Source organism: Globicephala melas, chromosome 6 (assembly GCF_963455315.2).
Source record: "Globicephala melas chromosome 6, mGloMel1.2, whole genome shotgun sequence".
Classification (NCBI taxonomy): Eukaryota; Metazoa; Chordata; class Mammalia; order Artiodactyla; family Delphinidae; genus Globicephala; species Globicephala melas.
Genome location: NC_083319.1, coordinates 102,592,938 through 102,737,116, shown reverse-complemented (window position 1 = coordinate 102,737,116; position 144,179 = coordinate 102,592,938). Strand labels below are relative to the sequence as shown.

General features: G+C 39.7%; 2 protein-coding genes across 3 annotated transcripts; one reads left to right on the top strand and one right to left on the bottom strand.

Annotated features, from left to right (window-relative positions):
• Nucleotides 1-28,296: 28,296 nt before the first annotated feature.
• On the bottom strand, nt 28,297-77,501 carry CDCA2 (cell division cycle associated 2). The gene is made up of 15 exons (XM_060300040.1): nt 77,402-77,501; nt 76,567-76,630; nt 76,301-76,474; nt 75,065-75,210; nt 62,037-62,187; nt 60,615-60,811; nt 58,742-58,829; nt 54,036-54,244; nt 51,909-51,993; nt 51,199-51,443; nt 46,870-46,948; nt 45,845-45,933; nt 44,402-44,539; nt 32,787-32,958; nt 28,297-29,767 (listed from the first exon to the last, which is right to left on the bottom strand). The coding sequence occupies exons 2-15, from the start codon at nt 76,628-76,630 to the stop codon at nt 28,563-28,565; spliced, it is 3,042 nt and encodes a 1,013-aa protein (XP_060156023.1). The 5' UTR covers nt 77,402-77,501; the 3' UTR covers nt 28,297-28,562.
• Nucleotides 77,502-78,185: 684 nt separating this feature from the next.
• KCTD9 (potassium channel tetramerization domain containing 9) lies at nt 78,186-139,479 on the top strand. 2 transcript variants are annotated; one of them, XM_030879065.3, is made up of 12 exons: nt 78,186-78,314; nt 88,860-88,981; nt 91,593-91,636; nt 95,094-95,190; nt 95,793-95,851; nt 96,059-96,187; nt 105,077-105,144; nt 105,233-105,328; nt 106,042-106,191; nt 134,755-134,860; nt 135,608-135,741; nt 137,554-139,479. In XM_030879065.3, exons 1-12 carry the CDS (start codon nt 78,267-78,269, stop codon nt 137,668-137,670), a joined length of 1,170 nt encoding a protein of 389 aa, XP_030734925.1. In that variant the 5' UTR covers nt 78,186-78,266; the 3' UTR covers nt 137,671-139,479. The 2 variants fall into 2 exon arrangements, with proteins under 2 accessions (XP_030734925.1, XP_060157251.1); XM_060301268.2 differs by lacking the exon at nt 105,233-105,328.
• The last annotated feature ends 4,700 nt before the right edge of the window (nt 139,480-144,179 follow it).

The following is a 144,179-nucleotide window of genomic DNA, read 5'->3' as shown; positions in this document are numbered from 1 at the left end:
AGCTGAAACCTAGAATATGAGTTGAAGGAGGAGAAAAGAGGAGAGAAGGCGGAGCAAATCATATGAGGGTAGCATCAGTGTCAGGAGAGACCTGGTGAGTCCAATAATGTAAAATGAGAATAGCGGAGTACTGAATGCACAGGCAAAATTAGAAGAAATGAGGCTAGAGAGATAGGAAAGTTTTGTCCACACGGTCAAGCAGTCCAGTCTTTATTATACTGAAGGGAAAAGGAACCATTGAAGAATTTTCAGCAAAGAAGAGATGCGAAATGCTGCATCTCTTATATGGGGGGCATATATCTTTTTGACTTAGTGTTTTTGTTTCCTTCAGATAAATGCCCAGAAGGGGAATTGCTGGATCATATGGTAGTTCTATTCTTAATTTGTTTGCTATTTTTAGAAAAGCCAGTTAAGTTGCAGAATGGAGAACAGATAGAAGAGAAGCAAACACAGAGTGAGGAAGCATAATTAGAAGATTTGTGCAGCAATATGGAATAGAGATTGGTGGTGACCTGAACGAGAGAGATGGCACTGGGGCTGGGAAAAGGGAAGCCTAGCTGGCCTGAATTAGGAGCTAGATTCAAAAGAAGTTAATCATTGACTGGCTGTGAAGCCAGTGAGGAATCGTCAAGGATCAGATTTCTAGAGTCAGCAATTAGGTGGATAGTGATACCATTCAACGAGATAAAGAAGATCAGCATACATGAAAAGGTACCCAGCATCACTAACCTGTAGGGCAGGCTGTCAGGAAGGGCAGGCTGGAACCTTCAGGGACAAGCTGCAGCTACAATACCCAAGGAAGCCTTGGTTCTGCTCTTAAGGCCTTTTGACTGATTGAATCAGTATCTAAGTATCTAAGATAACCTCCCTTACTTAAAGTCAGCTGATTATGGCCTTTAATCACATCTACAAAATACCTCTAACACCTAGACTGCTGTTTGATTGGATAACTGGGAATGATAGCTTAGTCAAGTTGACACATAAACTGACCATCACAGACGGGTTTGAGATTCAGCAAGCAGGCAGATGTGGCTGGACGGACGTGAACAAGCAAGAGGGTAGTAGGAGGTGAGTTCAGAGAAATAACGGAGGGCCTGAAATGTAGGGGGCTGAAGGCCATTGAGAAGAATAAAAAATTTTGAAATCCTTAATTCAGAGAATCAGAGGGCCTAGTTAAGGCTGAAGAACATCAGTTCAGAGTACACCAACCCCTAGGATAATGTTATTTTCTGTAGCAATGAAGCAGTTCAGGTTCAGGCAGGTTGAAGTCGGATGCTCAGAATGATCCAGGGTTTTCCAGTGGACATAACAGAAGAAGGAAATGGGGGCAAGAAAGTTAAATGGCAAGAGAAATGTAGAAACCACGAACCATGAAGCCTAAACTGGGTAGGAAAGAAAGTGAACATTGGATTGGGGAAGAGCTGGGCTTCAAGAGGTTCAGGAGGATGGTAAAAACAAGGCCATGATCCAGCAATCCCACTCCTGCATATTCCCAGAAAAAATGCTAATTCAAAAAGATACATGCACCCCTATGTTCACAGCAGCACTATTTACAATAACCAAGACATGGAAACAACCTAAATGTCCATTGACAGATGAAAGGATAAAGAAGATGTGGTATTAGCAGATGCAAACTATTATGTAAAGAATGGATAAACAAGGTCCTACTGTATAGCACAGGAAACTGTATCCAATATCCTATGATAAACCATAATGGAAAAGAGTATGGAAAAGAATATATATACACATAACTGAGTCACTTTGCTGTACAGCAGAAATTAACACAACATTATAAATCAACTATACTTCAATAAAATTTTAAAAAACAAACAAAACCAAGACCATATGACCAAGGGACATGTATACTGGGAGTAAGCCCTACTGTCCTGCAGTGGTAGAGTTTAAGAAGATGTGGAACCCTATACACATGGTGGACCACTTGGAAATGATATTGTGAGTCCCTCAGGGATGAAGGTCAATGGAAAGAAAAGTCCAGCAGACAGGTAAACCATAGGACAAAGAGCCATAGTGATAGATACATACATACGTTTAAATTTTTCTCATTGAATACTATCAGTATTAGCATATAAATAAAAATTGAAGCTATGGATATAGAGGAGGAGAAATACCATCTAGGCATGCGGTTAATCATCACAGTGACAATAATGATAGCAAACATTTATTGAGCACTTTCTCCATGCCAGCCACTACCCTAGCACATGCCATGTATCAGCTCAGTTAATCGTCTAAACCACCCTATGAGTAGGTATTAATATTCTCCCCATTCTAAGAGATGATGCCACAAAATTTATAATGATAACACTAGGATTCAAACCTGGAGCCCATACTCTTAATCCCAATCTTACACTATCAGAAAAAGAGAAAAGAACTGAAAGCATATCCCTGGAGAACATCAATAATTAAGAATATACTATATATAATATAAGCTATTATATATAGAATGGAGAAACAAGGTCCTACTGTAGAGCACAGGGAGCTATATTTAATATCCTGTGATAAACCATAATGGAAAAGAATATACAAAAAAAGAATGTATAGATATGTATAACTGAATCACTTTGCTGTACAGCAGAAGTTAACACAACATTGTAAAACAACTATATTTCAATTTAAAAAAAAGAATATACTGCAGAGAAAGTGTATGTGGATATATATATATATACTGTAGAAAGTGTATGTGGTTGAGATATGTAAGGGACCCTACATTTGGTATTGAAAGGTGATTTTAGGATAAGCTCCTGATATGACAGCATCATGTTTTCTTTGACTCTTTTTTTCTCCAAAGGGGAATGCGGCGGGGGGGCGGGGGGGGGGGGGGAGGGAGGGAAGTGAGTTCAATTTAGTTGAGTTTCAATTAATGAAAGTTTTGTAGTATCTGCTTAGTAGCTTAATAAAAGCAACTTTAGCACTGGGAAAATTTCCTCCGGCCTTCCTGTATTCCCACAAGAAATTTTTATTTAAAAAATAATAATCACCATAATAATAATACTTTTTTCTTGTTTTCTAAAGGGGACTCCTTGGACTCCACTAGCTACAGCAGTTACTGAGGAAGGATCAGGGGTTAATTTTAGTTGTCCTGGGTTATGAACACTGACATGGGACTTAAGAAAAACCTTCATCCAATTTTTTTCCAAATTAAATCAAGAGCATTGATAATTAGTTTCTATCAAAGACATCTAGTGGGAAATGAAAGAACTGAAAAAGCCATAAGCTGCCTTTACTTCTTCATTAATATTTGCTCCCCAATGCAGGTCAAATAAACCACACTCACAGTTCTAAATGAATTGCTTTAAAGTTGATGAATTATTTTTCTCTTTGGATTTCTACCACCCATCGCGGCTAATTATTCCCACTACATTCCCTTCTCTGACTAGAGGTTTCAGTCGAACAAAGAAAACAAAGCGAGGCTCCCTAGAAATTGAACTCCGTTTTGCTTTAAAAATTTCTTTCACCACACATGCAATCCCACTTATGAATACTGAGAGGATTGTTCTCACAATCAAAACTCCTCCTGGCTCTCACTGAGAGTTTGTGAGGTCAGCTGATTTTATGGCTTTTAGAAACCCCTGAACAGACACATGATTTAGGAGACTGAAGCCTGCAGGAGGGGCAAGTGTAAATCCCACCAGGACCACCACCACGTCAGTTTTCCTTGGTTGAAGCTTTCTTTCACTCTCCTGTGCTTTCATTTGCTCATCTCCAAGATAAGGATAAGAACACTGTGGTAGAGACACCAAAATGCATGCTTCCGCTCTCCTTCTGCAGAACTGTTGCTGGGAAGTAATCATTCAGCCGGAGACCACATCTCCCCAACCCCACTGTATCCAGGTGGAGCTGTAGGACCAGTTTTCACCAAGAGGAAGTCCGTGGGGGTGTGTGGGCCTAGGCTTTTAGAGAATGGCACTCTCCCACTTCTGGCAAAGATAGAGTAATGCGGACGAGACTTACCCTCGTGCCTGAAACCATGTACAAGCCCCTGTGTCCTTGTCTTTTGAAGTAAAATGCTGACTCAAGAGTAATGATTGGGAAATGTGAAGATGGAGAAACAGAGAATAGCCGTTGGGCTGGGAAACCGGTAACAATTTAGACTATAATTCTGCCACATCGCATAATCACCAAACTCCCAGTTCGCTGAAAGATACAGAAAAAGGCCTGACTCACATTCCTAAGTTGTTTGTACAGGAAGCCGATCCCACCAGATGAAGACTGCTGACCACAGGAGCATGGACCCCTAGACTGGTTGAAACCAGAAGGTTGATGATGCTTGAAACTTCACCTTGATGCCAACCAATCCAAGAATGGTCCACGAGCTGATCACGCCCTGCTCCTTGAACACTATAAAACTCCTCACTAACCCCCTCCAGGTGGGGGGGCACAGTTTTTGAGGCGCTAGCCTGCTGTGTTTCCTCTTTGCCTGGTAAAGAAATAAATCTAATCTTTCTCTTCCCTCCAAAACTCTGTCTCCGTATTTCTGTTCGGCACTGGTGTATAGAGGACAAGATTTTGGCAACATGCCTGAAACAATCTATATGAAGCAATGATTCTCAAGACGTAAGACATCAGAAAATAAAGGGCAGAGAACCCTGAGTGATGAGGAATAAATGAGGTGAGCCCACACTTATCGCCTGGAGAGAGCTTCCTTCCTGCAGGACAGGGATGGGAGTCCAGGCGAGCCCTGCAGTCTCCCAGAACTGAGGATATGTTGCTGGGTGCCCGGGAAAGCCAAGGTAGCTAGACTTCACGTGCCAGAGTAGGGGGAACAGAGAGAGGGGACTGCACAGCGAGAGAACCCTGGAGCTCTGCAGAGGGTCTCCATTGATTACTCAGTTCAATATTACTCAGTACCTGTGTGAGTAAACTACCTGAGGCCAGGAAAAGAACCAGTCAAAAAGGATCAGAGGGAAGAAGGCCCAGAGCACACACAGGGCTGGAATAGTGCCTGTTCAGCCAGAGTGGAGCCTCTCACAGTACATGAGGCACCAGAGTACCTCACTACTGGAGACGGTTTAATCTTAGAATAAACATTGCTCTGGTCTCATCTAAAAAGGCTTGAAAGCAAGATCCAAAAGGATTGAACCGTTTTTAAGCAATTTAACTGCATCCCAGCACAAAGCTCAAGGCTATCTGTTAGCATACAAAAATATCCAGCTGGCCACCAGAACATGTAAAATTCACAACGTCTGGCATCCAACAAAAATTGCCAGGCATACAAAGAAGGAGAAATATACAGCCCATAATGAGAAGAAAAAATCCATTGAAACTGACCCGGAAGTGACACAGATCATAGCATCAGCAGAAAAGGACATTGAAAGTTTCTATAACTGTATTCCATACATTCAAGATGCTAGAGGAAAAACAGAACAAGCTAAACAGAGACATAGAAGATATTTTAAAAGCACCAAAGTGAGACAGTTATTAGAACAAATGCAAGAAAACTACTAGAACTGATAAGTGATTTGGGCAAGGTTTCAGGATGAAAAATTCATATACAAAAATCAATTGTGTATCTATACAGTAGCATGGGAACAATCAAAAATTGAAATTAAAAACAATACCATTTATAATAGCAGCAAAAGATACGCAATACTTAGGGATAAATCTAACAAAATATATGCAAGACTTGTACAATGAAAAGAACTCTCAGAACATACCCATTGGGAATTCCCAGGCGGTCCAGTGGTTAGGACTCCATGCTTCCATTACAGTGGGCATGGGTTTGATCCCTAGTCAGGGAACTAAGATCCCACAAGCTAAAAAAAAAAATACCCAATGACCAACTCAGTCAGCAGAAACATCTCCCCTGGACAATCTCTCTCTTTCAATTCCCCCACTACTCCCTAATCTCATTAGGTCTTTGCCCTCCTGCAACCCCCATCTATTGTCTCCCAGCCTGAAGCCTCAAGGTCCCACCTCCTTTTGAGTCGTCTCCCACCACTGGAGCTAGAGGGGCCTCTAGCATCCCTCTCTCCCTGAAAATTCATGTCTTCAAAACCCCATCTCCTTTACTCCCCAATGCCACCCCCGTCTTCCTCTTCCACCCCCGGATCTGTCCACTTGCTGCGTGATTGAAGATAGGAATTTTCACTTTCGGGGGAAACGCAGCCCCCTGGTCTCAAGGTAGCTTACCCTAAATCTCTCCCATCCGTCAGAGCCCAGTAATCCACTGTCAGCACGGTGTGCGGGGCTGGATTACTTAGCTTGGAATGACATTCCCGTGGGCCTTCACATGTTGAGTTTTAAGCACCCGGTCTGGTCCCATTCCAGGGTCCCTCTATCAGCTCACCTGGAGCTTGTCCCTGATCTGTGTGAGGAATTGCTTTATCAAGGACCAACAATCATTTTTAGCTGAGGACTATCAAAATCCATATAGTGGGGGAAATGTTTCCTAAAAAAGAAAATAAGCTGAGGAGGTACAACAACTTTGCCCACAAAGACATCCTTTTACATTACCCTGCAGAACAGTTGGCTCTCTTTAGAGACTCTCATTTATTTGTAAACGCTCCTTTCCAAGAAGGAAAGGATCTTTTATGTTTGCAAAAGCAAGGTTCCACTGAGCTGGTCTTCCTGCAACCAAGAAATATTTGTCCTAAAGTTCTTCAGGACCCAATCTTTTAAATATATTTTTTTCCCAAAGTTTCCAAAATCCCAGGACTAATTCTGGCAGGGCTCAAGTTCATAGTATCTGTACTTGTCCTTTCCCAACTGACACCCCAGCAGCTCATGCAAGAAGGAAGTATTTCTAAAACAGCAGCCTAAGATGGGAAGCTGGCCACCCACAGCAAAACCCAGGAATCACAGCCTGTATCTTCTTATAGGACACACACACACACACACACACACACATAATATAGCAAATATAAATATATTACAGATAATATAGGACATAACACCTATGTATTATGTTTGTTGACCTACAGCAGCCTATGCCTATGAATGGCTGCCCTTGCCTGTCTCTCTGTGCACTCAAGACTTCCCTCCAGAGACTCTGTTCCTAACAGTGAGACAAGGGCCCCTCTCCCCTACATTCATATTAGCAGGTAAAATAGGATTTAAACAGATAGAGGGAAGAGTGAACCTACACCATTTGAATTAAAAGCATCTGTACATCTATCAGCATTGTAACACAGAAGAATAAGTCATTACCTGCATCCCACACTGCAAAATATTTTCTGCAGGAAAATTCGTTTTGCGTTCTAAACAAGTAACTTTGAACACTATCCTCCGTTCCTTTTCACATGCTTATAATATACTACATCCTATAACGTTCCAAAAAATATGTTTTGTCTCTATATTTTCCTGTGAAATAAATATTAATAACTAGCAGGTAACTTGCTAGCTCCATTTTACAGAAGGAAAGTTCAGAGGCTAGAGAGCTGATAAAACACAACAAATCTGCCTGAGGTCCAGAGCGTATTTCCCTTCTACTAAGCAAGATTGCTTTGCCACCGCAAATCGATCACTCAGATACATAAGTGAAGAACTGGAAAAGATAGAAAGAGGAGAGGAAGAGGGAACCTTGCCCAAAAGACAGCATTTTGTCACCAGAGTTGAGCCCTGCAGGCCTAGGCATCTAAACTTTTTGAAATCTTCTGCTTTGGCCAATTGGAAAACTCAGTTGTTATATTACGGCAGAGGAATAAAACAAATGCAAAACCCAAAGGGATGTTTTGACTGTGCTTTGCTTCTTTCCATCAACCAAGAACTTGCTAGCTGGAAACACAGTATCCCAAACCCTAAATTTTCCTTCCTGCCTCCCCACCCTGCCGGCTCTACGGAGAGGCCACCACGTTGCCTGGACATGTTCCCTCCAGTGTTCTCTCACTGGGTAACCTTTAGTTAGAACTCCAAAGAAACTGTTACTTCCACCCAATGGATTCCATTCCATTCTTTCATCATAATGCATCCCAGGCGGTGCATTTCAGGCTAGTATTTACGTGGCTATGCAGGCTATTTCCAGGCTCCGCTATTACCAGTGAATGCAGTGACATTAATATGAGTAAATGCAGGAAAAGGGATGAAATAAAACATATCCTATTGAAGGAAATGAGAGCTCCTTAAGCAAGGAAAACACACATAGGAAAAGACGTGGGCATATCAGAATACAAATAGAGCCCTTGGGACCAGTGGATTCCACAGGCATGATGTTATTGAAGTATTTGATACTAGAGTAAAGCACCTGCAGATATGAATTACATCCTTGTTCAGACCACTAACGTTAGAGTACTGACATCTCCGGAAGCGCTTATGTTATATTTCAAATCCCCCTGCCCGCTGCACAAATATCCAATAAATCAATCACTGATAAAGGACACCAGCTAAAAGGCTTAAAATGCTGAACAAGTCACCTCTCCCTCCTCAGAGACGCTGCCACCTTTAATTTACTGGGGGTTTCCCTAGTCACACCTCAGCCTTGGGACACAGCGGGGTGAGATGGGCTATTAACACCTTCAGTGCTGGGATTGGGGAAAAAGCAATTGGCTGGACATCTGGGGACGTTTCCCGAGGTGAGCATCGTCTGGGAGAGGGCGGCTGGAATTCCCTGATGTCTTTCAGGAATTGGTAACACCTCCCCCTACCCCAGCCCCGCCCCCTTAACTTAGTCGCCAACTTCTCCCACCTTGGGGTGAGACCTAGGGTGGTAGGCCATGCTCATTTTATTTGCTTATAATAACAGTGTCTTTTATATATTCAAGGCAGTTTTTCCTAATAATAACTATTATATAAGTGCCAAACCAGAGGCATAATGGAAATTTTAGATAATACCCTAAGGAAATCAGAAAAGAGACAACATGAAATCTCTAGTCCAATAGAACAGATGATTAAAAAACTGATCTTGGGCTTCCCTGGTGGCGCAGTGGTTGGGATTACGCCTGCCGATGCAGGAAACACGGGTTCGTGCCCCAGTCCGGGAAGATCCCACATGCCGCAGAGCGGCTGGGCCCATGAGCCACGGCCGCTGAGCCTGCGCGTCCGGAGCCTGTGCTCCGCAACGGGAGAGGCCACGACAGTGAGAGGCCCGCGTACCGCAAAAACAAAACAAAACAAAAAAACTGATCTTTGGTTCATTTATAAAAAAGATTGGAAAGAAACGTGTCAAAACTCTAATAACGGTTATCTTTGGGTGGCAGAATTTGGAGAGGTTTTTTTTTTTTTCCTTCTTTCCTGCATTTCCCAAATATTCTATAATACTAATGCGACGGTTGATTTTATGCATCAACTTGACCAGCTGTTTGGTCAAATATTATTCTGGGTGTGTCTGTGAGGGTATTTCTGGATGAGATTGATATTTGAATTGGTTGACTGAGTAAAGGAGATTGCCCACCTCAATGTGGGTGGGCCTCATCCAGTCAGGTGAAGGCCTGAATAGGATAACAAGGCTGGCGAGAGAGAGAGAGCCTCTCTGTCTTCAAGGTGGGACATTGGTTTTCTCCTGTCTTCAGACATAGACTCAAACTGGAACTACACCACTGGCTGTCCTGGGTTTCCAGCTTGCCAACTGGAGATCGTGGGATTTCTCAGTTTCCCTAATTGCATGAGCCAGTTCCTTATAATAAATCTCTTTATATAGATATAGATATATACACACATACATACATTATATGATATATCAGTTTAATATAATAAATATACACATATATCCTATTAGTTATGTTTCTCTAGAGAACTCTAATAAAACTAGTTTTGCATTTATACTTTTACTATCTTCTACAATATTATTTCTATAATTAGAAAATAACTTTTAAAATTTATCTATGCAAATTTCATAAGAACTGTGTACTGTGTAAAGATAGCCTAACAGAATTAATCCCATTGACAGCATCAGTATTTCATTTCAGGTTTAATTTTGATATTTATTCTAACCACATACATCTGAAGGCACCCAGAGAGTATTCACCTCAATATTATTTACATAACATTACTCAAAGCCTTTACTGTTTTTTTTTTTTTTTTGCAGTACGCGGGCCTCTCACTGCTGTGGCCTCTCCCGTTGCGGAGCACAGGCTCCGGACGCGCAGGCTCGGCAGCCATGGCTCACGGGCCCAGCCGCTCCGCGGCATATGGGATCTTCCCGGACCAGGGCACGAACCCGTGTTTCCTGCATCGGCAGGCGGACTCTCAACCACTACACCACCAGGGAAGCCCCCTTTACTGGTTTTGAAAGTATTTTTTGGTGTATTTAAAATTGTGCATTGGAAATGAAATCAGTTTTATTTATGTACCAACAATCCTCTTCTTCAGTGCTTTTAAAATTGGCAATAGCTAAAGTCTTAGCTTTGTTCTTAAAACAGTCGGCATTCAACAAAAACTTATTTAAGGTTGCATAGTGGCTAGGCTCTGGGGCAACACAATTAACAGTAATGAACATCCTTTTTAAATTTACCAAGTGCTGTGTTAATGATTATGTTCTTTAGTCCTCACAGTGACCCTGTATTTTGGGTACATCAGCCAGCTTTATAGTGGAGGAAAGCGTAGAGGGCAGAGATGCAGTGGCTCACCCAAGGTCACATGAGCTGGCAGGGCGCAGAGCTGGGGCTTGAACCCGGGGCTCCTACTTCTAAATTTTATGCCCTTTCCTATGGAGTGTGACACTGTCCCCCTGCTTGAAGAGCTTGCTGTCGAGATGAGATGGATACACAGGAAAAGACATAAGAGTATACAATTAAGCATTAAATCTGAGTGGTATGTTCATCGACTTTCATCAGTTATAGCAAGTCTCGCCTGACTTGTTCCATTTTAAAAACTGAAGTTCAAAGTTGGAAAATAATTCACCCACGTAGTTAGTGGCAGCTCCAGAAAAAGAATCCTGGAATGATGGCTTATGCTTCAAATGAGGCATAAACATAGACATAACTACAGCCCAAGAAGCAGGGTTTTGAGGAGGCCCAAGTGAAGACAGAACTCCCCTCTGCCCAGATGTTCAGGAACAACAGAATGTAATGATTCAGAGGGGAAAAACTTGTGTTTGATTGTTGACTTTTTGTTAAGCCTTTACAAAATCAGTGATTCTCTTTAGGGTCCTCAAAATCATCGATTTCTTCTGCACAGAATGCCAAGAACCGGATGTTCTTTCATAATTAACGTCTTCCTTCAGATCATCAAGAATAGGTCTGGGGGTGGGGGGGAGGGAGGGAGGAGGAATGGGGAGGGTGTGGGAAGAAAGAGGGAAAGAACAGGAAGCGAGAAAACAGCAGAGGAGAGAAAAAAACCCAAAAAACCAAAAAATTGGGTTTTGCCTCGCTCAAGTTTATTGTTATAGTCACCATTTTTTGATAATTTTTTAAGGGCCAGGGTCTAAACGAGGTGTTGTATTTACATTGTCTCACAGGAACATTTGAAAGGTAGGTATTGCCATCATTTTAGACAATGAATTTGAAATTAACTTGCTCAGGGTCACGCGGAGCTGGGATCTGAACCCAGGCCAACCTGACTCACAAGACTCTGAGTTCTCAACCTCTCGAAAGAACTGCTCCCCCATTTCCAAGCTCTATCGTCAGAGACCCCAAATATTTCCAGATGCTCTCTTTCAACTTGGCCAAACAATGGCTAACCAGTTGTTCCCAAGCTCCTTGGAGTTCTTTGTCTATTAAGGTGCGTGGTCTGTGAATTAAGATTTTTTTCCCATTGAATTTTTAATGCAATTGAGAGCCAGCACTGCTGATTAAAGCACAGGATTTTATTTGAAGTAGAATTAATGCTGGAACCAGAAGGGTCCGGTCAGAGTCCCTCAGAACTAAACATCTCTAACGGATACGTCACCCCAGTGGATTGTGTCGTTATTATCGTCCTCTATATTAAGGCGTAAGAGGGTTGAGCCAGACTGATAAGCTCCATGTCGCTGGGGAGTGACAGAACAAATCCAGCTTTTGATTGCTTCTAGAGAGAGTCTCTGACCAGAGCAAAAGGCAAGCCCATAGATACATCTCCAGTTTCTCAAGTCCTATCCACTCAAACACATTAACAATATCATCAGCACACCCTGGGAAAATAAATTTTCATTTCAGAAATTAACCTTACCAAAGGTACCTGAAGATAAAAGAGCTGGTTCCCAGCAAAACTGTACAAAAGGATTATGACCATTTTGAAATCAAGTTCTGGAGAGCTCATCAGAGTGAGAGAGAACTGTGGAAAAAAAAAACCCCTAGAGCTTAAGCCGCAGAAGCGTATAACAGCTGAGTGGAGATAAGAACACACACTGACCCAGGGGCCCCGGTAGAGTTGCTTCTTGTTTAATTTTCTAATTTTTACAACAGAATGTGGTCAGCCATCTAGAACAAAAACACCATTTTTTGTTAAGAGTGTTATTTTGGAAAGAACCCAGGACTTAAGATCTGGGTTCAAATCCCAGTTCTACCACTAACTAAGGTCCTTTGGGCAATTTACTAAGCACCTTGATTCTTAGTTACTAACTGGCCAATTTACTAACTAATAAAACCTACTTCACGATGCTGATAAGAGAATTTATTGGAATATTTTTCAAAGCATCCAGCACCCTGCCTGGCACATAATCTGTGCTCAGTAAAAGTTGGTTGGATCATGATCTGAATTTGAGTCAGAGAAACACTGTGGAAGTACTTCAAACATTTCCATTACGATATCTTAATAAGTACAGTCGTCCTCCAGATCCTTGGTTCCAGGCCCCTCCACAGTTCCAAAATCTGCAGAAGCTCAAGTCCCATATCTGTGATTCTGCATCTGCGAATTCAACCAACCACAAATCTTCCAGTGCTGTAGTTCGTATTTATTGGAAAAAAATCGTCTTATAAGTGTACCCAGGTAATTCAAACCTATGTTGTTGAACTGTAATCACTGTGATAAGTTGTTTTGTGTTCTTAGGAAATATACACTGAAGAATTTAGGGGTAAAGAGATATCATATCTGCAGCGTTAATTATGTGTTGCAGAAAAAAAATGTATATATATATATATATAATTTATCTATCTACATAGATATGCTTATATCGATCTATCTCTATGGAGAGAAAGCAAGTAAAATAAAATGCCAACATTAGGGGAATCTTAATGAAGTTATTTGCACTATTGCTGTAACTTTTCTGTAAGTCTGAAATTATGTCAAAATCAAAAGTAACATGTGGGACTTTGGTGGCGCAGTGGTTAAGTCTCCATGCTCCCAATGCAGGGGGCCCAGGCTCGATCCCTGGTCAGGGAAATAGATCCCACATGCGTGCCGCAACTAAGAGCTCACATGTCACAACTAAGGAGTCAGTGAGCCGCAACTAAGGCCCGGCACAACCAAAAAAATAAATAATTAAAATTAAAAAAAACAGTAACACGTAATGTTATCCTGTTGAATCCCAAACACTCAACAGGAACTTTACACACATTATCACTGCCTAATTCAATACCACCTCACACAATTGTAAGAGACAAATACTACTATTATTCTCATTTTACAAATGTGGCAACTGGGAGAGGTTCAGAGAGGTGAAATAATTTAGCCAACAACGCAGTAATTGGGACACCAAGTTTCAAACTCAAGCCTAACTTCAGATTCTTTGCTCTTGACTCACAGTCATCCCACTGGCTATGGGCATCAAAAGAACTAAGCAATTGATAGGGACTGACATATACACACTACTCTATATAAAAATAGATAACAAATAAGGACCTACTGTATAGCACAGGGAACTCTACTCAATACTCTGTACTGGCCTATATGGGGAAAGAATCTTAAAAGGAGTGGATATATGTATACATATAACTGATTCACTTTGCTGTACACCTGAAATGAACACAACGTTAGTTAGTTTCATTGGCGTATAGTATAGTAACTATACGCCAATAAAAGTTAAAAATTTAAAAAAAAAAGAACTAAGCAAAGTTGACAAAAAGATTAGGAAGCAGAGAGTTTTAAATGCTTGGGATCCATGTGTATCCAGGTCTAGGGGCTGCTTGAGGCAGTGGGTCAAAGGGGGCACTGTCTCCAGGTAAAATGCTGACCTCAAAATGGGATAAGATTCTTGTCACCTGCATTTTCAGAAAGCTCCTTGACCAGTTTAAAGGGGATCACACTTCGAGCAATACCGAGTGATTGCCTGAGATTCCCTATCCAGCCCCTCCTCCTGAGTGCCTATCCCAAGGGTGTAGAATGCATTTGGATCATGGGCTTTTCCGATAGAAACAATGGTCACAGCACCTAATGCAGGTATGTTAGAGCATCGCACAGCTCCCTCATCCCCTCAGCAAGCGTTTATTAAATAAGTTCTGTGTCCAGCAATGAGCTGGTTGGTGGTGTTGCCACACAATAAATAGAAAGCCCAGCTGGCTGCCATTTCCAGGTTGGCAGCTGGTTAGGCGGTAGAATATCATATATCCCACACAAATAGCATGGACAGGGAAGACACAGAGGCCCTGTGATCACAAGACCTGGTCGTAGTCTTGCCTTTAGAAGCTGTGTGACCTCAAGCAAGTTACTCCAACTCCCAGGCTGTCAGTTTCCTCACCTGCCAAGTGAGAAGTTTGGAAAAATAGTCGCTGACTTTTTTTGTCTTTTATCTCCATCATTTTGTGATTTTATACATTGCTTTATACAATCGTATATCAAAAGTCTTCCAAATTACAAGTGCCAAATAACATACCCCCAAATTTTATAATTGACATTTGACAGCGTCCCTGTCTGTGGCATAGAAACATGTTACAGGTAAAATGGGGTCATCATGACATATAAGATACATCTTTTAGGGAACTCCCTGGTGGTCCAGTGGTTAGGACTTGGCACTTTCATTGCCTTAGGGCCCAGGTTCAATCCCTGGTCGGGGAAGAAAGATCCCTAAAGCCGCGCGGCAAGGCCATTTTTTTTTTTTTTTTTTTTTTTTTTGCGGTACGCGGGCCTCTCACTGCTGTGGCCTCTCCTGTTGCGGAAAACAGGCTCCGGACGCGCAGGCTCAGCGGCCATGGCTCACGGGCCCAGCCGCTCCGCGGCATGTGGGATCTTCCCGGACCGGGGCACGAACCCGCATCCCCTGCATCGGCAGGCGGACTCTCAACCACCAGGGAAGCCCACAATGTTACATTTTTAAAAAGACCAATTCCCAATGCTTTGTGCAGACGCTATTGGGGAAAGTTTCCCCACATTTAGAGGCTAACTTCTTTAGAAGGGAGCTCCCATGCTCACCCCGAAATTTGTTGGTACCACTGTCTGAGCTAGAACCAGGAGCTGGCGGGACCCCTTAACTTTACCCAGCCTCTCCACGCTACCACACCAACTAAATTTATGCTTGACTTTCTGGTAATTAATGATCATTTAATAAACATTTCTTTGTCTCACAGAAGACCTGTGCCAGTTCTACCTCCTGGACCTCCAGACAGAAACGGCAACAGCTGACCACAGCTCAGATGAATTTCTTCCCGCGCTTGAGGTGCCTGTCAAGACGGAGAGGTGCCTAGCTCGAAATATCCCCAGAATTAGATTTAGGAAGGACAAAAAAACCCTGATGGAGACTCTGCTCTTTTGCCAGACTCCCGTGAGAAGATTCTGGTAAGCTTCCCCAGTCCTTGGCTAATGTGTACACCTGTCCCCTCGCTGCGAAACTACAGGTGGATACATTTTGGGTGGTGAAAATATCCATGTATTTGATTTCCATGGATAGGAAAACACTAGAGCAAGGCTAACAGTTTTGAATAAGATGATATAAAATGTAGGCAAAAGCGAGTGCACTCCGTACAGGATGACACCACCAGTCACCTCACTGGTCACACATACGCCCCCATAATTTGCTAGAAATCCAAACTAGGAAGGAGGAGTGTAGTAGGTTGTACTGCACTTGATATTTACATACTGATGGGACTGATCTCCTTCTGGAGACAAGCAGGACCAGGCTACAGACTAAGGACGTTGAAGCAAGACTAGAAGTGGGGAGAGGCCCCCCAAAATGGAGCAAGGGAGCCGTTGTGTCTGGAGTCAGGAAGTCGAGGGCCATAGCTCTCCATCAAGGGCATTTCTGAGAACAGTGGCAAGTCTCGCACAGAAAACATCCTCATCTTCCCTGCATAACTTTATTTTCCTCTTTCCACAACCCCCAAATCTTTGCCTCTCTAGTTACAGCATTTTCATCAAAGGAAAATGGACTTTTAGAGTAGGACAGTCTCCTGATTCTAGCTCTACCATGTACCAGCTATCTGATCTTTTTTCTTTATTTTTAATATTTATTAATTTATTTGGCTGTGCCGGGTCTTTTAGTTGCAGCATGTGGGCTCTTAGTTGAGGATGCGGGATCTAGTTCCCTGACCAGGGATCGAACCCGGGCCCCCTGCATTGGGATCCTGGAGTCTTAACCGCTGGACTACCAGGGAAGTCCCCCAACTATCTGATCTTGAACGAGTCACATTACCTCTTAAAGGCTCAGCTTCCTTGTCTGTAATATGGGCATAATAATGAGATCACATAAAATGAGGGCACATGGGAAAACGCCTACTACCGTGATTACACTGTAGATAAATGGTACCTGAGAAAGGAAATGGGCTTCTGTCACAAAGTGCAGAAGGATGCTGGTCTGTGAAAACAAGAGGCACCACATCTGTATTATCTGATTTTTCATAGCAGCGACACGTAAAGTAGGTATCACTAATATTCTTACTTGACAGACAAGGTAGCTGAGAATCACAGAGACTTTTACTGTTGTTCTAAGCACTTTAGTTTCTTAAACTTTTTATTTTAAAATGATAATAGAGTCACAGCAATTGCAAAAATAGTAGAGGTGTCCTGGTCCCTTTCACCCAACTTCCCCCATGCTCGCATTTGACTGACAGTCCGACAGAGGCTGTTGCCATTTCCTGGGATGCACACCTCAGAAGTAGAGCTGAACCCTCTGAGGCTGACAGTTGGGGGCATGATTGGGGCCACTGGAGGGCTTTTCTTGGGATAAGGAATAAAGGAATCGGTTTCAGTGCCCTGGGGACGCTGTACTCATCCTCTGATGGGAGACTTATGAGATGAGGCAGTAATTGAGGTTCACTGACGTGGTTAGAACACTTCTGCCTCAGAAATGGAAAGTGGCCCTGCCAATCCAGTTGTCAGTGATCCTGCCAGTGGAGACTGCCAACTCACTCCATGGTCCTCTACTCTGTTAACTAGGCCCTGGATACCAACCAGCTGGGCACTGGGTGACGAAACCTTGCTGTTTTATTACCAATTCCTCTGGTTCATTAGTCCTTCCATCCACTCTGCTCACCCTTCCAAGTTTGAAGTGTGAATCCAGCCAACGTATATACTGTCTGAATCCAGCCAACGTATATAGTGCCAGTTCCACCCGCCCCTTCTCTACTCCAACGTGCGAACTTGGAAAAGAAAATAGCTCCCACATTTCTTACTGCACTCTTTATTGGGTGGGAGTTATTTCATCAATCACTAACATCCTGCTCGGACAACGGGTTCCCAGGAAAGAGGAAACTTGATCCTTTTCTTCAGCACACATATTGCATACAGGGGCCACTCTATCCTCAGGACAGACCGTGGTGATGTCTCCCAAATACTCCACAAGCGTGGCCTTCTGCTCCGTTGGCCACGATGCTCCAAAGGCCAAAAAACCCTTACGGAAAATTAACTACATCGAGCAGCTCCCCCAACCCACCTGTCCCCATTCCCACGGCCCACGGGGAGGCCACACTTGTCCACTGAATGGGAACACCCTTCTGCGGTGGCTGCATCCTAACCTGGTCTAGGGTCTGGGGGCAGCTCGTGAAGCTGAGGAAGTCTGGGTAATGGTAAAAACAAAGAATACTTGTATTCCTTAAAAAAATAAAGGAGAAATGTTCTCTCTGACCCCCACCAAAACAAAAACCTTTGCTGCAAAAAAGCGCCCTGCTCAGCTGCAATAAGGTGAAAGGTTAATTGTGGACAGAGTAGTCATATATAAGCAGTTTTTTAGTTTTCTGGTGGGAATACTTAACAACCTAAGTATGCTTCCCCAGGAGGTAATCTATTATATTTTGTCCAATTTCTTCCTCCAAAAACTGAATCAATTCATGATGTAATGCCCAGGGGAGAACAATCTTCTGGAAACTGAGTATCTTTCTGGGGACAAGGTTGAGGAAAACATCTTAATATTGTTACAGCTTTGGCCTGGCAGTAACAGCTCTTTGCTTGTGGCGATGGCAGGACAAGAACCGGGAAGGCAGCAAAATGTCAAAGGACACACGCCTCCGAACTGTTTGAGATTTGCCTAGAATTGTTTTCTCTCTTGGAGAAATACAGGCTATAAATCCGTTTGGACATTTACAGGACAGCTGCAGGACCCTGGGCACGCACTTCAGGGCCTGAGTTGAGAACGCTGCTTGTTCAAAGTGTTGGCATCTAAATGTAGATGTCGTCCTGATTTCTAGCTTAAGATGTATTTCTTCTGACTTCTTTCGTTCTCCCAATCCTCTCTCCCCCAAAAAATTAAATTAGAGAACAAAGCGTAAATCAACACTCATCATTCACTTCGTTTTAAGGAAATAGAGGCAACTTCTATTTGTGAGAGGTTCTGGATGACTTCAAAACCCCAAGTAGCTATTGACTTTAAGGGCTCCTCCAACTAAACTTTTACAAGAACAGCCAACAAACACCCATATGGCCTGGCCTTCTTAGGCACCTCGGTGCTGGAGGGTAGATGGGGCAGCTGAAGCAAGTGAAATAAACAAAAGGCCCCTAGTCTCTTCCAGGCTCTATCGTTGCTGGCTGCCAAGCAGAGAAAATCACTTCCCTCTTGTTCATCTTATTTATAAGACAGAAATAATAGTATGTCTTGCTCTGTATGAGATATATGAGATATACATGACAGAGACATGAAAATACATGACAATAACATAGAAGGGTGTTTTGTATGTTTTCCTATCGTGCAGCTTGCCAAGACAAACAAAACAAAAAATCGGAGGGTCTGGGACTTCCCTGGTGGCGCAGTGGTCAAGAATCCGCCTGCCAATGCAGGGGACATGGGTTCGAGCCCTGGTCCGGGAAGATCCCACATGCCATGGAGCAAAGAAGCCCCCACATCACAACTACTGAGCCTGCACTCTAGAGCCCGCGAGCCACAACTAGTGACCCGTGTGCCACAACTACTGAAGCCCGCATGCCTAGAGCCCATGCTCCACGAGAGAATCCACTGCAATGAGAAGCCCGCGCATCGCAATGAAGAGTAGCCCACACTCGCCGCAACTAGAGAAAGCCCGCACAGAGCAACGAAGACCCAATGCAGCCATAAATAAATAAATAAATAAATTTATAAAGGAAAAAAAAATTGGAGGGTCCAAGGCTAGATTAAGGGTTATGAGTATAGGTGGGTGGGCCTGGGTTAGCTATTTAAAGGAAAGTTGGGCTGTTTGTCTCTATCTGAGGGGAAAGGCAGCCTCACTGGGAATTGAGAGACTCCAACTGGTTTGGGGAAGGTACGTTAGTTTTAAATCTAAAAATAAATTTATTTAGGTAAAAAAAGGAACCCTTCAGCACTCGCACAGGGTTAAAAAAAAATAGGAAGAATTTAGATAAACCAGAGGGTCCAATAATTCCTACCCTACCCAATGCAAGAAACTCATGCATCTACCACATTTAAGTTTAAATACTAAGAAATTGGAAAACAGCATCTAAAATTGAAAAAATAAGAGCCTGCTTTTTTGTAAGAAGTTTGTTTCCGCCCCCATCTCCCCTCCCCTCTTGAACCTCACATTCACGTTTGCCCCTTGACAGCCTGAGAGCCATGGACCTCAGCAACACCCACCTACCCACTCACGGAGGTCTTCCTATTTCTCACCATCCAGACAGACTGCAAAAAACTAAGCATCTACTCCTTAAAATGATTTATACGTCCAGGACATGCCAGTCATTCTAGTTGATAGGAGTATAATTGGACCTTGCAATGCTTGGGAAGTAGAAATCTTTGCGGTAATGTGCAATATTTCTAACTAAAATGCAAGATGCAGGCAGTGTTTTATCTGTAGTGTTTATTATACGAAAGGTTAACAGCCAATGAAATGATCCAATGGCTCATTTCCGTTCACACGGATGTCTGATATCGTTCAACAGAGCGGTCCATGAAAGTTAGAATTTTATATTTCTAAAGGAGGACCTAAAATGTGGATTGAAGTCTGTTCTACCGTTCTGAGAGGCAGATTGCCTGGCTTAACAATTTACATTTTCAGTATTTCTCAAGTAAGGCACAAACCAAGAGCCTGTTGGTCGTAGGTGACCATAAATTTAACGTTATTATTTTGACTAGTAAAAAATATATTTTGCCCGGGTCATGAAGCACAATGGCGCATTACAAAATGAATTATCTTGATTGTGCAGAGTGATTCTCCCCACAGATCCAAAGGGTGGGAATACGTAACAACCTGGGTGGGGGTGGCTGGAGCCAGTAAAAAGTGTTGGAGGCATCATCATAAAGGAGTCGTTGATAACACTAGAGTGGGTGCTTTGGGGGCCAGAGAAGGCTGCCATCAAGGGAGTTTTATGGCATATTTGCTGGGTCTGATATTCCTAGAATTATCAGATTCTTAATGGCCTTTCTAAATGTTTAAATACTTAAATTCAAGCATTTATCACTCTTCAGGGACTTCTGTAGAATTTATTTACATTAGGAGTTATTATCATTGAAAAGTTCATTTTAAAAATACTAGCCAAAAAAAGTAGTCCATTTAAAAGTATTACCACAAATGCAATTCTTTAAGACAAATATCTAACGTTTCAGAACAAATGCCACCTGCAAGCTGTAAATATGTGTATTAATTTTTCCCCACAGTATTTGCTTTGGCTGTGACCTCTCCTCACATTCAGTTGAACAAGGGCTAAAAATTGTCAAACCAAATTCTTGTTTGAGAGCTGAGCTCTAACTACTGCCAGTTTGAGAGAAACACACATCCAGGTTTAGGGAATATGTTTTGTTTGTTTTGGCTGTGACATAGGGCAGAACAGTTTCCATCCCATTCGAATGCATTCAAGAGAGTTTGAAATATTGCACAATAAAAGTCATTCATTATATCTGTCTCCTTTCCCTTCCAAAAACAAAAATGGCTGCCCAGTTCCAAGTCTACACAGGGGGCAGGAAGAAGGGGGTCACAGGGTCACTGGAAATCACCCAAGACTAACACCAGGTTTTTCAGGTTTGAGTTAGGGAATCCTTCTGAAATCTTCATTCCCCATGTACACTTCAAATAAGAAAAGACTAGTCACATTGGATTATTGCTTTGTTATGAACAATTGGAAAATGGACACATTGTACGTGTTCTCACATTAGGCGTAGCAACATCCAAGAGCCTGGCAGCCAAGCTAAACTTACTTGAACTGAAACATCTTTTTACTCACTTTCTCTAGGAAGTTTCAACTGTTTGACACCAAATTTATACTCAAAAAAAAAAAAATTATTTCACTGTTTGGACCATACATTTGAAAGGACCTAGTTTTTCAGACATCTGATGCTCCTTAGCAGTTACTTGATGTGTCTAAATAGAGAAAAAATTGACATTAACTTTGTGTTTACCAGCAAGCATCCGGGACATCAGAACACTGGAAATGCAGTTTGTTTTTAAATGTCAAAAATAAAGACGCCACTAACAGATCACTACACTTGACAGGACAGGACACTGCCAAAGTGAATTTTTTTTTAAAAAGCAAATTTTAGGTGGGTGAATAAAGCTGTGAGAATAAAGAAATTATGAGATGTAATTGGATGTTAACTGCTTTCTTTACATTTTGGAGCTTAAAAAACTCACATGCAAATAGAGTTAGAAATTTGGAACTTAGAACAAAATGATAAAGTCTGAATTTTCTTGAATTACATCTAAAACCCAAAAGCCAGCTGTTTGCTCCCCAGCAGGCTACTTGTATCATAGAGAAGTCAATTAAACCATTTAGTCAGACAACATTGTGCCACGGACAAATGAGAAAAGGGAAGATTTAAGAAGGCTGCTTTCAAACTGGTCACTGGAAATTTTGGAACTCCCAACCTACTCCTTAGAAAATGCAAACTTGTATTTGTTTTTTAATGTGCATGCTCATTTATTTTTCCTTTTCATATAAGTGATATAATGCTTAAAGTATCAAAAAACAGAAGCAGTTCCAAAAAAATACTTGCTTCCCAATATCCTAAAATTTTCCAAAAACCTTTCTAATAAATCTTAAAATTAAGGTCATAGCCAGGCTAAGTATGATCTTGGTTGAAGATGTGGGACAAAAATATGTATCACGAGGGCTTCCCTGGTGGCACAGTGGTTGAGAGTCCGCCTGCCGATGCAGGGAACACGGGTTCGTGCCCCGGTCCGGGAAGATCCCACATGCTGCGCAGCGGCTAGTCCGGTGAGCCATGGCCGCTGAGCCTGCGCGTCTGGAGCCTGTGCTCCGCAACGGGAGAGGCCACAACAGTGAGACGCCCGCGTACCGCAAAATGTTATCACGAGAATGGCAGTAATTACTTATCTTCTCACTAAAGCTATTAGGTTATTTGTAGTTTGTATCACAATTTCATAAAAAAACAGAAAAGCATCAAAGAATGCACAGAATTGAACACACCAGTGAAAAATCATACAAACTTGAAATTGTTAGGCCACAGTATAACGAGTCCTTCTAGAGCCAAGTGAAGGCTCTAAAAATAATCTTCAAATAAATCTAAGACCAAGAAAAAGAAATTCACTATCTTTTTGTATGTGCAATTATTTATCGTAATTTAACTTCATCCCCTAAAATCTGCTTACTTGATCTAAGAATCTAAGTCCAGAGTCAACCTTTCAGACATACTACAAAGAAATCTGGTAGCACAAAAGATAGAAATGCAGAAGGATTTAAGGAGAGAGATTTCTTTAAAACTTTGTTATGGACAATTCACAATCTCTTGTTTCTCCCGTTGCGGAGCACAGGCTCCGGACGCGCAGGCTCAGCGGCCATGGCTCACGGGCACAGCCGCTCCACGGCACATGGGATCTTCGCGGACCGCGGCACGAACCCGTGTCCCCTGCATCGGCAGGCGGACTCTCAACCACTGCGCCACCAGGGAAGCCCCATAATCGCTAGTTTTGAATCCATGCTTCATCCGGATGTATTCATAGGTTAGAATATAATGGGAAGAAAAATACTTAAAAATGTGTGTGAGATGAAGCCAACTTAACACTGCCTAGTCTCAGTAAATGATAAGGAAAAGACATTTGGAATAGAATGCTGCTTTGGGATCCCCATTTCTCTAAAACTCCTAGAAGTGAACTCTGTTCAAGCATCACTTCTTCCAGAAAGAAACAAGACAAACTTACCTGATCTGAAGTTGGTGCCACTTGAGGGTGGAACGGTCCTGGGCATTCCTTTATAATCATACCCTGTATTGTAATTCTGTACTCCCCGACCCTTTAGAGAAAATTGAGCATCTTTAAGGCAGTGATCACATTTAGAAATTAATGCCTGGCACATGTACTAATGAATCTACGATCTGCTCACCCGGGATGACCTGATGCAGGGAAGTTTTCCCATGTTAAGAAATAATTCTCAAATGCTAAGGCTACTTTCCAAGTAAGGATAGCGACAATTTTTATACTAAACCAAACTATAATAAAAATCTTAATTTATGAGAAGAATTGAATCAGACTTATTAGACAATTTAATTTTTAGCAAACAACTTTGAACCTTATTTTAATTCAACTCATTTCATTTTCTTACTCGTATATATTACACAGTGGTCAAGAGGAGAATTTTTCTCAATGACTAAATCTTAGCATCTCAGGGTGACCATTTTAAATCATGAACCGTAGCAAACCCGTTTATATGAGAAGTTGGGCTGAGTGTATAGGTACCCCAAGAAAGTTGGTTTCCTGCCCATATTTCTGATAGCTTATTATTACTGACTTTTTGCCCTAAATGATAATGTATGTCTGGGTGTAATTGTAGGCTCCACACAGAATTGGTTGGTCAATCTTTTGCTTCTACTGGCCTCCTCCTTCACAAAAAGAACTTTAAACAAAAACTATGACATAGATTCACAGTAAAGGGGAAGGCAAGCTTTCCTATAGTAATCAAGATGGTGTGACGCTGGTTTAAGAACAGACATAGAGATCAATAGAACAGAATCAAGTCCAGAAATAGACCTACACATACAAGGTCAACTGATTTCAACAGAGGTGCCACTGTAATTCAATAAGGAATGCAAAATCTTTTCAACAAATGGTGCTGAATGACTTCCACTAAAAAACCCAAAACAGGGGCTTCCCTGGTGGCGCAGTGGTTGAGAGTGCGCCTGCCGATGCAGGGGACGTGGGTTTGTGCCCTGGTCCGGGAGGATCCCATGTGCTGCGGAGCCGCTGGGCCTGTGAGCCATGGCCGCTGAGCCTGCGCGTCCGGAGCCTGTGCTCCGCAACAGGAGAGGCCACCACAGTGAAAGGACCGTGTACCGCAAAAAAACAAAAAACCCAAAACAACTTCATCTCATACATTGTACAAAACTTAAAGTGGATCTAACACCTGAGAGCTAAAACTCTAAAACTTCTAGAAGAAATTCAGGAGAAAATCTTTGCACCCTAGAGTCAGTCAAAGATTTCTTAGGACACAAAAGTATGATCCATTAAAAAAAAAAAAGGATAAATTAGACTACATCAAAATTAAAATCTGCTTTTCAAAAGACACTCTAGGAAAAAACACAAGCCACAGACTGGGGAAAAATATGTGCAAGATACATATCCAATAAAGAACCATATCCAAATATACACAGAACTCTTTCATCTCAAAAACAAGACAACAATATCAACAAAAGGAAACACAGGCAAGAGGTTTAAATGGATGCTTCAATAAAGAGGATATAAGAATGGCAAATAAGCACAGGAAAACAAAGACGTTCAACATCATTCGTCATTAGGGAAATAACACACCAAAATCACATTGAGATACCACTGCACACCTACGAGAATGCCTACGAGGAACAAGGCCTTGACAACACCTTGTGATGATGAAATCATGGAGCAACTGAAACAATGTGCTGCAGGTGAGGATGCAAACTGGTGCAGCTGCTATGGAAAAGCTTGGCAGTTTCTTAGAAACTGAAACAGACCCCAGCCATACGTCCCAGGAATCCCACTTCTAGGTATTTACCCAAGATAAAGGAAAACATGTGTCTATAAAAAAGATCCATATGTGAATGTTTATAGCAGCTTTATTTATAATAGCCAGAAAATAGAAACAACCCAAATATCCATCAATTGGTGAATGGATAAACTGTTGATACATCCATAAAATGGAATACTACTTAGCAACAAACAGGAACCGATCACTTATACAACACGGATGAACCTCAAAAGCATTATGCGAAGTTTAAAAAGGCAGACACAAAAGGATACCCACTGTATGGTTCCATTTATATGACATTCCGGAAAAGGCAAGACTATAAGGATAGAACTCAGATGAGTGATTGTGAGGGGCTGGGGTTGGGGGAGAGGGACTGACTGCAAAGAGGCAGGACGAAACTTCTTTCCGGGTGATGAGGATGTTCTTACTCCTTGACTGGGGGCGGGGGGTGTCATGGTTACATTCAAACTGCTAGGCTTAAAAGGGTAAACTTTACTGTAGGTGAATGACACCTCAATAAACCTGACTTTAAAAAGGAAAAGGAAAACAACAGCTCTTTCAATACAAAGCACAAACCAGGCATTATTAAGTATTTCCTCCTTGTTATGCCAGGTCTACAGCTGAAGTCTGGGCGTTGGGGGGTGGAGGCATTCAGTGAGAGAAAATGGAAGCAACGTGTTTGCCAGGTCAGATCCAGAGAAAAGAACCGAATAACCACTTAATTTTAATTTCAAGGAATTTATCTTACATCGTCACGCAGGCCCAGTGTGGCATAATTTTCAATTACAAAAAACTGGAGGCAACTAGCGTCCATCAGTAGGGAGGTGGCTAACTACATCATAGATATCCAAATTATATCATTCTACGCAGGGGTTAAAAAGACTGCAATGGCACCAGGGCTCCCCAAAATGGTATTATGTTGAATAAAATTTTTAACTTGCAAAATGGAACATAGAGCGATCCCATTAGAAAACAGCAAAACCTATGTTTACACAGGCAAAGGGCCTGGAAGAGGTTTGCCTGCTGTTACTGGTGTTGACACCTAGAAAGGTGGGGAGAGAAAGGCGTAGCTGCAGGATGCTTGCGTTCGGTGGGGGGAAGACACTTTTTCATTATGCACAGTTCTCTACTGTTTTCAGTAGACACATAGGACTTTTGTAATAAAAATGAGTGAAAATAAAAGTTAAGGGGAAGCACCCGTAGCAACAGTGAAGCGCTGCCCTGGTTTAAGGTAGTGCACACAGGATGAGAACTTCAGATGTCATGCTGCCATCTTCTGGAACAAGCAAGAATCTATGGGAGCAGGAAAAGATAAAAGTAGAAGCCATTCTAAGGCAAAATGTCAAGGGTTACTGCGGTAGAAAAGATAAGGCAAATTTTTGATTTAGCCATTAATGAAAAGAAACAGTTAAAAACACACAAGCATGATGACATACAGGAATCATTTTCACAAATTTTATGATACAAATGAGATGGTGGATAAAACTACCTCCAAGTTGTTTTGATTTCTCAAGACTTCTTTTTAGGAAAACAGCCCATTTGTTATTTACAGATAGCAACAAAATATTCATAGTGAAATATTTTAAAACGAATAGAACTTGTAAAGTGTTTATCTTTCTAACTGCAGATACTTGAAAATGAGAACAATTTTACATTGGAAAAACCAAGCCAAAAAAAATCACAACCAAAAAAATCACAGACCAAAATGTCTCCTTCATCCTCACTAGCACTTTTTGGGAAATAAAACAAAGCACGTGAAATTCTGAAAATTCAAATACAATTGAGATCATATATCATACAGTAAAAACGGTAGAAAATAACAGTAATTTTAACCTTCCTATGAACAAACAACAAAAAATTTTTAAAGAACAAAACCCTCTAATATTGTATGTTTCTGAAAGTTTTTTTTTTTTTTTTTAATGACCAAAACCAAAAAGCTTCATAAGAAGTTTTTTTTTTTTTGGTTTGTTTTCAGTGGTAGACATTTGCCAACCGTACCAAACTATAAATGGGGGGAAAAGCCCATAAATAATTTACGTGTAAAGATAAAAGAATTTTTGAAACAATCCACCCTTTAGCAGGAGAAATTGGGGATCACTTTGAGTGTTAATGTAAAATACATTAGTCTTTAGCAGCAGGAGTTCCAGACCTATTGGTGCCAAGAAGGTAACAAATAGTCTCTATCTAAGGCAGGGGAAATGGGCGCCCAGCAGGAGCTTTCTTCCCTGTTGTGTTATTTATAGAGAGCCCTATTTGTTAACATGTTTCTGCTATCACAGGAGTAGGAGAGTTTAATGATTTAAAGGATTTCAAAGACAATTGTTTAATGATACAATGATTTACTTGCATTCACAAATTCTAAAAATATAGCAATTTAGATTTTCAAACCGCTGTCACCAAAACTGTGATAGGATATACTGCTGAAGCTTAACTGGACAAACCAAAACAAGTACTAGCTCTTGGTATGGTGAAATAAAAAGTCAGAAAGGCTGGAAAATGCCATGCTAAAAAAGAAATCAGCAACCTACCACCATGCTTCATGTTAGTAAACCAATTTGTTAGGGTCTTTTAAGTGAGTTTCTGGATTTTTTTTTTTTAATGGAAAACCATGAATTCAATCCCAAATTACCTGTGACTAATCTGAATGATCTGGGAGATGAGTCTTCAACTAGACCGCTTATATTTTCACCAAAAACCAAACCCCTACTTCCTACCCCACAAAGCATACAAGAGTGTTGTGTGAAGGTCAAAATGCTTTCATGTTAGTTATTTCTAAATTATATATTCACTTTATAATGACAGATTTGCAATATTCTGGTTATTGAAAGAATTTTCCAAAATCCCATGTTTAAGATTTGATTTTAATCTATTAAAATAAAATTTTTATTTGAGACAAAGTATATTATTAAAGCTTCTCTTAACTTTAATCTCAAAGGGAAAAAAACAAATTTTATCATTTCCATCTTTCCTACTTGTTAAAATTTTTAACCTATTTTTTGGGGGCAATCTTTTAAAATAAAAACATACCTCACCCCACTTTCTTTAACAGTTTCAACCTTATATTACCTTCAATTTTCATAAAGTTACATTAATTCTAACAATTTGTTAAAGACCAAAACAAAACACTCTTCTCATCCAGATATAACAAGTCAATTCTAAAAGATGCTTTTTTTACAACAGAAACTCTAAACCTTCAGTGATAAATACGTACTAACATGAAATAAAACTTAAGAGACATGCCGTTAGGTCTAAAAGCAATCCTTTTTAACAGAATACCAATAAAGCTTTTATCATTTGTGGGGAGAACATGTTTAATACAACGCTTTTAGTTTGAAAGATGGAGAAATTCACTTATTTCTACTTAAAAGTAGGTTCTACTCAAATAATTTTATTTGAAACTTTTAAAACACTGAGGTTGACCAAAGGATGGGAACTTGGATGAAAGAATCTTTCAGGCATGAATGGTTGGTTACCTTCTCTCTTGCCAAAACGTTCTGCAGGGAATGTCAGTTACTGCTTTAGTTCTCGGATATGTCCGATTCTCTCGAAGTCACTTGGAGAGCTTCCTTCTGGTTGAGAAAGGTGGTTCTTTTGTAGCCTCTCGACTGGGTGGTGTTTTTAGGATCTGCAAGTGTAGATGTACAAAAGCTCTTCCGTCTCCTCCCAGGTAAACTGGCAGCAGCAGCAGCAGCAAAGCCCTCACTGTTTTCTTTACCTGGTGTGGAGGGCAGCACACAAGGTTTTTGCCTGGAGGACCCGTTCTCAAATCTTCTGCTGTCAAATGTACCTATTGTTCTCCTCTTGGTTCTTTGGGAAATGCCGGAAGCGGGAGGCAATGGAAGGGAAATCCACACAAGCCCTTCACTTTCCAAACCTTTTTGTAGCCTTGTGCTGCGTCTTACTTTGGTTTCACTCTTTGTTCTCTGAAAGGTTTGCTCAATGGAGTCAGATAAATCTTTATACAGTTGGGAATTTTCTAAACTAATTTCTACAGAGCTGCTCACACTGTCGGAAGGTTTGGGATTCTCGATTTTTTCCAAATGTAAACTTTGCCCATCAGAACAAGCCATGGACTGTCTTCTGTATTTCCTTTCTCTGTAACTCACACCACGACTACTTGCTATGGAGTTTCTTCCCAAATCCTCACCTTGACTTTGACTCTCTTTCAAGTGGTCAATTAAGACATCTTCTGAACAATCACATTCTTTTTGTGAGTCGGGCATTAAATGCTTGGCCTGCAGTTTTCCTTCTGGAACGACTAAGAAGTCATCCTGGTTTTCACATTTGATGTTTATATCTTCTGAGATTTTAAAGATTTGAAAAAGGTTTTCCATATTTTGACCAGCAGCAGTAAGTTCTTGGGACTGCATGGTAAAATCAGGTTTTGGATTGTCTGATACAATGGGTGCTTCAGTCACAGAAGGACAAGAAATATGGCTGTTTTCATTCTCAGTCTCAGTTTTTAGTTCGTTTTCACTTTCCAACTTAATTGCTGCTTTTGGAATATTTTTGTTTTCATTAATTTCTATAGTACTTGTATTTGAACCTTGCTCAAAAGTAGCATTAATAAGTGATGAACTTTTCATGTCAGAGCTGCAGAATTCAGACACATCGTATTTATTAAAGCCTCGAACCATCTGCCAATCCTCTGGGTTCTGGGGCAAAATATTATTTCTCTTCGGAAGCTTCACTTCTTCAAGTTCCTCATTTGAGTTGAAATCATCTATGGGCATGTAAATAAGTTTAAATCGAATTAAAAAGTAACAGTGGAAATAAACTTTCACAAATCAAACAGGTGTCAAATTGTATTCTGTGTGTCAAGCTTTCAAAGAAATCGCCAAGACCTACAAATGCTACCCTGTACTTGTCCCCATCTGTCATCGTTCTTTCTCTTTCAGTTCTTCCTCACCCCACAGGTTAAGAAAATATGTACTTAATGCATGAATTAATAAAGCATATAACCTGAGACCATGGAAATGAGAACTGTATCTGAAATTGCTTCCTCTATTCTAACGTGCTTCCCATTCTACAAGGTCAGTTAGCATGAGGCAGACACACTTCCTATCTCCCAAAAAATGAATTACTGAAAATCGGCAACATCATGCTTCTGAAACTTTTCCATCAATGTTCCCCCTTGAAATAGAAGAGAGAAAATTTGGAATTCTGGGGAATTTGAGGACTTAGCTAAAAAGGTACTTCTGAAGACACTCAAGTCTTATGCCCAGTGTTTAAAAAATTAACATTAAACTGCACCAAACTCTCAAAAAGAGCCCTGGTTGTTTCAATATTCTAGAAATCTCTCCCTTTCCCTGCCAATCTCTGAATATAATTCACCCTCCAGGAAGACACGCCATGTGGGCCCTGCCATGTGTTTCTGGCACACGGTGTCACATCACAGGTGAAAAACACATCATCAAGGTTTTAAAGTCACATAACACAGCCTAAGTGAATCTAGGCTTTATGAGTTCTAAATCTCAGTACTATTAGAAGCCATCTCTCTGGTTATCTCACATAATAAAGTTTTTAATTGGTCAGTCAAAGGAGTATAAAAATGTTTTAAACAAAATAAAAACTGAAAGATAGGGCTTCCCTGGTGGCGCAGCTGTTGAGAGTCCGCCTGCCGATGCAGGGGACACGGGTTCGTGCCCCAGTCCAGGAAGATCCCACATGCTGCGAAGCGGCTGGGCCCATGAGCCATGGCCGCTGAGCCTGCGTGTCCGGAGCCTGTGCTCCGCAATGGGAGAGACCACAACAGTGAGAGGCCCGCGTACCGCAAAAAAATAATAATAATAATAAAAAAATAAAGACTATTTAAAAAAAAAAAACTGAAAGATAAAACATAAGCTGAGCCAAAAATCTACAAAAAACGTTTCAGTGTGAAAAGGTATATATACATCCGGGATTTGGGTACTTACAATCATGTCACAGAAAGCTAGAGATTAACATAGGGCAGGGGGCCCTTGGTATCAACCAACCAATATGTCAACTGGGCTCTTTATACAACTTTAAAAATTGATATTCGTGTATTTTTCGTGAAACTAACATACTAGAAAAGGAAGGTAGGGGAAAGGGATGGAGGGAGGAAGAGAGAAATAGAGAGGAAAGGAGAGAGAGAGAGAACGGCTTTAGACCCTCATAGCAGATGAAACCATTGGTTACTGATAAAAAGTGTTTCATGTATTTTTGAAAAGAAATTCTCTAATAAGATGCAAGATGTAAAATATACACTAACAGTCATTGTTCAAGTATCTTTGGAAAAAAGGAAACTGTTAGGAACTACAGATATAACGAAAATAAGTCTCAAGGGAAAGGCAACTCGCAGGGGAGGAAGGTGGACATATCGTTATAAACCAGGTGGTAAAGGTGTACGGTGAACAAAGAGTTTTCCTGGAAAGGCAGCCAGCATGGCTAAATCCTAAAGGCTAAGCAGCATCAGGCCAGATTTAAAAGAGGTGAGGTGGCCGACGTCCTGTCCCACGATGTAGCACAGAAAGAGGCTAGGGCAGGACAGCTCCACCTCTGCTGGAGCCCCGGGGCCGGAGGAATATGTCTATGTGGGGTGGCCGTGTGTTTGTTTAAACTTTTGGGCGTTCCTGAAATAACAAGTAGGCAGAGGCCAAGAGTCTATAATGGCATGTACCATATTCGTCCTCGAATCTATGATAGATCCTACGTGCTATGCTGCAAATGGGACGCAGGCTATAAATATGTGGTGATTGACAAAGGCAGCTATCTTAAGAATGATTACATACAAAATTCACACACGAAATGAACACATACTCCAGCTTTTCAGCATGATTTAGTCAATTTAAACTCAAGCATTACCAACCAGATGCAACTCCAATCCAATTTTTGTCTAATCAGGATACCAACAGACTTAATCTTCCTTTTAAACAAAATTTTCCAAGTAATCAAGTTCAATTTATAAATGTTATTTCTAGAAGATGCTTAGCAGTGCCAACTCTACTGAAACATCAGAGGGCAAGGTTTTTTTGTTTTATTTTATTTATTTATTTAAATGTTGAGCCTTCTTTTAATTTATTTATTTTTCTTTTTGGCTGTGTTGGGTCTTTGTTTCTGTGCAAGGGCTTTCTCTAGTTGTGGCAAGAGGGGGCCATTCTTCATCACGGTGCGCGGGCGTCACACTGTCATGGCCTCTCTTGTTGCGGAGCACAGGCTCCAGACACACAGGCTCAGTAGTTGTGGCTCACGGGCCTAGTTGCTCCACGGCATGTGGGATCTTCCCAGACCAGGGCTCGAACCCGTGTCCCCTGCATTAGCAGGCAAATTCTCAACCACTGTGCCACCAGGGAAGCCCTTAATTTTTATTCTTAATCCATAGAAGATATACCTATTACTGAGCCATCACCTTGTTGACTTTTAGTGATGGATTACAACACCAAACAATTCATTTTACTTTACCAAAACACTTTAAAAAGCAAAAAGAAACAGGGTGAAAGGAAATTCTTTCCCCTAAAATTATATGTAATATTTTGTGCCTGAGTTTTTCTGAGGGGAGGATCCAGAGTGTCCAACAGGTTCTGAAAAGGGTCTAGGTGAAAGTTACAAACGACAGCTTCTTTAACTTAAAATTCTTGTGGGAATAGGAGGGAAAGTTGCTATTTTAAATTTATGTACTCTTTACACAAGGAATGGGAAGAAGGGAAAAAAGAGAGTGAAATAGCAACAAAGAGGGAGGAGAGAAGAGATACAATATCGACAACAGGAAAAGGCCAGGCTACCTGAACACATCCTCCAGATGCTTGGAACCAGCGGCGTCTCAGATGCCTCAGGCAGCTCAGGAATAGGGCTCAGGAGTGGCTTCTTAGACGCCATGTCTCTTTCCCCATATAAAGACTTCTGAACACTTTTTTTCTTTCCCTTTGCTTTCTTCCTTCTGCAACTTTTTAAAACCTGAGAAAATGTATTAAAACACTGTAACTGAGAAAGATGTAGCTCCATGTACAACGTTGACTCAAACTAATTTTTACAAAAAAACCTTAAAGACTAGTTATTCCATTCAAAATTGTAGGAATCTCAGTCAGCGCTAAAGGGCTAGGTAGCTTACACAAAGTCAAATAAAATATGAAACAGAACTCAATTTACAAATTGTAGAGTAATAGTCTATATTTCCACAAAGCATTTGCCAGAGTAAGTTCTGGGTAAGTGAAAAATAGGTGAGATGATGTAGAACTGGACAGACTTAAGACATGAGGAATTTGTAACTAGGATGTGGTTACGATGACTCAGGATTAACCTAGAATGAGTTATCTATTGGAAACTAGGGGAGAATGTTTTCTGTTCCTAGATCTGGATGAAGAAACCACAGGTGTGTACATAAAATTTGAAGATAACCCAAAGCTGCTTCAAACAACAGGTGATCTAATCAAGATGAAAATGACTAGGTCAAAATAAGATGGAGTTTAATAAGCACAAGTAGAAGATGAGGGACAGAGGTTTGGTAATAACTGATGGAAAACATAGGTTTCTGTAAAAATTAAAACTGTTTTAATAACATCTGGAATGCAGTATTCAATTCAATTCTGACTGCATGTCAGTAACTGAGCACTCATGTTCTATGTTAAAAAAAAGTTTCATATGGAGAAGTCTTGAGGGAAACTCAAACACTGTATTGAAATAATAGGTTGTTATGAGCAAAAATGAAATATATTCAACGTCATAATATTGGAAAGAACCAGATTTTAGGTCAACATAAGGAACACACTGTTAACAATTACAGCTTCTGGAAGATGGCATCCATTCAAAGAGTTACTGAGAAACTGCTATGTGCAGGTAATAATTTGCTAGGTATGAGATATAAAAACAAACAGGAAGTGGCCTTTAGGGAACTCTTGGTCTAATTTTAATACATACAGACCAGGACAGGCTCTACACAGATTGAGAACACAGAGACCTGGCCTACGGGAGGTTTTCAAGACAGACTCCACAGGAAATGGAATGTCTAGGCCAAGTCTTCCAACAAGTGAGAATTGTTTTGGTTGAGGATGACAGTGGCACAGAAGGGCTTTTCAAAGGAAAGAGAATGGCATACGGAACAGGTCCAAGGGAGGTGGCACAGAGCAAAGGGGGAACTGCAATTAGCTGTACGTGGTCAGTGAACCCACAGAGAAGTGGCAGAAGAGGCCAACAAAGCAAGCAGGGCCCTTCTCTGCAATAAGTATGAGCCTGACAGCCACGAGGGTTCACCACATGGTGATTTAGAGAGTGATATCTGAGTTTGCATTTAAGAAAGATCGTTTGGGTGACAGCACAGAAACTAATGGTGTGGAAGATATTCAAGAGCACAGAAGTGGCACAAAACTGTAAGTTCCTTGAGATATTTATAGATATCCTGTAAAAACAAAACAAGAAAAAACATTCCATGGAAAAATAACTTTAGAACTGTACAAGATAAATGTTCCTCTTAGTGATTTACAATATACCCTTAACGTTAAATCCTCTAAGAAGTCCTCGGTATAAATAACCTCTATATATGTTAGAAAAATGCTGGGCTAAATATTTTTCCACGAAACATTTTTTTCAGGGAACATCTGTTGACTTCCAAGAAACAGTTGGGAAAATAACAGCATGGACAATGTAAATGGAAGCAAAGAGAAAAATCTTGACTTGGGCTCCACAGATGAACTGCAAGAGAGAAACATTTGGCTTCGTGTTAGTCACCTTCGGTTCAAATCCTGACCCTGCCACTTTATGGCTTTATAATCTTAGGCAAGTTACTTCACCTCTCTGTACCTCATTCTTCTCATCTGCAAAATGGGAACCACAAAAGCACATACCACAGAAAGTTGTGGTGAGTATTAAATATGTTAATATATGTGAAATGGGTAAAGTATGGCTTGATTGATGGTAAGGACTATGTGTTAGCTATTCTTTTTCTTTTAAATTCCTTCTTACTATTTTGAGTATTGATACGGAGAAAAATATTTTTAATACTAAATTATGCTCTTAGTATTACTGTGTGACCCAGGCCCTAGTAGGTTGGTTAATATACTATGATCAATGTCATCAGGTTATAACCTCCAGAACAGTTTCTGATTCATAGCTCAGGTAAATACCCTTTTAGCAGGATTTTGGAAACCTCTGTTTACCTGAACTGCAAAAGCACCTGCAACAGCACCTGGCACTTAGCGGCTTCTCAACAAACATACGTGAACAAATGAATGAATGATTGTGGAAAAAAAGGTACAAACTTCATAAAATTTGCTAACCATGATGAAAGATTAATAATATTTTTTTCATGGTCATGGGCCAGGAGGACACCACCCAAAAAGAAAAAAGATGAAAGCACCTGTGGTCTGTCATGAAAATATATCTAGCAACGCTTATCTTATCCACGAGAAGGTTGCATCTGCAAAGGCTAGAACCTTATCAACCTTATTGGAGTAAAATTTGAATTCACTCCAATACAAAAAGCCTTGCTGAGACTGTAATAAACAAGAGAAGCCATGTGTGATTGGAATCCTCGGGGAGCCCCGGGATCTAGAAATAATGAGACTGGTTTATGACTTGGAGGAGACAAAGGACAACTGAAGATATTATACCTAAAAGGTTTCTATTTACTCCCAAATCACCAGTATTTCTTCTCATACAGTGGAGGAGGTCATGCAACAGAAGTAAATGCTTACTTCTCGTGTTATTTTCACAATTAAGTCAAACTGTTTTCTGAGAGTAGCTTTAAAATTATTTAAAAATAATGAATGTACATGGCAACACATCAAACTGAACAGGAAAGCTTCTGGTGAAAAGCAAACATTTCCCTGTCCCTGCCATTCACTTATTTAATGGTCCATTTTTAGTTCTTGTGGCTGGCTCCATCTCTCTAAATAAGGGGCTGAGATTGCTGTATTTTTTTTTAAATATATATATATACTTATTTATTTATTTTTGGCTGCATTGGGTCTTCGTTGCTGCGCGTGGGCTTTTTCTAGCTGCGGCGAGCGGGGTCTACTCTTCGTTGCAGTGCACGGGCTTCCCATTGCATTGGCTTCTCTTGTTGTGGAGCACGGGCTCTAGGCACACCGGCTTCAGTAGTTGTGGCTCACGGGCTCTAGAGTGCAGGCTCAGTAGTTGTGGTGCACGGGCTCAGCTGTTCCGCAGCATGTGGGATCTTCCCAGACCAGGGCTTGAACCCGTGTCCCCTGCATTGGCAGGTGGATTCCCAACCAATGCGTCACCAGGGAAGCCCCAGATTGCTGTATTTTTAATGTTTAATAACAGAAAATTTCCAACACCCCAAAAATAGAATAGTATCTTGAACCCCACATACCCAACAATTAGCTCTTATAATTACTAACACATGGAAATCATGATTCATATATAAGCCCCTTCCCTCAGATTATTTTAAAGCAAATCCCAGACATTACATCATCTCATCTAAAGATCCTACAGTATCTCTAAGAGATAAGGACTTCGTTATTTTTTCCACCAAAAAAGTGAAACATTTTATTACCTGGCATTGTATTTTTTTTATTATTATTTTTTTTGCTGTACGCGGGCCTCTCACTGTTGTGGCCTCTCCCATTGTGGAGCACAGGCTCCGGACGCGCAGGCTCAGTGGCCATGGCTCACGGGCCTAGCTGCTCCGTGACATGTGGGATCTTCCCAGACCGGGGCACGAAACCGTGTCCCCTGCATTAGCAGGCGGACTCTCAACCATTGCGCCACCAGGGAAGCCCTGGCATTGTATTTTACTGATTTGTTTCCTCTTTTACAGTGGAGTTTTATTTCTTTTCCAGCTTTGAGATATAATTGACATATAACAGCATGTAAGTTTAAGGTATACAAGGTAATGACTTGAGATAGACAGATATATAGTGAAATGATTACTTTTTTCTTTTTATAACAATGACAAATACTAGTCAGCAATAAAAGGAACTATTGATACACACAAATCTGGACAAATCTCCAGAGAATGCTGCTGAGTGAAAAAAGCCAGTCCCAAAAGGTTACACAGTGTGTGATTCCACTTACAAAATATTCTTGAAATGACAAAATGAAAGAAATGGAGAACAGATTAGTGGTTGCCACGGGTTAAGGTGGGGGTTGACAGTGGGAAGTGGACACAGCTGCAGACCAGAAGAGATCTTTGCAGCGCTGGAAATGTCCTGCATCTCGACTGTATTTTGATATTGTACTACTGTGATACTGTATAATGGTTTTACAAGATGTCACCATTGTGGGGAGCTGGGCAAAGGGTGCTGGGATCTTTCTAATTCTTCTTGCAATAGAATGCATCTCGAAAACAATATCAAAATAAAAATTTAGATGCAAAAACAATGACAGGCAGTTTTCCCTAATATTTCCTCAGAGTTCAAACTTCTCTAATTTGTCCCTAACTGTCTTTTTACAATTGTTCAAGTCAGGATCCCAACAAGGTCTCCACACATGCCACTTGGTTGATGGATTTCCTTTGATCTATGGCTCTTTTTTCCCCCTTGTTATTTGGTGAATGTTCTGAGGCATTTATCCTGTAGTAGCTGAGAAGCTCTGGATTTGGGTAACTGCAATCATGTGTGTTTTTATGTTCCTCCACCCCCTGGTATTTCCTATCCACTGGTCATTAGATCCAGGCTTGATTCAATTCAGCTTTCATGCTTGTTGGAAAGACCATCTCATGGAAGATTATCGAGGTCCTCACTGCACCAGGAGGCTCATATTCTCTCCTTGTGTGGTGTTATGAATGGCCAGTGCTCTCAGGTGTCCAGTCCCATCCATCCATTACCTTTGGCTCCCCCGTTGGCTTCTACCTAACATCCAACAGCTTTTGTGAACAGGTCTTTTTGATTAGTGAGAATTCTTCGATAAAGAATCTTCCCTTATCAGTTATTTGTTTACTTGAAATAGAGCTCAAATTTTATTTTCCACTTTCCAAGAAAAACAAAAACCCTGAAAATAAAAGAGTTGATGCCCTAGACAGTTTCTAAGGCGGCCTTTAAGTTTTGCTGTTAGTTTTTAATTATGAGGAAATTGGTTTTTCATATTTGATGCCAGTGTTTTAATCCATTGCAATCGTTATCTCTGATGGTCACACTGTCCTATCTTTGGTCAGCAGAAGCCCCTTTGGAATGATTTTGTGTCCTTTAACGTGGCTTCCTTGCTCGCACACTGGTCCAGACCTGGGCTCATTTTCTACTTTTGCCGTTGTAAATCTGAAAGCAGCCATTTCACTAAGGTAACGCTGATCCCTTTTAGTTGAAATGGTAGAGATGGTAACATAGGTACAAAGGATGCTCAGTGCTTCTATGCCTACCAACAGACAGAGCTAGAAAATTATTTTAAATGGGTAAAAGCACGTGTTCATGATATTTCCAATTCAAATTTAGCCTAACAAGGTTTTGAATTTGATTTCAATTTTATCTTGTCTCTAGTGAAGAGTCTTGATTCCTAATGACAGTAAAAAACATCCCCACAAAACCCTGCTTACTTGATTCATTCTAGATTGAATTCTTGTATCAGTGAGTATTTCATAACTGTTTAAACTTTTTGTGCAGTTATTTTTGTCCTTAGGATACATCCCATTTGGACTTTTCAAACTTCTGATTTGAAAAAACTCTATGAGGTTAAGCCACCGACTTGACATAGTTACATGTTTCATTTTGTTTTCAATTTTTTTAAATTGAGCTATAATGGTTCCATAGTCACGCAGAACATTTACACAGTTCAAAGTCAAAAGTAAAAAACACATTCAAGGAAATCTAGCCTTCATTCCTTTCTGTTCCCTCCTCTGTCTCTTCTCCTGACAGGTAACCAGGTTTTATTTTGTCTTTGGCCTATTCTCCCCCTTTTTTTGTAGTGTTTAAGATTATATATATGTGTATTGATATATACATTTTTTTTTTTCCTGCAGTACGCGGGCCCTCTGGTTGCAGAGCACAGGCTCCGGACGCGCAGGCTCAGTGGCCATGGCTCACGGGCCCAGCCGCTCCGCGGCATGTGGGATCTTCCCGGACCGGGGCATGAACCCGTGTCCCCTGCATCGGCAGGCGGACTCTCAACCACTGCGCCACCAGGGAAGCCCGATATATACCTTTTTTTAAATGCTCCCTACTTCCTTAGATAAAAGGTAACATATGAGTTTGCCATATTAGCTGCCATAACAAAACACCAGAGGCTGGGTGGCTTAAACAACACTAATTTATCTTCTCACAATTCTGGAGGCAGTAAGTCCAAGATGGAGGTGCTGACAGGACTGGTCTCCCCTGAGGCCTCTCCCATGCGAATACAGATGGCCACTCTCCTGCTGCCTCTTCTCCCTGTCTGTGCCCCCCCAGGCGTCACCCTTTGTGTCCAAATTTCCTCTTATAAGGACACCAATCAGATTGGACTGGGGCTAGGAACCACCTAAGGGCCACATTTATTAACCTAATCACCTCTGAGGAGGCCCTATCTCCAAACACAGTCACATTCTGAGATACTGGGGTGTCGGCTCCAACGTATGCCTTCTGAGAACACAATTTATCCCACATCAGGTAGCTTACAACTTGTTTTTTTTCACTTAACAGTAAATACATCCTAGCATCACTGCATAGCGGTTTGGATCGTTTCTCTGCTATTTTCTACATCTACAAAAGACTCATTTTGTGACCACACCAGTTTATTCAACCAGTCTCGTGGACATCTGATGGACATTTGGTTTGTTAATCTTTTGCATTACAGAGTGTTGCAATAACTAACTTTGTACATACACCTTTTTGTATTTTTGTCATTAGATCTTTGTGACAGATTCCTAGAAATGGAATTGCTGGGTCAAAGGGTAAATGAAAATATTTAATTTGGCTTGATATTGCCAAATTGCCCTCCACAGAGATTCACACTACCAGAAAATGTACAAGCATGCCTATCTCTCCCCAGCCTCGCCAGCAAAGTATGCTGTCAAACTTCTGGATTTTTGCTAATCAAAAATGGTAAGAAACGGTATCTCAATGCATGTTAGACTCGCAGTTCTCTTATGATGAGCGAGTCTGAACATGTTTTCCATGTTTAAGGGCCCTTTCAATTTTGTGAACAAAAATCTCTTGGAGATTTTGATACGAATTACAAAAACTTTTCTCCAAGTTTGTCCTTTGTCTTTTAAATTTTCTTACGGAGCTTTTCCCCCATGCATGCTCCATGCTGTTTGGGTCAAATGGAGCAAAATTTACCAATCTTTGACCTCACTGTTTCTGGTTTTTGAGTCATATTTTGTAAACTTTTTCCATTTCTAGGTTATAAAGGAATTCATGCTTATGAATTCTACTGCTACTTCCAAGTTAGCAATTTTATTTTCAAACCTTTTCCAGCTTTATTAAGGTATGATTGACAAATAAAAATTGTATTTATTTAGATTTCACATGACTTAAGGTGCACATGATTTAATATATGTATACATTATAAAATGATTATCACAGTCAAGTTAATAAACACATCCATCACCTCACATAGTGACTATTTGTGTGTGTGTGTGTGTGTGTGTGTGTGTGTGTGTGTGTGTGTGTGGTGAGAACACTTAAGATCTACTCTCTCAGCACATTTCAGCCTACGATACAGTACAGATCTCTGCTGCCTCCTTACCATAAACCATGAGGCTATCACTTACTTAAACTAAACCTTCCTCTTCCCTATGTTAGTTTTGCTTCTTCTCTTGGTTACCTTTGAATTTACATTTCTATTTCTTTTTAAGAACTTAAAAAAAGTATATCTTGAACCCCTAATTTGCATGATGATAATTTTAAAAACAGCCATAGTGCTTACAGGACAGAGCTCTGATTCCTTCTCTTTCCTCTGGCGCCTCCTGCACATGATTCCTAATACTACAAAATATCCTTTTCCTTACACCCCATTGTTGCTTGAAATCACACTTACTAAAGTTTGCTTCATATTCGCTCCAAAACTCTTGCATTCAGACTTTTCTTTGGAATGGTATAGAATGACCTTTCTTTTTCTCCTGTTTTTTTTTTTTTAAATTAATCAATTAATTAGGCTGTGTCGGGTCTTAGCTGCAGCACGTGGGATCTTCACTGCCGCGTGCAAGATCTTTAGTTGCGGCATTCAAACTCTTAGTTGCAGCACGTGGGATCTAGTTCCCTGAGCAGGGATCGAACCTGGGCCCCCTGCACTGGGAGCATGGAGTCTTAGCCACTGGACCACCAGGGAAGCCCCTCTTTTTCTTCTCATATGGCACATCTTCCATTTGCTCAATCATAGGTCTTTTTGTTTTTCCCTCCAGAGACCTCCTCCCTGGAGCACCCTTCTCTTGCTCAAATTTGGCCTGATTGCTCTTCTAGGCTGACTGAACAGCTATAATCAGAGATTTCTACGACACTCCTCTCCTGTGCTATTAGACCCACTGTGTCCTGGATTCTCAAGCTTACTTCCTCATTTTGCTAGAGTGTATCTCCCTCCAGTAATATTAAAAAACAAAAAAACCAAAAAACACATCTCTTGAGTGTCTTTCACAGTAATTGAATTTGGCTGGATACAGAATATTGGGCTTAAATTAAGTTTCTTTCAAAGCTTTAAATGTCCTGTTGAATTCTCTTTCAGTATTCAGACTGCTGTCAAACTTGATACCACTCCGATCCTCGTTTCCTGGTAGGAAAAGTCCACTGTTCTCATTATCCTTATTGTTCAGTTTCACAGTGACATGTCGAAGTTGTGGTCTTTTCTCTTGGTCCTAGGAATTCAGTAGGACCTTTTAACTTGAAGACTCTTTTCTTCAGCTCTGGGAAACGCTCCCTTTTATTCTGATAACTTCCGTCCTTTCCATTTTCTCATTCTGAGACTCCAACGAAGTCTCCTAGATTGGTCTTCCATGTCTGTTCTTACTAGTCTATCATTCTCTTGTCCTCCCTTAACTTTCCTTAACTTTATTCTCTAGTCCAACTACCAAGTTTTATATATTTTTACAAACCTTTCTTTCTCTGCTCCTTTTTCATAGCATCCCCCGCGTCTTAGTTTTCTGCAGATAATATTTTCTGAAATATGAATATATCAGAATATTTACTTTCACGAAGTTTCTTTCCATTTTCTGAATAACCTTTCTCTCTGGGGGTCAGTTTTTCAAACTTACTAACATTGGTCTTTGATGCCCTTGGTTCTACTCAGTTATCTGATTCTTACTTAAGAAGATACCGGCTAAACTGGTAATGCGTTTCCTCTGCTTTCCAGCTCAGCCTCTTTCTTGCATGGGAATTCTACCAGGAACTCTGTGCAACACAGGGCAGGGCAGATGGAGAGGGTCAACCGCAGGCTTTGCTTTAGGGAAACGAGCTGGCTGTCCAGACTGTGGGACCTTCCAAATGCCAGAATGAGAACATTCAGGTGACAACCCCTGTTCTGAGCTTCAGGATGGGAGAGGGAGTGCGGGGCAAACCAGCCCAAATTGTTTCACATACAGGACTTCAATTAATCCGTTTCCACTACCACTTCTCATTCTCAGCACCACTGGACCTGCCAATATTGGGCCCAGAGTTCCTCGGGATTCCCATAAGCAGGCTGGCTCTCCCTCCCCCCCAGCACATTCTGGGCTGTAAACCTTTCCCCCTCTTTTATCTGTCAACCCGCTCCCATCTGCTTGTCTTCCAGAAATTCACTGAAGGCTGTTGTCGGTTGCTGAATACCCCTCCTCACCCCCTTCCTCTTCTCATCGCTATTCTAAGCCTATTCCTTCTATTACATCAATTATTTTGGCTCAGTAGGGTCCTGGGAGGGGTTGGGGCAAAACTTAATGGTCAACCCTTCTTGAACTTTCTGGCTATTAGTTTCATGTGAAGAAGTAGGTGGACCTTCTTCGTAACAGTGTTTTGTAGAGAGCAGGAAGGAACCCAGTCTCTAATGCCATGATCTAAGACGTATGCATATTTTCAACTGATGTGTATTTTTTTTCAGCAAGAGGATCTTTCAAAGGAGTGTGTGACCTAAAGAAGAAACCGAACCAGGACAACATCCGGTTTCTTCCGGCTCTGCCGACTTGGGGATGTTTGTGCAGTGTTTAAACCAAGTGAGGCAACACTTTTTGGTTCATGAATCAGGAGGGAAATTTGCTGTTTTGGGTGTGTGTGTGCTGGGGTGAAATGGGTGAGTTTGGTTTTGGAAATGTTGAGTTTTGAGATGTCTGCAGGGTGGTCTAAGAAAAGATGCCTAGTAGGTAGTTGAACCTATGTTAACAGATGGGAAAGATTTGGGAGTCGTCAACCGTGCTGCATATGAAACCACCCAGAAAATAAAGCCATTTCGAAAGACAGAGAGTAGAACTCTGGGTAACATAAACATTTAGGAATGGGCAGAAGAAAACAAATCTTTAACAGAGACCACATAGGACAATTCTCAGTTATGTCAAATGCTGTGAACAAGACCTCTAAGGATGCGCTGGATTTTAGTCACGAGGTTATTAAATGCCTTGGAAAAATAATGAAAGTGAAGTGGCAAACTGGTGGCAAAAGAGGCCTGACTTCTAATAGTATCTGAAACAGTGACTCTGTAGCAGCCTCTGTGGGTCTCTCCAGCAACAGTGTTGGATGGGAAAGGGGATAATGGTGCATTAATCCAGGGTGGGAGCAGAATGAAAGGGATGAAGACCCAAGATAATGGACAAGAGTGTTGAAAACAGCTGAAGACAGCTTAGGATGAATAAGGAAACACAGGAAGTTAAAGGATCTCTGAAAGCTGAAGAGTTAATACTAGAAGAGGCATGAGTAAGATGGCATGAGAACACTGGATGGATAGGAGGCTGGGGTCGGAGAGTGGAGGGACATATAAATGTGTATTATTAAAACTGGGAAGGTCTTGGATACCAACAAGCTGTAGGGTATGGCAGGGGACGGTCCAGCTCAGTGAAGCGGAGGGCAACACCAGGACCTGGGTCAAGGTGCTAGATCTGCTATCCACAAAGAGGCGGTGGCGTCACGAGCCGGCACAGGCCTCTGAGTGTGGAGGAAGACAGAGCTAGTTTCTAAATTCTTCCTGCAATACGGGGAGAACATCCAACCAGCCACTGGCAGTAGCAAAGTCAAACAAGAGGCAGATGGCACATGCATCCCTAAGAAATCAGAGGATTCCCCAAAGAGGGTGAGGTTAGATTAGATCAGATTCGAAGATAAGAATCAATTCCACATTTGAGTGCCCATGATTCCCTGTACTGGGTGTATGTAACCCAATGAAGAAAATGCAAAAATGGCCCTCGGGTAATTCATAATTGAGTATATAATCTCTTATGGCCCTTTCGATTCTATGATAAGATGATTTTAATACTCTTGGTCCAAGGCCAACTAGGAAAAATTTTATTTCTGGGTTTTCCTAACCATACAACAAAGAAATGCACCACTTCTACTCTTTATTACATCTTTAAACACACACTCACCTGATTCTTTCTAGGAAGTGCTCTGTCTGCGCGATTGCTTTCTTGAGACTTCCTCCTATTAATTTTCTTTTCTTTATAAGGCTGAGCTTCTGTATTAAATAAGTTGCAAACACTCTCTTCTGAAAAACTGATCAACTGCTATAAAGAAAATTAAAAGCAGGGCTACCATAAAACAGTCAGTTACATTTTCATGAGTGTCTCTCACATTTCTTTTCCCTTCCCTGCGGATTCTACCGTTTTACATCCCATTTCCGCTTAACTCACAAATTCCATTAGAAGTATTTTAACCAAGTCACATTCAAAAGAGGGAAATAGTAATTTCTGATTTCTGATCAAACTTTGACCCAGAAGCATATGCACTCTGTCCTACTATTTTATGGAAGAGAAAAAAACAACTTAAGAATCGTTGTTTTAGGTGCAAACTATTATATATAGGATGGATAAACAACAAGGTCCTACTGTATAGCACAGGCAACTATATTCAATATCCTGAGATCAACCGTAATGGAAAAGAATATGAAAAAAATATACATATGTATAACTGAATCACTTTGCTGCACATTGTAAATCAACTATAGTTCAATAAAATTTTTGAAAATAAAAAATAAAAAAGAATCACTGTCTTATTCATTCATCAAATATTTATTGAACATCTACAATGTAGCACCTAACTACTGATGGGTTACAGGGGGAAAAATCATGAACTGTCAGATTATCTAAGTTTGACTTCTGGGTTTACCATCAACAGTATCAGTGAAAAAAATATCAGTATGCTATATGTTTATGCACTGTGATGCTATAGATAAAAATCCAAGTTCATCTAATTTAATAAAATCGCAAAAGACATGCATTCGATGGGAGTTATGCTCACACTGAAGACAACTGAAGGTAGTTTTTGAAAAAGTTATATTTATGGCACTTTCTGACTGTTAATACATGTGACTCTGGAGAACAAATGTATGGACATCAAGGGGGGAAAGCTGGTGGGTGGTGGTGGAGGGGGTTGGGATGAATTGGGAGATTGGGATTGACATATATACACTAATATGTATAAAATAGATAACTAGTAAGAACCTGCTGTATAAAAAAGTAAAATTAAATTTAAAAATTAAAAAAAAAATGCAACTCTTCTACACTTTGCACTTGGATATAACTCATAAAACCACACAGATCCCAAATAAACTTTCTAAACAGACTACCTTCCACATGAACACACACTCTGAAGGCACCTCGTTTATTGTATTTTTCTTCTAACAGGATTAATTAAAATCAAATCAGGAAAACAGCATTATCCTGGCTTACATGATAGGTAGGATATGGTATTAGTTCTTAACACATTGATTAAACCAAGATTTAACTGATAAAGCATTTGATCATGAAAACAGAGAAAAATGTAGTGCAAGATTTAAAAACAGATACATTGTGCCAAATACAAACACTTACACTTCTTCTGTTAGAGGTCCGCGTTGCTCTACCAACTTTACAGGAGGCTATTTTCTCGTGGTTATTTGAAGAGGCAAAGGTATCAGTGCCTGATGAGCAAGACACAGCAAAATTAGGGTAGCTAACAAAAAGCTGTAAGACCCATCATCTATTGGACACACTGGATGCTCTTTTGGATACCAATTTTGCTTTTAGTATCCTACCATATCTGAACATATTACCAGGAGAAATAAATTTTGAGATTTCAAAAACATTTTTAAAAACATGAAAATACTTTAATTTCACAAAGTTCAAAAAATTTTAATTTGGTCACTTTGAACAGTATAAATAAAAGGCAGTATAACCTGTCAAAGAGCATAAGCTTTGGAAGATGACAGGCTATACTTCCAATTTAGCTCTTACTTAACACTCCATGTCTTGGATTCTGTGCTAATGAGCTTGGTTTGTGTCCTAGAGCCAACAAGATGTGTTGGTGATCCATTAAAGGATTTCGACCAGGGGAGAGACGTGAATAATGGTTCCATTGCAAGTGCTTTGCCCGTGACATTTGCTGGCCAAGTCCTGGTTTGTCAGGAAAGCACAGAGAGATCTTTGTTGCCTTGTCATGATCATAAAAAAAACTAGAGACCTCAGAAAGTACATATGCACAAAATGCCATGCTGATGTTGATGAACAATTTTGTGTAATCAAAAATGACGCTTAGGATTCATATCATTTCAATTGTGCAACCTGAAAAGGAGCCTACTGTCAGTCCTTAAGTGTTGAGAGGGCAACTCCACTACTTGCAGTGACTTGAAAAATGCGGCTACCCATCAGAGGAAGTTAAATGTGGGTGATTATAAAGTATGGACTTGGGATGGAAAGGGATGGATAAGAGACTTCTTGTAAGCTTTTCTACATGATTTGAGTTTTTGAAAAATCAAGTACGATCATAATAAAAATAAAAATTTTAAAATAAGGTGATTTTCATACATACACATATTTAAAATGACATTTATGATTTTTAGATAAGCCAAAGTTACTACCTGAAAGAGTCTCAGAGATTGAAGACTTACTAAGAGGACTGAGACCTGCAAATGATACCTGAAGAGGTTCTATGTTTTCCTAAACAAAGAAAAAAGTAGAAATTAGATATCTTTAAATCCAGTGGACATAGAAATAATGTGCCCATAAGAAAATAATACGTACTTATTTTTGTAGGAGGAACTGTAATAAGCATAAAGATGGGAAATAAAAGATTAACCAAAAAAAGAGCAAAAACAAGATACTGGATAGAAAAATAAATGTTTTATAATATTTACCAATCATATTTAAGGAAACCATGCTTACTAACTACAACCCACCAAAATAACAATTAAAAATATAATAATAATTTTTAAAAAGTGAAAGTAGTCATGATGATCCACTAATAAGTTACTTTTTGGCTTATTTAAAATCCCATATCCTAACGCCAGTAAAGTAAGAAAATTCATTAATAAACACAACCAAACATTACAGTATTATTCAGGAGACCTTAAGGGTAAATATAAATGCGGATGTCAAATCTTTTCTTTCCGACAGCCAGTATAATGGTAGCTGTTAATTTTTCATAGATAAGATCTGTCAGGTTGAAAAAATTATTTTTTCTCACCAATTTGCTCAGAGTTTTTAATCTGAAATGAATGCTGGATTTTGTCAGATGCTTTTTCTCCATCTGCTGAGATGACCATAGAGTTTTTCTGTTTTACTCTGTTAATATGGTGAACTCTGCAGACTGGCTTTCAAATAAACCAACCTTGCATTTTGGGGGTAAAATCTCACTTGGTCATAATGTATTTATTCTCTTTTTAGTTAGTATGTTTGTGAGGATACTGGACTGTAGTTTTCTTCTCTCATAATGTCTGATTATGGTATCAGGCTACTGCTGACATTGATGAGTTGGGAAGCATTCCCAACTCAATTTGTTTGGAAGAATGTATGCAGAATTAGTATTGTATCTTCCTTAAATGTTTGGTAGAATTCATTAGTAAAATCATCTGCACATGCAGTTTTCTTTGTGAGAAGGTTTAAACTACAATTTAAATTTCCTTAGTTGATATAGAGCTAACGAGACCACCTGTTTCTTCTTGAGTGAGATTGATAGCTTGTGTCTTTCAAGGAATGTAGCTTAAGTTGTTGAATTTATTGGCATAAAATAAAGTTGTTCATAATATTCTTTTATGATCCTTTTAGTATTATTAAGATATGTAATTATGTCACCTCCCTTATTCCTTATATTGCTAATGAGTATCCTCTCCTTTTGTCCTGAACAGTCTGATTAGAAGTTTACTATTATTTTCTGCAGCAAAACCTTCTGATTTCAATGATTTGTCTCTATTGTTTTTCTGTTTTCTATTTCATTGATTTCTACACTTATCTTTATTACTTCCTTTCCTCTTCTTAGTTTGGTTTCAATTTGCTTTTCTTTTTCTAGTTTCTTAAAGTGGAAGCTGAGATCATTAATTGGAGACCTCTATTATTTTCAAATACAGGTTTTAATTTTTAGAAATTTTCCTCTAAGCACTGCTTTACCTGCATCCCACACATCTTTTGTTACTTTATAGTGGCTTAGGGTTTACAGCACACATCTTTTAACTTATTCCACTTTGTTTATAGCGTAAGAACCCCTCCCAACCTTTATGCCATGTTAATTTGGTTGTATATTTTACTTACCTAGGTTATAAACCAAACAAAATATTGTTGTTACTCTTGCTTTGAATAATTATCCTTTATGGAGACTAATTAAAAAGAAGTCTGTTACATTTGCCCACATACTTAGCATTTTCAGTGCTCTTCATTCCTCTGTGTAGACGCAGATTTTCCTGCAGAACTATTTTCCTTCTGACTAAAGGGCTTCCTTTTCAACACTTCGTCTAATGCTAACCTGTTATGGTAATGAATTATTTCAACTTTCGTTATGTCTGAAAAAGCCTTTATTTCCACCTTTTCTTTTGAAAGATGGTCTCACTAGATAGAGAATTCTAGTTTGACAGGTTATTTTTGGTTTTTTGCTCCAAGTAGTTAAATAAATCTTTAAAAGATGTTGCTGCACTGCCTTCTGGCTCGCTCGCATAGTTTCCAACCAGAAACCTGCTGCCTCTCTTATATTTGTTCTTTGTATGTCACATGTCTTTTTCTCTCTGGCTCCTTTTAGGCCATTCATTGTTGATTTTAAGCTTTGTGTATTTTTCTTTATGTTTCTTGTGCTGGGAATATGTTGAACTTTAGGATCAGTGGGTTAATAATTCTATCAAATTTGGACATTTTTCAGCCATTATTTTGCAAATATATTTTTCCTGTTCCTTCCAATCTCTTCTCTCCTTTGGGAACCCTAATTACAAGCACTTTACACCACCTGAAGTTGTCCCAGATCACGAATTGTCTGCTCATTCTTGTTCAGTCTTTTTCCTGTGTGTCATTGAGAATAATTTCTATTGCTACACTTCGAATTCACTAATCTTTTCTCTTGCAGTCTCTAATATGCTATTATTCTCATCCAACATATTTTTATTCCTGGAGATTATAATGTACAAAGTTTGATTTGGGTCTTTTCTTTATCTTCCATGTTCTTAAGAAGCTCAATCCTTTCTCACATTCTTGAACATATACGAAATATAGTTAAAATAACTCTTTCAATGTCTCTCTAGAAATTCTATCATATGTGTCATTTCTGGGTCTATTTCTATTGACTGATTTTTCTCTTCATTATGGGGCATCTTTTCCTACACAAGTATTAATTTTTAATTGAATGCCAGACATTTTGAGTTTAACATTATTTGTTGCTAGACTGTTTTGTTTTGGTTTGGTGGGAAGGATAAAACCATTTTATTGAGGGCCTTCAGGGGAGGGTTGAAGGGCTGGGAGGACAATGAGATCTGATGCCTTGGCCTCCCTGGGATCTCCCCACCTTCACAGCTGCCAAAAGCAGTTTTGATATTCTTGAGGTTCATTATGCAACACAGTTACATGGGTATAAGTTAGATCCTTTCAAGACTTGCTTTTAGGCTTTGCCAGGCTTTTAGTTTAATTCTGCTCCACTAATGAAGCAATACTCTTCTGAGTATCTGACACCCTCTGAATTACAAGGTTTTTCTACATGAGTTGGTGGGAACACAATTCCTGCCCTGTGTGAGCTCTAGGCATTTCCCTCTGCTCCATTTGGGCAGTTCCTCCCTGGCCTGGGGCAGTTTACTCACAAGGATGTGTTGACCAGCACTCAGCTAGAGACTTGACGAGACCCTTTGCAGATCTCCAGAGTTCTCTCTCTCTGCAGGTCTCTTCTCTCTGGTATTTTACCCTGTGAACTCCAGCCTCCTTCACTTTTCCAGACCCCAAATCCATCTTCTCAACTCATGGAGACTGCCAGGCTCCACCAAGGTATCCCCTCCCTGTGCTGCAGCCTGGAAATTCAGCCCAGGCAGTAAGTTGGGGCTCTCGTAAGGCTTACCTCATTTGTTACCCGCCTCAGAGATTACTGTCTGTGCTTCCAGACAGTCAATGCCGGTGAACCACTGTTTCATATCTTTTTCTCTGGCTTTTTAGTTGTTTCTCATGGCAATGTAAATTAGGTCCCTCTTATTCCATCTTGGCCAAAAGCAGAATATTCTTATTTCAAAGTATAACAGCAAGAGAGAGATTGAATGATGGCCCCAATATAAAAATGGGTAAGTAAAACTAATAGGCAGTTCTCAAGAAATTCAAATAGCCTATAAACATGTGAAAATGTTCAAACCTCACTAACAAACAATATTTTCCAGTCATCTTTTTCTCCTATCAAGCTATTTTTTAAAAAAGTACCATTAAAACCCAGGGTTTACAAAGGTATAATAAATTAAATCATTTATAGTGCTGTGAGTTCAAATTAGTACATACTTTCTGAATAATTTAGCAGTATGTATCAAAAAGTTCAAAAAATGTTCATATTCCTTAATCCAGTAATCCCACCTGCAGAAATTCATCTTAGGAGGAAGAACAATTTATACTTATATCAATTCTAAGATTGCTGCTCTTTCAACATTTTAACACCGCTGAAATCTGAGTACATGGTGTGTATCACCGTTTAACTTTCAGCCTTTTTTCTTAGTGATAGATAAAATGGCACATCTTACAATCAATAGCAGTTAGGTTTCAGAAAATACGCTATGTACAAGGAGTCATGGAAGTATTGTTTTTAATAGGAGAAAACTGGTAATCACCTAGCTAGAAAATGCATTAATTTGTACCATGACACATTGCTCAGTCCATCTCATGATATCAAAGCACAATTATTGCTCATGCAAAATAGGTGAGGTCTGATGAAAATGTAAACAAGATTGTTCCACACTTTTCACACTTACAAGATTCTCTCCCTTGTCATCAAAATTTGGTTGAAGTAACCCCTCAGGAGCTGGGGACTGTTCAAGTAGCAGGGGACTGAGGGTACTTAAATCCTTTTTACGAACCGGTGTTTCTCCTTTACGCAATGGAGTGTTTGCTGGCAAAGATTCATCAAACACTTCAGGGCTTAGGTCCTCTCCGAAAGTAACTCTCTTCCTCTTCCTCACATTTAGAGAGTCTGGTACTGTACAATTTTCTTGACCTTCTATTAGATAATAAATGGGAATATATTTAAAAACTAAACTACATTTCTTATCTAAAAGACATATCCTAGAATCTTTTCACATGATTGCATCTGGCTATTTGTATAACACAAAACATAGTTTGTACAGAAAAAAAGTTTAAAGTGGAAAAGATAAGCAATATTTCTAATTAAAATATGGTCATGGATTTTTAAGTAAATTCTGCATGCCTGTCTTAAAAGATTACAAAATTGAACATCAATTTCCTTATAAGTTTCACATTAAGCAAAAAGGGATAGATGACATGGGTGGAACCAATTCTGAAACTTCAACAGAGGGTCCATCCCTCCCAACTCTTCTTCATTCCCATGTAATTTCAGAAGCATCAGGCATCAGCAGATCATTGAAAATACTACATACTACCTCAGGTTTTTTTCATAACAAGCAAATGATATCTTCAGGCTTCAAAATAAATCTGAATTTCTTACCTGCTTTTCGTTCTTTGCAACAGTTTGCAAGATTTAAGATTAAGCTTGGATGAGTCCCACCATCACAGAGGTTGTCATGGTGTTCCTAAATAAAATAAACACTGATGAATAATTTTACATATATAAATACATACACACAGACATTAAGAACGGCAACTTCGAATTTTTTTCCTGCCAAGGGTAGATACTACATAGTACTGCAGATTACCTTTACTTTCATAGTTGATCTGACTTAAAATGTCATGATATTAGCCACAACGAAAAACTGGGTTCCTTAGCTATCATAATACTTTAGTAAATAGTTTTAGGCCAAAATTAAAGAACAGAAATCCACAATGTGGGCTAAATTCATTCCCTCATTCTTGACCTGGCAAGTGACTTGAAGGAAAATGTGAATGGCCAGAATTACAGTGTACTCTGGATGGTGTCAAACGAGATAGACTATATAAATGGTCTAAAGTATAAGAATTCCACTACAACAAGAAAAAAACAAAGATGTACATGGCATAATAGGGTGTTTTGTCTTTTAGACATGGGAACCACACCTTTTATAAGTGTATAAATCTCCAGTCTACGATACTATATTCCTGAGTTAGAACAAGCAAAGAAAGTAGCATTTGTCCTTCTGTGCTTCTCCAGAAGAAGATTATAGAGTAGGCAAGTTGGTGAGGAAAGGACAATGTGAATCCTGAAGAACAGGAGGGGCAAGCCCAAACACAGGGCCACTGGAGCAAAGTGGGCGAGAGCCAGGGCTGTGGGTGGCTGAGAGGTACCTCCAAATCACCATCTGTTTGTCCCGTCTCATCCTAAGCCCTGACCAGCCCTTGTTCTCTAGAGCTGGTCATTTTCTCCAGCACACCCATCCCAAGAGCAGCCCCTTCTCTAAGAAACAGTACTGCCCTAAACAAACCTCCTTCATCAAGCATCTCCTGAGACTCAGCTTCATTTTCCCAACCAGGAAAATGCTCACATCAGTATTTGTGAAATAAGTGAACTTATACAACAAAGTTCATGTTAACGTTTAGATTTACTTTTCATTATTACCATGAAAGTTATCCAACAACTCAAACAGAATACACTTGCAAGCTTTGGGCAGCTGAGCAAGAAGACCATTAGTTGTGAAAGTCTTCATATGATTTTAGTGGCAGGACTTGATGTTTCTGCTACATTAACACTGTTAATTGATAAGAGTTACACAGATCATTAAGATGCTAAGTCTCTTCTTTGAGGAGAAGATAAAACAAATAAAAGATAAAAAATAAGCAGTGCTGTATAGAAACCCAAATCAAGCCCTTTAACCAGAAAAATTGTTAAAACATTTAAAAATAACAACTGATCATACATCCATGTAGATAGAAGGTAGTCTAGTTCACTTTGGCTTTAAAGACAGATTTATAGGTATAGCTGTATGGTCAAGAACAACAACAACAACAAAATGTGTAATTCTCATTTGCCAGGCACTGGTGCTAACTGGACATTATTATCCTACTTTATGCTCAAATTACCCTGTAAGGAAGTTACTAATATTGTCCTTTTATAGATAAGGAAACCAGGGTACAAAAAGGTTAACTAATCTACCTAGTTCTTAAACTTCAGCGTCAGCGAATGAAACCGGGCACTGTGACCCCAGAGCCGTCCTCTCAACCTCTCAGAGTGTTTACAGCCTGTCATGGATGTTTAACATCAGATTCGTCTGGGTTCATTTAACAACTTCAAGCCTGAGTTTATGTAAAATGGGGCTAATACCTTTCTTGGATACTGCTGCTGCACGTACATCATATATTCCAGAACCTTCACTGGAAGTACTCAATAAATGCCAGCTAGCTCCCATCAACCTACTCTCTTCTCATACTAGCTCAACTTAAAGATGCTCGCCTATAAGAGGTATCTTGAAAAGCAGATATTTTTGGTGGAAATAATTAACAAACTCACACATTAATAACTTACGAAACTCTTATAAAATATGGTCTACCTATATTAAATTCAACATACTATATTCCAAACTGAGTTAAAAAAAAAAAAGACATTTCCTGTTAGGCCAGTATTACATAACATTTCAGAGGTATTTCTTTGAACCAAAATGAATTTTTATTCAACTTGCTTTAGGAAATGTAGCTCTATACTGACCTGCAGGCTGTCTAAACACAGCTTTGCAGAAGGTTTCTTCAGCACAGAACGAAGTACAAAGGTCTCAGAGGATGGAATGTCCCTCTGGCACAGTGAAGTAACCAGTGACCTGGCTTCAAGAGCCACGTCTGTACTCACTTCTGTAAATTTGTCAACTGAAACCGCATCGCTGGATCTTTTGCCCTCTACAGAGTCAGCGACCTGGATTCCTTCAACACAGAGGTGTAAACATGAGAGGTGGCAGACATCTGAGTCAGTCTGTTCTACAACAAAAGTAGTAAGTATTTACAAAAGGAATAACAACCTTTTCAGAAATTCAACCCTAAGATATCCTGCTTGAGGAGTAGCATCTGGGATTTCACTTGGAGACATAAAACAAAGAGAAGCGGCACTGGCCACAGCTTTTATTTCAAATCTGACCACTGAGGGCAACAGTGAGTAAGGTGTCTTGGCTCCACGGAAATCTAAGAAGGACCCCAGGGCTCAACTATTAACTGTTAGTCTGCTTCCACTCCCGACACCTATGGTCTGCACCATGAAACTAACTTGAGCCAGACAACGAATCATGACTGATTTTACTGGTGGAGTCAGAGGCATTTTCAGCACGCAAGGGTACTGGGAGGGAAAGGACAGAATGCTGAGGAGAACGACTATCAGATAAAAAAATGAACATGTATGTGCCCCCAAGCAAGGCAAGGCTCCCCCCTGCAAATTCTCACAAGAGAGCATTGCCTGATGATTGACATTTAACAAATATATACTGGGCGCTTAAGGTGTGACAGGCACTTTGCGAGAGATATAAACACCACAGATAAAGCCCCCATGGCCTCAGAGGACAAACAGACAACATAAAATATAGTAACTGGGGGCACAGAGGGAAGGAGGTAGCTGTGCCTGTGTAAAAGGGTAGCATGAGGGACCGTGTGATGGGACTGCGATATATCTTGACTGTAGTGTGGTTATGTGAGTCTACACCTGTGATAAAATCGTGGAACCAAATATACACACAAACGTGTGCATGCAACACTGGTGAAATCTGACCCAAGAGGTCAGTGGATTGTACCAGTGTTGATTTCCTGGTCGTGCACTGTATTACAGTTATGCAAGATGTTACCACTGGGGAAACTGGGGGAAGGGTGGACAGGCTTTCTTCCTATGGATTCATTCTTACACCTGCATGTGAATCTACAGGCATCTTAATATAAAAATTAAAGAAATGTATATATAATAACAAGCAGTAACCCATGCCATTAAGGAGAATAATGCAGAGATAGGGTTAGGGTATGGGAGGGGTGGAAGTGAGGTCAAGGACAGCCTGCTGAGCAGGCACCTGAACACAGTGAGGAAGCGAGCCGCACGTGTGTCTAGGGAAGATTATACATACGCTCAAAGCCAAGTGCAAAGACCAGTGACAGGAGTGCCCCTGGCGTATAAGAGGTGGGGCAAGGCCAGAGTGACTGGAACAGAGCCAGCAAGAAGACAGCTAAGCCACAAGCTCAGAGTCAAGGCTAAGGACCAGGTCAGGTGCGGCCTAGTAGGAAGTGGATGGACTGGATTCTATCCTAAGTATGCTGGGAGGCCAGGGAGAGATTCTGAGGGGAGTGACATAGTGTGACTTGCATTTTATTTATTCTTTTTTTGTTGTTTCTGTTTGAAGGGTAACAGGTTTTTTTTATAGGCGTCAGTGTTTAGAGGGGTTATTTTTCTTCCCTCCAGTTTTATTGATACAAGGTGTGCAGCATAATGATCTGACTTACACGTACCACGAAGTGATGACCACAGTCAATCTAGTGAACATCCACCACCTCATACAGATACAACATGAAATAGAAAAAAATTTTCCCTTGTGATGAGAACTCCTAGGATTTGCTCTCTTTTTTTTTTTTTTTTTGCGGTACGCGGGCCTCTCACTGCTGTGGCCTCTCCCGTTGCGGAGCACAGGCTCCCGACGTGCAAGCTCAGTGGCCACGGCTCACGGGCCCAGCTGCTCTGCGGCATGTGGGATCTTCCCAGACCGGGGCACGAACCTGTGTCCCCTGCATCGGCAGGCGGACTCTCAACCACTGGGCCACCAGGGAAGCCCAGGATTTGCTCTCTTAACACCTTTCATATATACCATACAGCAGTGTTCATTATATTTATCATGTTGTACATGACATCCCTAGTACTTATTTATTTTATAACTGGAAGTCTTTACCTTTTACCTGCCTTCCTCCAATTCACCCTTCCCCCTTCCCCGGCCTCTGGTGGCCAGAAATCTGAGCTCTTTTTCTATGTGTGTGTTTGTTTTTGAAGTATCCCACTTTATAAGACCTCTTCCCTCTTCCTAAAGGTGCACCGTCTGAGATATAATAACCTCTGGGGTGCCACCAGATAACCAGCTTAAGATAAAACACTGGAACCAGCACTAGACTCCTTTAATCAAGGCCCCACCGCCTATGGGAGATTTGTCTTTTCCTGTCTTATACAATGTTCCTGCTTAGGGCCTAGAGGGGTGTTAAAATGGGATACGTTGGCCCTTGTTGTGATGTTCCCAAGAAGACAGAGTGTACAAGCAGGTGTTAGGTATGATGACAGTTTTTAATGACCATACTTCATACATTCTATAACCACTGTCAAAGAATATGTCGCTCCTAAGACAAAGTCGCATGAGAGTAAAGCAAGAGAATTGGTAAGAATTGCTGAAGGCAAAAGCATCCTATTTCATCCAGGTAACAAACTCATAACCCTGCTCTCTGCCCCATATATCCATCCATCCATCGCATGATTAAAATTAAGAAGTCAGAGCAGATGTGCACCACAAGAAATGCTGAAGGAAGTTCTTTTTCGGGTTGAAAGGAAATGATACCAGACAGAAACTTAGATCTTCAGCAAGGAATGAAAAGCACCAGAAATGGTACCTATCTAGGTAACTATAAGAGGCTATTTCCAATATACACATATTTCCCAATACCCATGGTTGTTTAAACCAAAAAAACCTTATCTTGTGGGGTTTAAAATGAATATAAATATAGTATAGATGACATCTATAGTGTAAAAGGACCATAAAAGACATGGGTGGGAAGAGAGGTAGTAGATCTGTACAGTTTGTAAAGTTTCTGTATTTCACCTGAAGTTGTACAATATTAGCTCTAAGAAGGCTGTGAAAATCTAAGGATGTATATACCACAGTCCTTACAGTAACCATTAAAACAAAAAAAACCAAAAGATGCAATGAGGTATAGTTTAGAAGGTAATGGATAAATAGATTTCTAAAATTTCAAATAAGCCCAATAGACGAGAGGAGGGAAAACAAAAAAATAGAACAGAAAATACGTGAAAGAAATGGCAGATTTAGGGGATTCTCTGGTGGTCCAGTGGTTAGGACTTCACACTTTCACTGCTGAGGGAGTGGGTTCAATCCCTGGTCAGGGAACAAAGATTCTGCAAGCCGTGTGGATAAAATTTTTTTTAATGGCAGATTTAAATAAAACCATTTCAATAATGACTTGAAAGGTTAATGCACCAAATATGCCCATTAAAAGGCAGAAATTCTCAGGATTGACAAAAAAGCAAGGGCCAGCTATACATATACAAGAGTTTTACTTAAAGATAAAGACACAGGTATGTTGAAAGTAAACCTAATACCTTATGGTGACTTTCATTCAATACAAGCATATTGAATGCTGGTCCCTTTTCACACACTTAAAAACCAAAAAAATCATGTGTAGTGTTTTCTCTAACAAAATATACTTGTTAATGTTTAGAGATCCTATTCTTTCTTTTTCTATTGAATATAGTTCCCTGTGCTATACAGTAGGACCCTGTTGTTTATCTATTTTATATATAGTACTGTGTATCTGTTAATCCCAAGCTCCTAATTTATCCTTCCCCCCACCCCTTTACACTTTGGTAACCATACATTTGTTTTCTATGACTGTGAATCTTTCGTTTTTGTTAATAAGTTCATTTGTATCAGTTTTTTAGATTCCACATATAAGTGATATTACATGGTATTTGTCTTTCTCTTTCTGACTTTATGATAATCTCTAGGTCCATCCATGTTGCTGCAAATGGCATTATTTCATTCTTTTTTTTTTGCGGTACGCGGGCCTCTCACTGTCGTGGCCTCTCCCGTTGCGGAGCACAGGCTCTGGACGCGCAGGCTCAGCGGCCATGGCTCACGGGCCTAGCCGCTCCGCGGCATGTGGGATCTTCCCGGACCGGGGCACGAACCCGTGGCCCCTGCATCGGCAGGCGGACTCTCAACCACTGTGCCACCAGGGAAGCCCTCATTGTAGTTTTGATTTGCATTTCTCTACTAATTAGCGATGTTGAACATCTTTTCATGTACCTACTGGCCATCTGTATGTCTTCTTTGGAGAACTGTCTATTTAGGTCTTCTACACATTTTTTGATAGGGTTGTTGTTTTTTTTGATATTGAGCTGCATGAGCTATTGGTATAATCCCATCCTTTATAATACATTCTATCAGCTTGGAAATATTTCACTAGTTCTTATTGGTAGTAATTCAAAAAAGAAAATGTCATCTCTCACGTAACAAGAATTCTAAAACATTTCTAATATACCATGAGCTCCTAAAATGTAAGGAACAGTTTTAGTTTTCCCAAATGTTAGCACATAGGTAAACCAAGCATAAATGTCTATTGAACAAACATTTCAATGGGTGAATGGGCACATGTACCAAGGAAAAATGAAACAGTTACCACTTGAAGCCTCTGTGAGTTCTGAAAGTAGAGGATACTCTCCAACTAAACATCCAGACTGTAGATTTAAACCAGATTCAGAAGATTTCTTGGAGAAAAATAAGAGTAAAGAAGTATTAAATTTTATTACTTATAGGATTACTGATATTTTTAAAGATTTGAGTAAGCATTATAGATTATCTGGAAATCTGATATTAAATCAATCAATCCATCGCCTTCATTATCTAGTTAATTCTTAAGGAAGTATATAGGAATCCTACATTAGGAACCTCCAAACATCCTACCCAACAATTTTCAGTTCTCTAGGAAACGTTTATAGGACACATTTTTGCTGTCTTATTGTTTAAAGTCTAGAAAACTATGTTAACTGCTTTCTTTTTTTTCCTCTCTCTCTCTCTTTTTTTTTTTTTTTTTAGGTTAGTCAAGTGAAGCAGTGGGAGTGAAGAAGGAACAAAGAAATCTGTAACTGGCTGTGATCAATTAATTGTAAACACCACTGCATTCGGACCAGCCAACGCTTTCTTTAAAGAGGAAATTCTCAAAATAAAGAAAAATATAATGACTAATCAAACAACAGAAGGTATCAATAGCTAGAAAAGGAAAACCATCAATGGCCAGGATAGAAAAAGACACTCATATTAATGTAAAAACCACTTGTAAATCATGGTGTATGGCCAAAAATTAATGGAGGTTCTGATAAGAAAAATTATTGTCAGATGATGATTCCATATCTACTAGAATAGAGCAGAGGGAGTGGAGATTATAAGCGACTCTGAGATATACATGAAACCCACGGGGGCCCTGATGGTCAACCCTAATGACCATCAAGCATTTATTAAGCCAGTCCAGATAAGGTCAACAGGACATGTACTGGATCTACATGACAGAGAAGGTGCGGGAAAAAAGCTTCCACTCTACCGGTATTAGGTGTCTTCTCTCACTAAAAAAACAGAAACCTGCTGTATCAAACCAGAACTAAGGGTCGTGCGAGAACTAGATCCCCGTTTATATTTGTGTGAAGGGCAAGGGTCCTCAACAGTATGATGATTATTATTATTATATACATTTTTTTGGCCGCTCCGTGCAGCACGTGGGATCTTAGTTCCCCAACTAGGGATCGAACAAGAGCGCCCTGCAGTGGAAGCGAGGAGTCTTAACCACTGGACCGCCAGGGAGGTCACTTAACAGTATTATTTAGTTCACGTTGGTTATCATCTTTTGATGATGTTGACAGCCTCTAGGTAGTTATAAGGAACAAAAAATTCCCTACAGCTACTTGAACGCAGTGGGGAGAGCAAGGGAGAAACTGCTAAAGGGCACCATGCTTTCCAGCCGGTATGAAACCAGTGAGGGGCAGCAAGGCAGAAATGCCAGACCTCCAGACCTGAGGGGTAGAGCCCAAGTATCATCCTCGCCTCATTTACTAGTTCTGTGTAAATTAGGTGCTCATATGTCTGTCTCCCCCAGCAGACAAAAAGCTGTTCAAGGGCAGGACTGTGACTTTCTCACCATTGGACCGTTGGTATCTACAATACCTCAAATAATAGAAGACCAGAGGGCTTCATCTTTTCATAAAGTCTTTTTCATATCAAAAGCAGCATGTTAATCAAAACTGTCTCTAATAACCAATAAGCCAACCAACCACAAAAAAAATTTAGCAAGGAGGAAATTTCTCTCTCTCTCTTTCTCTCTCTCTCTCTCTCTCTCTCTCACACACACACACACACACACACAAATTTAAAACCCAGCTAAAATACCACAATACAATATACATAAGTACTATAATTGCAAAAGGGCCTTGACAGTCAGTCCTAAAAGTGACTAGCCAGAAATCCAAAGCTTCATTTTCCTATGTTTCCAGTAAGTGAATTACCTCAGAGAGATTTGCAGAAGTTTCAACAGCACACTGTCTATCTGTATTGGGAAAAGCAGCAACATTGTGTATCTGGAGACCAAAGGCATCAGTTAGGTTTCCATCAGAGCTGCTCGGAGAGGATATTCTCTGTCGCTTGGATGACAAGTTTGCAGGGAACTCACACTGTTGACATTCACCAAGACTTTCCTTTTTGGCTAGGTACACAAGACAAAATAAAAACAAAACAACACAGGCCTTCAATATTTTATTTTACAGCATCATTTGAAAATTGTGTACATCCTAAGTTTAGTAAAATTTAATGCTTGAGCCTAAATACTTTATCAATGAAAACTCCAGTAGTACATTTTTTATTCCAAAAGGGAAATCTAACTGAAAAGTAAAAGACCATGACTGCTAAAAAGATAAAAATTTAATTATTAGAATTGACTTTTTTCAGACTTTAAAATGTACAAAGATACGCCAAGATACATTTGCAATTTTGATATAGTATCTCATTCTATTTTTAAGTTTAGAATGAAACCTTTTCTTTTGAACATTTTAAAGGATGTGGTTATGTTCTAATATTGGTTCTACTTTGACCGTGTATGATTTTATGAAAAATACAGCCACAGTTCTTCCTAGGTACAAAAAGGGAATTTAATTGTCTACAGAACTTTAGTAATGATGTAAATAAAATATTTAAAAGCTCAGATAAAAACTGAAAAATAGGTAAGTTACAAATGACAAATACAAATGAGTACATCGGAGCAGGTCATGTACTGCAGAGGTAGATGAACTGGATTTGTCTTGAGTAACAATGCCCTGCACCCAAGGAGGTGTTGAAATGTACTTGAAGATAGTTCAAGAAAGCAAACAAAACCATTTGGAACCTTAGGGTTATGGTGGTTACAGCAAGACCAAGATTTTGTCTAGTTCTGGTTTTTGAAATGCTTTGCAATTGGAAAATCAAAAGTGACAAAAAAATTACCAAATAAATTACAATCTAAAAGTTATGGTAAAGAATATGGCAGGCTATTAAGATGTCAGGCTGAACATATCTGTTCATAATATCAGAGTTGGGAGTCTGGTATTCATTTAAATGCTTGCCAAACTTAATAATAATCCTCTAAAAAATCAAGGTTTGTGCACTCAAATCTACCATGTGCCCTATTCTAAAGATGAAATGAGCCCACTGGCTTTGACATTATAACACTTAGCCCTTAATTGTGGCCACGTGGATATGTAAGACGTAGGCTCAGGAGTGCTTGATACTATATTTTTTCAAGAGAAACCAGAAATCCAGATTTTTGTGTGAAATGTCCCAAATTTTAAATGGTAGGCCCTATTGAAAAATACAGCTCTACTCAGAAAAGACTGTAGAACTAAATCTTTATACTGAGCATGGTCTGAATAAATACTAAAGCCCTTCTTTCTACTCACTTGAGCCTGTGATCTTGAACTCTCCTTCCGTCTCTGAGAGTTCAGGACAGTCAGTCATTTTCGCGTTTTCCTTTATGGAGTGAAAAGCTGACTGGAAGGCAGATATTTGTTCTCTTAAAGAATGAACATTTCGATACAAAACAGGGCTGCCCTGTTAAAATACAGAAGCACAGAGGACATTATAAATCAAACCAAAGACAGGCTTTTCGAAGAGCAGAGGTAATAAGTTAAAAGAGCAGAGCCTCTCCTCCCGTGAACGACACACTCTTAGTCTGAATATTCGGTGTACAGCCATCGTCTTCGTTTCTCCTCTCTCCTCCTTAATCTGAGCAAAGAGCAATAGCTACATGGGAAGTATAAATGTGGAGCTATAGGCTGGCCAGTACTGATACTGACAAGCCCATGGACCAGACAGGAGAAATCTGGAGGAGACAGAAAGCACTTTAAAAAGGCACCCAGACAAAACACATCCCAATTATTTGAGGGCTTGACAATCTTTAAAAGGATTCTTTCTGGGGGTGGGGGGAGGGGTGGTTAAGGACGCTCTTTTATAACTGAGAGTCCATAACCTGAGATAGCCTCAGCGAATCAAATGTGAAAGGGACAGAGGTTCCACACAAAATGTTTGAGAGGCCAGTTTAAGAGACTATATGGATGTTGAGCTGTACGAGTTGTTTACGTATGTTGGATGTTAATCCCTTAAAAAATGGGCAGAAGAACTGAACAGACATTTTTCCAAAGAAGAAATGCAGATGGCCAGTAGGCACATGAAAAGATGCTCAACGTCGCTAATCATCAGGGAAATGCAAATCAAAACCACAATGAGATATCACCTCACAACTGTCAGGATGCTATCACCAAAAAGACCACAAATAGGGACTTCCCTGGTGGTCCAGTGGTTAAGACCCTGGACTTCCAACACAGGGGGTGCGGGTTCAATCCCTGATCTGGGAACTAAGATCCTGTATGCCCTGTGGCGTGGCCAAAAAAAAAAAAAAAAAAAAGATCACAGGGCTTCCCTGGTGGCGCAGTGGTTGAGAGTCCATGCAGGGGACACGGGTTCGTGCCCCGGTCCGGGAAGATCCCACATGCCGCGGAGCGGCTGGGCCCGTGAGCCATGGCCGCTGAGCCTGCGCGTCCGGAGCCTGTGCTCCGCAGCGGGAGAGGCCACAACAGTGAGAGGCCCGCGTACCGCAAAAAAAAAGAAAAAAGAACAAAAAAGACCACAAATAACAAACATCAGCGAGGATGTGGAGAAAAGGGAACCCTCGTACACTGTTGATGGGAATGTGAATTGATGCAGCTGCTGTGAAGAACAGTATGGAGGTTTCTCAAAAAACTAAAAATAGAACTACCATATGACCCAGCAATTCTACTCCTGGATATACACCTGAAAAAAACAAAAACACTAATTCGAAAAGATACATGCATCCCCAATGTTCATAGCAGCACTATTTATAATTGCCAAGATATGGAAGCAACCTAAGTGCCCATCAACAGATAAAGAAGATGTGGTATATGTATACAATGGAATACTACTCAGCCATAAAAAAGAATGACATTTTGCCATTTGCAGCAACAAAGATGGACTTGGAGGGCATTATGCTAAGTGAAATAAGTCAGACAGAGAAAGACAAATACTGTATAATATCACTTATATGTGGAATCTAAAAAACACAATAAACTAGTGAATGTCTAACACAAAAGAAACAGACTCACAGATATAGAGAACAAACTAGCTGTTACGGGGCTGGGGTGGGGCAATATAGGGGTGGGGGAATAGGAGGTACAAACTATTGGATGTAAGACACATTACAAGGATGTACTGAACAAAACAGGGAATATAGCCAATATTTTGTAATAACTAAATGGAGTGTAACCTTTAAAAATTGTATACAAAATAAAAATTAAAATCAGTAGTAAGAATTTTATGTCTGTACAGTTAGCAAAGAGTTTACCCAATAAGAACAACAAAAGAAAAAAAGAGAGAGACAGACAGACTATACGGAGATCACAAGAAAGCATCAAAATCCTGGAGACAGGGCTAAGGAAGAAGGGATAGGAAGAACTTGTCTATTTGGAAATTTTACCAAAGTTTTCCAAAAATATCCTTAGAAAATGATCTGCATGGCACCTTTGTCACATGTAGGTCTCAGCATAACTAGTTCCATCCAACCTAGTCTCTATTCATTTCCATCCAGACACACCCTCTCCCCAGGGGCCAGAACAATATACAGATGTTCTGAAGTAGCTTCGACACCCACCCACATATACCCTCTCCCCTCTGGCACCCCCCAGCTAAATCTTCCTGATGTCATGGGAGCTTACTTCCTTAGAGCTAAAAGCTAGCCATTCACTGAAACTACAAAGTCAAATAGTTAAAAAAATGGTCTAAGCACAGGAGCTCTCTGGAAACCCTGCTAACAGGATTTCAACCAAAGAGTGGTCAAATTAAATTGGTATTAGCAGGGACAGAAGTGCCAGACAAGTGTAAGCAATATACAATTTAATAGTTCTGCCACCTGTAAAATAGATTACTGGTTAGGTTCTCTAGGGGTTTTTTTTTCCCCCTTTATTATTTAGACTAACATATTTCCACTGATTTGGAGCTTATACCAATTTGAAAAATTATGCTAAGAGGCGAAAGTAAAGTAAAAAAATTACCTCCCTTTAGAATATCATATGGAGAAAAATCAGTTAAAATCCTGAAGCCATGTTTGATGGTGAATCTGCTCACACACTGGATTCTATTCCCAGTTAAATACCTTCATAAAGCAAACTCTGTTGCATAATAACACAACATTTAAAATTCAAATATCATTGATGATATAAACCTTTACGACATAAACGGCACATAACGTTTATAAAAAGCTGGTGGTCAACTCTTACCTAACTGAGATATAGAGAAAGAAAGGGTTTATCCCAAAGTCATACAATTTACGTTGAATGTACATTTTTTGTACTTATATTTGAACACGGGAGGGTTAGGTTTAATGTGCTAGGAATTTGGAGCATTTTGAAATACTGCTTTAAACAAATTAAAGGTTCCCCAGTCAAAATTGTTTCTGGGCTTCCCTGGTGGTGCAGTGGTTGAGAATCTGCCTGCTAATGCAGGGGACACGGGTTCGAGCCCTGGTCTGGGAGGATCCCACATGCCGCGGAGCAACTAGACCCGTGAGACACAACTACTGAGCCTACACGTCTGGAGACTGTGCTCCTCAACAAGAGAGGCCCGCGCACCGCGATGAAGAGTGGCCCCGGCTCGCTGCAACTAGAGAAAAAGCCCTCGCACAGAAACAAAGACCCAACACAGCCAAAAATAAATAAATAAATAAATTTATTTTAAAAATTGTTGTTTCTCTGTTTCCTGACGGAGAAAGAGAACAATGTTCATATACAAAAAGTAAAGGAAGCATTCAAAAACGTACTGCATTTTTGATGCTTTTGTCTTAGGAATTATATCGGTCAGTCAACATTCTTTCCACGTACCAGAAACTATTCAAGGGGCTCAGGATACAGGGGGAAATTACATTCTAGAGTGAAACTCTGAAAACATATTAATATAGTTTCAGGTACAAGAGGTGCCACTGAGAAGGTAAAAAAGGAGTGTGGCAAAAAAAAAAAAAAAAAGGGGGTGATCCCACGTACTGCAAAAAAAGAGTGTGATTTAGTAATAACAGTGCTGCTTTACTTGAGTCAGGACAGCGCTCTGTCAGGAGTAACATCTGAGTTGGAACTGAAACAGAAAGTGGTAGTTAAGGGAAGATACTGGGGAAGGAAGGCATTCTGCAAGAACAAGCCGGAACAAGAGCAAAGGCCCTGAGATGGAAGGAGGATGCAGCAGGAAGAAGGCCCGCGTGCCCAGAAAACAGCAGGAGATGGCGAGCTGAGAATAGGGATAGGCAGGGCTCAGATCGGGGAGGGCACTCAAGGCTTCAAGATGGGGTTTGAGTTTAATTCACGGCATAACAGGAAGCCACGGGAAGGTTTTAAGAGGCAGAGTGAATGATCTGATTCATTCTTTAAAAGTATCTCTTTGACTGCTCTGTGGGATGGTGGACGGACCAGGGAAGGAGGGAAATAAGGAGACCAGTTATGAAGAAGCAGCTGGTGATTCAGGTAGAAATCACATTAGGGTTGTAGCAATGGAGCTGGGGGACATGAGGAATTACAGATAGGTTTCTGAAATGAAGCCGAAAGGTAATAATGGGTTGGATGTGGGAGATGAAAAGGAAAAAAAAAGGAAGGAACCGAGGAAGATTGGTAAGTTGTTGGCCTGAGCGACTGGACGGCAGCGTGTACTGAGATGAGGAAGTTGACCGGAAGATCTCGTGGGGGATGGAAACCTGAAGTTTGGCTGTGGCCGTGTAACACTCGGAATGCTTACTGGAACACCCAAAGGCAGATGGTGAATAGGCAACTGGGTATCTAAGTCTGGAGCTCTACAGAACTCTGGGCCACTGTTAGACATTTGAGTCATCAGCCTATAGATGATGTTCAAAGCCATAGCAAAGGATTAGTTTACCTAAGGAAAGCAAAGAAAAGGGGGCAGAGGAGAGCCCTGGGGAGCTCAAGCATTTGTGAGGGGAAAACTGGAAGGCCTGGAATAAGCAAATGAAACACAGGAACGGATGACAGTGACACAGGAAGAAAATCAGGTCAGTGTGGTATCCCAGGAACAAAGAAAACGCTTCAAGGAGGGAGTAGCTAAACTCAGTCAAAAGCTGAGGCAAGGTTGCGTAGGATGCAAACTTAGACTTAATCTTTGTCTTGGCCAAGATGCGGGCCATTTGTGATCAAAGACAAAAGTCTTCTCAATGGAGTGGTAGAAACAAAAGTCCGATTGGAGTGGCTACAGCAGAGAGAATGGAGGGAAGGAAGTGGAGCAAGACAGGACAGATGGCTGTTCAAGGAGCTTTGCTGTGATGGACAGGCATAGGAATGGGATGCCATGGGGGTCTAGGAAGAGTTAAAGGGACAGAGTAAGACAAATGCATAAGGAAAAACAGGTCAGAATAACATACATGGTCATAATGATGTAAACATTCGAATACTGATGTAACCAATCTATTGGGAACTTATAGAGGATGGGAAGTGCATACATACATTTACGATAAAAGGTATGAGGAAGAAAGAGGGCTAACTTTCCACTGAACACAATGGGAAGTCAATAACTAATGCCATAACACTTAAAGATCAAGAAGTAGCAATTAGGCAAAAAAAAAAAAAAAAAAGGAAGAAAGAAAGAAAGAAAAAGAAAAGAAAAGGCATGCAAACTGGAAAGGGAAAAGTAAAACTGTCACTATTTGCAGATACATATTATATATAGAAAACGACTACACCAAAAAAACTGCTAGAATAAACAAATTCAGTAAAATTGCATAATACAAAATAAGCATACAAAAATGTTGTGTTTCTACACCCAAATAATTATCAGAAAGAGAAATTAAGAGAACAATCCCATTTACAACTTCATCAAAAAGAATAAAAAACTTAGGAATAAGTTTAACCAAGGAACTGAAAGACGTGCATCCTGAAAACTATAAGACACTGATGAAAGGAACTGAAAAAGACACAAATAAATGGAAAGATATTTTGTGCTCATGGACTGGAAGAAATAATATTGTTAAAATGTCCATACTACCCAAAGCAATCTACAGATCCACTGCAATCCCTGTCTAAATTCCAACAGTATTTATCACAGAAATGAAACAAACAATCCTAAAGCTTGTACGGAACCACAAAAGGCCCTGAATAGCCAAAGCAATTTTGAGAAAGAACAACAAAGCCGGAGGCATCATGCACCCCGATTTCAAACTATAATACTATAGTAATCAAAACAGAAAAAGATGCATAGGTCAATGGAAGAGAATAGGGAGCCCAGAAAAAAGCCAACCCATATATGCTCCATTAATTTACAACAAAGGAACCAAGAATCTACAGGCATAACTTGGAGATACTGTGGGTTAGGTTCCAGGTCACCACAATAAAGTGAATATTGCAGTAAAGCAAGTCACAAATGTTTCGGTTTCCCGGTGCATATACAAGTTATGTTCACACCATACTGTATTCTATTAAGTGCACAACAGCATTATGTCTAACAGCGTACATATCTTAATTAAAAAACCTTATTGCTAAAAAATGCTAACCATCATCTGAGCCTTCAGTGAGCAGCAATCTTTTTGCTGGTGGAGGGTCTTGCCTCAAAGACTGATCAGAGTGGTGGCCGCTCAAAGTTGGAGTGTCTGTGGCAATTTCCTAAAATAAGACAACAATGAAGTTTGCCACACAGATTGACTTTCTTTCACAAACGATTTCTCTGTAGCATGCAATGCTGTCTGACACCATTTTACCCACAGAACTTCTTTCAGAATTAGAGCCAATCCTCTCAAACCCTGCAGCTGATTTATCAACTATGTTTATGTAATATTCTAAATCCTTTGTCATCATTTCAACAGTCTTCAAAGCATCTTTACCAGGAATAGATTTCATCTCAAGGAACTTTCTTTGCTCATCCATAAGAAGCAACTCCTCATCCATTTAAAAGTTTTATCATAAGATGGCAGCAATTCAGTCACATCTTCAGGCTCCACTTCTAATTCTCTATTTCTACCACATCTGCAGTTACTTCCTTGAACCCCTCAAAGTCTTGGGTCCCACAAAGTCATCCACGAGGGTTGGAATCAACTTCTTCCAAACTCTTATTAATGTTGATATTTTGATCTCTGATCCCTTTCCGTGAATCATGAATGTCCTTAATGGCATCTAGAACGATGAATCCTTTCCAGAATGTTTTCAATTTACTCTGCCCAGATCCAGAGGAACCACCATATATGACAGCTATAGGCTTACAAAATGTTTATCTTAAATAATAAGACTTGAAAATCAAAATTATTCCTTGATCCATGGGCTGCAGAATAGATGTGTTAGCACGCATGAAAACAACGTGAATCACATTGTACATCTCCATCAAAGCTGTTGGGTGACCAAGTGCACTGTCAATGAGCAGTAATATTTTGAAAGGAATCTTTTCACTGAGCAGTAGGTCTCAATAGAGGGCTTAAAATATTCCGTAAACCATACTGTAATCAGATATGCTATCATCCAGGCTTTGTTGTTCCATTTTTAGAGCACAGGCAGAATAGATTTAGCAAAACTCTTAAGGGCCCTAGGATTTTCAGAATGGTAAATCAACTTTGAATTCAGCTTCAAGTCACCAGCAGCAGCATTAGCCCTTAACAAGAGAGTCAGCCCGTCCTTGAAGCTTTGAAGCCAGGCATTGAGTTCTACTCTTTAGTTATGGAAGCCCTAGATGGCATCTTTTCCCAATGTAAAGCTATTTCATCTATATTGAAAATCTGTTGTTTAGTGTAGCCACTTTCATTAATTATCTTAGCTAGATCTATCCCCTGGATAATTTGCTGCTTCACCTTGCTTTTATGTTATGGAGACGGCTTCTTTCCTTAAACCTCATGAGCCAACCTCTGCTAGTTTCAAACTTTTCTTCTGCAGCTTCCTCATCTCTCTCAGGTTTCATAGAACTGAAGAGAATTAGGGCCATACTCTTGATTAGGCCCTGGCTTAAGTGAATGTTGTGGCTGGTTTGATCTTCTATCCAGACCACTAAAACTTTCTCCATATCTGCAGTAAGACTGTTTTGCTCTCTCATCACTCGTGTGTTCACTAGCGTAGAACTTTTAATTTCATTCGAGAGCTTTTCCTTTGCATTCACAACTTGGCTAACTGGCCAAAAGGCCTAGCTTTCAGCCTATCTCAGCTTTTGACATGCCTTCCCCACTAAGCTTAATAATTTCTTGCTTTTGATTTAAAGTGAGAGATGTGCAACTCTTCCTTTCACTTGAACAGTTAGAGGCCTAATTTCAATAGTGTTATTCTCAGGGAATAGGAAGGCCTAAGGAGAGAGAGAGAGAGATGGGGGAATGGCAGGTTGGTGGAGCAGTTTGAACACACACACACACACACACTCACACACACACACACAGCATTTATCAATTTTCGCCATCTTATATGGGTGCAGTTCGTGGAGCCCTAAAATAATTACAATGGTAATATCAAATATCACTGATCACCTTAATAGTAATGATATGATATAATAATAAAAGATAATAATGAAAAAGTTTGAAATATTGCAAGAATTACCAAAATGTGACACAGAGATACAAAGTGAGCAAATACTGTTGGAAAAATGGTGCCAGTAGACTTGCTTGACTCAGGGTAGCCACAAACCTTCAATTTGTTAAAAAAAAAAAAAAAAGGGGGTCTTCTCTGGTGGCGCAGTAGTTAAGAATCCGCCTGCCAATGCAGGGGACATGGGTTCGAGCCCTGGACCGGGAAGATCCCACATGCCATGGAGTAACTAAGCCCGTGTGCCACAACTGCTGAGCCTGCGCTCTAGAGCCTGCGGACCACAACTACTGAAGCCCGTGCGCCTAGAGCCCGTGCTCCACAAGAGAGGCCGCTGCAGTGAGAGGCCCACGCACCGCAGCGAAGTGCGGCCCCCACCTGCCCCAACTAGAGAAAGCCCGCGCGCAGAAATGAAGACCCAACGCGGCCAAAAATAAATAAATAAATTTATTTTAAGAAATGCAAAGCACAATAAAGTAAAGCACAATAAAAGGGGGTATGCCTATACAACGAGAAAAGGACAGTCTCTTCTATAAATGGTGTTGGGAAAACTGAACAGATACAAAAAAGAATGAAACTGGACCATTATCTTACACCATACACAAAATGGATTAAAGATTTGAACATAAGACCTGAAACTGTAAAACTCCTAGGTGAAAACAGGTGATAAGCAACTTGACATAAGTCTTGGTGATGATTTTTTGGATTTGACACCAAAAGCAAAGGCACCAAAAGCAAGAACGAACAAGTGAGACTATATTAAACTAAAAAGCTTCTGCACAAACGGGAGCAAATTTGCAAATCATATGTCTGATAAGGGGTTAATGTCCAAAATATAAAAAGAACTCACTTCAACTCAACAGCAGAAAACCAATCTGATTAAAAAATGGGCAGAGGATCTGAATACGCATTTTTCCAAAGACATACAGATGGTCAACAGGTACATGAAAAGGTGCTCAGCATTACTAATCAGCTGGAAAATGCAAATCAAAACCGCAATGACATATCACCTCATACCTGTCAGAATGGTTATTACTGAAAACACAAGAGAGAACAAGTGTTGGTGAAGATGTGGAGAAAAGGGAACCCTTGTGCACTGTTGGTCAGAATGCAAATTGGTGCAGCCACTATGGAGAACGGTATGGAGGTTCCTCAAAAAATTAAGAAGTACTATATGATCCAGAAACTCTACTTCTGGGTGCTTAATCAAAGGAAAACAGTAACTCAAAAAGATATATGTACGCCCATGTTCAACACAGTATTATTTACAACAGCCAAGATATGGAAACAACCTAATTGTCGCTTGATGAATGAATGGATAAAGAAATTGTGGTATATACACAATGGAATATTATTCGGCCATAAGAATGAAACCTTGCCATTTGCAACAACACGTATGGACTTCAAGGGCCTTACGCTAAGTCAGTCAATCAGAGAAAGACAAATACCATATGATCTCACTTATCTGTGGAATCTAAGACAAACACACAAAAGAAAACAAAAAAGTCAAACCAAGCTCATAAATACAGAGAAGAGATTGGTGGCTGGTTGTTGGGAGTGTGTAAAAAATAGGTGAAGGGGGTCAAGAGGTATAAACTTTCAGTTATAAAATAAATAAGTCATGGAAATAATATACAGCATGGTGACTATAATTAATAATACTGTATTGCATATTTGAAAGTTGCTAAAAGAGTAGATCTTAAAAGTTCTCATCACAGGGAAAAAAGAATTTGTAACTATGTGCGGTGATCATTTTGCAATATATATCCCTCATCTTTCCTCCACTACTCTTGTTTTCATTCTTGAATATCTCAATGCTAGATACTACAACTATATATTCCAGTAATTCTTTTAATAAGTACAGTCATATGATGTGTGTGGGGATGTGTTTATGTACATATGTGTATGTATATCCTTAAGAAAAAAAAAAGAAAAATCAACAGCAGATATGGAATGTCACCAAACAAAAACCGACTTAGTCCAGAGAAAGCTGAAACTGACAGGGGCTCCTTAGGGTGGTCTGATAACAGGAAACAAGCAGACTTGCTAGAGACCCCCAGAAAGGCTCAGGTTATCTAAAGCATCAGATATTCAATATGTCTGAAACAAGGGTCCAGGGCAATGCTGAAGCTGTATCAGTAGCACTTGAACCCACAGATCTCTCCACAAATAGCAAAGAACCTTTATGTTTTGGAGGGAACCTTTATGTTTTAGGACTCTATGAGATCTAAACAGCTAAGGATAGGAGGCCCTGTACTGAAAACAGTTTGTCTAAGTCTTCTCAATGACCTCCAGCCACTTTCCACATTTGCCTTCCACGGTTCTAGGGCTCAGGTTTACATCCCCAGGAATTCCCTCAAAGAAAACAGATCTGCCAAAGAGAAAGTACCCACAGGATTCTAATATTTGGGAGTTCCTTCACTGAAAAAGTGGCCCCGTTGTCCTACATGGAAATCCACTAGCCAACAGAGCCAGACCACACACAGTTAGCTCCCAGTCAGTTTTTAAAGTGTCACACCTTCAAATGTGAACAGAGTCAAGGATCACAAGGCATCTGAAGAAAGATTTGAGAATGAGCCAGAACCTAAAATAATTAGGTAGCAAAATGAGACCCCATGAAATAAGGAAGAAAACTTCAACAAAACTATAATGTCCTCAACAATGCACAGTGAAAGATAGTCCATCATGATAAATTAAAAGACTAAACCAAAAAAAAAAAGTACTTATTAATCACAGGAAAAACAAAAATCATGCAAGAAAGGAAATACGGCCCTAACACACCATATGGCAATTCATGAAAAATATCTATAGGGTTAGATAATACATACTAAACCCTAATTTAAACACAAATTGTAATTGGTTGTACTGGTAGGAAGGCAGGAAGAGGAAAGTGTCAGGACAGCTATGGCTAGGAGATGTGAGAGCAAAATCCTCATTTTTCACAGAAATAACAACAATGATAGCATAAAACATACCATGTTCCAGGCACAGTTGTAAGTACTTCATATCTATTAATTTATTCAACCTCATAAAACCCCTGCTACATTATCACCCCGTTTTATACGTGAGGAAACTGGAACAGAAAATTCAAGTAATTTGCCAAAAGTCACAATTAACTAATAATAAAGCCTAGAATCAAACGCCGACAATACAGCTCCACAGGCCATGTTCCCATATACCCTAACACAGTTCTCAAGAAGTTTTTACACCCTAAAGAATTATTGAGCACACCAAAGACTCTTAGTTCACGTTCGTTATATCTATCAAGAATATTTCAACAGCTTTTCCAGAATTGTGGATATCCTTTAATGCAACACAAAATTCAATGAAGATTTCTTCAACAGTTGCAATGTCAAATATGAAATCTTATCAATGAACTTTTCATATTGTTATGTTAAAATCCATGGGCCTATCCTGCAACTTGAGGGTATAATTTGCATGTACTGGTCGCGTAGAAAATACTGGTTCACTCAGTTATGTGTATCTTCCAAATGTTAACATATTTTACTGTGCAATATCCAAACGTCACATTAATATCCCCACTGATCCATCAGAAAAGTGCAGCCATTGGGAAGCTGCCAAGTAAGATCACAGTCATGAATACAAGTTTTCCAAAATTCTGATGTTCTCTCAAAAACTCGAATTTTTTTCATTGGTAAGAAACATCTGGCTTTCCTTGAAGTGGCAGGTTCACTGCTCATTTCTGAGAAAATGCCAGCCACGTTCCCAAGTCTGACTAACCATGTCTGTCAGTCATTCTTTCAGATAAGCACGATGTTCCATGAAAAAGTGGCTAGTTCAACTCACAGCTCAAACAATCACGTCCATAACTTCCCTGGAAACACCCACCACACTTCGGTATATACTTTGGAAATGCCTGGTGTCTACTTCCCGTCACACATAATATTCCAGGCTTGAAAATTAATAAAGTGTATAATTTTTATTGCTTCATCAAGGATGTTAAGTGAAACTGGCCTTATTATTGTTTTCTGTAAACGATGAACAGGGTTGAAGGTAAAATCATTGCTTGATGCCATCAGTTTTAACCACCGCTGCTCTTACACCATGAGTGCAAACATCAACACAGTGAAAAAGGGCAAATAACACCTTAGTGCTGTTTCAACAAATAGTCTGACCTCATGGACCTCTTGGATGGGACTCAGGTATTCCCAGGAATCTGCAGATAATTTCTGAGAAGCCCTGCACTGCACTAAACAGCCTCATGTATACACAGGGTCTAAAACGAAAAATAAAGAAGTGGCAATAAAAGTACTTTTTAAAATAGGAAGGCCCATACCAAAAGAGCCAAACGAGCCAAAGAAGGGCAAGCCCGGGACTGTCTTTCGTAGCAAGTCTTGTACTATTTGACTTTTTTAGAAGCATGTATTATTCTGATAAAAATCTGCAAAAATATCTAAATACTTCCCCATCAACAAACACTTCGCTCCTTTCCACAAGGTTATCCCAAATACATTTTGGTGGGGGTGCGGGGAACTCTTGCCCCTACATGTCAACACACAGTAGTCACAAAAGTATTAGACACTTACAGACAAAATATTAAAAGAAAAAGGTCGGAAAACACTGCCTCACCTCATTAGAGAAAAACAGACATGAACTAGACAAAAGTGTGCAAAATAAAACAGAAAGCGCCTCCAGAACACCACTTCTATCCAGGATCTCATAGCCTTTAACAGAACCATGCTCAACATCAACATTTAAACTAAGCGCACAATCTCTGTTAAGACACAGAGAAAATATTCTCTCTCCAGATCCAAAACGGATGAGGTGCACTGGAGAGTACCAACTCTGTACAAAAGCTTTCTAACAGAGCAAAACATACTCCTAGAAGAATTCATGACGGAACTTAAAAAACAAAACCATACCTGACAAGGGGAATTCTTGGTCAAAGAAGCATTCTTTAAATTCCGCTGCTGGGCAATGAAACGAATTAGATGGTTTGTTTCCGGAGAGCCCCGAACACCAACTGTAGAGCGTCGTCTGGATTTTTTAAGGTAGGATGATGACTTTCCTATAATAAAAACTCTTTTGTAAGTTGGAACACAACAAGGCAATCAGTAATCATGCCCTGAATATCCATGATCCACCAGCCTGAGAGAGAATATGATGAACGCATCGTACAGGGATCTAAGTGGAAAAGTACAGGCAAAATTGTGCACACATTATCAGATGGGTAGCTACCTTTGTTTTGTCTATTGATTTATTCCATGCCTCTGGAGAGGTGCTTGGCACATAGCAGGTGTTTATCAAAAAGTTGTGGAACAAATGCATGAATACATTTGAATTAACAGGTCTCATTTTTGTTTCTTACTTCCTGCACAGAGTTGGTAATGGATTGCTTTGGACTCAAAATTTCTTTTTCTGATCCCCAAGGACGATCTCCCCCCAGGCACACACTCTCACATCCTCAATTGTTCAAAATAATTTGTTTCTCTTAGATACCTGTCTACCTTCAGCACACTACCCTGAATTCCAACCAGTCTAGCTTTTTGAAGGTCTAAGAATGATGTTCTTGAGAAGGGAACACAGGTTGGCATCCACTTCGGTCTTGTCTCCATCAGGTATTACTAGTCTAGTGCCCCCTGATTTTCAAGTCCCCCATTACCCTCCATTTCTAAATTCTATTCTCTAATTCCATTCCCATTATTTGTTTCTTCAGCTAAATCAGACTTCACAGGTGAATTTCATTTCTATTCCATAAGGGAGATTAGCCTGAGTCAATTTTCTGTTTGAGATTTTGAAAGAGGTATGCCCCAGTCTTTCAATGTCATATTTTCTTAATTGCCCTTCAACTTTCTCTCATTTTTACCATACATGACCATAAAATGTATTACTATTTTCACATACACACTCCTGTATCCCATGTGTTGGGTCAAAGAGTGACTCGCACACATGTCCTTTTCCAGTTTGGGCCTGGAGCGTAGCTGTGACTTAGGAACAGTATCATGCTGGGTGCCCTGGGACCCTGATCTCCCTGATCCAGCAAGTCTGAAAGTCAATCAATTTAAATAAAGTAATAAGATACACAGGGTAAGTGAACAAAATAGAGTTTAATTTTTCAACTTTTAAAGGCACTGCAATAGAAGAAGAACATCTCTTACCTGAAGAGTTCTTTACAAAACTTTCAGGTGTAATTCCCAATTGCTCCACAGTTACTGTGGAAAAGTTCAAAGGTGACTGAAAAGCATCTGACATGCAACGATTAGGAGTCACTTCAGCTGCAGGCTTGTGAGGAGTTACAAGCTTCCCATTTCCCAAAATGAAAGAGGTATCTTCTGAAACAGACAACATGTAGGGTCTAAACATCATTATCAAGATAAACACCTAAACCTTAAATTTCACAAAGAAACAACAGGTCACTACATACCAGCGTTATTAATAGCAGACTCCTTGGTTTCAAGGGGCTTGCTGTCTTTTGAACTATCATCCATCTAAAAAAGAGAGAGAAGAAAGAAAAAAGAAAAATAACCCCACCTCCAAAATTAATGTGATTTGATCGAGATCCTCTTTCAAGACTGAATTCTAATACAACCTATACTGGCACGAAAACGGATGACAAGAGACTACTTTTGGAGCTCAAATTAAAGAGAAATGGAGGAAACTGCTGCTCGGGATGAAACAAAGCAGATCCCATACAATAAAGCCAAGGCTTTCCAACCTTAGCGAACATCAGAATCATCCAGGCACCCTGTTGGAGAAGCGGTTTTGCGGATTCCCAAAAATTCTAATTCAGGAGGTCTGGCTGGGCCCCAGAAATCTGCATTTTAAAAAGCAGGCGGGTGATCCAGTAGAACACACTTCTGAGAAACACGTCGAAGAAACAGCTCTGCGCCACTACTGTCTCGGAACTCCCAACCAGGCCGCTTGCCTTACCTTCCTCGGGTTTATTTTGAACACTCCGCCGATGAGTGTCGTGGCTGTCCTGCCTTCTAGACTTCGGCTCTCTGGTCCTGATGGGCTCGCTCGAGAAAGTAACTGTCGGCCGCCAAGCCAGCCGCGGGGGGCTACCTGGTCCCCGGCCGCCGACCCCCAGACCCCACAGCCGGCGTTACCTATACCCTCCCCTCCGCCCGTCCGCGGCCCGCCGCCCGATTCAAATCGCCGGCCCCGCCTCCTCGGCCTCCCGGCGTTACTCTGAGAATCTCTACGCCCACGCCACTCGCACGTGTGCGCGCGCGCACCGAACTCTCCCAGACCTCTACCTCGCCTTCCCAGGAACAGGAGTGGCTTCGTGGGCTCCGAGAAACACCACCGCTAGCCGCAGTTGACACACTGTCCAGAGAGCTCCACTACTGACCTGCGTCCCCGGGAACTATTTTCCGTGAGAGCCTCGCGGAGGAATTATCTAGTTAGCCGTTTGGTTCCGTCCCCGGCCTTTCGATTGGATGTTGCGAACTTCGAAAAGAATCATTGAACCAATCCTGACAGAACGACGGGCTGGCTCTTACCCAATCAGCCAGTCCCGACCGCAGCCGTTTCCTCGGTGGGTTGAGCGAGTGGGAGGGGTTAAAGTTGGGAGGCTCTGACTGGTTGTGGATCTCTTCCAGCGCTCTGCCTCTTCCCTCAAGCCCCGCCTCCGTATGCAGATGAGCTCTACCTGGTGTTGGCTATGCGCCTGCTCAGTAACGCTTTGAGCCGCCGTTCGGCTCCAGGTTCAGCTCTGATTGGCTGATAACCCTTCCCCGTCGGCTACACTGCAGCCTCTCTTCCCTCCTTCCACCTGGGCTGGGTTAGCTAGAGCCCACCCAGTGCAGGGCGATGATTGGCTGAATTTTGGCCGGCGCTGCCCGCTGATTGGCGGAGCTTAGAGTCAGTCTGGGAGAGGTGGGGGAAGGGCCCCAGGCTGACTGAGGAGCCCAGGGGCGGGGTGGGAAGGAGGACCCGCCAACCTTGGGGTGTGGGTAGGAGAGTGCGTGCCTGTGTGTGTGTGTCTGTAAGGGAAGGAAGGTGGCGAAGGGAGGAGAGTCCGAGTGGGTGGAGGGAGGGGAAGGGCGGGAAAAGAAAAAGGTGGGAGGAGAGCCAGGTGGGAGGGTGGCGACTCACTCAGGACCCAGTGGGGGCAGCGCGATGAGGCGGGTGACCCTGTTCCTTAACGGCAGCCCCAAGAATGGAAAGGTAAGGGGGTCGGGAGGAGGCGAGGCGGGCCCGGCTGCTGGGGGCGAGGGCAGCGGAGTGCGGAGCGGGCGCACAGGGCTGAGGGCTGAAGTTGGGGAGAGGGGCTGGGAGCGGGGAGGTGGGCGTGCGCCGGAGTGGGGGGCGTCCAGGAGGAGGCGAACGTCGGGTCCCCGCGGCCTCCTCCCCACCCCCGGAATCCCTAGCCCGAGCCTGCCCTTGGACTCCCCAGCTGCTCTGGGGACCAGCGCGCAGGTCAACTTGTGCTCAGTCGTTCCCAAGTCCAGGTGTGGGTCCTGGAGAACAGAGGTCTCGGAGGGCGTGAGGGGGCCGCTGTCACCTGATGCTTCTATTCCTCTTCCCACTTCCCCCAAGACCCCGCTGCCCCCCACCCCTGGCTACAGAAGGCGCCGGTTCCCACCTTCGTGCTGAGTAATGGTCTGCTCCGGAAAGTGGCCGTAACGACTAAGGCGTGTAAGGTTGATCAGGTGAAAAGAATTTCAACTCTTTCTCTCCGTGGATGAGTAAAACACTCTCCCATCCTAGGGCCAATAGACGGATGGAAAATTGGTGACATTTTCTTGATGGTCCCCCTCCCTCCCCCACTTTAGGAGCCCCAAGCCCCGCCGCCGTCAAACTTTTGTACTCGCTTTAGTCTTTCGCCGTATTTTAGTTCCGTAGAGGACTAGGACAATAGACCAAAATGGATTGATTGGACATTGCTCTTTGCTGTGTTAGGCCTTTGTTGAGTGTGTGGTGCTAAATATTTTTCCAACGCTAGAGTAAGCCAACATGAATCCTGTTCCTTCTCAGCCTCTTGCCCCACCCATGAAAGTTCGGCTTCTTTGGAAAATTTGACTGTTTAAGGCAGACGTTTATGGTGTGGCTAAATGACGTTTAGAAATAATTAAGCCTTGTGAGTCTGAGATGAAGATAGATTGGGCTCCCTGTTTCATTAGCCAGAATGGTTTGTTTCCTGCATCTTTCGGAAACATTGCACATTTTTAAATAGCGTAATTGTGCCACGGTTTAAAAAAATGGCTTTCCAGCTACTGTGCAGTTTTGAGTGAACGTGCTGTAAAAATTTGAACCGCACTGTAGTGTGTTGACTATAATGTTGCGTTCTTCTGGTTTTAGAGATTTAATACTCATAGAAAAACAGAACTGGCATAATAAATTCAAGTTCTTGAATTTTCATAAATGCTGCCTCAAAATAGGCTTCCCAAGATTCACATTATTTCTGACCCTTTTTAACTTTTTCTGTACCTGTTTTGTCTGTTGATTACTACTCATAATCTAAAACATATTGTTACGGGAAGAAAGATTTAGTAGATCCAAACTTACAATTGCAGTACGTTCTCAAAAACAGATCTCTCATTGACCCTTTTATTTAACATCTCTGCTGTGTCATTCCTGGAAGACAACATGTTTAGACCCAGCCATAAATATTTAACTATTTCTTCTGAAACTACTGAATTTTGTTCTTGTCAAAAGTTGGCTGGCTTAGTCTTGCCATATTTTTAATAAGGTGGCTTTTTTCTGAAAGCTACTTACTTTTGACTAGGTTAGGTTTTTTGTTTGTTTTGTTTTTTTGCGGTACGCGGGCCTCTTGCTGTTGTGGCCTCCCCCGTTGCGGAGCACAGGCTCCAGACGCGCAGGCTCAGTGGCCATGGCTCACGGGCCCAGCCGCTCCGCGGCATGTGGGATCTTCCCGGACCGGGGCACGAACCCGTGTCCCCTGCATCGGCAGGCGGACTCCCAACCACTGCACCACCAGGGAAGCCCTAGGTTAGGTTTTTGGATTTGATTTTATTTGCTTTAAAAATATTTTGCTAGAGAATTGGAAAAAACTCAAATAGTTAAATGTGTTTATGTTACAAAGATTATAAAATCCCAAACTAGAGAATACCAGTATGATTCAATATTAAAAATAAGTCATGCCATAATCCTTGCTACTTAACTGGAAAACATTCTGTGCCAAACTTGTCAGTGTTTCCTCTCCTCTCCCTTAAGCTGATTAAAAAAATAATATTATAATTACTCTTATTTGACCAAAGAGAGCAGAATAATACGTAACATGTATTTTCTGTATAAATAGTGACTGTATTTCGTCAGAGTTGGCATGATCTTGACATGATTTTTCATGGAGCTGAAACAAAGCACTACAAGGAGATAGAGTTTGGTTTCCTATCCACCGGTTGGAATGTCTGTGTCACTTTCATCATCTCCTTGTTTACCTAGCCTCTGTTTTTGTTTCCTGGCCATAAGAGTAATACCTGTCTTTTTCAAATAAGTTTCCCTCCTTTAAAGCTTGTTCAGTGGTTGCCAGCCTGGGCCGTGAAGCTTGGGGTTAGGAAGACACAGAGTCACAGCAGGAGACTACATCATAGACTTTTGACTTTTCTGTGCACTGAGTAAACATAAGTGTGACTACTAAATGTTTTGAAGAGGGGGCTGTGCCTTCTCTAAAACAGTGCTTTCCAGAGTGAGAGGGTCCACCACAGGGGGCGTGCAAGTGGATCCAGTAGAGTTTAAGAATAAATATTACACCTTTTATTTATATCTTTTACTTAAAGATATAAAATTATATTAAGACTTGGTTTGTCCAATCTGGAAAGACACAGGTGCTTTTTTTTTTCTTTTTTCTTGCGGTACGCGGGCCTCTCACTGTTGTGGCCTCTCCCGTTGTGGAGCACAGGCTCCGGATGCGCAGGCTCAGCGGCCATGGCTCACGGGCCCAGCCGCTCCGCGGCATGTGGGATCTTCCCGGACCGGGGCATGAACCCGTGTCCCCTGCATCGGCAGGCGGACTCCCACCCACTGCGCCACCAGAGAAGCCCGACACAGGTGCTTTTAATGACTGAGAATGTCAGCTGGTCTCAGGTCTTCTGAAAGGAGGCCGGACGTTCACATGGGAAAAGCTGACAGTCGCTTCTTCACCGGTTGGTTCCCTTTTGCATATTGTTATATGGTGAAGCTTACATGTGCCAGGTTAAGATGTGTATTATACCGTTTTCACTAAATTAACCCTCACCAAAATGCCAAGTGGCTTGACAAGATTTCTTCAAATAAGATGCAGATCAAAGACAATACTAACTAGGCAAACACAAGTAAGCCATGAGAAATGGCAGGGCTGCCACTTCTAATATAAACTCTCAGATTAAAAACAAAAAACAGGGACTTCCATGGTGGCGCAAAGGGGTTAAGAATCCGCCTGCCAATGCAGGGACACGGGTTCGAGCCCTGGTCGGGGAAGATCCCACATGCCACGGAGCAACTAAGCCCGTGCGCCACAACTACTGAGCCCACGCGCCTAGAGCCCGTGCTCCACAACAAGAGAAGCCACCGCAATGAGAAGCCCGTGCTCGCTGCAACTAGAGGAAGCCTGCACACAGCAACCAAGACCCAACACAACTCAATAAATAAATAAATAAACATTTATAAATAAAAATGCCAATCTTTAAAAAAAAACACAAACAAAAAACAGTGCATTTATAGATCGGAGAAGAGGGCAAAAAGTGCCAAATTTTAAAGAAGACTATTTGAAGTCCAATTTAATAACTGCTATTAACAGTAAATTGCTCCCCAAGTGTATATCGTTCTTTGAGATATTAGCCAATAATAGGATGAGGTCATCTCAATTAGCAAGATATTTCAAAGTACTTTCCAGCACACAAAGACAGTTTCGGATTTTTTTTTTCTTTTTCTTTTAATGTATAAAGTCAACCTTGAATTTGGCAGGAGTTCACTAAGCTTAATGATAAATATTTACGGGATTTTTACTGGTTTACTCATCATCTTGAGTCAGTAAAAGTCCTCTTATCATTTGGGAAATTATATTCTTCCTGACAGTGGTATATTCTTTATAAATAAGTAAATAAGTATACAAATGTTTGAGGCCATGCCCAAAAACGTTTTACTTAAGGGGTACATAGTGAAAAACATTTGAAGGCCATATTTCTAAAAAAAACGGGATCTTTACATTTTCGTTTGTTTAAGTTGTTCCAGAAGAGTCGGGTTTGAACCTTTTCATCCTCTCTCCATATGCCTCAGAATTCCCGTTGTTCTCCTTTTAACATTCTGTGTAATAGTTGGCATCGAGGAATATGAAATGAGAACTTAGATCTCTGACTGTAGTGAGTGGCTTTTGAGCAACCCGATGTAAATTCAAAGTTTCTGTACATCTTGGACATAAGTTGCTTTTTTTTAAATTGAGAATATTCAATAATGTGCTGTGCCAGTTTTAGACCTTTTGTATACCTTATTCATTCATTCAGTCAACACTTAAGACTGAGTTCCGTCTTTGAGGAGGAACCATGCCAGGCACTGCAGATATAGTGGGATATGAAATAGATCTTAATTCTGTACTGATGTTTACAGTCTTGGTCCCAGACCTGTTTTCTTCTGGCTTTGATATTAGGTCAGAAATGTGTTGTTGGTATTAACAGAGTTTCCAGAGTTGAATTCATTGTGTTGAGTTGAAGAAAGGTGAAAATCTATGTAAAGCTTTGTCTATTGAAATCTAAACATTAATAAGAAACTTGCTCTTCAAGTTTAAACGTTTTTAAAATGTATTTGATACATATAAAAGAATACAATAAAGAATATTAATATGCATAAAATTAAAAGAAAAATAATATAATGAATATCAGTAAACTTACCACACAGCTCAAGAAATAGCATATTATCAAAACTTAATGTGTTTGTCTACTTTCCTATATCCCATGAAGGCAGCCAATTTCATGAATTCTTTTTCAGTAAATAGTTTTGCCACGTATGTATGTATAAGTAAACTATATGTTTTGTCAGCTTTGGGATATATCATATCCTAAATTGGTATCACATTGTACATAGTCTTTTTGTTTTTGTTTTTGCGGCACGCGGGCCTCTCACTGTTGTGGCCTCTCCCGTTGCGGAGCACAGGCTCCAGATGTACAGGCTCAGCAGCCATGGCTCACGGGCCCAGCTGCTCCGCAGCATGTGGGATCTTCCCAGACCGGGGCACGAACCCGTGTCCCCTGCATCGGCAGGCAGACTCTCAACCACTGTGCCACCAGGGAAGCCCTACGTAGTCTTTTTGGACATGAGTTTTTCATTCAGTATAATATTTCTAAGATTTCATCTATATTGTCCCACATACTGATAGTTTAGTCATTTTCACTGCTTTATAATAATTATACAAAGTATATACAAATACTATCACAGTTTATCCATTCTCCTGTCAGTGGACAGTTGGGTTGTTTATTTTCTTTATATTTTGCCATGAAATTGACAGTGCTGCCACGAGTATTACTGTATATCCTGGTGCACACACGTGCAAGCATCTTTCTAGGGCAGTGGTTTGCAAACTTTAGCATGTGTTGGAATCACCTGGAGGAATTGAGCAACTATTGCTGGGCCTCATTCCCCAGAGCTTTAGATTCACTAGGTCTGGGGTGAGGCTAGGAGTTTGAATTTCTAATCTACTTCCAGGTGATCCTAATGGTGCTGGTCTAGAGACCTCACTTTTGAGAACCACTGCTCTAGGATATATATGGAAGTTGTAATTATTGGGTATTAAGGTATGTGAATGTTTAATTTTTTAAAATAATGGCAAATTGTTTTTGAAAGTCATTGTGGTAATTTATATCTCACCAGCATTGCATAAACCCTCTCATTGATACATATCCTCTTCAACATTTGCTGTTGTCAGACTTTAAAATTTTTAAATATTTTAACATTTGTCTTCTTGATGTAGTCATCTTTTTTAGGAATAAAATGTTAATTTTTGAAATGTATAAACTAAAAGTGTAGGCAGAGTAAATAGATTCTACATTTAGTTATTGTGATTGGTGGGTCAGTTGGGTAAATTGGCCTGCATAAATTCAATGATTATTTATTGATTGTGTATTATATAATAGTTATGGTGGGCATTTTAAAAAAACATGTTTTAAATACGTGTGCAGGTTTTAGTTTTTAAATTTGAATAACATAGATTACAATTTGTTTTCAGTGTTTAAAGACAGATTAAAACTTCATTAAACTGATATGTCCTGGTAGGCACAGTGTACCATTTACTTTCCCAATTGGTGGATAGCTTTCACTTGTCGTGGGATCTGAAATTTAGAAAGAATTAAGTTAAATAGTAGTATAACATAGTGGCCATAAACTTTATTTATTTATTTTTTTGGCCATAAACTTTAATAGACATGCTTCTCAGTTTATTCCATAGAATGCTTCCATTCTAAGTATAGTGCTTAGGTTATTAAAATGGATAATCACAGTGGCATGGAAACTTCAAGTCCACACTAGGAAGTAGAACACACGTGAAGCAAATAGCCATTGTAAGCGTGATCATTTTATAAATGCTTGGCCTCTCTGAGGACTAAAGTCAGCTTAGTAAATAACGGTTAGAGCTCACATCCATGATATACAAGATTTCCAATGTTGCTTTTTCCCAGCAGAGTTGATATATAATGAAGGGTACATGTGCCAGTCTGTTTGAGACTTTTTCACAAACTTAAAATCTTTTAAAGTATATCACATTTTAAAATCTGATATTCTGATTGAGATTTAAAATATTATGTCTGCAGTCTTATTTGTGAGTTATTTGTTAGTATGCTCAAGAGAGTCAGCTAAAGTGATCTTGTTGAAAACATGCTAAAAATGCCTTTCAAATGAAAAACAAGTATGTTGGCCCAACTTAAGGTAAATTTTCAGCTTTTCAATGCTATAAGATTCTTTGCAGTAATTTCAGTGCTGTTTTCTCTAATTGATGGCCCTTTGGTTATTTCATTTAAAGAAAATTGTCCATTACCAGATTACTTGTCAACTGCTAAAATAATTCTTATTTGTAAATCTAGTATCTAGAGCTATGGAAACCCTAAGTTAAAACTTTTTTCCTTTATTGCATAACTAATAGAAGTTCATTGTAACAAATCTGGAGGACAAAACAAAAACTCATAAGTGAACCTTAATTCTATCCAAAGATAGCCACTTTCCATACTCATATGAACTATATGAATATCACTTTAGAATAGCATTTCTACTGTGTACTTTGTTTTTTAACTTAATGTCAGTGGAAAAGACAAATATAACTGACTCACACACAGAAAAGGCATGTCCTCGTTCAACACTCTGAAAGCAATGAAAATTTCATCTGACATTCAAGAAACATTTATCAGAGACCTGCTATAAACCAGACACTGTGACACTTAAGAGGATCCTTTTTAAACTGGCTGCAGTTCTTTTCTGGATGTTAGAGATTTGGGTAGTACAGGGATGTACTTCATTGCTGCTCATCAGCATTACAAGGGATTATTGGTTACCTAAATTCACTGAATAACCACTTTTTACAAATTAAAAATTTATTATTAAACCTTTACAGTCTAGATAGTAAGTCAGGTTAGAAAATATTTGAGGTAATGATAAATTGTGTTCAATACTATGTGAGGGCTTATTTAAGTGATAATAAAATAAATATGAACTCAATTTGTATCTAGAATGTGCTCCTTAGTATTGCAGCCTACAAGGAAACACCTGTTGTACTTTGATTGCCCTGAAATTGCCAAACTGTGTGATGTGTGGCTTTGTTTTTGTTTTTAATCTTATAATCAAATTTGACTTCAATGGGGAGAAAAGAAAGATGGTAACTACTCAACCTTCCATACAAAACAACAGGGTTTGAGTTGGACTCTACCACTTGGTTACTGTGAATTGCTATGACATGGTCAAGCCTAACAGTTAAAATAGTTGTTTCCTTGTTCCTGACTTTCTTCTGCTCTTTGAAGCAGCAGTGTCCAATAGAACGCTCTGTGAGGAAGGAAATAACTCCATATCTGCGCTGTGTAATATGGTAACCACTAGCCATTGTGGCTGTTGAGCAGTTCATACATGACTGTTGTAACTGATGAACTGACTTATTTTAATTAATAGCAATACATTAAAACTTAAATAGCCTCTTGTAGCTAGTGGCTTCCAAATTGGACAGTGTGGCTTTCGAACATGGCAGGTGGCCTGTATTTTCATTAGGAAACAACTGACCTACAGGAAAAATCAAGTCAATCGAATGGAAGTAGAGAACAATTTAATTTGATGTATTTTTTAATTTTTTGTGGTACGCGGGCCTCTCACTGTTGTGGCCTCTCCCGTTGCGGAGCACAGGCTCCAGACGCTCAGGCTCAGCGGCCATGGCTCACGGGCCCAGCCGCTCCACAGCATGTAGGATCTTCCCAGACCGGGGCACGAACCCGTGTCCCCTGCATCGGCAGGCGGACTCTCAACCACTGCGCCACCAGGGAAGCCCAAAGTGATGTATTTTTGAAAAATAAGTTAGGTAAAGTGGTATGCTCTAATATTTAAATTCAGGAGCATAATATAGAGAGATACATAGAATTTCCAACCATTTTATGATGCTTGAGGGAGAGAAGTGAAAGGAAATGGGGTGGAGAAAGTTAATGTTAGGGCAAGGAGCTGATAATGTCAGGCGAAAGAAAACCATGTGAAGCTATACAAGAAGCAAAGAGCCAAGCGACTGACCAAAGCAAATGCAAAACACCTTTTACAGTCTGGGAACCGTGAGGGGAGAGTAAGAAGATCCTCCTTTCTAACAACAGCATTCTTGTCATAGTTGCTATTATACTAAGAATTTTCTAAATCTTTCTCCTCTGGAACTCGTATCTGCAATAATGGTTAGAATTCCAGGCTCTGTTACAAAGGTGAAAAATGGTAGGAAATACGGGGGACACGTGTTCTTCAAGCTTCCGTCATTTATGTCAGTGTCTGCTGGGTGTAAGACACTCTGCCAGGTGCTTTGTGCTGTTATCTTTTTTATCATATGGTAAAATATACACAACATAAAAGTTACCCTTTTAGCCATTTTAAGTGTACATTTCGTTGGCATTAAGTACATTCATGTGTGTAACCTCACCACTTTTCATTTCCAAAACTTTTTCATCATCCCAAACAGGAACTCTGTACTCATTAGGCAGTAATTCTCCATTACCCCTTCTGCCCCATAACCTCCTTTCTTCTACTTTTTTTTTTTTTTTTTACATCTTTATTGGAGTATAATTGCTTTACAATGGTGTGTTAGTTTCTGCTTTATAACAAAGTGAATAGTGAATCAGTTATACTTCTACTTTCTATCTCTATGAATTTGCCTGTTCTAAGTACCTCATACAAGTGGAATCCCATGATATTTGTCCTTTTTTATGTCTGGCTAATTTCACTTAGCATAGTGTTTTCAAGATTCATGCATGTTGTAGCGTGTATCAGAATCGTATTCCTTTTTAGAGCTGAATGATATTCCATTGTATGGATATGCCACATTTTGTTTATCCATTCAGACGTTTATGAGCACTTGGGTTGTGCATTATCTTTAATAATCCACGTAGTTCCCTTTAAACTCTGCTTGCCTACCCCTCTTCCCCAAAATGCCCCAGCTTGCAACACTTCTCATAGGTCATGATCCAAGAGAAAAGAGTTGGAATCTCTGTACTCTGCGGTAGAAACACTACACACTCCTATTGGCAAACAACTCGCTCCACCCTTGACTGTTCATTTACTTAACGAAAAATTCACTGTCTGCTGTACTCCAGTGACCAGTGAACAAAGGACTAGCCCCGGTTCCATTTCATATGGCACCTTTATCCAGTATCCTGTGGGAAGTCAGCTGGCTGCTCATGCTTCAGGTTCATCTCCTCACCCTCTTTTTTATTCATAATTTTCAGAGATCTGACTGATAATGATACAACTATACACAGTTACAGTTATGGCTGGAGCAAAGAATTCACTACATGTACAGAGTCTCTACCCCCTACCTAAGCAACTGCATGTATGTTGCACAAGTGTCAGACTGCCTGATTTAAAGCAGGACGGAGCAATTCATTGTAACCCAGGTCTACGCTGTACTTAGAATGTTAGCCAAAATCTGGCTTTTATACAGTATATAAATAGTTATTGAAGTTAAATGAGGTGGGAAGTCGTTAACTGTTCATATGGTCATTGACATGGTAAATGTTATAATAAACAGTAAATTTTTCCTGTTTAAAAAAGTAAACCATTCCTGTAAAAAAGGAATAATGTAAAAGCAACATCTTAAAGACTTAATAGGTCTCAGGCACTTTGGGAAGCTCTTATCATGCATTAACTCACTTCATCCTTGTGACGACCTTCTGATACAGGTGTAACTGTTCTCCTCATTGCCAGTTAGAGCCACAGAAGCATAAAGAGGTGAAATAATTTGTCTTGAGTGGACAGCTAGAAAATGCCAGAATCTAAAGTCAAGTGCGGGTCTCTTTTGTATCAGAACTGGAGCACTGTTTAACATACTGTAAGATTGTAGTTTGTTTTTAGCGACGATTTCTCTAGTCTTGGATTTCAGCAGTGTTAGGCACTAAGTAAATATTTCAGTCATAAAAGAAAAAGAGAAACTTTTAAGAACCTCTCAAAATCTCTTTTTATATGATAATCTGATTTTTTAGACCTGTTTATAGTATGGTGGTTTTTAATTTGTGAGTGACGAAATTGATTACGTAAGTTGTTCAAATTAATCTGGTGTGTTTACAGGTGGTCGCTGTATATGGAACTTTATCTGATTTGCTTTCTGTGGCCAGCAATAAACTCGGCATAAAAGCCACCAGTGTGTATAATGGGAAAGGTGGACTGATTGATGATATTGCTTTGATCAGGTAACCTTCACCTTTTTATAAGCCATCTACAGTGTGCCCTCAGCTTCTTGGTGCTATGCTGTTTCCCTTAAGCAGTATTTAATCACTGTTAAGAATGCAGAATGTTGGCAAATGATTGCCTAGAATTTGCTCTTTGGAATTTAAGTAATTTGCACTTATGATGCATTGATCAGATAGAAAACCCTGAATACATTCCAATATACTCATAGTCTTTCTGCAGAGTTCACATATGGCTATGAGGAATCTCTATGTTACTAGAAACGGATCTAATAAGACACGAATTTTTAATACTAGAAACTTAATTGATCTCTTTTATATGCTACTGCTTATTGTTCAGTTCATTTCCTAAGAATGCTTTGAATTTTATAAGCGTTTACAGAGACCTGCTTTGGTGAAAACTTGCTAAATAAGATAGCATTTTAACTAGAGTTAACTCACCAGTGATCCACCACAGTAGTGGTTTTGGTTTGTTTGTTTGTTTGGGGTTTTGTTTTTTTAAGTATGCCAGGCATATTTTAAAACCAATGTCCAGTTCACCTCATTCCATCCTCTTGGGATCATAGAATTTTGGAGCAGGAGGGGGCTCAAAGAAGATGGAATGGGAACACAAACTAAGTACTGACTCTGTGCCAGTTAAGTTGTATTTGCTTTGCCCAAGTTACCTCATTTAATCGGCAAAGCATGGACTTTTTATTTATTTTTTTGGCTGCAAGGCATGTCGGATCTTAGTTCCCTGACCAGGGATCAAACCCACACCCCCTGCGTTGGAAGTGTGGAGTCTTAGCCACTGGACTGCCAGGGAAGTCCCTGCGTGGGTTTTCTAAAATTGATGTTGTGAAGATAATGATGTTCTAAATTATGGTAGTATACAAAGTTTAATATTCAGTTAAACCCAGGTCAGAATAACCTTTCAATATAACATACTGCCTTTAAAGACTTCTAGTCCCTTTGTTTTATAAATGAGGAAACTAAACATCTGAGAATTTAAATGACTTACCCAGGTCATACATTTAATAGTTGATTTTTGTCAATTAGAGGAAAACAAATTTTCATATTAGTCTTAAAAAGTTAACTGGCATGGTGAACAAGTAGAAAAGATTATAGACTTAAAAGATAAAGATTTTAATTCCAAATAAATTAGAAGAGTTTCTTAGTTTTTCAGTATCTATCTCCCAGCTTCTATGTGTTTCTATGGATAATTGAATGATTTATATCAACCTAAATTTCTCCTTAACAAACAAGACTCTGCTTCCAAGAAAAATTCTATGTGTTCCTGTGATGTCTTACAGAAATATAATTTACATTCTTATAGAAATAAAAATGTCTACAACATAGGTCGTAATTGAAGAAGGTCATAACTGAAGCCTTCTGAACTATAAAATATCTACCTATTTAGAACTCAAACTGGTGGTTGCCAGAGGGGAGGAGACTGGCGGGGTTGGGTGAAATAGGTGAAGGGGCTTAAGAGGTACAGACTTCCAGTTATAAAATAGATAAGTCACAGGAATGTAATTGGCAGCACAAAGAATATAGTCAGTAACACTGTAATAATTTTGTATGGTGACAGACGGTTACTAGACTTATCGTGGTAATCATTTCATGTATTTTGATTGTCAACTCACTATATTGTACACTTGAAACTAACATAATATTGTGTGTCAACTATACTTCAATTAAAAAAGAGCTAGGACAAGAAATAGTATATATTTATATTATATCTACCTGTTTAATAATTTGTGGTTCACAGTACAAGCTCTGATCATTTATACTAATCGTGCGGTGGGGTGGAGCAGGGAAGGAGGATATACACTGATAATCCAGATTTTTGAATTATGGGTATTCATTTACATTTAGGTGAGTATAGTGGGTGAGTGTTTACAGCAGAGTTATTTCCAATTATATTCTTCTTAGATTTAATATGAAAATTTATTTTCATTTCCAAAGCACAAAACAGCTGATGATGTGGCAGAAAACCCTAATAAATTATTTAGGGTTATAGAATTAAAGTGAAAGAAGAAGAGTTGGCTATAGCTTTAATCATATCCTTTGAACATAACATTCTTCAGTAGTATATTCTTCAATTGATAAGAAAGCTGAATTCACATAATTTGTATAGTGGGTTTCCTTTGTTTTTTCCACTTCAAAAGTACTTTCATGTGCAGGATCTTCTTTGAATTTAAATCCAGAGGCAGTTAAGTCAGGGGGTTAAGCACTTTGAATTTTATAAACGTCACAGAGACCTACTTTGGTGAAAACTTGCTAAATAAAATAGAATGTTAAGTAGAGTTAACTCATCAGTGATCCACTACAATAGTGATTTTGGTGGGGTTTTTTTGGTTTTGGTTTTTACATACCCTCGGCAGATTTATCTCTGAGACAAGTGTCTAGTTCACCTCATTCCATTCTCATCAGATCATAGAATTTTGGAGCAGGAAGAGGCTTAAACAACCTGGGTTTAAACAAAAAACACTGGAACTTGGTCAACTTCTTTGCCACATAGATAGCAAAACGGATCTTCTACATTATTCTAAGGAATAGTTCCTCTAGTCAACAGATAATTAATGTGATTTCTGGATTTTGATGGTGGCTTTTTAAATTTTGATTTCCCCAGGGATGATGATGTTTTGTTTGTGTGTGAAGGAGAACCATTTATTGGTAAGTGACTTCCTTAAAAGCCAATTTTGTCTGCCGAAATAAAGATGAAATGGCAAATATTTTACATGGCTTTACTAAGCTTAACATTAAAAAGTATCTTAGAGCAGTACTCAGCTCTTCATACCTTTTTTGATTCTGCATTGGGGGTGTGTGTGAAAGTAAATTTCTAACTTGAATTAGATGATCATATTTTAGTATGGATACCTCATCTTTTACGTGCTGTTAAAAGGCTCTGGATGTGCACATATTCATTAATTATGACATGATAGGGTGGTTTTGATTTTAGAACTATAACTGTTTTGTTTTGAAATTTTCTCTTTGATAGTAGTTATCAAAACCTCTGTTATGTTACATATTTTTTAAGCATATATTGCTTGAAAAAGTAATGTTTGCCAGTCATTCACAGCAGTTAAATCAGTCAAAAATGACTTGGTAGCAACCACACACACACACACACACACACACACACACACACACACACACACACACTACCCTTCAGTTTCGAAGAAAGCTTATACAGTGTATATCTCAAAGGAAAGAGCCTGAGGCTTAAATAAATATTCTTTAACGAATATTTGATATATTTAGTTCCAGACCATCACACCCTGAATATTCAAGTATTTCTTTAAGCCTTCACAATAATTGTATTTGGTGAGTGGAGGTAGTACTCAAGATCATCACACAGCAACTTAGAAGTAAATGCATATTCTCTGTTTCTGCCTTAAGACTGAACAAAAAATTTTTCTCATCTTTTCTTATCCATTAGGCTAAGACAGTGGGTTGGCAGGCAGTGGTCACTTAATTGGTTCATTGCATACATACAAACAACAAAACAAAAAGTGATTGATTAGTGTTTTTTGTTTTATCGTTACAAACTTTCAGAGTTAAAAATATTTGGTATGTTTTCATCCTCTGCATTTATCTATACCTGGATTATTTTACTTTTGGCCAGTGGAAATCCCTTCATGTTCTTCTTCTTTTAACACAACCCCGTTAGTCTTTTCCTTACTATCTGGAATAACAAAGTGTTCATCTTATACTTCTCTTGTCCTAAACCCAAATCAGTGGTTTTTTTCTTGGAAGCCTTGATTTCTTTTAGTGGCAAATGTCATTTTAAGACCCAGCCTGGGTGCTGGGGAGGCTCGCTGCTACTGGGTTCGTCATGATTACTAGGCTTTTTGGTGAACAGAGTTGGAAATACGTGGCTAGCTAGAGGATAAAATTCATATATAATAAATATTATATGATACAAAGCTTTATATCACATATAACATATAAATAGATAAAATATCTCATGGGTTCATACTAATACTTTGGTTATATTAGGATTGTAAGATTTTTATTTAACATCTTCTATCTTACATCTATGTCTCCTTTCTTGCATATCAGTAATCCTGGTTTCCAAGGACATAGGGAGTGATGGAATTGTAATGTCACATAATTACTCATTTCCTTCATCCTACACAAAATACACATAAAAGTTTCAATAATAATCCCAATACTTTGAATACCAATGTGACTACTAAAGACAGTTAAACATTTTTTAATATGCTCATTCCTTTCTTTCCTTACTTAAAAAATAATCGTATTGTTTATCCATTGTCAAATATTGTTATTATATACTATATACATACACACATATACACACACACCATTGTATACTATACTCTCTCCCTTAAAACCATCACTTAGTTTTACTCCTCCAGTCCTTAAACTGATGCCTCGAGTGGTTGTCTGAAACTTGTTCTCTAGTAGATTCTTTATAAAGAACTTGTGAGAACTATATTCTCTGACATCTTGCATGTGGCTTCTATACCTGAAAGTCAGTTTGACTGGTCATAAAATCATATGTCAGAACTGAACAAATTTCAAACTTTAATGATATGTAGTTTGTTGTATTTCAATTATACCTCAAGTTGTTAAAAAATCCTTGGTTCATATTATTTTTCTTTAAATATCTTAAATATGTTACTGCATTTTCTGACATAGAGTTTTGGTGTCAAAAAAAAATCTGATCTTTCATAAGTGATTATTTTTCCTAGCTCACCCAAAGGATTATTCTCTTTCTTTACAGTAATTTTACTGTACTTTAAATTGATTTACTGTACTTTTAAATTGATAACTTTTAGTATACTATTTCTGGGTGTTCTGAGCTGTTCTGGGTTGAATCTCTCAGTTATGTGGTGGGCCCTTTCAATATGTAGTTTCACATCTTTTTTTTTTTTAAATTTCAGATAAGTTTTCTTGAACTTTATGTATTTATTTTGTTACCATGCTTTGATTTTCTCCTTTCAGGACTCCTATTGTATATGTGTTGGATCTTCTACACTTGTCTTCTATATTTGAAATCTTCTGTTAAATCTTTTTCATCTCTTTCTTCATTTCTTCTTGATTTTTAAAGCTTTCCTCTTTTCAATTTTTATTTTCCTTAAGGCATTATCTGTGGTGTTCTTTCACTCCTGTGTTTCTTCTAGTTTAATCTTCATTTCTGAAATGGTTTTTATTTCTAATTCTCTCCAGAGTTCTCTTGCCTCATTTCTGAATTTTGTGATTCTGGTTTATGTTGCTTTTTCATACCTTGTATTATTTACTTCTTTTAGCATATTTGGAATATTATAGTTTACCTATTTTGTGGCCATTTCTTTCTGGCACATTTTCATTATCTGGCACGTTTTCATTATCTATAGGGATGTAATTCTTCCTATTCTTTTAATAATCTTGTATGGGATTTTCTGTTGCTCATTTTTACATGAAATTAGTTTTCCTTAACTTGAGAAGGGAGCTGACTTAGGAAAGTTTTTGTAATTTCATGGCTCTAGGTGTCCCTCTTATGTTGTTTTTATGAAGTATTAAAAAATATGGAAGTCACCTTCTAATATGTTTTGGTTCTGCTTGACCTTTTTTGACTTTTATCTGGACTCCTTTTCCTTTTGTCTCTGTTGTCTCTGTTCTGTTCAACTTGGATTCTTTTCCCAACATCTTATCCTCAGTGTGGGACTTTGTCCTAGGTGGGAGCTTTGGCTGGGTGGGTTTTGAGAGTTCGTTTTCAGCCTCTTCAGATCTTACTCCAGACTGCTTGAATCACCCATGGTTGGAGTGGGCACACCCCTCCCACTTCCATTCGGCTGTTCTCAAGTAGACTTGCTGAGTTTTGAAGTGAGTATTTATGGGTTACTTTGGAATTCTTAGGATCATCACATACCCTGTTGTTTCTGTCAAGGATGCTTCTTCTGTCAAGGATGCTGATGCCATGCTTCTCTTCTAGTTGTCGGTGTTGGCGGGATACCTTATCACCTAGTTTTGTTTTAGATACTGTCTGTGGGTATAGGGCTTGCTGTCCTAGTAGCTCTGGCATGCTTTTATGTGTGTGTTTTAGTTTAAAATATTATACTATTGCCATCTTCCCCAAACCCCCCCCCCCAACTTAATGTTTATTTTTTCTACATGTCACCTCTAGACCCTCAGACAGATTCTAAAGTACCGGAAGTGTTGTCAGGATCTCACACAGACTGGCTAACATTAAATGTTGGAGGGCGGTACTTTACAACCACACGGTAGGTGCACATGTATGTGTGTGTTGAGTGGGTACTATGTACTGTTTGTTCTTTCCTTCAGTTTGCTGATGTCCTTAGAAGATATTCCAGTGCTGCTTAAATATACTATGTGATTTGAAGCCAATATTTAGGAAATTTTTTCTAAGAGTAGAAAATGGTTCACAAGTCATTCCAGAGAAAGCATGAAAAGCATGAATTTACTGTTTTTAGAATATGCTTTTAAAATATTGAGTAATATACATGCAACACAAGTAAAAAATTAACAGTATTGAAATTTGTAGACTACAACTGCTTATACTAAAGGCATAAGAAAAATGTAAATTTCGATCAAGAAAATTGTTATACAGTAGCTTGCTAGAAGGATAGATCAGCATTGAAATTAAAGGCAACGAAATCAATATTTAAATCAAAGGAAGTGCCAGATGAGAAGAGATTTTGATAAATGGCAACTTACTGCACATTTTTGTTTCCCAGCATCACTCCTCCCAGGTTATAGCATGCATCTTTTTGAGAGAGCAGCTGGGATCAAGTATACTCTTGACTTAAATATGTTTGTTTATAAAGACAAATGGAGAAATCAGTTTTTTTCCCTGAATTCTTAGGAGCACTTTAGTGAATAAAGAACCTGACAGTATGCTGGCCCACATGTTTAAGGACAAAGGTGAGTGCAGTGAGATCACATTTTGTGTGATCTGTTTGTAGTTGTATTGACTTTATAACTCCTGTCCTTCTGTACTTTTTAATGGAATCAGTAATAATTTTTACAAGAGTGAAAACTTACTGGTATGTTATGCAGTTTTCCTTCTATAAATTTCTAACTTTGTTTTTTGTTTATGGGGGGGCTTTCTTCATTTTAATGGTCCCACAGGTGTGTGGGGAAATAAGCAAGATCATAGAGGAGCTTTCTTAATTGACCGAAGTCCTGAGTACTTTGAACCCATTTTGAACTACTTGCGTCACGGACAGCTCATTGTAAACGATGGGATTAATTTGTTGGGTGAGTTTTCAATGTAATTCCTCACACTTTTTAGGATTTGTATTTTCTTTTCACTTAGTAATGTATATTTTCATAAAGTAAAAGTATCTTTTCCATTTTTAAAACTAAATGTTTTTACATGCATATGAGTGTAAATATACACTCATATATCTACACAGGTAGATAGTCTTTCAGGTATACATCTACCCCATACATTCCGATTTTAGATTCTAAATAGATTTAGATTTCATCAGGAAGGACGCTAAGGGATTTTGTTGTTTTTGTAAATTTTTTAAAAAAAATTTTATTTATTTTTGGCTGCTCTGGGTCTTCGTTGCTGCATGTGGGCTTTCTCTAGTTGCAGCGAGCGGGGGTTACTCTTCGTTGTGGTGCGCAGGTTTCTCATTGCGGTGGCTTCTCTTGTTGCGGAGCATGGGCTCTAGGTGCGTGGGCCTCAGTAGTTGTGGCACGTGGGCTCAGTAGTTGTGGCACGTGGGCTCAGTAGTTGTGGCGCATGGGCCACAACTGCTCTGCAGCATGTGGAATCTTCCCAGGCCAGGGCTTGAACCTGTGTCCCTTGCATTGGAAGGCAGATTCTTAACCACTGTGCCACCAGGGAAGCCCCGTTGGAAGATTTTTAATTACAGTTTCATCATTACTTGTGATAGGTCTGTTTATATTTTCTGATTCTTCCTGGTTCAGTCTTAGAAAATTGTACCTTTCCAAGAATTTGTCCATTTCTTTGTGGTTGTCCATTTTGTTGGCATATAATGGTTTGTAGTAGTCTCTTACAGTCCTTTGTATTTCTGCGGTGTCAGTTGTGATTTCTCCTTTTTCATTTCTAATTTTACTGATTTGCATCCTCTCACTTTTTTTTTCTTGATGAGTCTGGCTAAGGGTTTAATCAATTTTGTTTATCTGCTCAAAGAACCAACTTTTAGTTTTATTTATCATTGCTATTGTTTTCCTTTTTTCTATTTCATTTATTTCTGCTCTGATCTTTATGGTTTCTTTCCTTCTACTGACTTTGGGTTTTCTTTGTTCTTCTTTCTCTGGTTGCTTTAGGTGTAAGGTTAGATAGTTTGTTTTTTTTTTCTTTAGGTGAGATTGAATTCTATAAACTTCCCTCTTAGAACTGCTTTTGCTGCATCCCATAGGTTTTGGGTCGTCATGTTTTCGTTGTCATTTGTTTCTATGCATTTGTTTATTTCTTCTTGGATTTCTTCAGTGATCTCTTGGTTATTTAGTAGCACACTGTTTAGTCTCCAGGTATTTGTGTTTTTAACAGTTTTTTTCATGTAATTGATTTCCAATCTCATAGCGTGTGGTCAGAAAAGACGCTTGATATTTCAATTTTATTAAATTTTCCTAGGCTTGATTTGTGACCCAAGGTGTGATCTGTCCTGGAGAATGTTCTGTGTGCACTTAAGAAGAAAGTGTATTTTGCCACTTTCAGGTGGAATGCCCTATAGATATCAATGAAATCTATCTGGTCTGTTGTGTCATTTAAAGCTTGTCTTTCCTTATTTATTTTCATTTGCATTGATCTGTCCATTCGTGAAAGTGGGTGTTAAAGTCTCCTACCATTATTGTGTTACTGTCGATTTCCCCTTTTATGGCTGTTAGTGTTTGTCTTATGTATTGAGGTGCTCCTATGTTGGGTGCATAAATGTTTATAATTGTTATACCTTCTTCTTGGATTGATCCCTTGATCATTATGTAGTGTCTTTCCTTATCTCTTGTAACAGTCTTTATTTTAAGGTCTATTATATCTGATAGAAGTATTGCTACTCCGGCTTTCTTTTGATTTCCATTTGCATGGAGTATCTTTTTCCATCCCTTCACTTTCAGTCTGTATGTGTCCCTAGGTCTGAAGTGGGTCTCTTGTAGACAGCATATATATGGGTCTTGTTTTTGTATCCATTCAGCCAGCCTGTGTCTTTTGGTTGAGCCATTTAATCCATTTACATTCAAGATTATTATCGATATGTATGTTCCTCTTACCATTTTCTTAATTGCTTTGGGTTTGTTTTTTTGAGTCCTTTTCTTCTCTTGTGTTTCCACCTAGAGAATTTTCTTTAGCATTTGTTGTAGAGCTGGTTTGGTGGTGCTGAATTCTCTTAGCTTTTGCTTGTCTGTAAAGCTTTTGATTTCTCCGTCAAATCTGAATGAGATGCTTGCTAGGTAGAGTAATCTTGGTTTTAGGTTTTTCTCTTTCACCATTTTAAGTATATCCTGCCACTCCTTCCTGGCCTGCAGAGTTTCTGCTGAAAAATCAGCTGGTAACCTTATGGGGATTCCTTTGCATGTTATTTTTTGTTTTTCCCTTGCTGCTTTTAATATTTTTTCTTTGAATTTAATTTTTGTTAGTTTGATTAATATGTGTCTTGGTGTGTTTCTCCTCTGGTTTTTCCTGTATGGGAGTCTCTGCACTTCCTGGACTTCGGTGACTATTTCCTTTCCCATGTTAAGGAATTTTTCAACTATAATCTCTTCAAATGTTTTCTCAGACCCTTTCTTTTTCTCTTCTTCATCTGGGAGCCCTATAATTTGAATGTTCGCTTGTTTAGTGTTGTCCCAGAGGTTTCTGATATTGTCTTCAATTCTTTTCATTATTTTTCTTTATTGTGCTCCTCCGCAGTTATTTCCACCATTCCATCTTCCAGCTCACTCATTCGTTCTTCTGCCTCAGTTATTCTGTTTGATTCCTTCTAGTGTATTTTTCTTTTCAGTTATTGCATTGTTCATCTCTGTTTGTTTGTTCTTTAGTTCTTCAGATCTTTGTTAAACATTTCTTGTATTTTCTCAATCTGTGCCTCCAATTCTATTTCCGAGATTCTGGATCATCTTTACTCTCATTACTGTGAATTCTTTTTCAGGTAGATTGCCTGTTTCCTCTTCATTTATTTGGTCTTGTAGGTTTTTACCTTCTTCATCTGTGACATAATTTTTTGTCAACTCATTGTTTTTGTTTTTGTTTTTGTTTTGATGGGTGGGATTGTGTTCTGGTTGTTTGGCTTGAGGCTTCCAGCACTGGCATTTGTAGGCGGTTGGGTAGAGGTGAGTCTTGGTCCCGACATGAGGACCTCTGGGAGACCTCACTCCTATGAATATTCCCTGGGGTCTGAGGTTCTCTGTTAGTCCAGTGGTTCAGACTCGGAGCTCCCACTGCAGGAACTCTGGCCTGACCCCCAGCTCATGAACCAAGATCTTGCAAGCCGTGCGAGGTGCCAAAAAGACAAAAGAAAAAAAGGAGCAGAACAGTAAGAAAGAGTAAATAATAAGATTAGAAAACTAACAGCTATCTTAGAAAGAATAAAAAAATAAAAATATAGATGAAACAACAACTGGAAGGTAAAACAGGACCACAGTAGTAATAAAGAGGAGGGGGGAAAAATGCCAGAAAAGACCTTGGCTGGGGGGGGTGGGGCTTAGGTCGGGGTGTGGTTTAGGTGGTGGACGGGGCCTATGCTTAGGACCCACAGGGCCAGAAAAGGCCCTGGGGCAGGGTCTTAGACTCAACACAGCAGGAGGGGCCCAGGAGTGCCTCTGGCCCTGGAGGGTAGACGACCAGGTCCAGGACCCCAGCATGCTCACTGAGCCCAAGTGGGTGGGGGAAGTCCCAGAGGGCCCTTCCCCATTGGCCTCTCTTCTTCTCCCTCCCATGTCCACAGCACCCACATGGCTAGCGGTGGCCCCAGAAGGCAAGGGACCAGACCCGGAAGCCCAACAGGCTTCCTGGAGCTGAGTGGGCAGGGGAAACGCCTGGGTTGCTTCCCCTGATCCTCCAGCCCCGAAGCATCCCTTGCCCCGTCCTCCTCTCCTCCCCTTCCCACCTCCTGCCTCCCTCCTACGCTCCCAGGACCAGCGTGGCACAGAGGGGCCCTCAGAGGGTGGGGGACCTGGCCTAGGACCCCAGCAGGTCTCCCGGGCTGAGTGGTCTGGGGAAACACCCGCCACACCTCCCTGATCCTCTGGTCCTTGAGGGTTCCCCCCACCACTGTCCACCTCTCCTCTTTCCCCCTTCTCCCTCCCATGCCCCTAGGACTCATGAGGCCAGAAGGGGCCTGGGAGAGAAGGGGGCCCAGGAAAATGGAGGACCAGGCCCGACAGCCCAGTAGGCTTCCCGGGCACAAGTGAGTGGGTGAAACAACCTCCGTGCCTCCCCTGGTCCTCCTATCACAGAGGGCCCCTCCCGCATCCACCTCTCCCCTTTTCCAACACCCCTGCCTCCCTCCTACGCCCCTACAAACAGCATGGCCCAGAGGGTGCCTTGGAGGGTTGAGGACCCTGCCTGGGAGACCTGCATGCTTCCTGGCCGATTGGGCAGGGGAAACACCTGATTCTCCGAGCCCCTGAGGGTCCCTCCAGGCATGGGAACCCCTCCCCCCCCTTCCAAGTCACCCCTCAGGGGTGCCGGTCCTGTCTGGCCTTCACTTCTCCTCCCCCCTTACTCCCCCCATGTTCCTACCTGGTCACTCGGGGGTTCCTCCTATCTCCTTGGGCATTGAGGTCCCCCACCAGCATCTGGCAGGCGCCTTAGTTGTGGGGAAGACATGAACTCCGCGTCCTCCCCCACCACCATCTTCTGTAGGCTCTTGTTTTTTTAATCCACTCTGCCATTCTGTGTCTTTTGATTGGAGCGTTTAGTCCATTGACGTTTAAGGTAACTTTTGATAGATAAGTATTGCTATTGTAGAGCTTGTTTTCCAGTTGATTTTTGTATTTCTTCTTTGTTCTTTTTTCTTCTTGTTTTTCCTTTCATCGTTTGATGATTTCCTTTTGTATTATGCTTGTGTTCTCTTCCTTTTGTTTTTGTGCATCTATTGTATATCTTTGATTTGTGTTCCCCCTGTTTTTCAAGTATGTTAACCCCTTCCTATATGTACTTGCTTTAGAATCTATAGTGGTATAACCTCAAACACATTCTAAAAGATAATCTACATTTTCTTACTCTCTTCCCCCACTTTTTATGATTTTGATGTCCTCTTTTACATCTTCATGTTTATCCTTTTGCTGTTCATTGTGGTTATCATCACTTCCACAAAAAAATTATTTTATGATTATTATTTTTAAAAAATTTGCATACTGGCTTATTTATGTGATTTACTTTCCAATTGTGATTTTCCTTTTCCTCTAGATTCTTCTTTTCTACTTAGAAAAGACCTTTCAATATTTCTTTTAGGGATAGATTTAGTATTGCTCTATTCCTTTAGTTTTTGCTTGTCTGAGAAATTCTTTCTCTCTCCTTCTATTCTAAGTGTTGATCTAGCTGGGTAGAGTATCCTAGGTTGCAGATTTTTCCGTTTAAGTACTTTGAATATATCTTGCAGCTCCTTTGTGGCCTGCAACATTTCTGTAAAGAAATCAGCTGATAGCCTTATGGGGGTTCCCTTGTAATTATCCCTTTGTTTTTTCTCTTGCTGCCTTTAGAATCCTCTCTTTAACTTTTACCATTTTAATTATAGTATATCTTGGTAGAGATCTGTTTGGGTTCATCTTGTTTGGGACCCTCTGTACTTCCTGTACTTGTGTATCTGTTTCCTTCTTTAAGTTTGGGATGTTTTCAACCATAATTTCTTCACATACATTTTCAATCCCCTTTTCTCTTTCTTCTCCTTCTGGGATGCCTGTTATGTGTAGATTGGTACACTTTACATTATCCCATAGGTCTTTTAAATTGCTTTCAATTTTTTTTTTTCCATTTGGCTTTCTGTCTGCTGTTCTGACTGGGGGATTTCCATTGTTCTGTCTTCCAGATCACTTATTTATTCTTCTGCATTATTCAACCTGTTACTCATTACCTTTAGTTCAGCTTTCATCTCGGCGAATGAGTTTTCTCATTTTCCTTGGCTCCTCTTTACACTTTCTAGTTCCTTTTACAGTAATCTACATTTGTATTGATAACCTTTCTTAGTTCCTTCAATATTTTCATTATCTTTTTTTTGAACTCACTGTCTATAAGACTGAGCAGATCTGTTTCATTGTTTGTTCTTTCTGGGGAATTCTCTTGATCTTTTCTGGGTGTGGATCCTCTGCTTCTTCATTTTACTTATATTTCTCTTACTCTATGAGTTTATGACAAACAATTATCTACTGTGGTCTTGGAGGGCTATTAGTATGTGGAAGTGTCCCCGTGGGGACATGTGGGTTTAAAATTTTTGGTGCAAGGTCTGTTTTCCGGATGTATACCTGCCACCTCTTTCCTCAGTGTGTGCTGGCCATTATCCCCTTGATAGGGGGTGTGACTGACGTTGTGGTGACCAAAGGCTACACTGGATGTTGAGTGGGGCCTCCTCTTTGCTCTGTGGTTGTCACAGCCCTCTCAGTGGCAGGGTCTGCTCCCTAGTTATTGCAGTAGAAGCCCCAGATCCATTTCTGAGCTGTGGTGTGAGGTAGTTGGGATTGGAGTATGCCCAGGGAGAGGAGCCCCTGAGTGTTCCTCCTCCAGAGTTCTCCACCAGGGAGTGCATTCTGTGCTGTCATCCGTCACCCATTGTGTGGGCTCACAAAGTACACTGTTGTTGGCACTGCGCTCCGTCTCACCTCAACCGTGAGAATGCAGGCAGTAAGCTCTGATGTCCCTCAGACGCTGTGTTCACAAAGTTACCAGCATAGGTCTGCTGGCAATGATCCACTGAAGTGAGGTAGCAGGACCACAGTAGTCACACACCTGAAGCTGCTGTTGGAGCTATTGAAGCAGCGCAGACTCCAGCCCAGCCTCTGCGTGCATGCACCCACAAACCACATAGCTGCTGAGGCCAGACTGGTCCCAGCCACGGGAGCACCCATTGTCCACTTGGATGTCCTGCAGGCGCTGAGTATACAAAGCCAGTGGCTGTGGGGTAGATCTGCGCAGCAGTGGGCAGAGGGCTCAGATTTCAGCCCCACCTCTGCATGTGGGCAGCCTGCTGGCATGCTCCCAGAGCTCCTACAGGTAGCGCTGAGTCAGCTGAAAGTGTGTGGAGAAAGAGGCTGCTACAGGCCTGTCCCTCCCTTCCATGCTCCTTAACAAAAGGGCTTTGCTTCTATGGTGGGCCTGGGCTTCTTCTACATACACCCCTGGTTGCAGCCCATACCATGCTCCAGCCCCTTCAGGCTTTCTCTGAGCAGCCAACCCTGGTCCTCTCCCTGGTCTGTCCTCTGAAACCCAAGTTTCAGAACTGAGCTCCCGCCCACACCAGCGGTTGCACATCTCAGGCTGGGGAGCACAGGGCAGTGACCCGGACCATCTGTGCAGGTCTCTCTCTGATCTGCCTGCCATAAACTGTCTGCTGCGCTTTGCTTTGAGCCTCTAAAGCTCCATTTCTGTCCTGGCTGATCTCCCCACCTGTGAAGAGGCTTTCCAGGTTGCGGGCAACTTTTCTCTTTCACAACTCCCTCCCAGATATGCAAGTTCTGTCCCAATGCCTTTTTTTTTAAATTCTTGTACTACCTGGTTATGAGGAGATCTTTCATGCGATTTTGGGTGTTTGAGATATTCTGCCAGCATTCAGAGGGTATTCTGTGAGAATTGTTCCAGATGTAGATGTATATTTGATGTATTTGTGGGAGGAGGTGAGCTCCACATCCTTCTATTCTGCCATCTTGTGTGAGCGCCCTGGAAATCCTTTATTTAATGATTTTCCTATAAGAAAGGTTTCTGAATTATACTGCTGACTTTGGTTTCGAAGCTCTCTTACATTTATACACTTCTGTAATATTCTGATTCAGTAACTAAAAGATCTCTGACAAACCGATTCAGATCTGCTTCATTCACAAACTCAAGGGGCTTCCCTGCTGGCGCAGTGGTTAAGAATCCGCCTGCCAATTCAGGGGACACAGGTTCGAGCCCTGGTCCAGGAAGATCCCACATGCCGCGGAGCATCGAAGCCCATGCACCACAACTATGAGCCTGCACTCTACAGCCTGCAAACCACAACTACTGAAGCCCGCGTGCCTAGAGCCTGTGCTCCACAACAAGAGAAGCCACCGCAATGAGAAGCCCATGCACCACAACAAAGAGTAACCCCCGCTCTTAGCAACTAGAGAAAGCCCGCACGCAGCAACAAAGATCCATCACAGCCAAAAATAAATATATTAATTAAATAAATTTATCTTAAAAAAAAAAAAAACATGGTACTCTGACTGTGTTAAGTATATTAAAAAATAATAAGTCAATGAAGGCCTTCCCTGGTGGAGCAGTGGTTAAGAATCTGCCTGCCAATGCAGGGGACACGGGTTTGAGCCCTGGTCCAGGAAGATCCCACATGCCACGGAGCAACTAAGTCTGTACGCTGCAACTACTGAGCCTGTACTGTAGAGCCCACGAGCCACAACTACTGAGCCCATGTGCCACAACTGCTGAGCATGCTTAGAGCCCATGCTGCACAACAAGAGACACCACTGCAACGAGAAGCCAGCACATCGCAACGAAGAGTAGTCCCTGCTTGCCGCAACTAGAGGAAGCCTGCACGCAACAAAAACCCAATGCAGCCAAAAATAAATATTTTTTTAAAAGTCAATGAAATGTTAAGATTAGGTGAACTAATCATTTATTATTGGGTTTACAAATCACTGTGTCAGTTATTTTAGGAATGTATGATGTTAGGATTTTTTTGTCTGTGGCCTATTTAATTTTCAGAAATAATTTTGTAATATGGAAAGCTTTCATTCTAATTCATGAGTCTTCTTTCTTTTGCTGTATGTAAACTATTTAGAAAAACTTTGTTTACAAATATTTTTAAATATTCTATATATACATATATATGTTCTAAACATGAGTTATTTTTTTTCTATATTGATGGATAGCCTACTTGTATTTCACTTCTGTTGTGAGAATTTAACTTTATAGATTTTTTTTATAAATGATTCTATAAATATTAAAATGAATAGCATTCTATAAAAGTCAAATTGTTTTTATTATGATAGGTGTGTTAGAAGAAGCAAGATTTTTTGGTATTGACTCATTGATTGAACACCTAGAAGTGGCAATAAAGGTAAGACTCTTTTTACATTAGCCAAGTATTACATGTATTGTAGCTATCTCCCAAAATGCTCCACTGATCTGTCAATATGCTTTTCAAGAATTCTCAACCACCAGAAGATCATTCACCAATATCTCGAAAGGAATTTGTGCGATTTCTGCTAGCCACTCCAACCAAATCAGAATTGCGTTGCCAGGTAATTAAAGCAGACTTTTATATGAGTTATTCGTGTAGGCAAATCTGTGAGTAAAGTTTTAAATTCTTCTGGGAATTTTTCTGTTGCCTTGTTTTCTTTTTTCATGAAAGATATATTTTACTTATGGGTCATAGCATTGATTTAGTCCCAAAATGGTTAGACAGAAAAAGAGATGTAATAATCTTTTTTATTGTCTAATTATGCCTCATGCAGCAGTTTTTGAGTAATGCATAGGAATTGCAGCAATAAAAATAAAAAGTCAATTGTACAGTTGTTATGTATGGTTAATCAGTGGAAGATACTTTTACTTTTATGTATTATAGCACTAATGATTTTAAAAACCACAATACTCACTTTAAAAAAATAAAACGATCTTGAATTATTGAATTAATAAAATAATTTAAGTACAATCAGGTTTAATAAAAAAATAATACTTATCAACGGGTATGTGGCCAGCAGAGATCTCTCTTTAGAAACTTCTGCACGTAAATGAGGCATTGCCAGGATGCATTCTAGGGTTATATGTAAGTTGAGTTCCTTTAAGAACCCGTTAAGGACACTAATTTTATGTATCTCAGTTCCATTTGATCATGTAACGAACTCCAAATGACGGAACTGCCAATTACTTCTAAAACACATGGTGGTTAGCTATTGTAATTGAATATACAACAGATGGTTTAAATATTGTGACAGTTTGTGTTTTTTAATTTTAGGGTTTAAACTTCAGTGGTGCTGACCTTTCTCGTTTGGACCTTCGATACATTAACTTCAAAATGGCCAATTTAAGCCGCTGCAATCTTGCCCACGCTAATCTCTGCTGTGCAAATCTTGAACGAGCTGACCTCTCTGGATCAGTGCTTGACGTAAGAATCATTTTTGGTTACAAAAGAAAATTAAATTTTTAGTCTATTGAACACTCAGAGCAGAAATTATATCTGTCCCTTATTGGAGCTTTTACTTGCAAACAGATAATTTACTAAGTTGATGATAAAACTGAAGGTTCTGAAAGTGAAATGGGTTGGTTTTGCAACTTTGGTATCCTTTATTAAACATAGGTCTGAAAAGTATAGCAACTAATAAGAAATGAAATCTTGAAATTAGATCCTGATCTCCTCAACACTCTATTTATCAGGACTTCTATTTTCAATGAATTAATAGGGTAAAGCTGGAAAGTATCTTTGCATTTTTCTATTCAGGTTCATTTCTGGAATAGGAAAATGTTATTGCTCCAGGGGATATGTGGCAGTTATTTTTAAATAAACATGGTATACAGCAATCTGTATAAGTTAGCATCTCAGTGGCTCTCTACCTCTATTCATATGTGTTTGCATATATGTATGTGTATATATGTGTGTGTGTACATATGTATATGCATGTATTTGTGTAGCAGTTACCTGTGCTAATTTGAGGTTAGAAGATATATGTAAAACCAGCCGTGAAATCTAATTTCTAAGAACTTTCAGTTCCTTAATATCAAGGACCATGTCTGTGTGCCTTTTGAGTTAATAACACCTAATATAGTACCTTGCCTTTAGTAGTCACTGAATAAATGTTTATTGAATTTTATAATGTTGGTTTTGTTCCTTAGCTGCAGTGTATTTTTCCATGAAACTTGGATCTAATAACAGAATATGCCAACACATTTCCTTGTTCCATCTTATGAAGAAGGATCAAATAAATGGCAAAATAAGCAAAACACTAACTGTACAAAGGAAAAATCTGAAGGACCTAATTTTTAAATAGTGAAATGCTGAGAGGCAGCTTTGTTGGTTTCTGTTAAGGAATGAAAAAAAAAAAAAGATAAGACAGATTGGATCATTGAATACAAATGGTTTTGAGTTCTATTTAATTATAGCATTACTGTGAGCCTGAACCATAATTTTCTTATCTTTGAATGCTTGTTCTACCCACATTGTATAATTGATGTGAAGGCCAATATGTATATATAATATACATGTGTATATATTATATATATATGTATGATTTTTTTATTGATGTGTAGTTGATTTACAATGTCATGTTAGTTTCAGGTGTACAGCACAGTGATTCAGTTACATATATGTGTGTGTGTGTTTGTGTGTGTGTATACATATATACATATATATACAGTCTTTTTCAGATTCTCTTCCCTTATAGGTTATTACAAAATACTGAGTATAATTCCCTGTGCTATACAGTAGGTCCTCGTTGGTTATCTATTTTACATATAGTAATATGTATATGTTAATCCCAACCTCCTAATTTATCCCTCTTCCCATCCCCTTTTCCCCCATTTGGTAACCACACATTTTTTTCCTATGTCTGTGAGTCTCCTCCTGTTTTGGAAATAAGTTCATTTGTATCTTTCTGTTTTTTTACATTCCACATATAAGCAATATCATATATTTATCTTTCTCTGTCTGGCTTACTTCACTTAGTATGATAATCTCTAGGTTCACCTATATTGCTGCAAATGGAATTATTTCATTCTTTTTTCATGACTGAATAATATTCCATGGTGTGTGTGTGTGTGTGTGTGTGTGTGTGTGTATATATATATTTATATATATACACCACATCTTCTTTATCCATTAATCTGTCCATGGACATTTAGTTTGCTTCCATGTCTTGGCTGTTGTAAATAGTGCTGCAGTTAACATTGGGGTGCATGTGTCTTTTCAAATTATGGTTTTCTCCGGATACGTGCCCAGGAGTGGGATTGCTGGATGATATGGTAGCTCTCCTTTTAGTTTTTTAAGGAGCCTCCATACTGTTCTCCATAGTTGCTGTACCAATTTCCATTCCCACCAACAGTGTAGGAGGGTTCCTTTTCCTAACCCCTCTCCAACATTATTTGTAGACTTTTCGATAACAGCCATTCTGACCAGTGTGAGGTGATACCTCACTGTAGTTTTGATTTGCATTTCTCTAATAATTAGCAGTGTTGAGCATCTTTTCATGTGCTTTTTGGCCATCTGTATGTCTTCTTTGGAGAAATGTCTGTTTAGATCTTTTGCCCATTTTTTGATTGCATTGTTTGTTTTTTTGATATTGAGCCACAAGAGCTGTTTGTATATTTTGGAGATAATCCCTTGTCAGTTGCATATTTGCAAATTTTCTCCCATTCTGTAGATTGTCTTTTTGCTTTGTTTATGGCTTCCTTTGCTGTGCAAAAGCTTTTAAGTTTAATTAGTTCCCATTTGTTTATTTTTGTTTTTATTTTCATTATTCTAGGAGACAAATCTAAAAAGATACTGCTGCAATTTATGTCACAGAGTGTTCTGCCTATGTTTTCTGCTAGGTTTTATAGTATCCGGTACTACATTTAGGTCTTTAATCCATTTTGAGTTTTTTGTTTGTTTGTTTTTGTTTTTGTTGTTTCTATTTTTGGCCACACCACGTGGCCTGAGGGATCTTAGTTCCCAGACCAGGGATCAAACCCATGCCCTCTGCAATGGAAGCATGGAGTCTTAACCACCGGGTACCCAGGGAAGTCTTGAGTTTATTTTTGTGTATGGTGTTAGAGAATGTTCTAGTATCATTCTGTTACATCTAGCTTTCCCAATTTCCCAGCACCACATGGTAAAGAGGCTGTCTTCTCCACTGTATATTCTTGCACCTTTCTCATAGATTAATTGACCATAGGTGTGTAGGTTTATTTCTGGGCTTTCTATACTGTTCCACTGATCTATAGTTCTGTTTTTGTGCCAGTACCATCCTGTTTTGGTTACTATAGCTTTGTATTATAGTCTGAAGTCAGGGAGCCTGATTCCTCCATCTCCAGTTTTCTTTCTCAAGATTGCTTTGGCTATTCGGGGTCTTTTGTGTTTCCATACAAATTAAAAATTTTTTTTGTTCTAGTTCTATGAAAAATGGCATTACTGGTAATTTGATAGGGATTGCATTGAATCTGTAGATTGCCTTGGGTAGTCTGGTCATCTTGACAGTATTGATTCTTCCAATTCAAGAACACAGTATATCTTTCCATTTGTATCATCTTCGATTTCTTTCATTAGCATCTTATAGTTTTGGGAGTGCAGGTCTTTTACCTCCTTAGGTAAATTTATTTCTAGGTATTTTATTCTTTTTGATGCAGTGGTAAATGGGATTGTTTCCTTAATTTTTCTTTCTGATCTTTCATTGTTAGTGCGTAGAAATGCAACAGGTTCCTGTGTATTAATTTTCTATCCTGCAACTTAACCAAATTCATTGAAGAGCTCTAGCAGTTTTCTGGTAGCTTCTTTAGGATTTTCTATGTATAGTATCATATCATCTACAAGCAGTGATAGTTTTACTTCTTCTTTTTCAATTTGGATTTCTTTTTTTTTTTTCTTCTCTGATTCCTGTGGCTAGGATGTCAAAACTATTTTGAATAAAAGTGGTGAGAATGGATATCGTTGTCCTGTTCCTGATCTTAAAGGAAGTGCTTTCAGCTTTTCACCATTGAGTATGATGTTAGCTGTGGGTTTGTCACATATGGGCTTTATTATGTTGAACTGGGTTCCCTCTGCCCACTTTTTGGAGAGTTTTTATCATAAATGGATGTTGATTTTTTTAAATCTTTTTAACACAGACTTTATTGAAACATAATATTAATACAGAAAAACACACAAATTATAAATGTATAAGTCAATAAATGTTCACAAAGTGAGCACATTTATAAAGTCAGCACTAGATCAAGAAACAGACTATTACCCCAGAAGCCCTCATGTCCTCCTTCTAATCAAGGGTAACCAATATCCTGACTTCTTACAACACCATAGGTGAGTTCTATGTATCTTTGAAATTTAATAAATGGAATCATTTAGTAAATACTTTTTGTGTGTCTGGCTTCTTTTCCTCAGCATATTTGTGAGGTGAATTCAGTGCAAGCATGTAATTTAAGTTTTTACTTTTGGATTTAATTTAATGTATTTTTTTATAGAGCAGGTTCTTATTACTCATCCATTTTATACACATCAGTGTATACATGTCAATCCCAATCTCCCAATTCATCATACCACCACCACCACCACCCCACCGCTTTCCCCCCTTGGTGTCCATACATTTGTTCTCTACATCTGTGTCTCAATTTCTATCCTGCAAACTGGTTCATCTGTACCATTTTTCTAGGTTCCACATATATGCGTTAATCTATGATATTTGTTTTTCTCTTTCTGACTTCACTCTGTATGACAGTCTCTAGATCCATCTACATCTCTACAAATGACCCAGTTTCATTCCTTTTTATGGCTGAGTAATATTCCATTGTATATATGTACCAAATCTTCTTTATCCATTCGTCTGTCGATGGGCATTTAGGTTGCTTCCATGACCTGGCTATTGTAAATAGTGCTGCAATGAACACTGGGGTGCATGTGTCTTTTTGAATTATGGTTTTCTCTGGGTATGCACCCAGTAGTGGAATTGCTGGGTCATATGGTAATTCTACTTTTAGTTTTTTAAGGAACTTCCATACTGTTCTCCATAGTGGCTGTATCAATTTAAATTCCCACCAACAGTGCAAGAGGGTTCCCTTTTCTCCACTCCATCTCCAGAATTTGTTATTTGTAGACTTTCTGATGATGCCCATTCTAACTGGTGTGAGGTGATACCTCATTGAAGTTTTGATTTGTATTTCTCTAATAATTAGTGATGTTGAGGAGCTTTTCATGTGCTTCTTGGACATCTGTACGTCTTCTTTGGAGAAATGTCTATTTAGGTCTTCTGCCCATTTTTGGATTGGGTTGTTTGTTTCTTTAATATTGAGCTGCATGAGCTGCTTATATATTTTGGAGATGAATCCTTTGTCCTTTGATCCGTTTGCAAATATTTTCTCCCATTGTGAGGGTTGTCTTTTCATCTACTTTATCGTTTCCTTTGCTGTGCAAAAGGTTTTAAGTTTCATTAGGTCCCATTTGTTTCTTTTTGTTTTTATTACCATTACTCTAGGATGTGGATCGAAAACGATCTTGCTGTGATTTATGTCAAAGAGTGTTATTCCTGTTTTCCTCTAAGAGTTTTATACTGTCCAGTCTTACATTTAGGTCTCTAATCCATTTTGAGTTTATTTTTCTGTATGGTGTTAGGGAGTGTTCTAATTTCATTCTTTTACATGTAGCTATCCAGTTTTCACAGCACCACTTATTGAAGAGACTGTCTTTTTGCCATTGTATATCCTTGCTTCCTCTGTCATAGATTAGTTGACCATAGGTGTGTGGGTTTATCTCTGGGCTTTCTATCTTGTTCCATTGATCTATGTTTCTGTTTTTGTGCCAGTACCATATTGTCTTCATTACTGTAGCTTTGTAATATAGTCTGAAGTCAGGTAGTCTGATTCCTCCACCTCCATTTTTTTCCCTTAAGACTGCTTTGGCTATTCGGGGTCATTGGTGGCTCCACACAAATTTTAAGATTTTTTGTTTTAGTTCTGTAAAAAATGCCATTCGTAATTTGATAGGGATTGCATTCAATCTGTACGTTCCTTTGGGTAGTATAGTCATTTTGACAGTATTGATTCTTCCAATCCAAGAACATGGTATATCTCTCCATTTCTTTGTATATCTTTAATTTCTTTCATCAGTGTCTTATAGTTTTCTGCATACAGGTCTTTTGTCTCCCTAAGTAGGTTTATTCCTAGGTATTTTACTCTTTTTGTTGCAATGGTAAATGGGAGTGTTTCCTTAATTTATCTTTCAGATTTTTCATCATGAGTGTATAGGAATGCAAGAGATTTCTGTGCATTAGTTTTGTATCCTGCAAATTTACCAAATTCATTTATTAGCTCTAGTAGTTTTCTGGTGGCATATTTAGGATTCTTTATGTATAGTATCATGTCATCTGCCAACAGTGACAGTCCTTCTTTTCCAATTTGTATTCCTTTTATTTATTTTTCTTCTCTGATTGCCATGGCTAGGACTTCCAAAACTATGTTGAATAAGAGTGGTGAGAGTGGACGTCCTTGTCTTGTTCCTGATCTTAGAGGAAACACTTTCAGTTTTTCACCATTGAGAATGATGTTTGCTGTGGGTTTGTCATATATGGCCTTTATTATGTTGAGGTAGTTTCCCTCTATGCCCACTCTCTGGAGAGTTGTTATCATAAATGGGTGTTGAATTTTGTCAAAAGGTTTTACTGCATCTATTGTCATGATCATATGAATTTTATTCTTCAGTTTGGTAATATGGTGTATCACATTGATTGATTTGCGTATATTGAAGAATCCTTGCATCCCTGGGATAAATCCCACTTGATCATGGTGTATGATCCTTTTAATGTTGGATGTGTTGTTGGATTCTGTTTGCTAGTATTTTGTTGAGGATTTTTGGATCTATATTCATCAGTGATATTGGTCTGTAATTTTCTTTTTTTTTAGTATCTTTGTCTGGTTTTGGTATCAGGGTGATGGTGGCCTTGTAGAATGAGTTTGGGAGTTTTCCTTCCTCTGCAATTCTTTCGAAGAGTTTGACAAGCATGGGTGTTAGCTCTTCTCTAAATGTTTGACAGAATTCACCTGTGAAGCATTCTGGTCCTGGACTTTTGTTTGTTGGACGATTTTTAATCACAGTTTCAATTTCATTACTTGTGATTGGTCTGTTCATATTTTCTATTTCTTCCTGTTTCAGTCTTGGGAGGTTATACCTTTCTAAGAATTTGTCCATTTCTTCCAGATTGTCCATTTTATTGGCATAGATTTGCTTGTGGTTCTCTCTTAGGATGCCTTGTATATCTGTGGTGTCTGTTGTAACTTCTCCTTTTTCATTTCTAATTGTATTGATTTGAGTCCTCTCCCTCTTTATCTTGATGAGTCTGGCTAATGGTTTATCAATTTTGTTTATCTTCTCAAAGAACCAGGTTTTAGTTTTATTGATCTTTGCTCTTGTTTTCCTTGTTTCTGTTTCATTTATTTCTTTTTTTTTGAAACTTTATTTATTTATTTTTAACATCTTTATTGGGGTATAATTGCTTAACGATGGTGTGTTAGTTTCTGCTTTATAACAAAGTGAATCAGTCATACATAAACATATGTTCCCATATGTCTTCCCTCTTGCATCTCCCTCCCTCCCACCCTCCCTATCCCACCCCTCCAGGCGTCACAAAGCACCGAGCCAATATCCCTGTGCCATGCGGCTGCTTCCCACTAGCTATCTACCTTACTACATTTGTTAGTGTGTATACGTCCATGACTCTCTCTTGCCCTGTCACAGCTCACCCTTCCCCCTCCCTATAACCTCAAGTCGTTCTCTAGGAGCTCTGCGTCTTTATTCCTGCCTTACCCCTAGGTTCTTCATGACATTTTTTTTTTCTTAAATTCCATATATATGTGTTAGCATACGGTATTTGTCTTTTTCTTTCTGACTTACTTCACTCTGTATGACAGACTCTAGGTCTATCCACCTCATTACAAATAGCTCAATTTCGTTTCTTTTTATGGCTGAGTAATATTCCATTGTATATATGTGCCACATCTTCTTTATCCATTCATACGATGATGGGCACTTAGGTTGTTTCCATCTCCAGGATATTGTAAATAGAGCTGCAATGAACATTTTGGTACATGACTCTTTTTGAATTATGGTTTTCTCAGGGTATATGCCCAGTAGTGGGATTGCTGGGTCATATGGTAGTTCTATTTGTAGTTTTTTAAGGAACCTCCATACTGTTCTCCATAGTGGCTGAACCAATTCACATTCCCACCAGCAGTGCAAAAGTGTTCCCTTTTCTCCACACCCTCTCCAGCATTTATTGTTTCTAGATTTTTTGATGATGGCCATTCTGACTGGTGTGAGATGATATCTCATTGTAGTTTTGATTTGCATTTCTCTAATGATTAATGATGTTGAGCATTCTTTCATGTCTTTGTTGGCAGTCTGTATATCTTCTTTGGAGAAATGTCTGTTTAGGTCTTCTGCCCATTTTTGGATTGGGTTGTTTGGTTTTTTGTTATTGAGCTGCATGAGCTGCTTATAAATTTTGGAAATTAATCCTTTGTCGGTTGCTTCATTTGCAAATATTTTCTCCCATTCTGAGGGTTGTCTTTTGGTCTTCTTTATGGTTTTCTTTGCTGTGCAAAAGCTTTGAAGTTTCATTAGGTCCCATTTGTTTATTTTTGTTTTTATTTCCATTACTCTAGGAGGTGGGTCAGAAAGGATCTTGCTGTGATTTATGTCATAGAGTGTTCTGCCTATGTTTTCCTCTAAGAGTTTGATAGTTTCTGGCCTTACATTTAGGTCTTTAATCCATTTTGAGCTTATTTTTGTGTATGGTGTTAGGGAGTGATCTAATCTCATATTTTTACGTGTACCTGTCCAGTTTTCCCAGCACCACTTATTGAAGAGGCTGTCCTTTCTCCACTGTACATTCCTGCCACCTTTATAAGGTGTCCATATGTGCGTGGGTTTATCTCTGGGCTTTCTATCCTGTTCCATTGATCTATCTTTCTGTTTTTGTGCCAGTACCATACCGTCTTGATAACTGTAGCTTTGTAGTATAGTCTGAAGTCAGGGAGCCTGATTCCTCCAGTTCCTTTTTTCGTTCTCAAGATTGCTTTGGCTATTCGGGGTCTTTTGTGTTTCCATTACAAACTGTGAAAATTATTGTTCTAGTTTCGTGAAAAATGCCATTGGTAGTTTGATAGGGATTGCATTGAATCTATAGATTGCTTTGGGTAGTAGAGTCATTTTCACAATGTTGATTCTTCCAATCCAAGAACATGGTATATCTCTCCATCTATTTGTATCATCTTTAATTTCTTTCATCAGTGTCTTATAATTTTCTGCATACAGGTCTTTTGTCTCCTTAGGTAGGTTTATTCCTAGATATTTTATTCTTTTTGTTGCAATGGTAAATGGGAGTGTTTTCTTGATTTCACTTTCAGATTTTTCATCATTAGTGTATAGGAATGCCAGAGATTTCTGTGCATTAATTTTGTATCCTGCCACTTTACCAAATTCATTGATTAGCTCTAGTAGTTTTCTGGTAGTATCTTTAGGATTCTCTATGTATAGGATCATGTCATCTGCAAACAGTGACAGCTTTACTTCTTCTTTTCCGATTTGGATTCCTTTTATTTCCTTTTCTTCTCTGATTGCTGTGGCTAAAACTTCCAAAACTATGTTGAATAAGAGTGGTAAGAGTGGGCAACGTTGTCTTGTTCCTGATCTTAGTGGAAATGCTTTCAGTTTTTCACCATTGAGCATGATATTTGCTGTGGGCTTGTCATATATGGCCTTTATTATGTTGTGGAAAGTTCCCTCTATGCCTACTTTCTGCAGGGTTTTTATCATAAATGGGTGTTGAATTTTGTCAAAAGCTTTCTCTGCATCTATTGAGTTGATCATATGGTTTTTCTCCTTCAATTTGTTAATATGGTTTATCACATTGATAGATTTGCGTATATTGAAGAATCCTTGCATTCCTGGTATAAACCCCACTTGATCATGGTGTATGATCCTTTTAATGTGCTATTGGATTCTGTTTGCTAGTATTTTGTTGAGGATTTTTGCATCTATGTTCATCAGTGATATTGGCCTGTAGTTTTCTTTCTTTGTGACATCCTTGTTTAGTTTTGGTATCCAGGTGATGGTGGCCTCGTAGAATGAGTTTGGGAGTGTTCCTCCCTCTGCTATATTTTGGAAGAGTTTGAGAAGGATAGGTGTTAGCTCTTCTCTAAATGTTTGATAGAATTCGCCTGTGAAGCCATCTGGTCCTGGGCTTTTGTTTGTTGGAAGTTTTTTAATCACAGTTTCAATTACAGTGCTTGTGGTTGGTCTGTTCATATTTTCCTTTTCTTCCTGATTCAGTCTTGGCAGGTTGTGCATGTATGAGAATTTGTCCATTTCCTCCAGGTTGTCCATTTTATTGGCATAGAGTTGCTTGTAGTAATCTCTCATAATCTTTTTTATTTCTGCAGTGTCAGTTGTTACCTCTCCTTTTTCATTTCTAATTCTATTGATTTCAGTCTTCTCCCTTTTTTCTTGATGAGTCTGTCTAGTGGTTTATCTATTTTGTTTATCTTCTCAAAGAACCAGGTTTTAGTTTTATTGATCTTTGCTATTGTTTCCTTCATTTCTTTTTCATTTATTTCTGATCTGATTTTTATGATTTCTTTCCTTCTGCTAGCTTTGGGGTTTTTTTGTTCTTCTTTCTCTAATTGCTTGAGGTGCAAGGTTAGGTTGTTTATTCAAGATGTTTCCTGCTTCTTAAGGTGGGCTTGTATTGCTATAAACTTCCCCCTTAGAACTGCTTTTGCTGCATCCCATAGGTTTTGGGTCGTTGTGTCTCCATTGTCATTTGTTTCTAGGTATTTTTTGATTTCCTCTTCTATTTCTTCAGTGATCACTTCATTATTAAGTAGTGTATTGTTTAGCCTCCATGTGTTTGTATTTTTTCAGATCTTTTCTGTAATTGATATCTAGTCTCATGGCGTTGTGGTCAGAAAAGATAGTTGATACAATTTCAATTTTCTTAAATTTACCAAGGCTTGATTTGTGACCCAAGATATGATCTATCCTGGAGAATGTTCCATGAGCACTTGAGAAAAATGTGTATTCTGTTGTTTTTGGATGGAGTGTCCTATAAATATCAATTAAGTCCATCTTGTTTAATGTATCATTTAAAGCTTGTGTTTCCTGATTTATTTTCATTTAGGATGATCTGTGCATTGGTGAAAGTGGGGTGTTTAAGTCCCCTACTATGAATGTGTTACTGTCGATTTCCCCTTTTATGGCTGTTAGTATTTGCCTTATATATTGAGGTGCTCCTATGTTGGGTGCATAAATATTTACAATTGTTATATCTTCTTCTTGGATCAATCCCTTGATCATTATGTAGTGTCCTTCTTTGTCTCCTTTAATAGTCCTTATTTTAAAGTCTATTTTGTCTGATATGAGAATTGCTACTCCAGCTTTCTTTTGGTTTCCATTTGCATGGAATATCTTTTTCCATCCCCTTACTTTCAGTCTGTATGTGTCTCTAGGTCTGAAGTGGGTCTCTTGTAGACAGCATATAGAAGGGTCTTGTTTTTGTATCCATTCAGCTAATCTGTGTCTTTTGGTGGGAGCATTTAGTCCATTTACATTTAAGGTAATTATCGATATGTATGTTCCTATTCCCATTTTCTAAATTGTTTTGGGTTCATTATTATAGGTCTTTTCCTTCTCTTGTGTTTCTTGCCTAGAGAAGATCCTTTAGCATTTGTTGTAAAGCTGGTTTGGTGGTGCTGAACTCTCTCAGCTTTTGCTTATCTGTAAAGGTTTTAATCTCTCCATCAAATCTGAATGAGATCCTTGCTGGGTAGAGTAATGTTGGTTGCAGGTTTTTCTCCTTCATCACTTTCAGTATGTCCTGCCACTCCCTTCTGGCTTGTAGGGTTTCTGCTGAGAGATCAGCTGTTAACCTTATGGGGATTCCCTTATGTGTTATTTGTTGTTTTTCCCTTGCTGCTTTTAATATGCTTTCTTTGTATTTAATTTTTGACAGTTTGATTAATATGTGTCTTGGCGTATTTCTCCTTGGATTTATCCTGTATGGGACTCTCTGTGCTTCCTGGACTTGATTAACTATTTCCTTTCCCATATTAGGGAAGTTTTCAACTATAATCTCTTCAAATATTTTCTCGGTTCCTTTCTTTTTCTCTTCTTCTTCTGGAACCCCTATAATTCGAATGTTGGTGCGTTTAATGTTGTCCCAGAGGTCTCTGAGACTGTCCTCAGTTCGTTTCATTCTTTTTTCTTTATTCTGCTCTGCAGTAGTTATTTCCACTATTTTATCTTCCAGGTCACTTATCCGTTCTTCTGCCTCAGTTATTCTGCTATTGATCCCATCTAGAGTACTTTTAATTTCATTTATTGTGTTGTTCATCGTTGCTTGTTTCATCTTTATTTCTTCTAGGTCCTTGTTAACTGTTTCTTGCATTTTGTCCGTTCTATTTCCAAGATTTCGGATCATCCTTACTATCATTATTCTGAATTCTTTTTCAGGTAGACTGGCTATTTCCTCTTCATTTGTTAGGTTTGGTGCATTTTTATCTTGCTCCTTTATCTGCTGTGTGTTTTTCTGTCTTCTCATTTTGCTTATCTTACTGTGTTTGGGGTCTCCTTTTTGCAGACTGCAGGTTCGTAGTTCCCGCTGTTTTTGATGTCTGTCTCCAGTGGCTAAGGTTGGTTCAGTGGGTTGTGTAGGCTTCCTGGTGGAGGGGACTAGTGCCTGTGTTATGGTGGATGAGGCTGGATCTTGTCTCTCTAGTGGGCAGGTTCACGTCTGGTGGTGTGTTTTGGGGTGTCTGTGGCCTTATTATGATTTTAGGCAGCCTCTCTGCTAATGGGTGGTGTTGTGTTCCTGTTTTGCTAGTTGTTTGGCATAGGTTGTCCAGCACTGTAGCTTGCTGGTCATTGAGTGAAGCTGGGTGCTGGTGTTAAGATGGAGGTCTCTGGGAGATTTTCGCTGTTTGATATTATGTGGAGCTGGGAGGTCTCTTGTTGACCAGTGTCCTGAAGTTGGCTCTCCTACCTCAGAGGCAGAGCCCTGACTCCTGGCTGGAGCACCAAGAGCCTTTCATCCACACGGCTCAGAATAAAAGGGAGAAAAAGTAGAGGGAATTAGTAGAAGTATGAGGAAAGAAAGAAGGAAAGGAGGGAAGGAAGGAAGGAAGGAAGAAAGAAGGAAAGAAGGCAAGAAGGAAAGAAAGGAGGGAGGGAGGAAGGAAGGAAGGAGGGAAAGAAGGAAAAAAGAAAGAAGATACAGTAAAAATAAAATAAAGTATAATAAAGTTATTGAATTAAAAAATTCTTATTTAGAAAAAAAAGGGACGGATAGAACCTTAGGACAAATGTTGGAAGCAAAGCTATACAGACAAAATCTTACACAGAAGCGTACACATACACCCTCACTAAAAGAGGTAAAGGGGGAAAAATCATAAATCTTGCTGTCAGAGACCACCTCCTCAATTTGGGATGTTTCGTTGTCTAAAGGAGGGAAGGAAGGAAGGAAAGAAAGAAAGAACGAAGGTAAAGTATAATAATGTTATTAAAATTAAAATTGATTATTAAGAAAAAAATGTTTAAAAAAAAAAACATGGACGGATAGAACCCTAGGACAAATGGTGGAAGCAAGACTATACAGACAAGATCTCACACAGAAGCATACACATACACATTCACAAAAAGAGGAATAGGGAAAAAAATCATAGATCTTGCTCCTAAAGTCCACCTCCTTAATTTGGGATGATTGGTTGTCTATTCAGGTATTCCACAGATGCAGGGTATATCAAGTTGATTGTGGAGCTTTAATCCGCTGCTTCTGAGGCTGCTGGGAGAGATCTCCCTTTCTCTTCTTTGTTCTCACAGCTCCCGGGGCTTAGCTTTGGATTTGGCCCCGCCTCTGCGTGTAGGTCGCTGGAGGGCGTCTGTTTTTTGCTCAGACAGGACGGGGTTAAAGGAGCCGCTGATTCGGGGGCTCTGGCGCACTCAGGCCAGCGGGGAGGGAGGGGCACGGAGTGCGGGGCGGGCCTGCGGCGGCAAAGTCTGGCGTAACTTTGCACCAGCCTGAGGCCCGCAGTGCGTTCTCCCGGGAAAGTTGTCCCTGGATCCCGGGAACCTGGCAGTGGCGGGCTGCACAGGCTCCGCGGAAGAGGGGTGTGGTAGTGACCTGTGCTCGCACACAGGCCCCTTGGTGGCAGCAGCAGCAGCCTTAGCGTCTCCCGCCCGTCTCTGGGGTCCGCACTTTTAGCCGCGGCTCGCGCCCGTCTCTGGGGTCCGCGCTTTTAGCCGCGGCTCGCGCCTGTCTCTGGAGCTCCTTTAAGCAGCGTTCTTAAACCCCTCTCCTCACACACCAGGAAACAAAGAGGGAAGAAAAAGTCTCTTGCCTCTTTGGCAGGTGCAGACTTTTCCCGGGACTCCCTCCCGGCTAGCCGTGGTGCACTAACTCCTTCAGGCTATGTTCAAGCCGTCAACCCCAGTCCTCTCCCTGCGCTCCGAAACCGCAACCCGAACCTCAGAGCCTCAGCTCGCAGCCCCGCCCGCCCCGGTGGGTGAGCAGACAAGCCTCTCGGGCTGGTGAGTGCCGGTCGACACCGATCCTCTGTGCGGGAATCTCCCCGCTTTGCCCTCCGCACCCGCACCCGTTGCTGTGCTCTCCTCCGCGGCTCCGAAGCTCCCCCCTCCGCCTCCCGCAGTCTCCGCCCGCAAAGGGGCTTCCTAGTGTGTGGAAACTTTTCCTCCTTCACAGCTCTCTCCCACTGGTGCAGATGCCGTCCCTATTCTTTTGTCTCTGTTTTTTCTTTTGCCCTACCCAGGTACGTGGGGAGTTTCTTGCCTTTGGGAGGTCTGAGGTCTTTTGCCAGCCTTTAGTAGGTGTTCTGTAGGAGTTGTTCCACGTGTAGATGTATTTCTGGTGTATCTGTGGGGAGGAAGGTGATCTCCGCGTCTTACTCTTACGCCATCTTCAAGGTCCCCCCTCATTTATTTCTGCTCTGATCTTTATGATTTCTTTCCTTCTGCTAACTTTGGGTTTTGCTTGTTCTTCTTTCTCTAATTGCTTTAGGTGTAACGTTAGATTGTTTGAGATTTTTCTTCTTTCTTGAGGTAGGCTTGTATAGCTATAAACTTCCCTCTTAGAAATGCTTTTGCTGCATCCCATAGGTTTTGGATCGTCGTCTTTTCATTGTCATTTGTCTCTACGAATTTTTTTATTTCCTCTTTGATTTCTTCAGTGATCGCTTGGTTATTTAGTAACGTATTGTTTAGCCTCCATGTGTTTGTGTTTTTTACGTTTTTTTGTCTGTAATTGATTTCTAATCTCATAGCGTTGTGGTCAGAAAAGATGCTTGATATGATTTCAATTTTCTTAAATTTACTGAGGCTTGATTTGTGACCTAAGATGTGATCTGTCCTGGAGAATGTCCTGTGCACACTTGAGAAGGAAGTGTAATCTCCTGTTTTTGGATGGAATGTCCTATGAACATCAATTAAATCTGTCTGCTCTATTGTGTCATTTAAAGCTTGTGTTTCCTTATTAATTTTCTGTTTGGATGATCTGTCCATTGGTGTAAGTGAGGTGTTAAAAGTCCCCCACTATTATTGTGTCAGTATCGATTTCCTCTTTTATAGCTGTTAGCAGTTGCCTTATGTATTGACGTGTTCCTATGTTGGGTGCATATATATTTATAATTGTTATATCTTCTTGGAATGATCCCTTGATCATTATGTAGTGTCCTTCCTTGTCTCTTGTAACATTCTTTATTTTAAAGTCTATTTTTATCTGATATGAGTATTGCTACTCCAGCTTTCTTTTCATTGCCATTTATATGGAATATCTTTTTCCATCCCCTCAATTTCAGTCTGTATGTCTCCCTGGGTCTGAAGTGGGTCTCTTGTAGACAGCATATAGATGGGTCTTGTTTTTGTATCCATTCAGCAAGCCTGTGTCTTTTGGTTGGAGCATTTAATCCTTTCACGTTTAAAGTAATTATATGTATGTTTCTATTACCATTTTGTTAATTGTTTGGGGTTTGTTTTTGTAGGTCCTTTTTTTCTCCTGTGTTTCCCACTTAGAGAAGTTCCTTTAGCATTTGTTGTAGAGCTGGTTTGGTGGTGCTGAATTCTCTTAGCTTTTGCTTGTCTGTAAAGCTTTTGAATTCTCCATCGAATCTGAATGAGATCCTTGCAGGGTAGAGTAATCTTGGTTGTAGGTTCTTCCCTTTCATCACTTTAAGTATATCATGCCACTCCCTTCTGGCATGTAGAGTTTCTGCTGAGAAATCAGCTGTTAACCTTACGGGAGTTCCCTTGTATGTTATTTGTCATTTTTCCCTTGCTGCTTTCAATGATTTTACTTTGTCTTTAATTTTTCCCAATTTGATTACTATGTGTCTTGGTGTGTTTCTCCTTGGGTTTAGCCTGTATGGGACTCTCTGTGCTTCCTGGACTTGGGTGGCTATTTCCTTTCTCATGTTAGGGAAGTTTTCAACTATAATCTCTTCAAGTATTTTCTATGGTACTTTCTCTCTCTCTTCTCCTTCTGGTACCCGTATAATGCAAATTTTGTTGCGCTTAATGTTGTCCCAGAGGTCTCTTAGGCTGTCTTCATTTCTTTTCATTCTTTTTCTTTATTCTGTTCTGCAAGAGTGAACTCCACCATTCTGTCTTCCAGGTTGCTTATCCGTTCTTCTGCCTCAGTTATTCTGCTATTGATTCTTTCTACTGTATTTTTCATTTCCATTATTGTATTGTTCATCTCTGTTTGTTTGTTCTTTAATTCTTCTAAGTCTTTGTTAAACATTTCTTTCATCTTCTTGATCTTTGCCTCCATTATTTTTCTGAGGTCCTGGATCATCTTCACTACCATTATTCTGAATGCTATCTCCACTTCATTTAGTGGTTTTTCTGGGGTTTTATCTTGTTCCTTCATCTGGTACATAGCCCTCTGCCTTTTCATCTTGTCTGTCTTGCTATGAATGTGGTTTTTGTTCCACAGACTTGTAGTTCTTCTTTTTTTTTTTTTTTAACATCTTTATTGGAGTATAATTGTTTTACAATGGTGTGTTAGTTTCTGCTTTATAACAAAGTGAATCAGTTATACATATACATATGTTCCCATATCTCTTCCCTCTTGCATATTCCTCCCTCCAACCCTCCCTTTGCCACCCCTCCAGGCGGTCACAAAGCACCGAACTGATATCCCTGTGCTATGCGGCTGCTTCCCACTAGCTATCTACCTTACGTATGGTAGTGTAAATATGTCCTTGCCTCTCGCTCGCTTGGTCACAGCTCACCCTTCCCCTCCCCATATCCTCAAGTTCGTTCTCCAGTAGGTCTGTGTCTTTATTCCTGTCTTACCCCTAGGTTCTTCATGACATTTTTTTTTCTTAAATTCCATATATATGTGTTAGGATACGGTATTTGTCTTTCTCTTTCTGATTTACTTTACTCTGTATGACAGACTCTAGGTCTATCCATCTCATTACAAATAGCTCAATTTCGTTTCTTTTTATGGCCGAGTAATATTCCATTGTATATATGTGCCGCATCTTCTTTATCCATTCAGCCGATGATGGACAGTTAGGTTGTTTCCATCTCTGGGCTATTGTAAATAGAGCTGCAATGAACATTTTGGCACATGACTTTTTGAATCATGGTTTTTTCAGGGTATAATTCGCAGTAGTGGGATTACTGGGTCATATGGTAGTTCTATTTGTAGTTTTTTAAGGAACCTCCATACTGTTCTCCACAGTGGCTGTATCAATTTACATTACCACCAGCAGTGCAAGAGGGTTCCCTTTGCTCCACACCCTCTCCAGCATTTATTGTTTCTAGATTTTTTTTTTTGCGGTACGCGGGCCTCTCACCGTTGCGGCCCCTCCCGCCGCAGAGCACAGGCTCCAGACGTGCAGGCTCAGCGGCCATGGCTCACGGGCCCAGCCGCTTCGCGGCATGTGGGATCCTCCCGGACCAGGGCATGAACCCGTGTCCCCTGCATCGGCAGGCGGACTCTCAACCACTGCGCCACCAGGGAAGCCCTGTTTCTAGATCTTTTGATGATGACTTTTCTGACTGGTGTGAGATGATATCTCATTGTAGTTTTGATTTGCATTTCTCTAATGATTAATGATGTTGAGCATTCTTTCATGTCTTTGTTGGCAGTCTGTATATCTTCTTTGGAGAAATGTCTATTTAGGTCTTCTGCCCATTTTTGGATTGGGTTGTTTGGTTTTTTGTTATTGAGCTGCATGAGCTGCTTATAAATTTTGGAGATTAATCCTTTGTCAGTTGCTTCATTTGCAAATATTTTCTCCCATTCTGAGGGTTGTCTTTTGGTCTTGTTTATGGTTTTCTTTGCTGTGCAAAAGCTTTGAAGTTTCATTAGGTCCCATTTGTTCCTTTTTGTTTTTATTTCCATTTCTCTAGGAGGTGGGTCAAAAAGGATCTTGCTGTATTTTATGTCATAGAGTGTTCTGCCTATGTTTTCCTCTAAGAGTTTGATAGTTTCTGGCCTCATTTAGGTCTTTAATCCATTTTGAGCTTATTTTTGTGTATGGTGTTAGGGAGTGATCTAATCTCATACTTTTACATGTACCTGTCCAGTTTTCCCAGCACCACTTATTGAAGAGGCTGTCCTTTCTCCACTGTACATTCCTGCCTCCTTTGTCAAAGATAAGGTGACCATATGTGCGTGGGTTTATCTCTGGGCTTTCTATCCTGTTCCATTGATCTATCTTTCTGTTTTTGTGCCAGCACCATGCTGTCTTGATTACTGTAGCTTTGTAGTATAGTCTGAAGTCAGAGAGCCTGATTCCTCCACCTCCGTTTTTCGTTCTCAAGATTGCTTTGACTATTCGGGGTCTTTTGTGTTTCCATTACAAATTGTGAAATTTATTGTTCTAGTTTCGTGAAAAATGCCAGTGGTAGTTTGATAGGGATTGCACTGAATCTATAGATTGCTTTGGGTAGTAGAGTCATTTTCACAATGTTGATTCTTCCAATCCAAGAACGTGGTATATCTCTCCATCTATTTGTATCATCTTTAATTTCTTTCATCAGTGTCTTATAATTTTCTGCATACAGGTCTTTTGTCTCCCTAAGTAGGTTTATTCCTAGATATTTTATTCTTTTTGTTGCAGTGGTAAATGGGAGTGTTTTCTTGATTTCACTTTCAGATTTTTCATCATTAGTGTATAGGAAGGCCAGAGATTTCTGTGCATTAATTTTGTATCCTGCTACTTTACCAAATTCATTGATTAGCTCTAGGAGTTTTCTGGTAGCATCTTTAGGATTCTCTATGTATAGTATCGCGTCATCTGCAAACAGTGACAGCTTTACTTCTTTTCTGATTTGGATTCCTTTTCTTCTCTGATTGCTGTAGCTAAAACTTCCAAAATTATTTTGAATAATAGTGGTGAGAGTGGGCCACCTAGTCTTGTTCCTGATCTTAGTGGAAATGCTTTCAGTTTTTCACCATTGAGGACGATGTTGGCTGTGGGTTTGTCATATATGGCCATTATTAAGTTGAGGAAAGTTCCTTCTGTGCCTACTTTCTGCAGGGTTTTTATCAAAATGGTTGTTGAATTTTGTCAAAAGCTTTCTCTGCATCTATTGAGATGATCATATGGTTTTTCTCCTTCAATTTGTTAATATGGTTTATCACATTGATTGATTTGCATATGTTGAAGCATGCTTCCATTCCTGGATTAAACCCCATTTGATCATGGTGTATGATCCTTTTAACGTGTTGTTGGATTCTGTTTGCTAGTATTTTGTTGAGGATTTTTGCATCTATGTTCATCTGTGATATTGGCCTGTAGTTTTCTTTCTTTGTGACATCCTTGTCTAGTTTTGGTATCAAGGTGATGGTGGCCTCGTAGAATGAGTTTGGGAGTGTTCCTCCCTCTGCTATATTTTGGAAGAGTTTGAGAAGGATAGGTGTTAGCTCTATCTCTAAATGTTTGATTGAATTCGCCTGTGATGCCATCTGGTCCTGGGCTTTTGTTTGTTGGAAGTTTTTAAATCACAGTTTCAATTTCAGTGCTTGTGATTGGTCTGTTCATATTTTCCTTTTCTTCCTGATTCAGTCTTGGCAGGTTGTGCATGTATGAGAATTTGTCCATTTCCTCCAGGTTGTCCATTTTATTGGCATAGTGTTGCTTGTAGTAATCTCTCATGATCTTTTGTATTTCTGCAGTGTCAGTTGTTACTTCTGATTTTTCATTTCTAATTCTGCTGATTTGAGTCTTCTCCCTTTTTTTCTTGATGAGTCTGGCTAATGGTTTATCAATTTTGTTTATCTTCTCAAAGACCCAGCTTTTAGTTTTATTGATCTTTGCTATCGTTTCCTTCATTTCTTTTTCATTTATTTCTGATCTGATCTTTATGATTTCTTTCCTTCTGCTAACTTTGGGGGTTTTTTGTTCTTCTTTCTCTAATTGCTTTAGGTGCAAGTTTAAGTTGTTTATTCAAGATGTTTCCTGTTTCTTAAGGTAGTATTGTATTGCTATAAACTTCCCCCTTAGAACTGCTTTTGCTGCATCCCATAGGTTTTGGGTTGTTGTGTCTCCATTGTCATTTGTTTCTAGGTATGTTTTTATTTCCTCTTTGATTTCTTCAGTGATCACTTTGTTATTAAGTAGTGTATTGTTTAGCCTCCATGTGTTTGTATTTTTTACAGATCTTTTCCTGTAATTGAGATCTAGTCTCATAGCGTTTTGGTTGGAAAAGATAGTTGATACAATTTCAATTTTCTTAAATTTACCAAGGCTTGATTTGTGACCTAGGATATGATCTGTCCTGGAGAATGTTCCATGAGCACTTGAGAAAAATGTGTATTCTGTTGTTTTTGGATGGAATGTCCTATAAATATCATTTAAGTCCATCTTGTTTAATGTATCATTTAAAGCTTGTGTTTCCTTATTTATTTTCATTTAGGATGATCTGTGCATTGGTGAAAGTGGGGTGTTAAAGCCGCCTACTATGTATGTGTTACTGTCGATTTCCGCTTTTATGGCTGTTAGTATTTGCCTTATGTATTGAGGTGCTCTTATGTTGGGTGTATAAATATTTTAGTTCTTCTTGCTTCTGCTGCCTGCCCTCTGGTGGATGAGGCTATCTAAGAAGCTTGTGCAAGTTTCCTGATGGGAGGGACTGGTGGTGGATAGAGCTGGCTGTTTGTTGCTCTGGTGGGCAGAACTCAGTAAAACTTTAATCCACTTGTCTGCTGATGGTGGGGCTGGGTTCCCTCCCTGTTGGTTGTTTGGCCTGAGGCACCCAACACTGGAGCCTCAGGCCAAACAACAACAGGGCTCTTTGGTGGGGCTAATGGCAGCCTCTGGGAGGGCTCACGCCAAGGAATACTTCCCAGAACTTCTGCTTCCAGTGTCCTTGTCCTCACAGTGAGACAGAGCCAACCCCCGCCTCTGCAGGAGACCCCCCCAACACTAGCAAGTAGTTCTGTTTCAGTCTCTATGGGGTCACTGCTCCTTCCCCTGGGTCCCAATGCACACACTACTTTGTGTGTGCCTTCCAAGAGTGGAGTCTCTGTTTACCCCAGTCCTGTCAACATCCTGCAATCAAATCCCACTAGTCTTCAAAGTCTGATTTTCTAGGAATTCCTCCTCCCGCTGCCGGACCCCAGGTTCGGAAGCGTGACGTGGGGCTCAGAACCTTCACTCCAGTGGGTGGACTTCTGTTGTATAAGAGTTCTCCAGTTTGTGGGTCACCCACCCAGCAGTTATGGGATTTGATTTTATTGTGATTGTGCCCCTCCTGCCATCTCATTGTGGCTTTTCCTTTGTCTTTGGATGTGGCATATCTTTTTTGGTGAGTTCCAGTGTCTTCCTGTTGATGATTGTTCAGCAGTTACTTGTGATTCCAGTGTTCTCGCAAGAGGTAGTGAGAGCATGTCCTTCTACTCCAACATCTTGAACCAATCTGGATGTTGAATTTTATGAAAAGCTTTTTCTGCATCTATTGAGATGATAATATTGTTTTTAGTCTTCAGTTTTTTACTGGGATGTATCACACTGATTGGTTTGCAGATATTGAAAAATCCTTGCATCCCTGGGATAAATCCCACTTGATTATCATGTATGATCCTTTTAATGTTTTGTTGGCTTCCGGGTTGCTACTATTTTGTTGAGGATTTTTGCCTGATAATCTCCTGTAATTTTCTTTTTTTGTGGTATCTTTGTCTGATTATGGTATCAGGGTGATGGTGGCCTTATAGAGTGAGTTTGGAAGTGCTTCTTCCTGTGCAATTTTTTGGAATAGTTTCAGAAGTGTAGGTGTTAACTATTCTCTAAATGTTTGAGAGCATTCACCTGTGGAGTCTTGTGGTCCTGGACTTTTGTTTGTTGGGAGTTTTTTTAATCACAGATTCAATTTCAGTACTTGTAGTTGGTCTGTTCATATTTTCTATTTCTTCCTGGTTCAGTTTTGTGAGATTGTACCTTTCTAAGAATTTGTTCTAGGTTGCCCATTTTATTGGCATATAGTTGCTTGTAGTAATCTCTAATGCTCCTTTGTATTTCTGCAGTGTCAGTTGTTACTTCTCCTTTTTCAGTTCTAATTTTATTGATTTGGGCCCTTCCCTTTAGTTTTATCTTCTCAGAGAACCAGCTTTTAGTTTCACTGGTCTTTGCTATTGTTTTCTTAGTCTCAGTTTCATTTATTTCTGCTCTGATCTTTATGACTTCTTTCTTTCTATTAACTTTGGATTTTGTTCTTCTTCCTCTTGTTGCTTTAGGTGTAAGTTTAGATTGTTTATTTGAGATTTTTCTTGTTTCCTGAGGTAAGCTTTTATCAGTATAAACTTCCCTCTTAGAATTGCTTTTGCTGCATCCCGTAGGTTTTGGATCATTGTGTTTTCATCTTCATTTGTCTCTAGGTATTTTTTGTTTTGTTTGTTTATTTGTTTTTTAATATATATATTTATTTAACTGGCTATGTTAAGTCTCAGTTGCAGCATGCGGGATCTTTTGTTGCAGTGCATTGGCTCTTCGTTGCAGCACGTGGGCTTCTCTCTAGATGTGGCGCACAGGCTCCAGAGTGCGCAGTCTCAGTAGTTGGGACTCACGGGCTTAGCTCCTCCATGGCATGTGGGATCTTAGTTCCCCGACCAGGGATTGAACCCACGTCCCCTGCATTGGAAGGCAGATTCTTAACCACTGGACCACCAGGGAAGTCCCATCTGGGTATTTTTTGGTTTCCTCTTTGATTTCTATAGTGATCCGTTGGTTGTTTAGTAGCATATTGTTTAGCCTCCACATTTTTGTGTTTTTTGCAGTTTTTTTCTTGTAGTTGATTTCTAATCTCACAGTGTTGTGGTTGGAAAAGGTGCTTGATACAATTTCAGTTTTCTTAAATTTACCAAGACTTGCTTTGTGGCCCACCATGTGATCAATCCTGGAGAATGTTCCATGTGCACTTGAAAAGAATGTGTATTCTGCTGCTTTCGGACGGAATGCTCTATAAATTTCAAGTCCATCTGGTCTGATGTTTCATTTAAGGCCTGTGTTTCCATATTGATTTTCTGTCTGGATTTTCTGTCCATTGATGTAAGTGGGGTACTAAAGTCCCCAACTATTATTGTGTTACTCTCAATTTCTTCTTTTATGTCTGTTAACATCTGCCTTATATGTTGAAGAGCTTCTGTACTTGGTGCATACATATTTACAATTGTTATATCTTCTTGGATTAATCCCTTGTTCATTATGTAGTGTCCTTTGTTTCTTGTAACAGTCTTCTATTTTAAAGTCAATTTTGTCTGATATGAGTGTTGCTACTCCAGCCTTCTTTTGATTTCTATTTGCATGGAATACCTTTTTCCATCACCTCACTTTCAGTCTGTATTTGTCTGTAGCTCTGAAGTTGGTCTCTTGTAGACAGCATATACATGGGTCCTGTTTTTACATGCAGTCAGTCTATGTCTTTTGGTTGGAGCATTTAATCCATTTATATTTAAGGTAATTATCCGTGTGTATGTTCTTATTGCCATTTTGTTAATTGTTTTGGATTTGTTTTTGTAGGTCTTCTTTCTGTTTCCTCTTTTGTTCTCTTGTGATTTGATGACTGTCTTTAGTGTTGTGTTTGGGTTCCTTTTTCTTTTTTGTGTATATATTACAGATTTTTTTGTTTGTAGTTACCATGATGTTTTAATATACCAGTCTGTATGTATACATTATTGTTTTAAGTTGCTGATCTCTTAATTTCAAATGCATTTTAAATATCCTGCATTTGTACTCTCCTTCTCTCACAATTACTGGTTTTGGTATCATATTTGTGTGTGGATGATTTCCTACGTTTATAGTTGCCTTTACCAGTGAACTTTCCCATTTTATAATTTTCTTGTTTCTAGCTGTGACCTTTTCTTTTCCACTTGGAGAAGTTCCTTTAGCATTTGTTGTAAAACTGGTTTGGTGGTGCCGAATTCTGTTAATTTTTGCTTGTCTGTAAAGCTTTTGATTTCTCCGTCGAATCTGAACGAGAGCCTTGCTGGGTAGAGTGTTCTTGGCTGGAGGTTTTTCCCTTTCATCACTTTAAATATATCGATATATCGTGCTACTACTTTCTGGCCTGCAGAGTTTCTGCTGAGAAATCAGCTGATAGTCTTCAGGGGATTTCCTTGTATGTTATTTGTTGCTTTTCCCTTGTTGCTTTTAATATTTTCTCTGTCTTTAATTTTATCAATTTGATTATTATGTGTCTAAGTGTGTTCCTCCTTGGGTTAACCCTGCATGGCACTCTCTGTGCTTCCTGGACTTTGGTGACTATTTCCTTTCCCACGTCAGGGACATTTTTAGCTATTATCTCTTCAAATATTTTCTCAGGTTCTTTCTCTCCCTCGTCTCCTTCTGGGACCCCTTTAATGTGAATGTTGGTATGTTTGACATTTGTCCCAGAGGGCTCTTAAACTCTCATTTCATTATTTTTTCTTTATTCTGTTCCACGGCAGTGGTTTTCACCACTCTGTCTTCCAGCTCACTGCTTTGTTCTTCTGCCTCATTTATTCTGCTACTGATTGCTTCTAGTGTATTTTTCATTTGCTATTGTATTCTTCAACTCTGTTTGTTATTCTTTATATTTTCTAACTCTTTGCTAAAAACCTTCTTGCAACTTCTCGCTCTGTGCATCCATTTTTTCCCCGAGTTCTTGGATCATCTGCACAATCATTACTCTTAACTCTTTCTCAGGTAGATGGCCTATCTCCACTGCACTTATTTGTTCTGCTTCTGGGGTTTTATCTTGTTCCTTCTTCCAGAACTTATTCCTTTGCCATCTCATTTTGTTTAAGTTACTGTTTTATTTTTATGTATGCAGTGGCTTATGTTTCTTGACCTTGGAGAAGTGGCCCTCAGTAGGGGTTGTCCTATGTGTCCCAGCAGTACACTCCTTTCTCATCACCCAAGGGCCAGCCTGGTCCTAGGGTACTTTCTGACCTATGTTTGCATACTCAGTGCTGCAGGATCATAGTTTTCTTGCTTCTGGTGTCTGCCCCCTGCTGTGTGAGGCTTTGTCTAGAAGCTTGTGCAGGCTACCAAGCGGAAACGGCTGGTGCCTGCCCACTGGTGGGTGGAGCTGGCTCTTGGCCCTCTGGTAGGCAGGGCTGTGTCTGGGGGCATGTCTAGAGGTGTCTGTAGGCTCAGGAAGTCTTTAGGCAGCCTGTCTGCTGATAGGTGGCGCTGTGTTTCCATGCTGTTAGTTGGTTGGCCTGAGGCATCCCAGCACTGGAGCCTACAGGCTGTTGGTTGGGGCCAGGTCTTGGTGCCAGGGACCCAAAATGTCTGCCTCCAGCCAGAGTTCACGTAGATCCCTGCTATGTCCACCACCAGCTTTTATGACCCCAGAGAGAGCCACAGCTGTCGCCCCCCCACACCACCTCCCCAGGAGACCCTCCAAGACCAGCAGCTAGGTCTGGCCCAGGCTCTTATGGAATCATTGCTTTTGCCCTGGGTCCCAGTGCGTGCAAGATCTTGTGTGTGCTCTTCAAGAGTGGAGTCTCTGTTTCCCCCAGTCCTGTGGAGCTCCTCAGGAAGCTGGCCTTCAAAGCCAAATGCTCAGGGGGCTCCTCTTCCTGGTGCCAGACCTTTAAGCTGGGGAGCCTGGCGTGGGACTTAGAGCTGTCACTCCTGTGGGAGAACTTCTGTGATATAACTGTTCTCCAGTTTGTGCATCACCCACCTGGTTGGTATGGGATTTGATTATATTGTGAGTGCACCACTCCTGCCATCTCATAGTTTCTTCCTTATGTCTTTGGATTTAGAGTATCTTTTTTGGGGTAGGTTTCAGTCTTTTTTATCACTGGTTGTTCAGCAGTTGTGATTTTGGTGTGCTCATGAGAGGAGGTGAGCTCAAGGTCCTTTTACTGGTCTCTCAATGGCCTATGTAATTTTATCTGATACATACTGAAGTGCTATAGAATTGCAGATTTAATTATTGATAAAAAATGGCTCATGTTGAGGAGTTGTTGCCCAGAGTGTGTGGGCCGTGAAAGTCAAAACTAATCGCTAATTGTCTTTGGCACTTGAAGATGACTGCTGATGAATGGCCGTACATATCGCAGTGTCCACAAAATATGACGTGTTCTAAGCACAAGATGCACCTAATGGTTCCACCCCTCTTGTTGAACTTCTCTCCTAATTTATCCCTCCCTCATGGGCTGTGAAACCTTTCCATAGGAACCCTCCAATTCTGCTGTCGACCAAGATGACCTCAGCTGTTATCACAGTTACGTGGTCCATGTCTGACCTGCACCCTCTGTTCTGTCAGCATCCTTTAGAGTGTTTCCTCCATGTGCTCCAACTGCCATTATTGACTTTAGTCTGCTTTGTAAAAGCTGGTATAATAATCCAGCTGTTATGAATCCATTGCACATTCCCAGTGCAAGACTTATAGTATGGTAAGAGCTGGAAGGGACCTTGATGGTCGAGTGTGACCCCATGTTACAGACTAAGAAACTGAAACCTGGAGACTTGCCCAAGCCCCAAAGCCTAGTTTGCCAACAGTGTTAGAACTAGACTCTAAGCCGTGTATTTTCTTTTCCTTATGTCTTTTTTGTTTTTGTTTTTTTGCGGTACGCGGGCCTCTCACTGTTGTGGCCTCTCCCGTCGTGGAGCACAGGCTCCGGACGCACGGGCTCAGCGGCCATGGCTCACGAGCCCAGCCGCTCCGCGGCATGTGGGATCTTCCCAGACCGGGGCACGAACCTGTGTCCCCTGCATCGGCAGTAGGATGCTCAACCACTGCGCCACCAGGGAAGCCCCTTATGTCTTTTTTAAATGACTTTTTCCTTTGGAAAATGTCAAACATAAACAAAAATGAGCTAGTATAATGAATCCCCCTTATATCTCCATTCCTCAGCTTCAGCAATATCAGTGTTTAAACAATCGTGTATTGTCTGTACCTCTCCAAAGATTATTTGACAGCAACTCATAATTTCACTTGTATTTATTTTATTTATCTTTTAAAGATAAGGGTCATTTTTAAAAACAGTCTTAATATCATTATCATACTTTAAATAAACAGTAATAACCTAACTGCTTTCATCAAAACCCATTGCCCCTTGATATAGTAAATAGCCCAGTTCTTACAGTTGCAATGCTGGTTTACTTAGGAGCTGAATTCTGAGGTCTCAGTGTTGGTGACCTGCTTTACCATTAGATAAATAGTGGGTGAAATGCTTTCTATGGTTGAAGACAGAAAACTTAACTTGAATTTCTTATATATTTGTTTCTTTTTGAGATTCCACAGCATAGCCTTGAGTATAGAGCAGTACTTATATAATTACCTTGGAAACTTTTCATAATACTTACAATCTGTTTTACCTGGGAGTATAACATAGGGAACCAGAGACATTTATTTTCAAGTTGTCGGCTTCCTGTCCTGTTATATTTTCAAGCACATAAAATCCAGTCGTCTTTGAGTTATGTTGGTCCTTCCAGGTCTTCATCGTCCTACCTGTCAGTCTGAGCTTCTGTACTACCTGGTATTAAAGCGCAGGCACAGATGGAAATGCACATGTGTTCGTCAGTTATCTGTGATTTGAAATGGCCTATAGCTTATCTCCCTTTCACTAGAATTGACTGTAGGGTGAATGAAATTACACTTACGAAACAAGGATTTTTCTTGTTAGGTATAGCTATCACATAGCTTGATCAGCCTTTGGATTTTAGAGTTCTTCACTGATCTAATTTATAATAACTACAGTTATCATTTATGTAGTGCCTTACAGTTTTTAAAACACCTTTACAGATAGCTTCCTGCCTGATAGTAGTTGTTAGAGTTCAGATCTGATGGCATTGAATCCTCTGAGACAAACTAGCATAATTTACAATTCTAACATATATTTTCTGGCTTTTTCCTCTTTACATCTTGTACTGTGGCTTGGGTACTCAGGATTGACAATGTGGTATAGCAACAACATTGCTGGTTGGTACAGAAAGACCCTACAAACAACTTGGTGGTGTTTGTAGCTAGATGATGCCTTTCATTACTGGCCTTAGCAGTCTGGCCTTTGAAAAGAAGGTAGTGGTAGCATTATTGAGCATCAAGAATTTCATTGATTGATTCCTACAATAATAAGGAAGGAGAAAATCCATACCCCTAACAAGTTTCTTCACCCAGACATTTCAACTGTCACATTGTCATGGCCTGGGCTGTTTATAAAAACAGAAATAGGGATGTCATGGTCCAGACTCCTCAGCTTCTTTATCTAAACTCTTAAGTTTCATGTAAAGCAGGAATGCTGTTGTTTATTTGCCTTTTGTTTTTTTTAAAACAACTATTTTTTAAAAGCATTTCTCAGTTTTTATTGGGTTCAATTGGAAAAGTCTTTATTGTAAACAGAAACTAATTGATTGTAAGTGTATCAAACTGAGATTTTTTTTTTCCCTCCTTTTTTTTTCTTTTACTGTTTGAGCTAATTTTTTCTATTCCAAACAAAATTCTGAACCTTAATACGTGGACATTTCTCTTTTCCTTTGCCAGTGTGCAAATCTCCAGGGAGTCAAGATGCTCTGTTCTAATGCAGAAGGAGCATCCCTGAAACTGTGCAATTTTGAAGATCCTTCTGGTCTTAAAGCCAATTTAGAAGGTGAGATTCTATCTATAATTACCTTCTCTAAGGTAAAAACACACTGTTAAGTAAGTAAAAAGCCCTGCAAAACAATTGTTACTGCTAAAACGTGACAACCATAGGGATGTAGATTTCTTCTGTCTTATACTTAGAGAATTTGCAAAGGGATTAAGCCATTGCTTGGTCTCAGTCCTGGTGACCAACATGCTGAACTCGGGAAATGTGGCCTCCAATGTTTAAGGAGGCTTCAGTTGGAGAATTAAGTATCAACATCTTAAACTGTCAAACAGAACAGCATAGCCTTACACGGACCAAAATTAAGAAATTCAGTTTGCATATAGCCAGGCAGTTTTTTGTCATTTTTGGATATAATATTTTGTTTATGAATTCCTTATTGCTTTGTTGTGTCCATGAACTGGTCAATTCATTTATTTGTATATTTAGAAGACACAGTACTTATCTTCACTGCCATGAACTTTCCAGGGCATATTTAAAAGTGCTAATTATCATAAGACCGAATTTAATTCCTCCATCAAAAATACAGACTAAAACATGAATGCTTAATTCATAGTGTAAGCAAACATATTGTTAACAAAGAACTCTTTATATATGTATGTTGGTTGAGAGACAGATTTATAATTCAGTCATTTACAAAGGATCCAGAGGTCATCATTCACCTCTATTATAAGTCACCTTGCATCTTTTGAAGATAGATGACTATAAATATTTTCAAGTTCAACTGTGCCTAAAATGTATTCCCTTTAGGTGCTAATCTGAAAGGTGTGGATATGGAAGGAAGTCAAATGACAGGAATTAACCTGAGAGTTGCTACCTTAAAAAACGCAAAGTTGAAGAACTGTAACCTCAGAGGAGCGACTCTGGCAGGAACTGATTTGGAGGTGAGTCAGCAAGTTGAAAGAGTTTTTATTAATCTAGAATTACTGAGTAGCTCCTGCAAAATGTATTGAGATCATAAACAAAGTAGTTGGCTGGTCAAAGCTGCCAGGTAACATGCCAGCCCAGCTGAAGGGATGCTTTCCTTTCAATTGCTTGTTTAAACAAATTTGAATTCCAGAGTAGGATCCGGTTACCTAAGTTACAGATGCCAGGTTCAGATTTGAAGACTCAATCTGGCATTCAGTCTGAGCTGATTTCATTTCTCCTCTTTTCCTTGGGTCTCCCTCAAGTAGATACATTTGATAGATGCTTTTTTAATCCAGTTGATTGTGGTTTCCTTAAATTTTAATTCCAAACAGAATTTAATTGGGCCAGATTATTTCTTGAACTACTTGAGAAATTGAAATGACATCTGTGTTTGAAATCAGGTTCAGGGAAGCCTGTTCTAAATCAGCATCATATTTTTTGAATCTCAACCTGAGATTTTCATTCTGTCCAGTCACCTTTTTCGTCAGTAGTGTCTTGTATGTATCATCTTGATTGGCAGATTTAGCGTGCAGACTCCAGAGCTGTTAATAGGTCTGTATCATCGCTCTCTGGTAGCTCTTTCTGCGACAGTGGGCATGTTCTGTGACCCTGCTGTCAGTCCAGTAACCACCAGCCACCTATGGCTCCTGAGCTTTTAAAATGTGGCCAGTGCCACTGAGAGATGGATTTTTTTAATTGAATTTAATTTTTATTCATTTAAACATAAGCTGCCACATGTGGCTGGGACTATCGTACTGAACAGTACAGCCCGATACAAGAAAACCTGGCATAGACTGGATTGTAGAGACTAGCGCGTCAACGTTTAGCTTGCTGTTGATTTTTTAAAATGTTTTCGCCTTGTTCTCTTGGTAGGTCTTAGCAGCGTAGTAGCAGGCCCCATTAACCTTAAAGGCAAAAAGAACCAGCCTAAGACTGAAGGTATAAACCTATTATAAGCACCATTATTTAGTTTTTTATTATGTGTTACTGTCACCTATGATGATGATTGTTTTTCCTTGGTTTGAGTTAGCATGTAGTCAATGCGGTTAAACAGCAGAAAGCTTCTCTTTATCCAGCTGATTGCAAAGACTAATCAGGTTGACTGTTGGGGCAGCTGCTGACAGGTTATGTGCAGTCACCCTTCTCTCTAACCATTGTCCCCACCATCCCCAGGGATGTAGGACTTATCCAAAATCCCTGTCTCATCTGTCACTCCCTGATCTCAAGGGAAATTTGAAAGCAGTTCCCACTTATGGTGGTGGTTACACTGCTGTATACATTTATTAAAACTCATTGAACTGTACAAATAATTTGGGAGTTAAAAAGAGGTAATTCCTTGCTCTAAGAGTGTTAGGGTTGAAGGAGAATCTATTATGCGATTTAATGAAGTGAAATCCCTTTCTCTCAGATTTTTTTTTACACAGTCTCCCCCACCCCCTCACTCCCATGCCTTGCATTATTATTGTTCATGGATTGTTTAGATACTTTTTACTCCATTGGAGTCCATTCTGGATTTTAAATGCCTAAAACACAGAAGGGACATGCTTCGTCATTAACTTTTGTTTATACCTATTGACAGTGGTCAGCCTGAGCATCAACTAGAGAGAGTAAATACAGAGAGAAGAAAATATGACTTTCTTCTAAAATTTCTGGAAGTTCTCCAGAAATAACTGAGTTTTATTGTACAGGAACATTTTCCTAATATGCCCCAGGAATCACTTTGAGAGGGAACAGATAAGGCCTTAAATCTGTCTGTTACTTCCAAGAATATTGTTTTTGTCCTACAGAACTGCGACCTGTCTGGGTGTGACCTTCAAGAAGCCAACCTGAGGGGTTCCAACGTGAAGGGCGCCATCTTTGAAGAGATGCTGACACCACTCCATATGTCACAAAGCGTCAGATGAGAATCCTGGGGATGGAGGAAGATGCCGAAGACGAGAAATGCTCTCCGTATCACTTTTCTTTCTCCACCCACTCAGCTGTCTGGAAGAAATAACACTGGAAGGGAATTAAAAAAAAAAACAAGGAGAGGATTATGCTTGTTCTCAGAGGTGCATAAGGGGAAAAAGTGACTTTTTTCCCACATTCTGATTTTAACAGAGAAGCACTCATTTAGTAGATGTAGGGAAGCTAGATTAGATTGCTGCCTTTTGAGTGGAGTTAGGGGGATTTGCCTGGCTTTGTGACCAGGAATAGTATCTATTATATTTGCTTTTCAATAGGCATGATGTGGAAATACCATCTTGGTTTGAAATGCATTTGAAGATTTTAATTTATGAAAAGCACAACATATGCAATTATATTTATTGAATCTTTAGATGCAGTATGGATATTTAAATTGTTAAACTTTATGACAATTTTGAAAAGGTTGTTCAGGTTTATAAATATCAGTAGCTTTAGTGATGCCTCCCCTACTTTAAATACCTGTCACACCATGTGAATATGGTGAGATCAGACTCCCCAAGGCTTTCAGGTTCATTTTTTTTTCTTTAAGAACAAAACATTAGCTAAATTAAAGAAATCCTCTGTTACTGATTGAGACAGAGTGGAAGGCAAGAGATATTGTTGTCCATCATTGTCAGCTTAAGTAACAGTGGAACTTTCCAAATGGAGGAAGGATTTACTTACAGCTACAACTTTTGAATGAGCATTCCTTAGGATTTCATTCTTAGCAAGTTCCACTCAACGCCAGACCAGGCAATTTTATCTGTTTACACTGCTAGCCTGGTTTCCTCCTGTAGAGTCAAAACAAGCATAGGAAAATAGTTCTGAACCAAAAAAACCAAGGTGCATAATTAACGTTCATTTAATTCAAATGCTAAATAGTTTAAACAGGGCCAGCTCGGAAATAAATAGGTATTAAATCCCAATCCACTGCGATCAGCTATAAAATACGAATGAATATGGTAAATTCATCTTTTAGAAGTCAACATAATATAATTGCAGCTCAAAACCCTACAACGGGGAATGAGGACTTTTAAACTGACAGTTTGACTATAGCTATCAACAAACTTAAATGAAAATAAAGGCATTTGACTGGTCCAAGATGTAATACCAATAAGTCAGCACCTGTGGTTCTTATATTTCTGGTTTCTTTTGTTTTAATAAATTTTAGCCTGGCTTTTTTGAGTCATTATCTCTGCAGCAGCAGGGGCAGGGCCTGTACTTCCTTACCAGTAACCGGTGTCCTATGTCTACCCCAAGAGCAGGGATGTTAAGCTGTGTCCATATGGGTTCTGAATTCTGCAGACTCATCGGTTTGAGGCAAGGAATCATTAAAAACCACTTTGTCTCCTTTGGGAGAATGACATGTCTTCAATATTTACGTAGCTTATTCTTCTATATAAACATATGCAAAGCTTTCCTTAACAGTAAAGGGTATATATGCATAGTGGGAGGAGGTCAGACCTTTACAGGTGAAGGAAAGCAACTTCAGAAATGAATTATTTTCTTTGCTTTATTATTTTTACCAAGACAGAGAAGTATTGTATTGAGAGATATCTATTTTCGTAATCAATATGTGCCTAAATTATATTTAAATCATTTCACTCTGTACTATATTTTCAATAATTATAGAATGTGTTGTTCATCCACTTAAGGGTACATCTGTAGACATAACCTAAGACTGCAGAAGAATCTGAAAGATCCAAACACAGTATGCTTAGAAAATGCAGGTTTTGGATCTAATGTATACTGCATTAATAAACGACGTAAAATGTTGAAAAGGAGTTTCTTGTCTTGCTTTTGAAAATCAGAACTTTCCAAATTTACTTACATTTCTTCAATATGTGTTGAAGACCAGCCCCAAGGGTCTGGGTGGAAAAGGAAGGAAGTGCCGTTAAAGTTATTTCTTTAAGCATGGTTATTTTATGACCCTCCTCTTAAAATCCACCATTCTAACAGCACAAAGACATTTCATTAATGCTTAACGAAAGAAAATACTGTCTTCCAATAATTCAATTTTTGTGTTACTCTTTAGCTGATGAACATTATTACCAGCTAGCTTTTATTAGGATGGTTACGTATTGATACATTGCCCCTAAAATGTTCTAGCCTGACAACCAGAAGAAAGAAGTTTAAGAAGGAAGGGAAGTTTCAAAATAGTAAAACTTCCATTGACCCGAGCAATGAAACATGACTGTACACATAGGTTAAAAACACAATTGGAGGAGGAGGGGTGGGGAAGGGCTAGAAAAGGGTTTAAACCTAAATTAGCTAATTATCTACACTGAGAAAATTCAGAACTCATGTAACTGTTTAGAGCAATACATATGCTGTAATATAGTCTAGCCTTTTAACTATAATTTCAAAGCCATTTTAGTAGGAAATATTGTAAATTCATTTTCTTACGAAGTTTACCATCATAAATCAAGACTTGGGGTGTTTTCTCCAACTGTTCATTTCATGAATTGGAAGTAAATCTACCGCAAGTCAACCTTAAATCATCTTTAATATATGAAAAGCCCTAGAATTTTTTTAAATCTCCAAGGAAGTATTATCATCTTTAAAATGTACAACTCTAAAAGCAGTTACATTACTTTTGGGATAAAGTAGCTTATGCAAGGATTAAATTCTCCAAAACCCTTTCACAACTTTAGATATGTCAGCAGGAGTTCATGAGTCCTTCCTGCTGAGATTTTACATTAGGACAAAGAAGGTTTCCATCTGTCATTCAGCAAGATTACTAACCCATTATTGTTACATTTTAATAATTCTGAGGGTTTGTTTTTTTAATGCTAAAAATGGGGCCATTTTCCCTCTAAAGCCATACTTGAAAATTTGGGAAATTTCTAAATTTAGGGGAAAAGTATAACTATAAAATCCAAATATTTAAACCCAATTAACTAAATTCAGCTTCCTGGTAAATCGATCTATCCTTGGAACTGTGAAAAGGATCAAAATTTGTCACCAAACCTCCACATTCCATTAATTGCATATTTATTTGATATCCTATTTGGTGCCCTTGAGATCTAGAACAATGCTAAGGCAGGCTTCAAGGGCATGAAGCATACTGGATGAATTCACAGACCATGTGGCTGTGTTCATGTAAAAATTTCAAAGCATTCTTCAAAGATTTAATACCAACTAATAGAAATAAGCCACCAGAAATGCAGGGATGCTTAACCAGAGATAAGTGATTAACGTGACAATAAGGGTCAGACGTCTCAACTCCGCTCATTACTCCTAACCAAAGACCACATCTGCTTAAGCAACACTGTTAGAAGCATATCTCTTTCAGCAAACATGAAATCAATTGGACAATTTAAACAAATATCGTTCAAACATAATGGACTCTTGTTGAAAACTAGCCTCTCATTACCTTTACAGTGAGATAAGATTGCACTCCTCCGTGTCAGAATGGCGCTTATATTATTCAGTGTCTAAATGAGATAAAATAATTTAAATGAGATAAAGTCAATCACTTACGTTCTACTTTTTAATGCCCCCTCTATTGGCAATTATACTTTAAAGTTTATCCTCTTCAGAGGATCTGACAACCTCCACAGAGGTGGCTGGGCAAAGCAGGAGTGTATTTGGATGGAACGATACTGCTCTTTATGCCAAGATCCTTGCAGATGTAATTATTTCACAGGACACTGGGCAACAACTGACTGGTTTAGCATCCTACTCGAGGAGAAATGCCAATCCCGGCTCTAAAATGAACACATATTCGGTTACTTTTAAACATTTTTCCGCTCAGCAAATGTAACAGGCCTTCCATCCAACTGTACATGAAGGTTTAATTCTGTGTCAGATAAAACATATCTTTGGACAGCGTCTGTGCAATTGTGCTGGGAGATGTTTACTAAGACCTTGAAAATAGTAGGGGAAGAGAATTTAATGGTTTAAATCAAACTGGTTTAAAGCCACCCTAGACTTTCTATGGAGTGGGATCTGACGGCAAAGACTTAAATTTTCTGTAATTTAAGAAACAAGTATTAAAAATTAAAAGTCCACTTCCTTTGGAAAAAAAAACCCAACACATATCTTTGATGCAGAAGTAGAGGAAACATTAGGTCTAATCTGGCTAAAAGGTCCTTACCTTTTATTCATTCATTCACACATTCATTCCAATCTATACTTATTGAATGCTGATTAAATGCTGGGGATTTTTAAATTATTTATTTATTTATTTGGCTGCGCCGGGTCTTAGCTGCGGCCCACGGGATCTTCCTTGCCACATGCGGGATCTAGTTCCCTCACCAGGGATCGAACCCAGCATGGAGTCTTAACCACTGGACCACAAGGGAAGTCCCTAAATGCTGGGATTTATTAACAGATGTTTAAATAAGATGGGATCCTTGACCATCATGAGTTACAGCCCAGGGGTAAATTAGGAAAGACAATCATGGATTCAAATAAATGTAATAAAGAGTAGTGGATCTCTCTCTTTTTTAAATGCTTGTACTGTGTAAATAAAACGTCCGAGGGCTCACTACTGGGGTGAAACATATCTCTGTAAAATTTGGATCATGATGTCCACTTTGCAGGACTGTAATAATGAAGCAGGTTAGTCTCATTCACATGCCAGATTATTCCTCATCTTTGTACTCCCATGACCTTTAGCACAGGGATTTGCATCTTTTAACTCAATAAGTATCTACTGAAATGAGTTGACATGGGCCTAAATCTACTCTAGATGGTTTTGCATTTAGCGGATTCTAACTACAATGTTTCTCCTTACCTTTCTGATGCTGTATAAGGCTTTCAAGAAAGAAGATGTGGTATATATACACGATGGAGTATTACTCGGCCGTAAAAAAGAATGAAATAATGCCATTTGCAGCAACATGGATGGACCTAGAGATGATCATACTAAGTGAAGTAAGCCAGACAGGGAAAGACAAACATCATATGATACTGCTTATATGTGGAATCTAAAAAAAAAAAAAAAAAAAGATACAAATGAGCTTATTTACAAAACAGAAATAGAATCACAGACATGGAAAACAAATTTACAGTTACAAAAGGGAAAAGGGAGGGGAGGGATAAATTAGGAGTCTGAGATTAGCAGATACACACTACTATATATAAAATAGATAAACAAGGTCCTACTGTATAGCACAGGGAACTATACTCAATATCTTGTAATAGCCTATAAGGGAAAAGACCTGAAAAATAAGTTACACACATATATGTGTGTGTGTGTGTGTGTGTGTGTGTGAGAGAGAGAGAGAGAGAATCACTTTGCTGTACACCTGAAACTAACAGAACATTGTAACTCAACTGTACTTCAATTTTAAAAACTAACTAAATAAAAAATAAGTCAAGGAGGAAACCTGGAGGGTAGCAGACTGGGGAATTTTCAAACTCACGCCATCTACTTTAGAGATCCTATATGGGCTTGGAATAGTACCAATAATCACTTATTGCCTATAAATCAGCTCCTTTTAACACAAGAGGAATCTAAGAGCTGAGACCAGATCCCAGGCATCCTGACTCAACCTCTACAATTATTGCATGGCCTCCTCCGTGAAAGTTTTTATGTGTGCATTTAACATGACATTCTAAGACAGCTATTTTCCTTGAAGTCTTGAAATGTCTGTCAGTTTCCTCAAGGGGATCCTACCTAGCTAGATTTTAATTGCTTTGAATTGTGGCCTCAGCTATAGTAGTCTTAGCTGAGGTTTTAATGGCCAAGATTTAAGTAAATTTAACAGATACACCAGTGGGTGTTCCAATTACATACAGCATTAAGGGCTTTATGTGAGGCTTAAAAAATATTTACTATTAAGAATAAAAGTCCACGTGCTGTGCAATTAACCAGCAGGGAAGATTTCAGTGTCCTGGAAAAGTTTCATATAAAAAGGAAGCTAGAAAAATGAAAAGTCAGATTCAACACACTCCAAAGGAAGCTTGGGATTTGGGGGGACTCTGCTCTGAGACAGGTAAAATGCTTTGTATTTCTAGCACTGTTTGTAGACTGCATGCTATTGTCTGTCTATAGGGCACTTTATAAGAGCTAGGGTTGGGGTTTCCCTGGTGGCGCAGTGGTTGAGAGTCCGCCTGCCCATGCAGGGGACACGGGTTCGTGCCCCAGTCCGGGAGGATCCCACATGCCGCGGAGCAGCTGGGCCCGTGAGCCATGGCAGCTGAGCCTGCGCGTCCGGAGCCTGTGCTCCGCAACGGGAGAGGCCACGGCAGTGAGAGGCCCGTGTACCGAAAAAAAAAAAAAAAAAAAAGAGCTAAGGCCACCTGGTGTCTAAAGAAACCTTGGCCTTCCTGATCCTTGTCACCTCCAGCCACAGAGATCCAGACTTTGGGGACTCGAAGCAGCTTATCAACCAATATTTGATTTTGTCTTTGGCCCCTTCCCCACCAGTGAAAATTCCTTTGTGAGAATTCCACATGTAATTCAATAATTCAAGGCTGCCTTGGCCACGGAGGCAGCTGGTGTGGAACCCCGTGCTTT

Excerpts from the sequence above, each read along its gene's own strand:
- CDCA2 (XM_060300040.1), bottom strand. The coding sequence starts at position 76,630 with ATGGATGATAGTTCAAAAGACAGCAAGCCCCTTGAAACCAAGGAGTCT. Across the intron at positions 75,211-76,300 it reads TTTTGTAAAGAACTCTTCAG|GAAAGTCATCATCCTACCTT; the intron begins GTAAGAGATGTT and ends TTTTTATTATAG. Across the intron at positions 45,934-46,869 it reads AATCTCTGAGACTCTTTCAG|GCACTGATACCTTTGCCTCT; the intron begins GTAGTAACTTTG and ends CTTGCTCATCAG.
- KCTD9 (XM_030879065.3), top strand. The coding sequence starts at position 78,267 with ATGAGGCGGGTGACCCTGTTCCTTAACGGCAGCCCCAAGAATGGAAAG. Across the intron at positions 88,982-91,592 it reads GATGATATTGCTTTGATCAG|GGATGATGATGTTTTGTTTG; the intron begins GTAACCTTCACC and ends TGATTTCCCCAG. Across the intron at positions 105,329-106,041 it reads AATCAGAATTGCGTTGCCAG|GGTTTAAACTTCAGTGGTGC; the intron begins GTAATTAAAGCA and ends TTTTAATTTTAG.